The sequence below is a fragment of the Hippocampus bargibanti genome, linkage group LG06 (genome assembly GCF_051943395.1).
Source record: "Hippocampus bargibanti isolate YZ-2025 linkage group LG06, ASM5194339v1, whole genome shotgun sequence".
NCBI lineage: Eukaryota > Metazoa > Chordata > Actinopteri > Syngnathiformes > Syngnathidae > Hippocampus > Hippocampus bargibanti.
The window spans coordinates 28222357-28366535 of record NC_142739.1 but is presented as its reverse complement, the minus strand read 5'-3'; the positions used below and the strand labels follow the sequence as shown (position 1 = coordinate 28366535).

The following is a 144179-nucleotide window of genomic DNA, read 5'->3' as shown; positions in this document are numbered from 1 at the left end:
CGTTTTAGTTTTTTTTTCTCGACTAGTAATTTTTTTTAAATAATATTTTTCATTTCTTTTTGGATTTTTTTTGTAGCTTGGATTAGCCTTTATTAGGCTTTGTTACTTTTTAAATATCATTTCAGTTATCCGCCTTATTTTATCATATTATTTATTATTTATTTATTTGTTTTATTATTTTATCCTGATTTAATTTTATTTATTATTTTATCATTTTATCATAATTGCATTTTTAAAAATCTTTGTGTTGTTTTTCTTTTACGTGAATAAATTCGGGAATGGCAGTGAATGAGTTAATTTATTTCTTAAATTAATGTATTTTATTAGTGCTTCTTTTTTTATTTAATTTTCAGCTACATAAATTCAATGTTATTTGGATTAATTTTCCACCCTTTTATTATTATTTTTGACTTAATTTTAAAAACCTATTCATTAGTTTGTTGTTTATTTTTGTTGGTTTGTTTAGCTTCTTTTTCCCTCCATATATTCGCTATAAAATGTAAACTTTTTTTCTATTATGATTGACTGCGTTTTTATGTCTTTGTTAGTATATTATTTTCACTCTATTTATACGATGTATTTATTTTCAAGGTGGTTATAGTATCTATATATTTGTTTACTTCCGTGTTGAGTTAAGGCTGTCGCGAGTGGCTGCCGCTGCTCACCCGCATAAAAAATATCCTGTGACTGTAAAGTGTCCTTGAGTTTTGAAAGGCGCTTGGAAATTAAATGTATTATTATTATTATTATTATATTTATTATATATTATATATTCTGATTCTTTTTTTTATTTTTCCATATTATTTATTTTTTTCTTTTATAAATTATCAAGTTAAATAATCACCTTATTTTTATTGTTGATTAATTTAAACCGTTTATCATGAACGTATTTTTATTGCGTCTGTTTTGCCTTTTTTCCTTCTCTTGCAACTGAATCATAATAATCCAGTTAGAAATTAAATTTATTATTATTGTTATTATTATTATTTTATGAAGATGATGATTATTGATTATGATGATGATGATGATTATTATATTTATTATTATATTTATTATATATTTATTTATTATATATTCTGATTCTTTTTTATTTTTCCATATTATTTTTTTAATAAATTAATTATCAAGTTAAATAATCACCTTATTTTTATTGATTAATTAATTTAAACCGTTTATCATGAGCATATTTTTATTGTATCTGTTTTACTTTTTTCCTTCTCTTGCAACTGAATAATAATAATACATTTAGAAATTAAATGTATTATTATTATTATTATTGTTATTATTATTTTATGATGATTATTATGATTGCTGATTATTATTATATTTATTATATATTTATTTATGATATTCTGATTCTTTTTTATTTTTCCATATTATTTTTTTAATATAAATTAATTCTCAAGTTAAATAATCACCTTATTTTTATTGCTTAATTAATTTAAACCGTTTATCATGAGCATATTTTTATTGTATCTGTTTTACTTTTTTCCTTCTCTTGCAACTGAATAATAATACATTCAGAAATTACATTTATTATTATTATTATTATTATTATTATTATTATTATTATTTTATGATGATTATTATATTTATTATATATTATATATTCTGATTCTTTTTTATGTTTCCTTATTTTTTTAATATAAATTAATTATCAAGTTAAATAATCACCTTATTTTTATTGTTGGTTAATTTAAACCGTTTATCATGAGCATATTTTTATTGTATCTGTTTTACTTTTTTCCTTCTCTTGCAACTGAATAATAATAATAATACATTTAGAAATTAAATGTATTATTATTATTATTATTGTTATTATTATTATTTTATGATGATGATTATTATTATTATATTTATTATATATTTATTTATGATATTCTGATTCTTTTTTATTTTTCCATATTATTTTTTTTATATAAATTAATTATCAAGTTAAATAATCACCTTATTTTTATTGTTGATTAATTTAAACCGTTTATCATGAGCATATTTTTATTGTATCTGTTTTACTTTTTTCCTTCTCTTGCAACTGAATTATAATAATACATTTAGAAATTAAATTTATTATTTTATGAAGATTATGATGATTAGGATTATTATAATGATGATGATGATTATTATTATTATGAATTAACGGCAACATTGTGTGTGCTCTCCATGTTTTTTTTTTCTTCCTCTCGCGCAGGTTGGGTGGAGAAGGAGACATATTATTGATCGTTGGAGCATCTTGTTCCCCATCTCCCCCCCCCCAAAAAAACATTCCCCTCCCCCTGCCCTTTTCCTCCCTCTTTCCTCTCTCCCTCTTACTTCACCTTCCCCATATCACCACCCCAAGACAAAAAAAAACCCCACACACACCAAAAAAAAAAAAACGCTTTGAAGCAATTTTCATCCCAACTGCCCCAAAGATTCAAAACGGCAAAAGCACCTTTACAACGTTCGACATACACTCCACCCTCCCCTCCCCCATCCATCCATCCATCCATCACCTCCCCCCCCCCATATGATAGTCTTTGCATGTGTTCTTTCACTGCTGTGTACATAAACCAATCTAATAATAATGATTATTATCATAATATCTACCAAACGGCAGCTGCATATTGTCTTACGTAGATTCCAAGGAGCCGATTTGTCTGAAAAAGGGCCACCCTGCTCTCCCGTGTCCCCCCCAATCCCTCCCCCCCTCCCCCCTCCATACACACTCAAATAGCCATCACACTGACTGACTCCCACCTGCGCCACAGTGTTGTTTGTTTTTATTTTTTAATATGTCAGATATGGGGGGGGACTGTTTCACTTTTTTTATTATTATTAAGGAGGGGTTGAGTGCATACCTCGACACCCGACCTCCCCCGCACACCCGGACTCCCCCCCCCCCCCCTCTCCTACCTCCCCCTGTTTGTCCCTCGTTTGTGTACACTGTGTGACAGCATTGTTCTTATTCTTACTATGAAACCGCCACACCACCCACCCTTCACATCACCAATTTTTGTGTGCTCTAGGAATTCTATATACAATTCTATACCGAATTTAAAATGACACCCATACAATAAAAGATGAAAAAAAGATGTTTGGGAACAAGGGGGGGTGGGGTCGTAAGAAGAAAACAACCCATTTTATGAATCTAATTCTTCTTTTTTTTTTGGCCCATTCTGTTTCAAAATGGGCGCCACTGGTGTAGGTGTGCGCTACGGTTGAGATGATGAGGATGATCATGTGCGAGGATAAAGATGACGGTCCAGGCGCGTGTGTGTGTTTGTGTATCTCGGGCTGGATGCCTTCAAAAGTTGTCGTTCGTAGATCAGTTGAAAAGAATCCAAACAAACAAAAGGCGACTTGGTAAGAACAAACGTGTGTCAAAGGAAATGAAAGCAACACCAATAAAACATCTCTAGAAACATTTAATACAACCTCCTGCTGACTGTGGCTCTTTCTTAAAATATATATATATATATCTACATAGAGTGATACCTCAGTTTACGAACCCCTTGGCCTAAGAACTTTTCGGTTTACGAAATGTATGTAATTTTTACCTTGGCATACGAACTATTTTTCGGGATACACACGGAGCTGCCACAATTCGCGAACGAGCATGTTTTCTCAATAGAAAATGGCAGCCGACATTTTTTGGTCCTTTATTCCCCGCCCCCAGTCATCGGTTAAAGCCACGTGATTGGTTAAGAACGCAGCATTGAGGGGAAGTGGTTTAAACATTAAAGAGACAGGCAGACGACAGAGAGAAAGTGACAAAAGGGATAGAAAACAGTGAAATTTGGACTCGTTTCAACTTTGATAGTTCAAAAGCAGCGTGTAGACTGCAAGGTTAAATTTCCCATCAATCAGGCTCTACAAATAACCCGCACAAGCCATCTGTACACTTGATGCAAAAAGCGATCAACCCAGCTAAACAGAATACAATTGATGAGGAACTAGATAAAATTATCGCCGAGAAAGCACCCACAAGGGATCATTCCTCAAGATGGTGGAAGAAGAAGGCTACGTTCCTCATCAAGTGTTTAATGCTGATGAAACCGGCCACTCCATTCCATCAAGCCATCGACGACCATCAGAAAGGTAAATAAAACAACTTTATTATACAATACAGTTTATTTCTTTAATTATAATACCCTAGCACATTTATTGTACATAAAATCAGGTATATTTTGTGTAGTTTTTAAGGCTTACAAAATTAGAAAGTAGAAAATTATGGCTTTTATGGGGACCTGGGAACGGATTATTCTCATTTTAATGGTTTCCTATGGGAAATAAATGTTTGGGATACACACTTTTCGCCTGACACACTCTCTCTGGGAACCAATTAAGTTGGTAAGCCAAGGTATCACTGTACATGTTTTTGTGCTCTATATAAGTACGCCAATGTTTGCCATCTGCTATAATGTTACGGATCTGCCGACTAGAATCCACCTGTGAGGCATCTACACCAAGGCCACCTGATCTAAGAGACGCCCAGGATGCTCAAACCAACCCCCAAGAGGATGGAGGTAAGAACCGTAACAATTGCCATCAAACAAAATCCGAATGACACGTACATAAATGCAAACAACACGGTGGTCCACTGGTTCGCAAGTTTGCCTCGGGGTACAAAGATCTGGCGTTCAAACCTCGGGTTTCCTGTGTGGAATTTGGATGCTCTCCGCCATTCCTGTCTGGGTTTTCTCTGGGTAAGTATGCGTTTTTGAGTTTTATGTTTTCTCTCTCTCGCTCTTTATTATAACACTGTAATTGGATTGGATTTACCTTTATTAGTCTCGCAGTGACGAAATTTACATTTCACAGCAGCAATAATACTATACTAATAATAATAATAATAATACATTTCATTTATAAGCGCCTTTCAAAACTCTCAAGGTCACTTTACAGTCATAGAATATGTTTTTCTGTGGGTGAGCAGCAGCAGCCACACCTGCCAGCATTCGCTCAACCCGGAAGTAACTCAAAGAGATAGAAAGCTAGCTAGCGAGCGAATCGATGGCCAATAGCTAGCGAACTGATGGATAATAGCTAGCGAGTAGATGGCCAATAGATCGTGAGTAGATGGCCAATAGATTGCGAGTAGATAGCGAATAAATGGCTAATAGCTAGCGAATAGATGGCCAATAGATAGCGAATAAATGGCTAATAGCAAGCGAATAGATGGCTAATAGCTAGCGAACTGATGGATAATAGCTGGCGAACAGATGGCCAATAGATAGCGAATAGATGGCCAGTAGATAGCGAGTAGATAGCCAATAGCTAGCGAACGGATGGATAATAGCTATCGAATAGATGGCCAATAGATTGCGAGTAGATGGCCAATAGATAGCGAATAGATGGCCAATAGATAGCGAATAAATGGCTAATAGCTAGCGAATAGATGGCTAATAGCTAGCAAAACGATGGATAATAGCTAGCGAATAGATGGCCAATAGCTAGCGAATGGATGGCTAATAACTAGCGAACTGATGGATAATAGCTGGCAAACAGATGGCCAATAGATAGCGAATAGATGGCCAGTAGATAGCCAATAGCTAGCGAACGGATGGATAATAGCTAGCGAATAGAGGGCCAATAGATCGCGAGTAGAAGGCAAATAGATAGCGAATAGATGGCCAATAGATAGCGAATAAATGGCTAATAGCTAGCGAATAGATGGCTAATAGCTAGCAAAACGATGGATAATAGCTAGCGAATAGATGGCCAATAGCTAGCGAATGGATGGCTAATAGCTAGCGAACTCATGGATAGTAGCTGGCGAACAGATGGCCAATAGATAGCAAATAGATAGCGAGTAGATAGCCAATAGCTAGCGAACGGATGGATAATAGCTAGTGAATAGATGGCCAATAGATCGTGAGTCGATGGCCAATAGATTGCGAGTAGATGGCCAATAGATAGCGAATAGATGGCCAATAGATAGCGAATAAATGGCTAATAGCTAGCGAGTAGATGGCTAATAGATAGCAAAACGATGGATAATAGCTAGCGAATAGATGGCCAATAGCTAGCGAATGGATGGCTAATAACTAGCGAACTGATGGATAATAGCTGGCAAACAGATGGCCAATAGATAGCGAATAGATGGCCAGTAGATAGCCAATAGCTAGCGAACGGATGGATAATAGCTAGCGAATAGAGGGCCAATAGATCGCGAGTAGAAGGCAAATAGATAGCGAATAGATGGCCAATAGATAGCGAATAAATGGCTAATAGCTAGCGAATAAATGGCTAATAGCTAGCGAATAGATGGCTAATAGCTAGCGAATAGACGGCCAATAGCTAGCGAACGGATGGCGAATAGATAGCTAATAGCTAGCAAAACGATTATTATTATTACGGGAAAAGCCGAAAGGAAAAGAAGAGATTATTTTTATTATTATTAATATTATTATTATTATTATTATAGCATCCAAACAGGTTTAGTTGACACTCCATTTACGTCACCCTGTATTTTTCCTCCTCATCTCACTGCAGTGTGAATTCACGACCCCCCTCACACTCCATTTAATGGAATATCGATCCTCGCCTTTGCGGCAGTGAATAAGACAGCGTGTGTGAGAGACACATGAGAGAGGGGGTTTTGGGCATGGGGGGGGGGGGGGGGGGGTTCCAAGGTCATTGCCATGGTAACCTGAGCGATGGGGGTCATAAGAGGGGTGGTGAGCGTAGTCAGGGGAGGTGATTCCACATTTGAGATGGACGATAAGACCAAATGTCCCTTCCTGCTGCAAACGTGGACAACACTAAAGACATCACTCAAATTTTGCTTGCATGCATTATTTGAGCTCAAATGACCCCCCGCCCCCTTCCTGCCCCCTTTTTTGGGGGGCGATTCAGTTGCATTTGTGAGTGAACTTTCAAGCAAATTACACATTGCTGTGATTTTTGTGGTTGAATTTTGAGTAGACCCAGTGAGAAATTTCACGTTAATTTGAATAATAATAATACATTTAATTTCTAAGCACCTTTCAAAACTCTCAAGGTCACTTTACAGTCACAAGATACGTTTTGAGGTGGGTGAGGTTCTTTAATCCATTGCAAACATTTATGCTTTCCTCTTCGGAACTATTTGAATCATATTCATAACTGGATCAGTAACAAGAAAGCATCTTCTCCGAACTCTCCGAAGCCATTGTTTTGATTCTGGAGCAAGGCAGTTTGTGAAGGAGTATCCTGGCGTGACGTCACGAACAAAGGGGCGGGACCTTCTGAAACTCATCATTTCCGAGGTCATTTTGAAGTAGTTTTGGGACACTTGAAGTCATTTTTATTGGTGTTTTGCATTTGACTAAAAATATCATCCTGCGTGTTTTGGGTATTTTAGATGCTATCAAACGTTTTTCTAATGTCAGGAAACAAAAAAAAAAATGGTGTCGGTTGTCCTTTAAATGATCACACATGTGTAACAGCAACGTGTCATAACCAAGGTTACTTATAATCACACGGGCTCCATGAGCAGCTCTTCCATCTCGGAATTTTCCATCTCTCGGAATGCGGCGTGGGTGCCAATCACAAACAAGGTCGCGCCTTTGAGGAGGGTGGAGAGGGTCAGGGGGGATAAAAACAAGTTGAGATGAAATAAGTCCATTGCTTGACCAAAAATGCCCTTCAGGATGACTTTGGAGTGGCGGTCGCCTTATTTCGAGGATGGTTTTTAATCTATTTTGTTCTTTGGGTGCAACTCTCATATCGACCACTAGATGGAGTCATACTATTTTCTTTAGTATGGTTAAGATTTGAAATAATGAACTAATTCACTCGAAGACGACATGCACAAAAAAAATGTGCCCACTCCAGTGCCAGGGTTTTTGTCATTCTCACTCAAATTCCGGGACTCACATAATATTGAGTTTTAGGACTACATAAAAATTCAATTCAGCGTGAGACACCTTAGACTCTCTTCTTTCATTAAAAAAAGTGTTAATTCCTAAATGATATGGGTTTGGAGTTATCTGAGCTTGAAATGAGGGCGGTTGTCCAAAATACAATGCAATACAGTAATACCTCAGCTTAGAGAATTTAATTGGTTCCCAGAAAGTGTATATAAGGCGAAAAGTGTGTCTTCCAAACATTCATTTCCCATAGGAAACCATTAAAATGAGAATAATCCGTTCCCAGGTCCCATAAAACATAATTTTCAACTAAATAAGCCTTAAAACTACAGACAATATACCTTATTTTATGTATAATAAATGTGCTATTGTATTGTAATTAAAGAAATAAACTGTACTGTATAATAACGTCGTTTTATTTACTTTGTGATGGTGGTTTCAATGGATGATGAACTTCCAGGTTGATGTCTGATGATATCCGAGTGAAGTTGCCGTGCTTTCTCTGCGATAATACCCTCACTCACACTGTCCCCTGCTTGCTGCTTTTCGTCCAAATCAACAGAAGTTTTTGAACCTCTTCTATTGCCTGAAACCGTTGCTTAGACAACACAGAAAAACCCTTAGCCGCACGTAGCAATGGTCGACTTAGCATACTTGTACTGGGACGCTAAGTCACACAAACGCACGCCTCGTTCGTGTTTTTCGATGATCTCCTTCTTCTGCTCGACCGTAATTTCCTTTGTGTCTTCTTTGGCTTAACACTAGCCTGTGGTGGGGTCTTTTTCGGTCTCATAATAGCAAAAGTACTCCACTCGATAACAAACCACGTCTGCACTAAAAAAAAAAAGGGTGGTGACGAAAATTAGTGGTGTGTGGTTTGGTTCGTCCGCTGAAAACTAGTTCGTATGCCAAGATTATATTCTTGCAAATTTAATGTTCGTAAGGCGAAAAGTTCGGGAGCTAAAACGTTCGGAAGCTGAGGTATCACTGTACTGAATACTTACATACAGTATTTCTATATAACATATTTTACTTGTTGCAGGGCTGGTCAAGGAAATAAGTGTGTTTCAAAAACGGACTCACCCAGAACCCAAAAGACAGCGGCGCCGGCTCCGGCCAACCAAAAGACCGGTAAGGAAATTCCTCCGGCTAGGCTCATCTGGTGCGGGACAGTAAGCTCCTTACCTGAAAAATCAAAACAATTGTGCAGATTTGAAAAAAAAAATAATAATAAATGAAAATAAAAATTAAAACAAGAAACAATTAGATTTACATGGAGCCGTAAAGTGACCTTACAAATGAAATGTATAATTATATATAATTATTGTTATTGGCTAGCTAGCTGGCTATCTGTTAGCTATTTATCCAGCTAGCTAGCTAGCTGTCTATCTATTCGCCATCTATTGGCTAGCTTGCTATCACTTGGATATCTAATAGCTAGATAGCTAGCTAGCTTTTTATTTATTTGAGTTATTCCGGGTTGAGTGAACGCTGGCGCGTGTGGCTGCCGCTGCTCACCCACAAAAAAACTGATCCAGTGACTGTCAAGTGATCTTGAGAGTTTTGAAAGGCGCTTCCAAATGAAATTTATTATTATGATGATAATGATGATGATGATGATTATTATTATTATTATTATTAGCAGCTAGCTGGCCGGCTATCTGTCCAGCTAGCAAGCTATCTATTAGCTGGTTGGCTGGCTATCTATTGGCTAGCTTTCTAGCTGGCTATCTGTTGGCTATCTAATAGCTAGCTAGCCTTTTATTTATTTGAGTTATTCCGGGTTGTGTGAACGCTGGCGCGTGTGGCTGCCGCTGCTCACCCACAAAAAAACTGATCCAGTGACTGTCAAGTGATCTTGAGAGTTTTGAAAGGCGCTTCCAAATGAAATGTATTATTATTATTATTATAACTTTAGTGCAGGGAGGAAAAAAACACATTTTTGAAGCGAGAGTTAGCATTAGCTGTTGAGATCGGTCATCCTATTGATCCGTCCAGGCCCGAATACTTACCAAGGATCACCAACTTGGACTCTAGTGATTTAAGGTGGATGATGTAGAAGGCACCGACGAACACGGCCAAGGCGATCAGTAACATGGGAGAGCTGATTCTGAAGACAAATGAAAACATTCCCCGATATTAATAATAATAATAATAATAATAATAATAATAATAATAATAATACATTTCATTTGAAGCGCCTTTCAAAGCTCTCAAGAACCCTTTACAGTCACAGACAAACATCGGTACTAAAACCAGAAAGTGCGTGTATTCCAAACATTTATTTCCCATATGAAACCATTAAAATGAGAATAATCCGTTCCCAGGTCCCCCATAAAACATAATTTTCAACTAAATAAGCTTTAAAACTACACAAGATATATCTTATTTTTTTGTATAATAAATGTGTTATTGTATTATCATTAAAGAAATAAACTGTACTGTATCATAAAGTCGTTTTATTTACCTTTGTGATGGTCGTTGATGGCTTGATGGAATGGATAGCTTTTGCGTAAAGTGTCTCAACGAGTTGTTGTATTAAGTTCATCCTGTCTATTTGATATCTAATTTAAAATGGATTCTTTTCAGTGTGTTGTGGTTCTTTTCTTACAGACAGTGTGTTGTAAGTGTTCAAACACCTACAACACACTATCTGTAAGAAAAGAATCTGTTTTAAATTAGTGTCTCGAGGAGCTCTGGGTTGTACATCTTGGAAGTTGTGATATTGCAACACATGCAGGCGGACACACTAGAAACTTCATTAATAGCTGGTTCCCTTGCTTGTATGTTCTCTTCAAATTGTACAGATGGCTTGCGCGGGTTATTTTTGGAGCCTGATTGATGGGATATTTTAACCTTGCAGTCTACTCTCTGCCTTTGAACTATCAATAAAGTTGTAACGAGTCAAAATTTCACTGTTTTCTATCCATTTTCTCACCATTTCACTTTTTTTTCACTTTTGTATTTTTGTTTCAAGCTCTGTCGTCTCCCTTTCGTGTGTCGTGTGCTCACAGCGTGCAACAGCACTCTATGAGCACTCTAACCCCACCCCCCGCTCAAAGCTGTGTGTGTCCCCTCCCTCCTCTACCACAGATCTTGACCAATCACGTGCGGCTTTAACCAAAGACTACGGGCGGGGAATAGAGGGGGGAAAAAAAAGTCTGCTGCCATTTTCAGTTCCTTGTTCGGAGCTCCAAGAACCGGTGTTAAGGCAATTCGCTATACGAACACATTTTAAACATCTTTTCTATTTCCTTTCGCATCGTTTTGTTTTCTTGGACTTCCTGTCATGTCACATTCTGCCCGCCTTTACATGACGTCACATCCTGTATCTTTTTGTTTTTTTACTATTGATTCCTGCTTCATTAATAATGACTTTAACAACCGGCTCGTTCGTGAACGACACAGCACTCATTGTATGCCAAGATTATATTCTCGCGAATTTAACGTTCGTAAAGCTAAAAGTTCGTTAGCTAAATGTTCGTAAGCCGAGGTATCACTGTAATTCACACATGGGTACTGTAGACGTGTTATCCAATGACTGAAACATTACTTACATGCAATAGAGGATGAGTCCGAGGAAGATAAAAGTGTAATTGCTGTTGTACGTATCCACATTCTTCACCACGCGTTGGCACATCTCGCCGAAATTGCGCGGTTTGGAGAATTTGCGCTGGTCTGCGAAACTAGCCCAAGGCCGGATGGACACCCGCCGCCGGTCCAGCCACTCTTTGGCCACGCTGGCTGAAAATCCTTTCGGGAAGCCAAGCCTGAAAAATGGGCACATTGTGGAAAGTTGACTTTTTAAATAATTACACGCAGGCCAAGTAATAAACGTCTTACTTAGCAAGGATCCCAGCTGCTCCCGCCATGCCCGTCGGCCGAGCATCTTCTGCACCAAAAACATCTCCAGCTTTGCTCTCCATGTCCACCTGGCAGTTCTCACCCTTTGGAACCTGCATCTACTAATTTTCTTTAACCCTTAAACGAGAAATTGCGAACATTACAAAGCTTCAAAAAGCTGACTTGAAAAAAAACTGACAAAAATGATATGCTCGGTTTTTATTTTAAACCTGTTTTTTTAAACATCTAACAGTGGATCATGAATGTGGTTGATGGTCGCCAACTATGCAAACAGTGACGTTTCTCCACTGGAAAATGTGAGTCAATCGCATGTTCAGCGACGCCGCCACGTCAAAAAAAAAACATTAGGTTAAAATAAGAATACATGGGTGAAATGGAAAGAATATGATATGAATATTAACAAAATAAGTTCCGAACACCTTATAAACAGCGAAAAACATTGACGACGTGTCGCTTATTTTTCTAACCAGTCGCTACTTCGTCTTTGTTTCAAATGCGTCGACAATAGCACTACAATAATCAATTTCACTGGTTGTTCACCTTAACAGACAGAAATGCGTCAGTTTTCGATAAATAATTACAACAACAATAACAAAAAAACTCACACAATCGAAGAAATCCTGGTTACCTCCGGGTGTTGACGGAAGTGACGTATGTTGCCACGAAACAAAGCACACACCAACATTTAACGGATCTGAAATCAGCTTTGCTGTTTTATTTCTTGTATGGAGTGACGCATGTGGCTATATCAACTGACACCAGACCACCAGCGTGAATCTGTTCGCTGAACTGACGTGAGATCGGCTATTGGGAGGGGTGGGCGGTGCTGTGCAAAACTCAAACTGCCACGATAAAACGCGGTGTCTCGTCAGACACCACCGATTTGAGATCAGCCTTCTATTGTACACTCTGTTTTACATGTGCCAAGATGGTAAAATACCCTGATACCAGATCAGATAGGACCTGCCAAATAATATATCTCAAGGACCGACCCTAGATCAGCTTCTGTTTTTCTCTCCCCAACTTCCAACGTTGGAATGACAGTACAAATCTGACACCCAACCAGCCATAAAATGAGACCTCTCTGAGCAGAACTCAAGTCGTGATTGGCCAATTGCCCCACGTAAGGAAGTTGTCACACTGTCTATTTAAGCAAGGGGTTAGTTGTTTTCCTCTGCTATTTGTTAAAATATCGCCCTGTAAACGCAATGTCAGTGTAATTCATTTAGCTCAATGAGCCCGGAAAGGCATGCTCATCGACTATCGGCATTTCTTATGAGGACCTGTTTAATTAGCCCAACGTAGCGATCATTGTTAATATGCCGAACTAACTCCAGCTCACGCTTGTAAGTGCAATACAGTATTGAGATAATACGCTCGATAAATCTTGCGTAATTAGTTATTTCTATTTTCAGTAGCAAGTATTAATATTCTGATTAAAGACTCTTGTAATGTTTGTGTTTCCCCTGGCAGGGTTGGTGTCATTTGTGAACGCTGCTGGGATATCCACCGAAGGTGTTTACCTGACGAACGACCCCCACCCCCCTTCCTCAAATCCTTTTCTCTTTTTTTTCACAGAGACAAAACTTTGGGAATGTGAATTTAATACAACACAAAAACAAAAAAACAACAACAAGAAAGCGGCATTTTCCGTTTCGGTGAATGTCAGGTATGGAACACAGTTAGCTTGTTTGTTCTGCTAGCTCGTCAAGACACCTGTTTCAAGTACGATTTCGTGATATATCAGTGATGGGATGTTCTCGGGTGTTGTGGGCTACATTAAATTGTTTTTTAGGAAATTAAATAGTGGGCTATACTCAAAATTAATTTCCCCCTTGTATTGTCTTGACACAGGTAACATAAAAGTGGTTGTGTGACGTCACGATGGCCACCCGCAAGCCGAGGCACTCACTCGACTGGGATGAAACCCACTGCCTCAATTTTTACGGCTTGTTGTCCCTCCACGAGGTCTTCAAAGTTGTCGGTTCACAGCTGACCGACGCCGATATCGACGTGCTTTCCTTCCTCCTGAGCGAAACCTGCGCCCCCGTTCACCCCATGGACCCCGCCGGCTGGACGGTGAAGCCCGACGAAGACAACCCGCTCAACCCTGGCGAGGCCCCGAGTCCTAAGCTCCTGGCGGCTTGGAAGCGTTTGCAATCGCGAGGCTTCCCGCAGAATGCGGTGACCTGGTTCAAGCCCAGGAGCGGACTGGAGTTGTTGCTGGACTTGGAGAGGCGAGGGTATATCAGCGAAGGCAACCTGGAGCCGCTTCTGCAGCTCCTCAGGGTCCTTACCCGACATGATTTGCTGCCTCTCGTGTCCCATAAGAGGAGAAGAACAGGTGAGGCCTGAAAATCCGATAGCGCTACTACAAATGCAGTATAGGCCTTGCCGCAAAAAGCCAAAAACTGCATGTAGGTGACACACCCACCTATTTTTTTTTTTAGTTTTTGCATCTATGTAAATAGTTAAATCAAAGTCATTTTTTTTGCTGCGGGCCACATTGTAATAATCATAATTATAATACATTTTATTTTAAGCGCCTTTCAAAGTTCTCAAGGACACCTTACAGCAGGGGTGTCAAAGTCATTTTTTTTCCGCGGTCCACATTGGAGTTATGGTTTCCTCTCGAGGGCCGTTATGAATTTGGGGAACCCATTAGAATGTTTAAATCCCTTCAAATATTACATATATTATATATTACACAGCAAATTAATGAATAACTCGTTTTCAAATCTCAAGTCAAGAATAATGACTTTTATTGTGGTTGACATCCAAAAATATGAAATTTTGGCTCAGATTTTAGCAATCATCATGGAATTTAACAAGTTTGATTTGCTTTCGCGGGCCGAAAAAAATGATGTGGCGGGCCGGATTTGGCCCGCGGGCCTTGACTTTGACACCCGTGCCTTACAGTCACATCCAAGCATAGGTACTATGATAAATAAAATACAATCACAAATAGAATACAATACATAAAATACAATTATAAATAGAAACAAGATAAAGAGCTACACAGAAAATGCAATTTTAAACAGGTGGGGTTTAATCATAATTATAATAATCAGAAAAAAATCAGAAAACCTTTATTGGTCCCACAATGGGGAAATTGGCAGTCCACAGCAACAATTTGAAGGGGGGGGGGGGTGAAAGGATAAAAAAAAACATGATATTCTACGCATAACAAAATAAAAATGTCAACTGTATACTGTGCAAATGTAAATTTGCTAGCTAGCTGGATATATAATTAATAGATAACTAAGCTATATAACTAATAGATAGAAATCTAGTTAGCTAGCTATCCACTAGCCACCAGGCCAGACAGCCGGCTACCCATTAACCATCTACCAGCCACCAGCCAGCCAGCCTTCTATTCATTTGAGTAGTTAATAGATAGCTAATAGATAGCCAACTAGCTAGGCAGATACCCAAATAAGTTACAAACTATTAGCTATCTATTGGCTATCTACTAGCTAGCTTTTTGTCTATTTGAGTTACTTCTTGGTTGAGCGAATGCTGGCGCATGTGGCTGCCGCTGCTCACCCACAGAAAAACTTATCTTTAGACTGAAAAATGACCTTGAGATTTTTGAAAGGCGCTTATAAATTAAATGTATTATTATTTTTACTATTTTAAATTTTAGTTCGGACTTTAGCAAGCATCATGAAAGTTCGCGGGCCAAATAAAATGATGTGGCGGGCCAGATTTGGCCCCCGGGCCTTGACTTTGACACCTGTGAGTTACATTTTTGTTGTTTACTTGGTTATTTTTTATGTAGCGGACCCCCAGAAGTAAAAATCCATCCCTGTGTCACCTTTTACATCAGCGCTCCAGACTTTTATGACAGTTTTCAAACTCACACAACATGAGTATTACGTGGAAAAACTGCAAGCATTTTGACAGAAATGGAGTCCAGCTTTTCATTATAACTTTTGTTTGCGTTTATGACATGGCAGTGTCTCCAGAAAGATCTAACAGGCGAGGCTCCGTAGAACACCGAGAGTTGTTGTGCTCTTCTGGCCAGAGGGTGTCCTCCTATAGACAAGCAGAAATGTCTCTTCCCCCTTCCACGCAACAAGTGAGAACAGGTAGGACTGCTCACTCAAAGCGACAATTAGCATTCCAGGAACCCTATAGGCCTTTTTTTGGCTCGGGTACAATTCCAGTCACCCTGGAAAAAAAAAACCAGATCATGGTCTAACCAACACGTGAATTTTTGAGATACTGAACAGTGAAATTAACCCGTTCGACAAGATTTCTGGTGGGGAAAGAAAACAAAAAAAAAAGGCTTTTGAAATAAATGCTTCTAGTCCCACTAGCAGCTTTTTCGAATGCTATTTAGCTATCTAGCTAGATAGCTAACTAGCTAGGTAGATATCTAGCTAGCTTGCTAAATAAATGATAAATAAATAAATAAATAAATAGATAGATAACTAAATAAATAAAATGAAAAAACACATACATAAATAAAATGAAAAAAAACCAAATACATAAGTAAAATGCAAAAAAATAAAATGAAAAAAAAAAATAAATACATAAATAAATGAATGAAAAAAACGAATACATAAATAAAATGAAAAAAACGAATACATAAATAATATGAAAAAAACAAATACATAAATAAAATGACAAAAAACAAATACATAAATAAAATGAAAAAAAGAAATAAATAAATACACAAATAAATAAATATATAAAAAAAACGAATACATAAATAACATGAAAAAAAACAAATACATACAAAAAAATGACAAAAAACAAATACATAAATAAAATGACAAAAATAAAATGAAAAAAAGAAATAAATAAATACACAAATAAATAAATAAATATATGAAAAAAAACGAAGACATAAATAAAATGAAAAAAAAAACAAATACATGAATAAAATCAAAAAAGAAAGAAAGAAATATACAAATACACAAATAAATAAATACATAAATAAATAAATAACAAAATAAATGACAAAATGAATAAATAAATACAGTGATACCTCGGTTTTTGACCATAATCCTTTTCAGAAACCTGTTCAAAAACCGATTAGTTCAAAAACCGAAACAGCACTTTCCATTAAAATCAATGTAAAAAAATCATAATCCGTTCAAAGTCCTTACATTAACGAAAACACAAGTAAATAAACAGTTTTGTTTTTTCGTTTATGTATTTTTTTTTTTTTTCATTTATGTATTTGTTTTTTCGTTTATTTTTTGGGGGTATGTATTAGTTTTCTTTCATGTATTTAATTTTGATTTTTCATTTATTTGTCTAACTAATTTATTTGTTTTTTTTTATGTATTTGTTTTTTTTAATTTATTTGTTTATGTTTTTTCAAGCCGATTAATCTAAGATAAAACAAAAGCGTGTTTTCAAACACGCGACGCATTTTAAATCATAAAAAAAAATCATACACAGCCATGATATGTAGGCTAAATGCTAAAAACGTTTTTTTTAAGACCTGCATGTCCACCTTGTGACAAAATATCCCAACTCCTATTTGCATTTTGTGTCTCAGGGTCTGAGCCTCCATTGGCGGGAGGCTCCCTGCAAAGGCCAAAAACAAGACGGCGCCGAAAAGGGCACGGCTGGAGTCGCAAGCCTAAGAAGGCCAGCAGGCTGACCCAGCAACTGCCACCAGCGGCACCGACTCAGAAAGCATCGTGCAGTAAGAACACAAAACTATGCCTTGTTATTTTTATTTTTTTTCTCATCCATATTCCATATCCAAACTTTGCTTTGCTGCTGATATGATGATGCGCATCAAACGTTAGCATACCAGGTCAAATTTAGTTTGACAAATGCAATACTTCCACAAACAAGGGTATGTTTTTGGCCTTCCCGCATGAAAAGTCAGAAGAATTTAATCTGATTTGCATTCCACAGTGATTTATTAAAAATACAGTAAAGTCTCGTTATATCGATATCGGATATATCGATAGTCCCGGTTATATCGATATTTTTTCGGACTCCCTTGAATATCGATATAACGAGACTTTACTGTAGTAAAAAAAAAAATCGCCCTTCCGGGATGAGTCTTTTTTCCCTTCCGGGATGGGCTTACAAATCTAATTTTAACTCATTCACTGCCATTCACGAATTTATTTGGGAATTGAAAATATGACAGAGCGCTATTCCCGAATTTGTTCGGTTTTTTTTTTTTTTTTTTTTTCATGCTTGGGTGCCGATAAAGCGCTGACCACGGCCTCTGGCAATGTTTTTTTTAATTTTCCACAAGGGGGCAGTTTCCTCCTTTTTTTCCATGTTAGCGCTTTGTTCCAACTTCAGTTGTTCTTAAAGGAGCGTATTTTACAAAGATTCCACCGCATATAGCTATATTTTACGTTTTATATTCCGGAAGTCTTGTTTTTGAGTTGGTGACGAGTCCGTACGTGACGTCACTGAAGGAACGCCCCTGACCGAAAAAAAAGGATACATTGTAGCAGTCCTTCCATCACGTCAATATATTTTGCTGTACTTGTTTGGTCTGAAAACGTCATGTTGCACCAAAAAGAGCCAGAAGATGGCGTCCAAGCTCCATGGAAGGAATTTATCAGCCTGTGGAAACGGGCTGATTCATTCCTCACAGGAGCTCGGTCGCCATTTTCTGCCTCTTTTTTTGGTGATCCATTTCCCCCCAATGTTGCCTAAAAATGGCACGGAATAAATTCTTTAATCGATTGCAAACATGTATGCTTTCCTCTTCAGAACTATTTGAATCATATTCATAACTGGATGTGGAACAAGAAAGCATATTCTCCGAATCTGAAGCCATTGTTTTGATTCAATGCAAGACGTCTTGGCGTGATGTCACGAACATGGGGGCGGGACCTTCTGAAACTGGCCACTTCCGGGTTCAATTTGAAGTCATTTTTTGGTGTTTTGCATTTGACTAAAAATATCATACTGTGTGTTTTTGGGTATTTTAGATGCTATAAAACGTTTTTCTGATGTCAGTTAAAAAACAAAAAAGTGACGTCGGTTGTCCTTAAATGTTAGTTTTCTTTAATAATATCCTTTGACATTTCTGACTGCTGTCCCTGTTTATGTCCCTCCCTGTCCCGCTATCAGACATCCGCCTGAGGGTTCGCGCCGAGTACCTGGAGCACGATTCGGCGCTGCGCGACGGCGTCTCGTCCGACAAGCGTCAACCTCTAGAGCGCCAGTTTGAGCTTTTCAGGCAGGCCGATTCGCTGCTGCGCGCCCGCGACTTGGGCGCCATCGTGTGCGACATCAAATTCACCGAGCTGGACAACTTGGAAGCCTTCTGGGTGGACTACCTCAGCGGGGCTCTCCTGGAGGCCCTCAAGGGGGTCTTTATCACCGATTCCCTGAGGTTGGCGGCGGGCTCCGAAGGGGTCCGGTTGCTCATCAGCGTCGACCAGGACGACTACGAGGAAGGCCGCCGGCTGTTGGATGCCGTAGCGGCGCCGCCGCCGTCGCTCGCCGCCGACCGCAAGGACAACCGCTGAGGCATGTAGGTGGACTTTATGGTGTGATAAATCATCGGCGTGTTGTGGAAAAGGGCAGGGTTATGTTCGTCTTTTGCGTAATGCCTCTCGCCGCCACTAGCTGGCAGCAGTCGCCGTTTGGAGACGGTAACCCTTGACCCTTTTGATTTTGAGTTGAGACAATGAAGATGATTCTGATTTTGAATTCACAACCAGGTGACTACATTACAAGACAGGAGAATGGAAGGGACACTGCGGAGCAGGACCACCTCTCCCCCCAAAAAAAGAAGGACCCATAGGGGTAAACCACACTTCCTCAAAAGCCTGGTCCATTCCAAATGGCGGTCAATACGGGGGGGAAAAAAACCCCACAAAATTATTTGCCACAGCGCTTTGTTTTCTCGTCGCCCCCAGTCTCCGTTTGGATAAAATTTGTCAATTCTAATTATTTATACTAAGTTATAAGTGAGATGACGAACCTTTTTGTTTCAAACTTATCAGTGACAACCCCCCCCCAAAAAAATATTTGCCACAGCGCTTTTTATGCGCTTGCCCCCAGTCTCCATTTGGATAAAATGTGTTCATTCTAATTGTTTATACTAAGTTGTAAGTGAGAAGACGAACGTTTTCATTTCAAAATTATCAGTGACAAACCAAAACAAAAAAAAATATTTGCCACAGCGCTTTTTTTTGTGCTTGCCCCCAGTCTCCATTTGGATAAAATGTGTTCATTCTAATTATTTATACTAAGTTATATGCGAGTCGACGAACGTTTTCGTTTCAAACTTATCAGTGACAAACCAAAAAAAAAACAGTCTTTGCCACAGCGCTTTGTTTTCTCATCGCCCACAGTCTCCGTTTGGATAAAATTTGTCTATTCTAATTATTTATACTAAGTTATAAGTGAGATGACTAACGTTTTTGTTTCAAACTTATCAGTGACAAACCCCCCCAAAAAAATATTTGCCACAGCGCTTTTTATGTGCTTGCCCCCAGTCTCCATTTGGATAAAATGTGTTCATTCTAATTATTTATACTAAGTTATATGTGAGTCGACGAACGTTTTCGTTTCAAACTTATCAGTGACAAACCAAAAAAAAAAAAATGTCTATGCTGCAGGGCTTTGTTTTCTGGTCGCCCCCAGTCTCCATTTGGATAAAATATGTTCATTCTAACTATTTAAACTAAGTTATATGTGAGTCGACGAACGTTTTCGTTTCAAACTTATCAGTGACAAACCAAAAAAAAATATCTTTGCCACAGCGCTTTGATTTCTCGTCGCCCCCAGTCTCCATTTGGATCAAAATGTGTTCATTCTAATTATTTAAACTAAGTTATAAGTATGCTGACTAACATGTTTGTTTCAAACTTATCAGTGACAAACCAAAAACATGTCTTTGCCACAGCGCTTTGTTTTCTAGTCGCCCTCAGTCTCCATTTGGATAAAATTAGTTCATTCTAATTATGATCATTTTTTTACATTTAAGACCGTGGCAAGTGGTATAAATCTTATGTTTGTAACCTATTATTACTTTCTCTCAGGTTGCTGCGTTGTATAAAATACATCACAGGCCCCACTTTTCGGCTTTCTTTTTTTGGACTGCCCATAGTCTCCTCTTGGCTGAAAATGGTTTCCTTGTTGCGGAATGTTCAGAACGGAAAACCAAGGCGATTAGTAGAAAAATAAGTATTTGGGCTTTAACTTTAGAGGACTTTCCTCATAGCTCTGGATTATCGCCCATAAATTCCATTTTGCTGGAAGGGCCGCAGTCTCCTTGCAGGTCAAATTTGAAACCAAGATGACGAGAGAAAAAAATAATTGTTGCTCCCTCTTAACTCGGGTGTCTGCAATTTCTGCTTTGCACTTGAATTCGGCACTTTGATTTTGTGCTGCCCATAGTCTCCTTTAAGGTTAATTTTGTCTCCCTGCTGTAATATATTATTAAGTGTAAAACTGAGGCCAGTAGAAAAAAAGAAATCAATATCTGTGCATTGTAACTCCAGGAGATACTCGCCGTTAACTACGGAGGCTCTCATTTCGCAGTCCCATCATCTCCACTTGGCTGCAGCGCTTTATTTTATTGCTCAGTCTCCTCCGATAAAATTTTATTTACTCTGAAGTTGAAAACCCAAGTGACTCGAGTGGTCTTTGCAATTGCGGACAGTATCACATTTAAATCTGGTCACAGTACAGTGTAATCAGACTGCCCGTAGTCTCGTTTTGGATATTTTTTTTCTCCTATATGGATAGGAGAAAAAAATATAAATACTTAATAAAATACTTTTGTCATAGAGGGCCAAAAAGAATCTGTCTTAACCTTAACATTGCAGTTTCACACTGACCTCCCATCTTATTTTTCTCCTATTGCCCACAGTCTCATTTTGGATAGAATTTCTCTCCTGTCAACAATATTTTTGTACTGTAAGTGGGCAAAAAAAAAATGTTGCATGTTACCCTTAACTTGAAACATTGCAATTTCTCACTTACCTCCCAGTTTTTTTTTTCTTGTTGCCCACAGTCTCATTTTGGATATGATTTCTATCCCGTTGACAATATTTTTGTACTATAAGTGGGCAAACAAATGTTACGTCTTTACATTAACTTGAAACATTGCGCTTTCACACTGATCTCCCAGCTTTTTTTTCTTGCTGCCCACATTCTCGTTTTGGATACAATTTCTCTCCTGTCGACAATATTTTTGTACTATAAGTGGGTAAACAAATGTTATGTCTTTACCTTAACTTGAAACATTGCACTTTCAAACTGATTTCCCAGCTTTTTTTTCTTGCTTCCCACATTCTCCTTTTGGATACAATTACTCTTTTGTTGACAATATTTCTGGACTGTAAGTGGGCAAAAAAAATGTTGCAGCTTTACCTTAACTTGAAACATTGCAATTTTTCACTGACCTCACAGTTAATTTTTTTTCGTGTTGCCCACAGTCTCGTTTTGGATACAGTTTATCGCCCGTTGACAATATTTAAGTACTGTAAGTGGGCAAAAAAAATGTTGCATCTTAACCTTAACTTGAAAGATTGCAGTTTCACACTGATCTCGCATCTTATTTTTCTCCCTTAGCCCACAGTCTCATTTTAGATACAATATCTCTCCTGTTGACAATATTTTTGTACTGTAAGTCGGCAAAAAAATGTTGCATCTTAACCTTAAAAAAACATTGCAGTTTCACACTGATCTCCCATCTTATTTGTTTTCCCCTGCTGCCCACAGTCTCATTTTGGATACAATTTCTCTCCTGTTGCAACATTTTTGCCTATTTACAGTACAAAAATATTGTCATCTTAACCTCAACTTGAAACATTGCAGTTTCACACTGATCTCAGATGTTTTTTTCCTGTTGCCCACAATCTCCATGCGGATAAAGATTACCACCTGACCCCATAACTAATTTTGTACTGGAAAAAAGAGATGAGTGGAGGGATTTTTTTGTTATCTCCCCCCACCCTTGCTTATACATGCGACCGAATCTTACCCTTCGTGTTATCATCCACAATCTCCACTTGGCTCCATCGCTTGTTTTTTTTCATGCTTGACACGGTCGCCAATAAAAAAGTTGTCACCTCGCCGCAATATGTTTCAAATCGAAATGCCAGGCGAGGAAAAAGTCATCTTTGCGTCTTAACTTTGGCCACACACAAACACACGCTCCCTTAGGATAAGCGAAGCCAATTGCGGATTGTCCTAAGAAGATAAACCCAACCCACAAAACCCCCTAGCGTGCGATTGCTACGCTAGGTGGTCAGCAGGAGATGACATCAGTGATTAGCTTCCGACTTTGGCTGCCTGGATGATAATTTTAGATGTGGGGGGGGTGGGGCGCTTCAAGTGCACACCCTTTGCAAGTCGTTGGCGTTCAAGATGGCACAGTGTGTCGCTCAATACGAGTGATGTTCGGCGGATCAAAATCCAAAGTACGCGCATCCGGAGTGCGATCATGCTTGCTAGAGTGTCTTTGACGAAACGCTCTCTGGTCACCTTGCTGGAACTAATACTCGGACTTCACTTCAGGAGACGGCGATCAATAACCCCCCCATGCCTTTCACGTGGAAAACCACTAGAAGAAGAAAACTGGACTAGCACGAGGTTTTGTTTATTTTTTTTATATATTTGTTTGCACTGTTTATATTTTTGTATATGTAATTAAGTTAAAGGAAAATATCTACATATAGATATATAGATATAGATTTGTTGTTTAAAAAGCAAATGCGTGTCTGTTTACGTTGGGTTTAACGATATTCAGAAACTAATATATCACCGGGGGAGATTCATACAATTAATAAAGTTGTGGTTGCCCTTAATCTGTTTCAGCCTCAATTTATTTATTCATATATTTTCATGTTTAAAAATGCGCATGTGCAGTGTTGCCTTCAAATACAAATTGACCATATCTCAAAGCGACTCTATATACCGGCATGCATATGCAGTCAAAACTCAATTTTATAGTTAAAAAGTGCTTTTTAAAACTTGTCTAAACTCCAACATTTAACTTAGACGTGCACATTCCACCCTGACGTCCCTGATCCACTGCTGAAAATGATGCTTTGATCCTCTCTTCCTTCATCTAGAACTGCTTCATGTCACAAAGAGGGTACAGAAAGTGCTGAAGAATGAATTACTCTCTGTGTCTTTGTGTTGTCCTATTATGTTGTTTATATATATATATATATATATATATATATATATATATACACGTCTGTGTAAGCTCTCAGTCGTACAGGAGTGGTCCATCGATGAGAAGGTTTCTTCAAAGAAAAAACCTTCTCATATATATATATATATATATATATATATATATATATATATAACTTTGTTACTTCCAGGTTGAGTGAACGCTGGCGCGCGTGGCTGCCGCTGCTCACCTGTAGAAAAAAATATCCTGTGACTGTAAAGTGTCCTTGAGAGTTTTGAAATGAATGACATGATTTTTTTATGATTATTATTATAAACGTGGAACAAATTACTTTATTTTACATTGATTGTAATGGGTAGTGATGATTTGGTTTTCGTGATAATCGGTTTTTAAACAGGTTTCAAGCTCTAGCTAGCTCTCTATTTGCTATCTAGTTGGGTAGCTATTTATCTAGCTATTAGCTATTGGGCTGGCTAGCTCTGTATTTGCTATCTAGCTGGCTAGTTCTCTTTTTACTATCTAGCTGTCATGCTATTGAGCTGGCTATCTAGCTCTCTATTTGCTATCTAGTCGGGTAGCTATTTATCTAGCTATTAGCTATTGGGCTGGCTAGCTCTCTAGTTGCTATCAATCTGGCTAGCTATCTTTTTGCTATCGAGCTGTCTAGCTATCAAGCTGGCTAGCTGGCTCTCTATTTGCTATCTATTTGGGTGGCTATCTATCTTGCTATTAGCTATCGAGCTGGCTGTCTGGCTCTCGATTTGTTATCTGGCTGGTAGCTATCTGGCTTGCTCTCTTTTTGCTATCTAGCTGGCTAGCTATCAAGCTAGCTAGCTATTAGCTATCGAGCTATCTATGCGTAACAAGAAAGCATCTTCTCCAAATCTGAAGCCATTGTTTTGATTCTCGAGCAATGCAAGACGTCTTGGCGTGACACCACGAACAAGGGGGCGGGACCTTCTGAAACTGGCTACTTCCGGTTTCAAATTGAAGTACTTTTTAGACACTTTAAATCATTTTTATTGGTGTTTTGCATTTGACTAAAAATATCATCCTGCGTGTTTTGGGTATTTTAGATGCTATCAAACGTTTTTCTGATGTCAGTCAGGAAACAAAAAAAGTGACGTCGGTTGTCCTTTAAATCTCATCCAATGCTTCTGATAGCAATTAGCCTAGCGAAGATACTGTATGGCGGCCCCCCCTTCTGGGGATTGTGAGGGGGGGGGGGGGGTACGTCCACTTGTCAAATCACACGGGGAATAACCTTGAGTGAATTAGGTGAAACATTTCTATTAGGTGGCCACGATTGCTTGGCGTTATTGGCCTAAAACACCATCAGAGGTGTTGTGGGTTGCGCAAATTGCACGCGTGCGAATGGCGCAAGGCCGACCGCCGCTCGGCCTTTCACTTGATTTGGCTGGTCGGCAGCTGTTCCTCCTGTCACCTCCCTGATTGGATGGAGACGCCGGCCGTCTCGGGCGGCCATATCAGTACGCTATTGAAACGTGTCATCTAAAGCTGATAGACACTATCGACCCACTGGGGGGCGGGGGGGGGGGGGGGGTGGGGGGGTTATTGTTTGAGGAACCCGGGTCGGGGGAAGGGGGGGGGGTATGGTGCTTCTCACCGCCGCCGCTTCTTGACACGCTCCATTGGAAAATGTGGTCTTCCGCAGTCGACAATGAGTTAATTAATTATTGAACGTAGCTAGAGGGTGCTTTGAATTTTGCAAATGTGTAACCTTGTTAAAAGTAAAACGCCTCCGCTGGATGGGAGCATTTTTTTTTTTTTTAATCTGAAAATATACGGATGTCAAATTGTCACGATTCGGGTGGGCAATGGTGGTTTTTAGGTGTAATATCACCAGTCGACACTAGATGGCAAATGGGTCTGGACGATGGTGTTACTCTAAACGATAAGAAAGTGTAAGTTGGCCTTCTTTATTTATTTATTCTTTTTTCTTTATTGTTTTTGTGTTTTTTTTTATGATTTTTTTTCTTTTTTTATGTCTTTGTACTTTTCTTTTTTCTTTATTTTTTCTTTCTTTTTCTTTTCTTTTTTTTATTGGTTTTTTGTTAATTGTTTGTTTATTTCTTTAATTATATTTTTTTTCTTTGTTTTTTGTCATTTTTTCTTCTTTTTATTTGTTTATTTCTTCAAGTATATAGTTATGTATTTTCTTTTTCTTTAGTTTTTTTCTTTTTTTTCTTTTCTCTTTTTTTCTTTATTTCTTTTTTTTTCATTAGTTTTTTTCTGTCTATCTTTTTTTCTTTCTTTCTTTATTCTTTTTCTTTCTTTATTTTTTATTCTTTCTTTATGTATTTATTATTTGTCTTTCTTTCTTTTGTCTTTTTTATTTTCTTTATTTGTTTTTTTTCTTTCTTTTTTTTCATTTTTTTTCTTTCTTTTTTCTTTTTTCATTAGTTTTTTTCTGTCTGTCTTTCTTCTTACTTTATTCTTTTTCTTTATTTATTTTTACTGTTTATTTATTTATTTCTTTAATTATATTTTTTTCTTTGTTTTTTTGTATTTATTTCTTCTTTTTCTTGTTTATTTGTTTATTTCTTCAAGTATATAGTTGTGTATTTTCTTTTTCTTTAGTTTTTTTCTTTCTTTTCTCTTTTCTCTTTTTTTCTTTATTTTTTCTTTCTTCTTTTTTTCATTATTTTTTTTCTGTCTATCTTTCTTTTTTTCTTTCTTTATTCTTTTTCTTTCTTTATTTTTTATTCTTTATTTATGTATTTATTTATTTATTATTTGTCTTTCTTTCTTTTGTCTTTTTTATTTTCTTTATTTCTTTGTTTTTTTTTCTTTCTTTTTTTTGTTTTTTTTCCTTTCTTTTTTCCTTTTTCATTAGTTTTTTTCTGTCTTTCTTTCTTCTTACTTTATTCTTTTTCTTTCTTTATTTTTTATTGTTTATTTGTTTATTTCTTTAATTATATTTTTTTTCTTTGTTTTTTGTCTTTTTTTCTTCTTTTTCTTGTTTATTTCTTCAAGTATATAGTTATGTATTTTCTTTTTCTTTAGTTTTTTTCTTTTTTCTCTTTTCTCTTTTTTTTCTTTATTTTTTCTTTCTTCTTTTCATTAGTTTTTTTCTGTCTATCTTTCTTTTTTTCTTTCTTTATTCTTTTTCTTTATTTATTTTTTATTCTTTATTTATTTATTATTTGTCTTTCTTTCGTTTGTCTTTTTAATTTTCTTTTATTTCTTTTGTTTTTTTTTCTTTCTTTTTTTTCTTTCTTTTTTCTTTTTTCATTAGTTTTTTTCTGTCTGTCTTTCTTCTTACTTTATTCTTTTTCTTTCTTTATTTTTTATTGTTTATTTGTTTATTTCTTTAATTATGTATCTATTTTCTTCTGTGTTTTTTCTTTTTTTCCCTTTTTCTTTTTTCTTTTTGTCTTTCTTTATTTTTTCTTTTTCTTTCTTTCTTTCTTTCTTTTCTTTCTTTTTTCTTTCTCTTTCTATATTTTAATGTTTTTGAATGACCACATTTATGTTATACCTATGACATTAAAATGTATTTTTATTGGGTCAACTCCAAAACCTTCCCCAGAGCAACTGTTCATAGCCACACAATTTTTTTTCTGCCTCCCCCTCCTCTTTTTTTCTTTTTTTTTTTTTGTCTTTCCTTTTGCCCTTATCACGTGTATTTCCAATTATCATCTACAGAGGGCGCCAAAGGAGGGCGAGCGCTCCCCTGGCGCCAAATGGAGTGGCCTGTTATTCAAAACAAAAGGTCACGTGGCGGAAAGCAAGGTATGTGACGTCACACACACACATTGAAGAACAAAGTTCAACAAATTTCCTTCGATGTAAAAACAAATTTCAATAATAATAATAATAATAATAATAATAGCTCCTTCCCTTTCACTTTTTCTCCTCAGCATCACAGCCAGCGGGTCGTCATGACAACCGCTGAGCGAGCTCCACGTTGAGGATGAGAGATGGGCAAAGAATGGAGGACGACGAGATGGGGGGGGGGGCTTATAAAAGGATGGGGAGTTACCACTGCCCCCCCCCCCTCTGCCGCCTCCCCATGTACCCCCATCAACCCCTCCATCCCCGCTTGCTGTCCACACAAGGTGGCTCGCCTTCTTCGCGTGGATGGAGGAGACGTTCGCCGATGGAAGCACCGGTAATATATATTTTTTTTTAACATTATTATGATTATTTAAAACAAAAACAAAAAAAACAAGTGCTTAAAGTGGAGCCGTGGGGTGCCTCGTTTGACATTTTATTTTTGTATCACTTATACTTCCTGTGTGTCACTTCCACGCTGGATACGTTTTTGTGCATGCTTGTGTGTTTTATATTGATTGGAAAGTCCACTTGCATGGTGCAACACCCCCCCCCCCCCAACCCCAATTCGTCACGTGATCGTGCAGGTACGCGATTTAGCAAAACCTCGTATCCACTTCTCGCGCGATGATGAGTCGATATTCGCCTCTCGGTTGTAGTCATCGTCCAGCTGCTTGTCCACAATAACACAAGCGATGCCAAGGGAGGGGGTGAGGGGTGAGGGGTGGGGGGGTAATCGATAGACACACTGAGTTAATGATGAGAAAATCAATTAAAAGGAGGAGGCTGATCCACCCCGGGCCTTGGATATAAAGAGGCCGGTCGAGCGGCTCTTTCCACCCCGGTCGAGCCGAGGAGGAGAGCGGCCAAAGAGGGGACCGACCCCCCGCCCCCCTCCCCAAACCCCGGATGCTTGCATTCTCGCTCCTGGTGTGGATGATTTGCACTACTTTGTTGTTTTTTTGTTTGTTTGATGGATGTATTCGCTTTTTTTTTTATTTGGGTCCATTTTTGGGAACGTGAAAAGGGAGGGGGAGAGGGGGGGGGGGTCATGGTGGAGCGACTTTTGCGACTTTTAGTCCCACAATGGCGGACATTTGCATTTGCGTTGTACTTAGTGGAACTTTGTTTTTGTTTCTTAGGTGGTTGGTGATGATTGAAAGTGTGTGTGTGTGTGTGTGGGGGGGGGGGCATAATTCTACATAAAGACTCGATACACATCAGTATTATTATTATGATTATGATGATGATGATGATGATTATTATTATTACACATGAACTGTTCAATACTGTCTACTTGCATAATTTAGCCTTTAAAAAATATAAGGCTCATTTTAGTTGCATTCGTGGCAAATGTGCTTTTTAGTTGCAAGTGGAACTTTCTCTCACTAATGTTCACCCAATGGGGTTAACCTGTGTGTGCAAGTGTGTGTGTGTATTGTGCCCTTTTGTTGTGTGTGTGTGTGTGTGTGTGTGTGTGTGTGTGTGTGTGTGTGTGTGTTAATTCGTTTTAATTGACATTATAATGCAGATGACTATACGATATCTTTATAATACCAAGAATACATTTATAATCATTCAGTGCAGAAAAAGAAAGGAAAAAGGTCGAGCCAGCCTAACAACAACATTTTTTAAATAAACAATTTATCGTTTATGAATAATAAAATAATAATAATAATAAAAAAAATATATAGATATGTGTGTGTGTGTGTGTGTGTGTGTGTGTGTGTGTGTATAAATATATATGTATATACGTGTGTGTAAATATATATGTGTCTGTAAATATATGTGTGTATACATACATACATACATACATACGTATATATGTGTGTGTGTGTGTGTGTGTGTGTGTGTGTGTGTGTGTGTGTGTGTGTGTGTGTGTGTAAATATATGTGTGTATACATACATACATACGTATATGTATAAATATATATGTATATACGTGTGTGTAAATATATATGTGTCTGTAAATATATGTGTGTACATACATACATACGTATATATGTGTGTGTGTGTGTGTGTGTGTGTGTGTGTGTGTGTGTGTGTGTGTGTGTGTGTGTGTGTGTGTGTACATATACAAGCACAAACGTGATACTGTATCTTACATTTTTCATGTATTTTTTTTATTTTAAAATTTATAGATAATTTGTAATTTAATAACGTATTTTTTTAATTTTAACCACAGGGTTTTAATCTTTATACACGCAATAATTAAAACAAAACGGGAGGGGGGGGGGGTGTCAATGAGTGCACGTCGATATCAAAATCAAATGCATCATCATGAGAATCTTCGTTGCATGTCATTATTCTGTTTTAAATGTTCTTTCTGGGGGGGGGGTGTGAAAAACGTTGCAGGGTCTTTTGTACATTTGCATACGAGCTATGAATTGAAAAAAATGTAATTGGGGTGAAAATTGCTCGTGGATATCAACATTTTCGTCGTTTGAACGTTTCAAGCTGATCTATTTTGCAAACGTACGTTTAAATAGGCGAAATTCGATATCAATTTGTATGAATATTTAGCGTCGTTCAATGACAATCCTTATTTTTTTTTTTTTTTTTTTGGGGGGGGGGGGGGGTCCTTGTTGTTATTCGAATTTTGGTGCACTGCTAATGAAATTAAAAAGAAATAATTCTCCCACCCCCTCCCCGAAATATTGATGAATGAATGAAATAGCATCTTCGTGCTACAAATGCTATTTAAAAAAAGTCACATTCACTTGTAATTGGAACGAAATTGATTTTGTTAAAAAAAAATCTTTTAAAATTAGCTGATATTTTGTGCCAAAGGAATGACAGCGTGGGTGGGGGCGGGTAGGGGGGGGGGGTAATTGGTCAGCGTTTATCACGCAGAGACGCAGTGAAATCTCGTCAAGCACATTATTTGGTGACGTGTAACTTTGCGCCGACATCGTCCATCACTTTAAAAAAAAAACGACACACGATGTTGCCTTTTTGGCACAGATTGTTTATTTTTTGTTATATACAGTAATTATTTTTCGACGTGGCGTTTTAACGATAACCCCCCCCCCCCAAAAAAAAAAAAAAAAAAAAAACAAAATAGGCGTACTCTCCAAATCCGTTTGCCGATTTCTAATTTTTTTAAACACAACATCACACCACAAATCGAATCTACCTTCTCAGCGCCCCCCCCCCCATTTCCCCCTCCCACCCCAAACGTCCCCTCGCTCTCTCGACCCCTTCCGCACAATACGGTAATGACCTTCAGGGGTTCAAAGGTCACCCGGCCAGTTTCTCAATTAATGCCAGAAATTGCAATTGCGCCTTGTCTACTTTCACTCCGTGTGCGCATGCGCGAACGTGGATTTCAATAAGCGGGACAAGCGGCATGCGACCAACAGGATCTTTGTGGCCTGTGTGACAAACAAACAAAAAAAAAAAAACACCCGGATCCACACCGAGGGAGGCTTTTGTTGCAATATTTTCAAAATGACACCCACACATAGGCCACTTTTTAAGGTTCACTTGCCCTGAATAGTCAAAACACATACACCCCACACCCCCAAAAAAAACCTCCATAAATACTGGACAATTAACATGGACTCACTGTGACGTCACACGAACACACACACACACACACACACACGCACACACACTTATATTTTGTGTGTGTGTGTGTGTGTGTGTGTGTGTGTGTGTGTGTGTGTGATGTCATAGTGAGTCCATATTGATAGTCTAATATTTATCGAGTTGTTTTTTTTTGGGGGGGTGGGTTGTGTTTTCACCATATAGAGCAGACTAACATTAAAAAGTGGCATATGTGTGGGTGTTGATCTGTGTGTGTAAGTGTGTGTGTGTGTGTGTGTGTGTGTGTGTGTGTGTGTGTGATGTCATAGTGAGTCCATGTTGATAGTCTAATATTTATCGAGTTGTTTTTTTGAGGGGGGCGGTTGTGTTTTCACCATACAGAGCAAACCAACCTTAAAAAGTGGCATATGTGTGGGTGTTGTTCTGAAAATATTGAAACAAAACCCTCCCTTGGTGTGTGTGGTTTTTTTTGGGTGGGTGTGTGAATTCCAGGACCCAGAGAATATAGAATTTTAGGACGACATAAACATTCGATCCAGCGTTAGAAACCTTAGATTATCTTCTTTGATCATAAAAGAAAGAGTTAATTCCTAAGTTGTATGGGTCTGGAGTTATATGAGCTTGAAATGAGGGCGGCCGTCCAAAATACAATGCAGTACATACATATTAGTTTAATGTAGCACTTTAAAAATAGCTGAAGTTGGAACAAAGCGCTAACATGGAAAAAAAGGGAAATGCTTGCCCCCTTGTATTTGTATTTTTTATTTGTATTTGTTATATTTTTGTATGTATATTTTTTCATGTGGGAAAAAACATTGTCAGAGGTCTGACCAGTGCTTTGGCGGCTTTCCGGGACCAAGAAAGGCCATCTATTTGCACATGTAGCTGGCTATTTATTAGCGATATGGCTATCTAGCTAGTTAGCTAACTGTTTAGCTGGCTATCTATTTGCTATCTATTGGCTATCTGTCTAGCTAGGTAGCTATGTAGCTGGCTATATGGTTATCTAGCTAGTTAGCTAACTGTCCAGTTGGCTATCTATTAGCTATCTGTTAGCTTGCTGGCTACTTTTCTATATATTTGAGTTGCTTCCGGGTTGAGTGAACGCTGGCGCGTGTGGCTGCCGCTTCTCACCCGCAGAAAAAACGATCCTGTGACTGAGAGTTTGCAAAGGCGCTTAGAAATTAAATGTATTATTGTTATTATTATTAATATTATTATTATTTATTGACACCCAAGCATGACAAAACCCGAACAAATTCCGCAATGGCGTCATATTTTCAATTCCCAAATAAATTTGTGAATGGCAGTGAATGAGTTAAGGACCTTTTGACCTTTGGTAGCGTATGCAAATGAGTATGCTAACATTTCACTCAATGTGTATTACTTAATCTTGGCATATAAAAAGTATTTGCATGCGTGCGTGTGTGTGTGTGTGTGTGTGTGTGTGTGTGTGTGTGTGTGTGTGTGTGTGTGTGTGTGTGTAAGACATGCAGTAGCTATTGAATAGGATCAACAGTCAATTCCCAATCATAACCGTATCGATTAGCCGATAAACGGCGCTGGAATCAATGGCGGGCGGAGATTGCCTGTGAGGCAAAATGGCGGCGGCGGAGCTGATGGCGTCGGCGGTCAGCGCCTTCACAAAGACACGCCGGCGAGGTGATAAATTTGATCCAAAAGGGTCGCGGCAGCCTGCCGCCTTTTGTGCTCGGAATACATCAAGACCCGGTGAGGTCAAAGGTCAGGCTTCATCCCAGACTGATGACCCTGCGGACCCAATGACCTTATTTGGGGGGTTTTGCGAGCGTCTAAAGGGGGGTTGGGAGGGAGGGGCGGGGGGGGGTATGATGGACGGTCCTATTTGAACCTTTTCCTTCTCGTTGGTCTGCTCAAATTATTGATTAGGCCCAATTTCGACTGAATTCTGAAAATGGCTAAAAATGATTCTCTCTGTGCTATCGTTGCGTTTAGACTCTGTGTAGCAGCATGTGGTTTAGTAGCGTTTGTGGCCTCCCATTTCATTCACTGCAAACCAATAGTTTGTGATCAGTTGCCGAAAGGGCTGGAAAACCACAACTAGCCATGCTAACTGTTAGCACGTCAATGACATTTTCCATTGTTTGTTAGCATTGAGCTAAATAGACTCCCCCAAGGCAACTTTGTCTGTGCAATGACGGGTTGGCCACCTGTGGGGGTCAGCAGAGAGCAGCACAGTAAGAGCTTCCTTACTGTCCAGGGTGAGACTTCCTCTTGTCTTCCAGTTGTGTCACACCCAGGGAAGAAAAGACGTCTTGAGGGTGGCGGGCGGGGGTGCGGTTGGGGTGGTCTTCAGTTGACTTGAGTTTTTACGTCTTGGATGGTTCCCATCTTCCAGTTTGTGGCTCCCGAGCCGCCAGAACGGTAGCATCTGTGATCCGCATCATTTTGAGCCCCTTATCCCACCCCCAATGTGTTCCTCTTCCCCCTGTCTGCTTCTGATTACCCCACTTCTCAGTGATACCACGTTTTCTATGCCACCATTGCTTTTATTTTATTTTATTTTATTTTATTTTGATGATGTACCTCATTGATTAATTGTGTATTTAAATCTAGAACAAAAACACATTGTACTAGTATCACTCGTATCATGCATACTGAAATATACTGTGTATATATATATATATATATATATATATATATATATATATATATATATATATATATATATATATATATATATATATATATAAAATGTGTGTGAGTGTATATGTGTGTATATATATATATATGTGTGTGTGTGTGTGTGTGTATATATTTGTGTGTGTATATATATGTGTATATATGTGTGTATGTATATATATATATATATATATATATATATATATATATATATATATATATATATATATATATATATATACAGTAAAGTCTCGTTATATCGATATTCAAGGGAGTCCGAAAAAATATCGATATAACCGGGACTATCGATATATCCGATATCGATATAACGAGACTTTACTGTATATGTGTCTATATATATATATATATATATGTGTGTATATATGTGTGTTTGTGTATATATATATATATATATATATATATGTGTGTGTGTGTATTTATATATATTGTTAAAGCGCTTTATAATTCAATATGTATTGTAATGTATATTGTTTATGTGTATATGTATATGTATATACATGTATATGTATATATGTATCTATATATGTATATGTATACCTCTGTGTATCTATACCTATGTACTGTATATGTATGTATATATATGTATATACAGTAAAGTCTCGTTATATCGATATTCAAGGGAGTCCGAAAAATATCGATATAACCGGGACTATCGATATATCCGATATCGATATAACAAGACTTTACTGTATGTATATATATATATATATATATAAAAAAAAAAAAAAATCCTCGTCTCACCCACCATGGGTGGTGTCTGTCCCCATTTCAGCTCGGGTCCTCTACCAGAGGCCAGGAAGCTTGGTTCTGCGCAGTATCCGTGCTGTTCCCAGCACTGCGCTTTTCTGGACCGAGATATCCGATGTTGTTCCCGGATCTGTTGCAACCACTCGTCGAGTTGGGGGTCACTGCCCCAAGTGCTCCGACCACCACAGGCACGACTGTCACCTTTACCTTCCAGGCTCTCTCCAGCTCCTCTCTGAGCCCTTGGTATTATATATATATATATATATATATATATATATATATATATATATATATATATATATATATATATATATATATATATATATATATATATATATATATATATGACAGTTTAAATTAACTTAAAAAATCCTAAATATGGAAAACGTCTACCTTATGTTGCGAAATGGCGTCATTTGTCAGTGCAAGTGCGGCGTTTCCATCCATCCATCCATCCATCCATCCCCTTTTTGCACCTGCTGCTTATTTCTTTTCCCGCTTCCTCTTCCAGCAACCTCACTCGCTTTCCTTTTGTGTGTGTGTGTGTGTGTGTGTTCTTCGGTCACTGCAGCCATTTTGTGGGACACGATCAATTTTGTGTGATTTTCCGCCCGTCATTGTGAGGTGCCACCGATGCCACTCGTTTATTCCCCCCTGAACCCTCCTCCCCGCTTGTGTGTGGCTTAAGAAGAAATATAATGTAGACTTTTCCTCCTATTTCTTCTTCTTTATTTTTTTTCTTTATGTTCAATTCTCTTGTTCATTACGTCAGCTGGCGATGGTGAAACTTTGTTGGTGGAGGCAGATCAGAGCTCCGGTGTGACAAATAGCGTCTTCTCGCCGTCTTTCTATTATTCGTCATATCAAGAAAGCTGCAAAATAGGATATGTTTTCCTAATCTGCCAATGGTCGCGTGGCTTTGAAAGACTTCATTTCGGCTGAGCTGTGAAAGGCTCAGAAATGAAGGAGGGGGGGGGGGGGGGCATCAATATGGCTGAGCGGGATAAGAAGGGAAAAAGAGCCGTATTCCTAGTATCACGTTGTCGCCGTATCCACCCTATTTGCTATGATATTGACTTGGAGGAGGGGGGGGGGGCAAGAACTCGAAACCCCCGTCCGTCAACTTTTTGGGGCGGGAGGTGCGGATTATGGGCCCGTATGTCGAGTTGAAGACCCCCCCCGGCCCCCGTTTCCCTTTTGGGGAATCAGACACGCTATATTACACATGTCAACAAAACACATGCATGGGATCTTGGTTGCGTCCCCAATGAGATTTAAAGGACAACCGACGTCTCTGGACAAGTTGTGTCCATAATTTGTAAAATGGCTTCAAATGACTTCTACTGAGCGTATTTTACAAAGATTCCACCGCATATAGCTATATTTTACGTTTTAAGACTCGCCCTGAATATCCAGGAAGTCTTGTTTTTGAGTTGGTGACGAGTCCGTATGTGACGTCACGAAAGGACCGCCCTTTACCGAAAAAAAAAGACGCATTGTAGCGGTCCTTCCATCACGTCAATGAATTTTGCTGTACTTGTTTGGTCTGAAAATGTCATGTTGCACCAAAAAGAGCCAGAAGAGGTCGACCAAGCTCCATATAAGGAATTTATCAGCCTGTGGAAATGGAGGTGGCCACTGGAGGTCGCCATTTTGTGCTTCTTTTTTTTTTGGGTGAGAGATTTTCCCCCAATGTTGCCTCAAAATGGCACAAATAAATTCTTTAATCGATTGCAAACATGTATGCTTTGCTCTTCAGAACTATTTGAATTATATTCATAACTGGATGTGTAACAAGAAAGCATATTCTCCGAATCTGAAGCCATTGTTTTGATTCTCCAGCAATGCAAGACGTCTTGGCGTGATGTCACGAACATGGGGGCGGGACTTTCTGAAAATGCCCAATTCGCAGCTCATTTTTTTTGCAGATTTTGGACACTTTAAGTCATTTTTATTGGTGTTTTGCATTTGAATAAAAATAGCATACTTCATGTTTTGGGTATTTTAGATCCTATAAAACGTTTTTCTGGTGTCAGTTAAAAAACAAAAAAGTGACGCCGGTTGTCCTTTAAAGGCTGTTGTCCGAGCGGCACCTTATGAAGGTGGTGCGGGTTTTGTGAAGGGTGTTAAAACTCACCCGGCAATTTTTGCGGAGCGCGTTGTGGTCACACCGCCATTTTGATGGTCAAATTGGCGGCCCGGTAGTTGTGTAGTTAGCATGCCAACTTCACAGTGCAGATTTAATGAGTTCAAATGGAGTTTGCATGTTCTCCCTTGGACTGCGTGGGTTTTCTTCGGGTATTCCGATTTCCCACCCATACTTCAAAAACATGCATGTGACACTCGGTTGCGTCCCCAATGAGATTTAAAGGCTTCTGTCCGAGCGGCGATGCGCCTTTTTAGTGTTTATAAAGTTGCTGGAACGTCTTTGAGGGAGGTGGTGTGGTTTTCGCGAAGGGTGTTAAAACTCACCCGGTAATTTTTGTGGAGCACGTTGTGATCACACTCCCATTTTGCTGGGCAAATTGGCAGCCCGGTAGTCGTGTAGTTAGCATGCCGACTTCACAGTACAGATACCATGAGTTCAAATGGAGTTTGCATGTGGGTTTTCTCCGGGTATTCTGGTTTCCCACCCACATGCCAAAAACATGCATGGAAGGTCAATCTGAACACCCAAATTTGTCCCGAGGTGGTAATATGAATGCGAATGGTTGTTCGCCTCTGTTTGCCCTGCAAGTGACTGACATCCGGTTCAGGGTGTCCCTTCCTCCTCCACAAAGACAACTGGGATGGGCTTCAGGGCCCCCAATAAAAAAGTTAACCCCTATGAGGGTATAGCGTCCAAAAAAAAAATGGGTGAATTGAAGTCTTACAACTTCCAATGCTAACTTTTATGCACTGTGCGAAAAGTCCTCCGTACGTTTTGTGTTGCAGTTTGGCCGCCATTTTGTTAGCTTGTATTGCAACTTATCCGCCATTTTAGTTGTTGGGGTTAAGTCTCTTGTATTTTTTTCTTTTTCTTTTTTATGTTTGTGTTTTTATTTGTATTTTTGTACTTGTATTTTTGTATTTGTATTTTTTATATTTTTGTATTTATATTTTTTCATTTGTATTTTTCATTTTTTTATTTGTATTTTTCTATTTATATTTTTTTTTTCATTTTTTTGTTGTGCGTGCCAATGGGATTTAAAAAGCGTTTGTTTATGCAGCTTCACTGTGGGTTGTCGGACATGAACGGCTTTGTGGTCGCATGACTGCAGGGTGTAACTGTCAGACAAAAAAAAAAAAAAAACACTCCAGTTTCCGGGCGTTTTATTATTATTTTTTTTCCTTTACACAAGGGGAAGAAAAGAGGAAAAACAAACCCGATGTACGTAAAGTCAAACACAAGAGACCGGGAGAGACAATGAGGGGTTGGGGGAGGCACGAAGTAGAGAAAACAAGACAGCTTTCAAAAGTGCGGGATGAAAGCCTCTGTCGGGCTGTGATTTCGGAGGAATCATCCTGGTGTCGCCCCTCCTTTTCGGAAGCTGCGACATGTTATTTTATCTTCCCGCGGAGGTACCAGGAGCTCTTTTCACACTCTTTTGAAGTCTCTTTTTGTGTAAAGCGGGAACATGAATGCGTGGATGGGGGTTGGGGTCGGTCACATCTCATGAATGAGTGGCGTACAAGCTTGACGTTCAACATGCAAATTGCCCACTTTGCAGATATTTTGGACATAGGGTGTTAAAATGGATTTTTTTTCTATTTGCTTTATGTGTCAATCGAAAAATGAACCATGTTCAAGTGGATTTCTTCATTGGTGTGGTCAACACTGGAGCTAACTGAGTTGCACATTCTGTGACTGAAATGTGAAAAAAAATATTTGTAATTTTAATTTAAATGTAATTTTTTTATGTTTATTTTAATTTAAATTTAAATTAGCTAGCTTTAATTTTAATTTTAATTTTAATTTTAATTTTAATTTTAATTTTAATTTTAATTTTAATTTTAATTTTTAAATTTTAAATTTCAAATTTTAAATTTTAAATTTTAAATTTTAAAATTGTAAGTGTAAATGTAATGTAAATTTAATGTTCATTAATGATATATATATATATATATATATATATATATATATATATATATATATATATATATATATATATAATTATTATTTATTTATTAATATTTATTAATGTTTTTACTTTTACTTGTATTTTTATTTTTAGTTTTATATTTATTACATTAATTGTTTTTTTTCATCATTTTTTATTTATTCTATATTATTTATTTGGGCAGGATATTTCATGGACATAGGACAATCGTACAGTCCTTCAAAAATATGTGATTTACAAAGACTAGACCACTAAACCACACCTCTTAAAGGCCCACACAGTTAATGCGCTAATTCCGACAGTCAAATGCTTCCTCCTTAAGCCAGATGTTTGTATCGGAATGTGTGTGAGTGTGTGTGTGTGTGAGTGCGGGCATCGACGTGCGTTCAACACGTGTCCCGCCCGTATCAATAGGTTAATAGCCCAGATGTCACTTTCAGTGACTGGCTGATTAGTTGTGTGTTCACTAATCCACACCGGGGCGGAGAACTATTGGCTTTCTCATTGATTTTTAGCGTTGTGAGCAGGAAGAAGATAGAGAGGGAGAGAGGAGATGTATTGATTGACCCCAAATTAGCCCCCCCCCCTTCTACCCATTCGCCACCTCTACCCACAGACATTCTCAACGCCACCCACTTTGCGCCCAATCAATGATGTCGTTTCCTTCCAGTTGGCGAGTCCTGATTGGCTGCTGACAAACATCTGGATTGGCCTCGGTACATTTCAGAAAAAGTATTTCAATTACTTTGTTTGGTCTGAAAACTTCGTGTAGCACCAGAAAGAGGCAGAAGTGGGCGACAAAGCTCCGTGTAAGGAATTAATCAGCCTGTGGAAACGAGCTGATTAATTCCTTACACGGAGCTTTGTCGCCCTTTTCTGCCTCTTTTTGGTGCTACATTTCCCGCCCCGAGATACCTCAAAATGGCACGGAATAAATTCTTTAATCGATTGCAAACATGTATGCTTTCCTCTTCAGAACTATTTGAATCATATTCATAACTGGATGAGTAACAAGAAAGCATATTCTCCGATTCTGAAGCCATTGTTTTGATTCTTCAGCAAGGCAAGACGTCTTGGCGTGACGTCACGAACTGGGGGCGGGACCTTCTGAAACCGGCCACTTCCGGGTTCATTTTTTTTTTGCAGATTTTGGACACTCTAAATCATTTTTCTTGGTGTTTTGCACTAAAAATATCATACTGCGTGTTTTGGGTATTTTAGATGCTATAAAACGTTTTTCTGATGTCAGTTAGGAAACAAAAAAGTGATGTTGGTTGTCCTTTAAGTTGCTTTTGTCTCGATATAAATTTAGCAAAATGGCCGGCGGGAGATGAAAAAGGGCACCGTAGTAACCGGATTATTGTAATAACCATGTATCGTACTAAACTGAACTAATTATACATAAAAAGACGAGAAATTTGCCGGTAAATGAAAATAGTATCGTAATAAGCAGTACTATCAATATAACCGATGTTGATATAACGAGACTTTACTGTATAAGGCATAAAAACCCGAACAAATTCGGGAATGGCGCTTTATGTCATATTTTCAATTCCCGAATGAATGGCAGCGAACGGGTACATTTACTTTTCGTGACTGACCAATTTGCCTAAACAGGCAAATGTGTGCTACCTGTTGATCTGGTAGATCAGGGGTGTCAAAGTCATTTTTTTGCCGCGGTCCACATTGTAGTTATGGTTTCCTCTCGAGGGCCGTTCTGAATTTGGGGAACCCATTAGAATGTTTAAATCCATTCAAATATTACATATAGAGCACACAGCAAATTAATGAATAACTCGTTTTCAAATCTGAAGTCAAGAATAATGACTTTTATTGTGGTTGACATCCAAAAATATGAAATTTTGGCTCAGATTTTAGCAATCATCATGGAATTTAACAAGTTTGATTTGCTTTCGCGGCCCAAAAAAAAATGATGTGACGGGCCGGATTTGGCCCGCGGGCCTTGACTTTGACACCTGTGTGGTAGATGATTCGAAAGGCTTATTTAAAGCCCCACCCCCTTCCTCGCCCTGGTTTCCCCGCCAATTCCTCCTTGGCTCCATCTAAGCCGGGTAGCTTTCCCCCGCTGAGCCCTTTCCTTCCCATACATCACTCCATCTCATCCCTCCTTCCCTTGCCTCCCGTTGTCCCCCCCCCCCCCCTCCAGGCTCAGCCTCCCCCCTCTGCCTCCCCCTCTTTGGCTCTGTTCGAGGTTGTTAAACATTTTTCTTGCTTCTTAATTGTTTTGACTGCTCCGATTGACACCCCGATTAGGCCCATTGATTTCCTGGCGCTAAGTGCATTGATTTTTAAATTTCTTATTGATCCGCACCCCCACTCCCCTTTGCTTCTAAATCACCTACACTCTCACTCACAGTCTGGCTGTTTGGCCGCGGCGTGCGCTAGCAAAACGGTGAGGTGGGGGTGATTGAAACCGAGGGAAGACCGCGGCGAAACGGGAAAGATTGAAGGAAGAACGATAGCACGGAAATCAAACGGTGGCCATCCGAAAGGCGTCGATTCACAGCAGGAGAGTGATTTTAAGGCACGCTTGAACAAAAACGAAATAGTGGAAAAATTAGTTTGCCGTTTTGAGTGATAGCAAAATTACTCACGCTACTAGACTCAAGTGGAAGTAAAAAAAAAAAAAAGTTTTCCTTTAAAGGACAACCGACATCTCCGGACAAGTTGTGTCCATAATTTGTAAAATGTCTTCAAATGACTTCTACTGAGCGTATTTTACAAAGATTCCACCTCATATAGCTATATTTTACGTTTTAAGACTCGCGCTGAATATTCCGGAAGTCTTGTTTTTGAGTTGGTGACGAGTCCGTACGTGACGTCACTAAAGGAACGCCCCTGATCGAAAAAAGGACACATTTTAGCAGTCCTTCCATCACGTCAATGCATTTTGCTGTACTTGTTTGGTCTGAAAACTTCATGTTGCACCAAAAAGAGGCAGAAGAGGGCGACAAAGCTCAGTGTAAGGAATTAATCAGCCCGTGGAAACAGGCCACTGCTCACCCACAGAAGAACCTATTTAGTCTATCTATTAGTTATCTATTATCCAGCTAGCTAACTTTCTATCTACTGTATTTGAGTTATTCCAGGTTGAGTGAACGCTGGCGCATGTGGCTGCCGCTGCTCACCCACAGAAAAAATTATTATGTGACTGTAAAGTGACCTTGAGAGTTTTGAAAGGCGCTTATAAATGAAATGCATTATTATTAGTATTATTATTATTATTATAAACCAACATGGATGCATTGCTTTGTATTTTGGACAGCCGCCCCCATTTCAAGCTCATATAACTCCAGACACATATAATTTAGGAAATAACTATTTTTTTTTCTGATGAAAGAAAAGAGTCGAAGGTTTCTAACGCTGTATTGCATCTTTATGCAGTCCTAAAATTCAATATTCCGTGGGTCCCGTAATTTGATTGAAAATGACAAAAACCCTGGCACTGGAGCGCACACATTTTGCACATCGTCTGGCAGTGAATGAGTTACTAGTCCCATGATTTTGATATCCAAAATATGTATTGTAACATTTTGTGGACAGTAATTCTAATAATACTGTATACTGTAGTTATTTCCAGGAATTAGCCTGGACCCATTTGTGCTGCAAAAAGCTAACGATTAGGGAAGATTATGGGGTGAGGGATACGTGGGGGGGTTCAATAATTGACTAATTATGAGAGGGATAGGTGGGGAGTCACCGGGTGGGCTGACGTTGGATCGTGCATGTGTGTGTACGTGTGTGTGTGTGTGTGTGTGTGTGTGTGTGTGTGTGTGTGTAGTTCGGTGGGGGTGAGGGCATTATTGATGTAACATCCATTGATGTGTGCTGAAGTCAACGTTTTGAGGAATGGACACATTGGAAATGTCAGATATGGAATGCCATGTTTTGTCTTTGCCTTGTTATTTCGCATGCCGTGTGTCCGTGTGTGTGCGTGCGTGCGTGTCCGTGTGTGTGTGTGTGTGTGTGTGTGTGTGTGTGTGTGTGTGTGTGTGTGTGTGTGTGTGTTTGGGTTATTTCTGCCTTATGACTGTGTTAGGTATCAGATACCCGCTGGACTCCAAGTCTGGTTGGTGTTTCTCTGAAGGTTGTGGGCCTAATTGGCTGTATCCTCCTGTGTGTGTGTGTGTGTGTGTGTGTGTGTGTGTGTGTGTGTGTGTGTGTGTGTGTGTGTGTGTGTGTGTGTGTGTGTGTGTGTGTGTGTGTGTGTGTGTGTGTGTGTGTGTGTGTGTGTGTGTGTGTGTGTGTGTGTGTGTGTGTGTGTGTGTGTGTGTTTTCATGCATGCATTCGCACCATAATAGTGTTGCTGCTGTACAAGCTGTGCGTTGCTATGCGAGCGAGACGTGTGTATGAGGTTGGAACTTTTGCCCCATATAGCCTGTTTTCTATCTATCTATCTATCTATCTATCTATCTATCTATCTATCTATCTATCTATCTATCTATCTATCTATCTATCTATCTATCTATCTATCTATCTATCTATCTATCTATCTATCTATCTATCTATCTATCTATCTATCTATCTATTAGCTATATAGCTAGCTAGCTGTCTGTTGTCTATATAGCTATCTAGCTAGTTAGCTATCTAGCTAGCTATCTAACTTGCCCTGTGACTGTAAAGTGACCTTGAGAGTTTGAAAGGCGGTTATAAATGAAACTTATTATTATTATTATTATTATTATTTGGTAGAGTGTGTTTGTATTGGCCGATTGCCTCAAGACATCGTCGGGGGGTGCCTTGGGGGAGGGACTTCCAATTTATATCCATATTATATTACATATATTTATATCCAATGACCTTTCCTCATCAAAGAGGATGGAAGCGTCATTAGTATCAGTCTCTCCCTTGGAAAAAAAAGACAACAAAACTGTTATTTTATTTTATATTTTTTTTTTTAAATGAGAAGAAAATAGCTCTCTTAAAAATAGCCCATGTTGCAAAGAGTTATGAAGGAGAATGTGTCATGGTTTCTGTATCATCTTTTATTGATTTGTGGATGGTTCTTTTTGAAAAGGATCGTTTTTTTTGTGAGATGAGAAATAAACAAATAAACAGATAATAGATAAATAAACACAGAAATAAACAAATAAACAAATAAATAGGAAATAAATACTTATAAAATAAATAAATACAAAATAAATGAATCGAAAACAAATAAATAGAAAATAACGAACAAGATAAATAAAAATACCATAAACAAATAAATAGCTAAAAGCTAAGTAAATAAATAAATAAATAAATAAATACATAATTAAAGACAGACAGACAGACACATACACGCACACACACACACGCATACATGTATGTTTGTATGCATACATACATACACACATACATACATACATAAAATATATTACACAATTAATTAATTAAATAAATAAATAAATAGAAAAATGAATAGAAAATAACTAACTAATAAAATAAATAACTAATTAGATTCTAGTTACAAGATACATTTAAATAAATAAATAAATAAATGAATGAATAGAAAATAACGAACTAATTAGATTCTAGTTACAAGACAAATTTGCATAAATAAATAAATAAATAAAAAGCTTAATTACTAAATAAAAAGCTTAATAAATTAATAAATAAATAAATAAATAAATAAATATAATCAGACTCAGAAAACCTTTATTCGTCCCACAATGAGGAAATTTGCTGTCCACATAATAATAATAATATACAATAATTTACAATAATAATAATAATAATAATAATAATAATCTTTTCCTTTCGGCTTTTCCCTTCAAGGGGTCGCCACAGCGAATCAGTGTCCTCCATCTTCAGAGGTTTGATAATAATAATAATAATAATAATAATAATAATAATAATAATAATAAATTAATAATAATAATAATAATAACAAACAACTAACTAATCAACTAGATAACTAAAAATAATATAAATATATACATAAATACACAAAAAGCTAAATAAATAAACAAATAAATAAATACACAAAAAGCTTAATAAATAAATAGATAAATAGATAGATAAATAGATAAATAAATAACTAATCGGGACACCGATAAATTGCTTCCTTCTGCTCACTTTTTATGATGACTTGTCACGCTGGTTGTGACCCCCTCGACAAACACAACCTTGCCCCCTCCCCCCCCCCCCCCCCCCCCCCCCCCCCCCCCCCCCCCCCCCCCCCCCGCACCATCCAACTCCTCTCACGGCTGTCATTGGATTGCGCAGTTGTTCCTAATGATCGGTCGCGTCCCCCTGCACGCAAACGTCTGGACAAATGTTACGTCGTCCCCAGATGTGACGCAAGTGTCATGAGGGCGGGCGTCCATGTTGTCCAGACCTTTCCATTAAGTGTCAAGACCCGCATTTTCATCCCGTGTGATTATTATATGTTTTTTTTCCCGCCCCGCACCGACTAAATTGCGCTAACCTTTCCTCCCCCGAATCATTTGCCACCTCCTCCCTGGCCATAAATGGAGCGTACGTCAAGTGTCCGTCCGTCCGCCATTACAATATATACTCTTGGCTGAACAGCCACTTAAGATGAGTGCTTTTAAATGGCCCCCGAGATGAGAAGAAGAAGAAGAAGAAGAAGCGAGGGACAAACAACAAATCCCTTTTCCGTCTCCCCTTTCAAGCGGTTGCCGGGCCTCAGCTCCGGTCCGTGCTTGACGCAATGCAAAGGCGATACCTGATACAGTCGACCCCCCTCCTCATAGGGACTGAACCCAACCACAAATAGTAAACTCCCATCAATAATGAACGCTCCCCTGAAAGTGATTACAACCGCCCGCGTTAATAAAGTGGCGCCCTAAAGATGCAAGCGAAGCGCCATCAAATGCTAGCCGTTAGCGGACAGGCTAACGGGTAGCATGAAGCGTTGCAGCGTCAAAACTCTTTCGTCAATGGATAATTCAATGGAACCGTTTTTGCCGGATGATATAACTATGAAGCATATTTTCTTTATCATCTGCAAAGAATGATCAATATAAAAAGATGGATATATCGATAGTCCCGGTTATATCGATATTTTTTTCGGACTCGCGAGAATATAACGAGACTTTAATGTATTTGAAAACGTTTTCCATACATAAGGTGCACCGCATTAAAAAAGGCACATTCAATGTATGACATATTTTATAACATTTTATATACTTAAGGTGCACCGCATTATAGGGGGCACTTTCAATGAATGACATATTTAAAAACTTTTTCATACAAACGGTGCAGCGCATTATAAAAGGCACCTGTAATGAATGACATATTAAAAAAAAAATCATACATAAGGTGCATGTCATTAAAAAAAGGCACATTCAATGTATGACATATTTTAAAAACTTCTCCATACATAAGGTGCACCGCATTAAAAAAGGCACATTCAACGTATGACATATTTTATAACATTTTATATACTTAAGGTGCACCGCATTATAGGGGGCACTTTCAATGAGTGACATATTTAAAAACTTTTTCATACATAAGGTGCACCGCATTATAAAAGGCACCTGTAATGAATGACATATTTAAAAAAAAATCATACATAAGGTGCACCGCATTATAGGGGGCACCTTCAATGAATGACATATTTAAAAACGTTTTCATACATAAGGTGCACCGCATTATAAAAGGCACCTGTAATGAATGACATATTTTTAAAAAAAAAATCATACATAAGGTGCACCGCATTATAGGGGGCACTTTCAATGAATGACATATTTAAAAACTTTTTCATACATAAGGTGCACCGCATTATAAAAGGCACCTGTAATGAATGACATATTTAAAAAAAAAATCATACATAAGGTGCATGGCATTAAAAAAAAGGCACATTCAATGTATGACATATTTTAAAAACTTCTCCATACATAAGGTGCACCGCATTAAAAAAGGCACATTCAATGTATGACATATTTTATAACATTTTATATACTTAAGGTGCACCGCATTATAGGGGGCACTTTCAATGAGTGACATATTTAAAAACTTTTTCATACATAAGGTGCACCGCATTATAAAAGGCACCTGTAATGAATGACATATTTTTTTAAAAAAATCATACATAAGGTGCACCGCATTATAGGGGGCACTTTCAATTAATGACATATTTAAAAACTTTTTCATACATAAGGTGCACCGCATTATAAAAGGCACCTGTAATGAATGACATATTTAAAAAAAAATCATACATAAGGTGCACCGCATTATAAAAGGCACCTGTAATGAATGACATATTTTAAAAAAAAAATCATACATAAGGTGCACCGCATTATAGGGGGCACTTTCAATGAATGACATATTTAAAAACTTTTTCATACATAAGGTGCACCGCATTATAAAAGGCACCTGTAATGAATGACATATTTAAAAAAAAATCATACATAAGGTGCACCGCATTATAGGGGGCACCTTCAATGAATGACATATTTTTAAAAAAATCATACATAAGGCGCACCGCATTATAAGGCGCATGTAATGAATGACATATTTTAAAAAAATCATACATAAGGCGCACCGCATTATAAGGCGCATGTAATGAATGACATATTTTAAAAAAATCATACATAAGGTGCACCGCATTATAGGGGGCACTTTCAATGAATGACATATTTAAAAAAAAAATCATACATAAGGCGCACCGCATTATAAGGCGCATGGTCATCTTTTGAACAAATCTTTTTTTTTAGGTGCTGAAAATACGCTACTTTGATGGGGAAACTGGGAAGTATGTAGGATAATCGTAAGATGTATTTATTTTTGACCCAATGATCGTCATGTGTGTACCCTACTTTCCCGATGCGACAGTTTTTCTTGCCAGAACTGGTCTCCGGATAATCTCTCCGGATAATCTCTCCGGCCATCTGGCTTTTTTTTTTGCCGACGTTGATCAGAGAGGGTGAGGGGGTGTTGAAAACGGCCAAAATTCTGTCAGATTATTGCGATGTACGTGGTTTCGATAAGGCAGCCAATCCACACAATCGCATTTTACCACCGCGGCAGAGTCCATTTATCGTCCTGTGGCCGAAAAGTGACATCATCAATTTTCTATCTTCTGATTGGTTCAATCGTGACGATGGAAACGCATCCGGAGCGACCGTCACCTTGACCCGCTAACGTTCTCTCAACCTCGTGTATGCTTCAATTGTTCATTGTTCACAGTGAACGTCCTTTTATTTTCAGCACGTACACCTAGTTATATAGCTAGCTAGCTAGCTATCTGGCTGGCTATCTATTTGCTATCTATTTTATGTCTATCAGTTATCTGGCTGGCTAGATAGCTCTCTAGCTGGCTATCTATTAGTTATATAGTTATCTAGCTAACTAGCTGTTTAGATGGCTATCTATTTGCTAACTATTGGCGATCTATTAGCTTGATAGCTAACAAATACAGTAGCTAGCTAATAATTTCCTTGACATGGGTCTGGAGTTGTCAGAACTTGAAATGGGGTGGGGGGCTGTCCAAAAGGCAATTGTTGTGGAAGGGAAAACCATTGCCAGAGGTCTGACAAGCGGTTTATCCGCACCCCCCCCCCCCGAGGAAAAAACAAAACATGAACCAATTCGGGAATGGCGCTCCACGTCATCCTTCTCAATTCTTGAATAAATTTGGGAATGGCAGTGAATTTATCTCGTCGCTAGCTTTTAGCTATCTATTCGTTAGCTAATAGCCATCTATTCGCTAGCTATTAGCTATCTAGTCGCTAGCTTTTAGCTATCTATTAGCTAGCTATTAGCTATCTATTCTCTAGCTATTTGCTAACTATTCGCTAGCTAATAGCTATCTATTCACTAGCTAGATAGCTTTCTATCCATTTGAGTGACTTCCGGATTGAGTGAACGCTGGAAAACTTATCCTGTGACTGTAAAGTCACCTTGAGGGTTTTGAAAGGCGCTTATAAATGAAATGTACTCTTATTATTGAGAGCGCTCAATTAAGAGTATTGATGAACTGCGACGCCCCCCCCCCTCCCCCACTCCCACATCGCCGCAATTTAAAGGCAGGTTGTTGGTCAGGTGCGATGTGGAAAGAATTAGAGCAAACGCAGCTCGGTGGCAACCCGTGTGATGAATTTCTCTGTCAAAGACAAATTCGAAATAAATCTTTTTGCTTCGGACTTCCAGCGCGTGTCGCACTCTGATAATTTTCACAATATCCTCTGCAACCCCCCCGGGGGCAGATTTTTTTTTTTCTCCCACTCCCAATCCAATACCCCCACCACTCCCTCTCTGTCTCTTATTCCTCTCTCCATCCTGTTTGTTACCATCCTTGTAAAATGCTGCTTGCTTTGCTGAAATACTGCAGTGCTTTATCAGCCCACTTTTTTTAGCCCCTCCCTCCCCACAAACCCCCCACCCACTTTTTTTTTCTTTTTTATATATATTTATTATTTTTATTTATTTATTTTTTTATGTTCAGCAGAAAGCTTGCTTGTCGGACGGTGATGGTGTGTGTGTGTGTGGGGGGGGAGGCGCAGTAAAGGGTAAGGCACGAAAGGGTGAGTGTGTGTGTGTGGGGGGGGGGGGTCGCAAGCAGACGTGGGTGCGACATGTAACCGCGGCACAGGAGAGGAAATCAATACCTGAAAGGATGAGGAGCACTGGGGTGGATTACCGTCTGGAGGGAGATAGAGGGGCTGTAGATGAGGCCTGGGGGGCAGGTTGGGGGTGGGGGGGGGGTTGCCATGCATCAGTGTATGTGGAATAGCAAGTGTATTGTCCAGTCCTGCCCGTTCCCACTGATGCCCCTCTCCCACATGCACCTTTGACTTGAATCTTGAACCCCCCCTTCCATTCGCTTACACACACACACACACACACATTCAGGTTTGAATGGTTTTGTGAGGTCCGGATAACTCCAGATAAGGAGTGAGGACCACCGTTGCTGATAAATTTAGAGAAGAACTAGTGTTACATTTGAACACTAAATGTCAAGCCATTTCCCACTTCAACTTCTTTAAAAACAATGAAATAAAAAGTGGACTTGAAACTGAAATAAAAGCAGGAGTGAGGACTCTGAATGGGTACATTCAAAGTCCTCACCCCAGTGGTAAATTTGGTTAAAATATAGTTTAATTTTTGTGGTATGAACTTTTTCCTCACATGTACCACGCAAACACACACAGTGAGTAAAAAGTGTGTGTATCCAAGTGAATTAAAAATAATTTTGGGTGAATTTGGGAGGACCTCTCTGAAACTTTAACAGATGCATATATAGAAGCCTTTAAAACAGGGGTCTCAAACTCAATTGACCCGAGGGCCTGGGTGAGGCTGGGCCGCATCAGGATTTCCACAAGAAAATCACAGATAAAACATTCCAATGTTCTCAAAATCTATTTTTAACACACAAAAAACGAATTTAATGAATAAATGAAAAAATGAATGAAAAATAAATTAACCAGTCATAAATAAATAAAATAATTATAATGATCATAAGGCAGATACAGACGACTGAAAAAAACACAGGAAAACAAATTATTTTAATAAAGTTTCAAATGTCTGTATTCACAGTTCTGTAACCTTTAACTTTCTTCACATAAAGAAAATATGGAACATGAACTGTCCTAAACATTGCTTCTCTTGCCTACTTGTTCAGCTCCACACACAAGTTTCATTCATATCAATCATGCGGACTAACATTAATCTTTCATATCAAGGCGGGCCGCAAAATATTCTTTCGGGGCCGTAGTTGGCCCGCGTGTCACGTGTTTGAGACCGCTGCTTTAAAATGAACAACTTGTGAGTATCGGCCAAAAGGTCCTCACTTGTCAAAAATGTCCTCACTACGTATGGTATAAAACACAGGTGTCAAAGTCAAGGCCCGCGGGCCAAATCCGGCCCGCCACATCATTTTTTTCGGCCCGCGAAAGCAAATCAAACTAGTTAAATTCCATGATGATTGCTAAAATCTGAGCCAAAATGTCATATTTTTGGATGTCAACCACAATAAAAGTCATTATTCTTGACTTCAGATTTGAAAATGAGTTATTCATTAATTTGCTGTGTTCTCTATATGTAATATTTGAAGGGATTTAAACATTCTAATGGGTTCCCCAAATTCATAACGGCCCTCGAAAGGAAACCATAATTACAATGTGGACCGCGGCAAAAAATGACTTTGACACCCCTGGTCTAAAATGTTAGTGGTCCTCACAAGACAAGTCATACAAAGACACACACACAGATACATACACATAAACACATATTAACGCGCACAAATGGAGTGAATCGGTGGACACTTATGGCCGTGGTGCTGATAACCTTAGAGTATCTGCGCCAGGCCGAATAATGGCCTGATATTACCGGCGTAAATTAAAGCGCCCCGCTGAGACGCCATCTTTGTGTGTATGTGTGTGTATTTATGTGCATCTGCCACCGAGCCAGATAATAAACATCTATAATAAATATCATCATTATTGGGACGAGCTATACGTACCGCACTAGACCCTCCCCCCCAATAAGCAAGCGGCTGTGAAAGACGGCATGGGGGGAATTAGGTGGATATTGGCACTATATCAGCATTGATTATTGAGAGTGCTGACAGGAAGGGTGGCAAAAGTTAATAAAAACTAATAAAATAAAAGAAGAGGCGGAAAGGAGTGAAGGAGGAAGAACACAGGAGGGGGGGGCTTTAGCCGGATCAAATGCTTGTAAAGGGGGCGACAAGGCCAATGTATGATGCATCAGCATTATTTGTTAGGGATGCGCAACGGCGGCGAGGAGCTCGGTGTGATGTTATTACGCAGACAACCGTTCGATACAAGATAGGGGGGGGGGGGTTATGGCGAGGAGGTGGGAGCCTATGTGTAAATAAGACACTGTGTTTTACTATTCGGAGTCCACACATATTTATTTATTGTCTATTTATTTATCTATTTATTTCTGTTTATTTACTTATTTATTTTTGTATTTATTTATCTATTTATGTGGCTATTTGTTTTATTTATTTACAGTATTTATGTTTATTTATTTGTCTGTATTTATTTATTTATTTATTTAGTCTATTTATTTATTTATCTATTTATTTCTGTTTATTTATTTACTTATTTATTTGTGTGTTTATTTATCTATTTATTTGGATATTTATTTTATTTATTTACAATATTTATGTTTATTTATTTGGATATTTATTTTATTTATTTACAATATTTATGTTTATTTATTTGTCTGTATTTATTTATTTATTTATTTATTTAGTCTATTTATTTATTTATCTATTTATTTCTGTTTATTTATTTACTTATTTATTTGTGTGTTTATTTATCTATTTATTTGGCTATTTATTTTATTTATTTACAATATTTATGTTTATTTATTTGTCTGTATTTATTTATGGAGGTCTTTAGATATCTATCTCGTTGACTAAATGTCTATTTATTTATTTATTTGTTTATTTATTTATTTATTCAGCCATTTATTTTATTTATATATTTCTGTTTTTATGTATCTATTTATGTATTTGTTTATTTGTCAATTTAGCTATTTATGTATTTATCCGTCCATCCGTGTATCCGTCTGTCTATCCATCTTTCTATCCTTCTATCCATATATCCATCCAGCCATAGAGCCAGCTATCTAGCAAGCGATCTAGCTAGCAATCTAACTAGCTTTCGATCTCTCGAGCTATCTAGCTATCGATCTATGAGGATCGGTTACTAAACTGTTTTTTGCCATGGGTGGTCGAAGATTCTCGTCAAACTAAACCTAAAACAAAGACAATTACACATGTAGTATTTAACAACAACATAGTTTAGCCTTTATCCAGCTAGCTTAAAGGACAACTGACGTCACTTTTATGTTTCCTAACTGACATCAGAAAAACGTTTCATAGCATCTAAAATACCCAAAACAAGCAATATGATATTTTTAGTCAAATGCAAAACACCAATAAAAATGACTTAAAGTGTCCAAAATCAGCAAATAATTGAGCTGCGAATTGGGCATTTTCAGAAAGTCCCGCCCCCAGTTCGTGACGTCACGCCAAGACGTCTTGCATTGCTGGAGAATCAAAACAATGGCTTCAGATTCGGAGAATATCCTTTCTTGTTACACATCCAGTTATGAATATGATTCAAATCGTTCTGAAGAGGAAAGCATACATGTTTGTAATCGATTGAAGAATTTATTCTGTGCCATTTTGAGGCAACATTGGGGGGAAATGTATGACGAAAAAAGAGGCAGAAAATGGCGACCAAGCTGCTGCGAGGAATTAATCAGCCCATTTCCACAGGCTGATAAATTCCTTATATGGAGCTTGGTCGCCCTCTTCTGGCTTTTTTTTTGTGCAACATGACGTTTTCAGACCAAACAAGCACAGCAAAATGCATTGATGTGATGGAAGTGCTACAATGTGTCCTTTTTTCTTCAGTCAGGGGCATTCCTTCAGTGACGTCACGAACGGACTCGTCACCAACTCAAAAACAAGACTTCAGGAATATTCAACGCGAGTCTTAAAAGGTAAAATATAGCTATATGTGGTGGAATCTTTGTAAAATACGGCAAGTCATTTGAAGCCATTTTACAAATTATGGACAACTTGTCCGGAGACGTCGGTTGTCCTTTAACAAAACATATTTTATCCTTCATCCAGCTAACTTAAGGCTAATGCTAATATCCAATGAATAAGCATCGGTGCGGCATTTTTAAAACCCTTTAGGAAATACATGGACCACCCCACCCATCTCACAACCCCTGACTGACGATATACTGTATAGTGTACTCGGCTGTAAGTGCCCCGCGGCAAATATGATTGGCAGCTGCATTCAACCCCCCTTCCCCGTCCCTCATTTTTCAAGAACGTTGAGTGTGCGAGGGTTCATGCGTATCACCCAAAGTTGATCAAAGGTCATGTATCATATTCATATCTTCTTGACAAAAGTATCAGTGGTGCCAACGACAGATTGCGTCGCGCATCCACCGACGATATGAATGTGGGGGAGGCGTGAGTAGGGTTGCGTGAGGGTGTCGTCCATTGTAACGGGGGGCCTTGCTAGCCCACCCTCTCGGCTATCGATTGACGAGCGGCGGCGTTATTGATGAGTGAGAATTTAATTCAGCTGCCTCGTTTGTCACCGTGACACGACCGTTTAACGACGACGCTGCGACGCGAGCGAGCCGGGGGTGAGCACGCCTCTGACGGCTAACGACGACGACGACGATGATGATGATGATGATAAGGAGAAAGAGGAGGAAGAATATGCTGACGATTTGAGCGTTGCACAGCTTTCATGTGCACAAACGGGACCAAAGTGCGCCTGGCCATGCGACTTGAATGCAAGGGTCTGTTTATGACTAATGTATGGCCTGAGGACACTTCACCTTCCTTCTGATTGTATAAATATTTCATGCCACCCTCTGACCCCGCAGCGCAAGCAGCGCAAACGTCAGGCCAGGCGGCCGGCAGATTGCCCGGCATGAATATATTTGTTAGTTGTTGTTGAGGTTTTGTTTTTTTGCGTGGTCGTATAATGCAAGAAAGCCACTTAACAAGCTATCGTTTGCTCCAGGAGGACATGGCGGAGAACGACTGCAGAACATAATTTTACTTTTATATTAGCTTGCAGCTTCTGACTGGAAAACAATGTCCAGCAGCTCCATATAAACCAGGAACCACATGTGCTAGCATAAACGCACAAACAACTTTGTGGGGTGTGGGTGTGTTTATATATATATATATATATATATACAGTAAAGTCTCGTTATATTGATATTGAATATATCGATAGTCCCGGTTATATCGATACTATTTCTATGCACGCACTGAGAAAATTACATGCAAACAGGGTCAGATATATCGATAGTCCCGGTTATATCCTGGAAGTCTTGTTTTTGAGTTGGTGACGAGTCCGTACGTGACGTCACTGAAGAAACACCACTGACCGAAAAAAGTTCCACCACGTCAATGCATTTTGCTGTGCTTGTTTGGTCTGAAAACGTCATGTTGCACCAAAAAGAGCCAGAAGAGGGCGACCAAGCTCCATATAAGTAATTTATCAGCCTGTGGAAATGGGCTGATTAATTCCTCACAGGAGCTCGGTCGCCATTTTATGCCTCTTTTTTGGTGATCCATTTCCCCCCCAATGTTGCCTCAAAATGGCACGGAATAAATTCTTCAATCGATTGCAAACATGTATGCTTTCCTCTTCAGAACTTCTTCTTCTTTTCCTTTCGGCTTTTCCCCTCAGGGGTCGCCACAGCGAATCAATGTCCTCCATCTATCCCGGTTTTGTGCATCCTCTTCTCTCACACCAGCTACCTTCATGTCCTCTTTGACCACATCCATAAACCTCCTCTTCGGTCTCCTGCCTGGCAGTTCAAGGCTCAGCATCCTTCTCCCGATATAGTCACTCTCTCTCCTCTGGACATGTCCAAACCATCTCAGGCTGACTTTCTCTCCAAAGCCTCGAACGTCACCAACTGGGGGCGGGACTTTCTGAAAATGCCCAATTCACAGCTTTTTTTTTGCAGATTTTGGACACTTCAAGTCATTTTTATTGGTGTTTTGCATTTGACTAAAAATATCATACAGCGTGTTTTGGGTATTTTAGATGCTATCAAACGTTTTTCGGATGTCAGTTAGGAAACAAAAAAGTGACGTCGCTTGTCCTTTAAATCGTTTATTTTGCGTGAAATCAAGCAATAACACAAACATGAAGAGACAAGGCAGTGCTCTGGAATCAAATACCTGTGACTTTGGGTATTCTATACATATGCTTCCACCTCCTTTTTTTCCCTTTTTCCAGTCATCATCCATAATCGCCGAATGCTATCATCACATCCATTACCGTATATGAAAGATATGATGGCATATTTGCGCCGTCAATTTTCATTTAGGAGCAGGCCTTGCATGGTGTTAAAATGGATGCTTGCTTGGGGTATGGGGAAGGGTGAGGTGAACTAGGGGGGATGGGGGGGGGGAGTACCGTTCCCCAATGACAGCGGCCCAGCAGGTGTTATTGGTCTGTGTCTCTGTCTTCGGGCATCTTGGGTCTTCCAGGTCCTCCCGAGAGTTAGAAACCTCTGTCGAGGCAAAAAAAAAAAAAAAAAAAAGCTCCGGGGCCCCGATTGGTAGCTAAAAACCAATCTTGCCGGACAACATCAAAGCGGACGGCGTATTTCCGCCAATGGCGGAGGACCCAACGACCGCACGGGCGACGTTCGGTTTGTCATTTGTCAGTTTTGGTGTTAAGAATTTGGATGTGTGGCTGAGATGGTTTAAAGGACAACCGACGTCTCCGGACAAGTTGTGTACATAATTTGTAAAATAGCTTCAAATGACTTCTACTGGGCGTATTTTAATAAGATTCCACCGGATCTACAGTAAAGTCTCATTATATCGATATTCAAGGGAGTCCGAAAAAATATCGATATAACCGGGACTATCGATATATCCGACCCAGTTTGCATGTAATTTTCTCCGTGCGTGCATAGGAATAGTATCGATATAACCGGGACTATCGATATATCCGATATCGATATAACGAGACTTTACTGTAGCTATATTTTACGTTTTAAGACTCACGCTGAACATTCAGGAAGTCTTGTTTTTTTTTTTTTTTTTAATTCAAATAGCATGCAAACATACAAAGCAACAGAAACAAACAAACACTGCAAAGAAAACACAACAAAAGTAAATAAAACCATTGGTTTTGAATAGCTCGTGGAGCTTCTAGAAGTAAATCTGAGGTGCGTCTCAGCAAATCTTTCTGCATACTTGATATTTTCCAAATAGTTGGCAACATACATTAAGTGACATAATCGCGTACGAGACAGTACCTGATCGCACAGGAAATAGGAGTTCCTGACAGATAATCATTATACAAAAAGAAAAAAGAGGAGAGAAGAAGAAAATAGAAGAGAGAGAGAGCGGGGGGAGGGGGTGCCAGGGGTTTTAACATTTCATCGAGTCTGCACAACATAGTGAAATTGACAAAAAAGAGGGGGGGGGGGGGGGACACCAGATAAATCGGCAAGCACATCATCCTAGGCCAGGGGTGTCAAAGTCATTTTTTGCCGCGGGCCACATTGTAGTTATGGTTTCCTCTCGAGGGCCGTTATGAATTTGGGGAACCCATTAGAATGTTTAAATCCCTTCAAATATTACATATAGAGCACACAGCAAATTAACGAATAACTCGTTTTCAAATCTGAAGTCAAGAATAATGACTTTTATTGTGGTTGACATCCAAAAATATGAAATTTTGGCTGAGATTTTAGCAATCATCATGGAATTTAACAAGTTTGATTTGCTTTCGCGGGTCAAAAAAAATGATGTGGCGGGCCGGATTTGGCCCGCGGGCCTTGACTTTGACACCTGTGTCCTATGCCATATTTCATCAACAAATCATGTGTTTTGATAGCGTTTGGGTCGGCAGATGGTTGAATTGTTTTCTGATATACAGTAAAGTCTCGTTATATCGATATTCAAGGGAGTCCGAAAAAATATCGATATAACCGGGACTATCGATATATCCGACCCTGTTTGCATGTAATTTTCTCCGTGCGTGCATAGAAATAGTATCGATATAACCGGGACTATCGATATATCGATATAACGAGACTTTACTGTAGTTTCATTTCATTTTGAAATATTACAAATAGGGGGTTCCTCCCACAAAATTTAGATTTATGAATATGATGTTTGGCAAGAAAAACTATTAAATTAATAATAAAATATTTATCGTTGGTCTTGTTGTAATATCCAAACAGCATGTCTTTGTAATGAAATATGAACGGAGAAGTGATTTTACATTGAACGTACTTGACAAAGTGTTTCCAGAAGCGAGTAGTTTCGGGACAAGCCCAGAAGAGGCGAGTTGTGGTTTCAGGCTCAGCTTCACAAAATGTACAAGATCTATCCTGTAAGGACCGTATCTTATGTTTAACAGGATAGCAACGGTGCAAAAGTTTGTAGGTTATTTCTCTTTGTTTGTTTGAGATGAAAAATTTCTATGGGAGGATCCAAACCTTTTCCCATGGGATATTTGGGACATACGTTCTCCAGTGATGAACAACGTAGGGAACCGTCACAAAAAGATTTTTGAAACAAATGTCGAATTGCACGGTTCCGATTTCGAGCAATTGATGAGAAACAGAGTTTCCCCAGAGCAGTTTCTGTCACTGGAATTGGCGGTGGTCTGTCGGGAGTAGCGGAGTGACCCTTGAACAGGCTTATGATACCACTTGGGATGGCGTCCATAACGATGGCAAAGTCCTTGGGGGTCACGGGGATTTGATGCGTATTGAGAAACTCAGAATAGTTGATTAAAACATAGTTTGTGTTAAAAAGTTGCTTTACATAAATGATAGCCAAGTCAATCCATCTCGACAAAAACAGTGATTTGTTTTTGTACAAAATATGACAGTTATTCCAGATCATACATGAATGCGGAGAGAAAGAATGGTTATACATTAGGCACCAGGCTAATAAAACTTGTTTATGGAATTTTGATAGGTTAACAGGCAATTTTTTCTGTTTTTCCACAAGAGGGCAGCATTTGAATTGCAGGACCCACAGAATATTGAGTTTTAGGACTGCATAAACATTCAATACAGCGGTAGAAACCTTAGTCTCTCTTAAAGAGTTAATTCCTAAATTATATGGGTCTGGAGTTATATGAGCTTGAAATGAGGGCGGCTGTGCAAAATACAAGGCATACATATTGATTTATATCGCGCTTTAACAGCAGCTGAAGGAATAAATGAAAATACAGTAAAGTCTCGTTATATCGATATTCAAGGGAGTCCGAAAAAATATCGATATAACCGGGACTATCAATATATCCAACCCTGTTTGCATGTAATTTTCTCCGTGCGTGCATAGAAATAGTATCGATATAACCGGGACTATCGATATATCCGATATCAATATAACGAGACTTTACTGTAGAATAAAATATATTTTTTAAATAATGACCACTCCTTTAACTCCTTTTCTACCAGACAGAGTGCAAAAATGTGTCCTCTCCAGTGCCAGGGTTTTTGTCATTGTCACCGGAATTCCAGGACCCACAGAGTATTGAGTTTTATGACTACATAAACATTCAACACAGCATTAGAAACATTAGACTCTCTTCTTTCATCAGAAAAAAAGAGTTAATTTCTAAATTATATGGGTCTGGAGTTATCTGAGCTTGAAATGGGGGAAGCTGTACAAAATACTATACTATACATCCATATTGGTTTATATAGCGCTTTCACAACAGCTAAATCTGGAACAAAGCGCTAACATGGGAAAAAAGGCAAATGCTGCCCCCTTGTGGAAAAAAACATTGCCAGAGGCCATGGCCAGCGCTTTATCGGCATCCAAGCATGAAAAACAAAACCCGAACATCGTGAATGGTAGTGAATGACTTAATAAGAATTCACGGACAAGATATAATTCACATGAGTCTGTGATTTTGATATTTTTAAGCCAGCAGAGAAGGCCTTGCAGGCCCTAATGGCCTACCATATGATATGTCGGCAGTTTCGTGATTTTTTCATCAGAAAGAAAGATCTTGGCTAACAATTGTCGTTGCCGTATTCAATATATCCAAACTACAGTAAAGTCTCGTTATATCGATATCGGATATATCGATAGTCCCGGTTATATCGATACTATTTCTATGCACGCACGGAGAAAATTGTTGTTTGTTTGTTTCTGTTGCTTTGTATGTTTGCATGCTATTTGAATTAAAAAAAAAAAACGACTTCCTGAATGTTCAGCGTGAGTCTTAAAACGTAAAATATAGCTACAGTAAAGTCTCGTTATATCGATATCGGATATATCGATAGTCCCGGTTATATCGATACTATTTCTATGCACGCACGGAGAAAATTACATGCAAACAGGGTCGGATATATCGATAGTCCCGGTTATATCGATATTTTTTCGGACTCCCTTGAATATCGATATAACGAGACTTTACTGTACTTGGAGGTATCGGTGTTCAGTGAGTCCTCGAGAACGAATACATGGACTCGCATCGCTTTGAAATCAAAATAAAACCTCCTCACTTTCTCCAATGAATTCGGAGTAGGCGTCAATTCTACTTTTTGCTATTTGGAGTCTCCGTCTCCAATCCAGTGTTATAGGTAGCGCCAACTACCCTGAACAGGATATAGAAAATGGAAGAATGCTTTATAGACCAATAGGGCTTTTTTTTTTATTTGAACCTGGCGGGGAGAAGGGGGGGGGGGGGGCATGTACCTGCCCCCCCCCCCCCCCCCCCCCCCTCCCCCCCCCCCCCCCCCCCCCCCCCCCCCCCCCCCCCCCCCCCCCCCCCCCCCCCCCCCCCCCCCCCCCCCCCCCCCCCCCTTGTGCCATTTATTTACATCCACACAAAAAAAAAGTCAAATGTAGCAAAACGTTACTTCCCCAAACCCAAAAGGTGTCGCTGGATGCTATAAAGGTGAAGACGGCACCGACGCGCCCCCCCCCCCCCCACCACACCACAAATCTAACGCACCCTCCCTCCATCGCTGCCTCACACACACACACACGCACAAGCGCACTACATTCTCCAAGAAATAATTGCTTTTGTCTGGAAGGAGTGCACGGGGGGGTGAGTAGGAAAAAGGGGGGGCGGGTGCGCGCACTCCCCCCCCCCCCCCCGTGTAAGGAAAAAAAAGGGGGTCTTTGAAGGACAACGAGTCACTTGTGCCTCCCTCCCCAACCTTCTCGTCCTCATTGGATGTCATCTGTCATACATGACGCTCGGGGAGAGCCGCCATGAAGCCCGGCTCGTCCACTGCGGGACATTTTTCTTCATTAAGGCCGCTTTGGCTCGGAGCACATCCGCAGGAGCCAAATCCAGAGACCCCCCCGCCCCCTACTCCGGGTATCCATTTTTATACCGTCCTGCCTGTTCGGTGATAATTCCATGAAAATCGTCCCATCATCGAAACCGGAGGCCTGCAGGAAGGACGGAATCGGAGTGGCAGCACACGCTGGCTCATTCCGATCGATCCCCATTCCCCCCCCCCACCGACCTCTCCCCCCCCACGTATTGACTGTCATGTTTAAAGTATAGATTTTTCTATTTAAAAATCTATATGAACAATAATCTGGCGTGTAAGCGGCCGGCGTTGACTGATGCCGGACGGTAATTGACGGTGTGTAAGGTGGCAGGCGAGGGAAGGAGGAGGCTGCTGATGCAAGCGATGTTTCGGGTGGTGACCCCCATCAAGGAAGAACCCCCAATGCATGCAATTTTTCCCCCAAAAGGTCAAGCAGACAAGGTTTTCTTTTTTTTTTTGGGGGGGGGGGGGTGGTGCGTAGAAAATATATAATTCATAAAATATATTTTTATTTGATCTATTAAAGGACAACCGACATCTCCGGACAAGTTGTGTCCATAATTTGTAAAATGGCTTCAAATGACTTCTACTGAGCGTATTTTACAAAGATTCCACCGCATATCGCTATATTTTACGTTTTAAGACTCGCGCTGAATATTCAGGAAGTCTTGTTTTTGAGTTGGTGATGAGTCCGTACGTGACGTCACTACAGGAACGCCCCTATACGGAAAAAAAAGACGCATTGTAGCGGTCCTTCCATCACGTCAATGTATTTTTCTATAATGTTTGGTCTGGGGACCTCATGTTGCACCCAAAAGCCGCCAGAAGAGGGCTTCCAAGCTCCATATAAGGAATTTATCAGGCCGTGGAAACGGAGGTGGCCACAGGAGGTCGCCATTTTGTGCCTCTTTTTCGGTGAGAAATTTCCCCTAAATGTTGCCTCAAAATGACAGGGAATAACTTCTTTAATTGATTGCAAACATGTATGCTTTCCTCTTCAGAACTATTTGAATCATATTCATAACTGGATGTGTAACAGGATTGGGTTGGATTTGCCTTTATAAGAAAGCACTCATTAATCTTGTATATATGTTTAAAAAATACATCTAAAATCAAATTTGGTGTATTTAGGTCAATTAAAAATATAGATTAAATTTGATGATTCATCAGTGGTCCAAAAAAAACACATTTTTAAATTTAACTTCAAAATTTAAATGGAAAAATATCTGACATTGATATATACTGTAAATACGGCGCATATATACGTGCTCTATGAATTCATTTTTTGAATACATTCATTGTCGAAAATTCTTTCAGGTATTCACATTTGCTTACTTTTTAATTGTTTATCATTAATAATGACGCTTTAGAATAGAAACAAAAGGTATCGGTACTTTGGTAGTCACAATTTGGTTTCCGCTTATCATCAAATGCCAAAAAAATAGTGTAATGCACTAATTAATCTTGTATATGTTTAAAAAAAATACATCTAAAATCAAATTTGGTGTACTTATGTGAATTAAAAATCTAGATTAAATTTGATGATTTATCAGTGGTCCAAAAAAACCCACATTTTTAAATTCAACTTCAAAATTTAAATGGAAAAATATATGTACTCTAAATACGGCGCATGTATACATGCTATATGAATTCATTTTTTGAATACATTCATTGTCGAAAATTCTTTCAGGTATTCAAATTTGCTTACTTTTTAATTGTTTACCAATAATAATGCTTTAGAATAGAAACAAAATGTATTGGTACTTTGGTAGTCACAATTCGGTTTCAGCTTATCATCACATGCCAAAAAAAATAGTGTAACGCACTAATTGATCTTTTATGAGTTAATGCATATAAGGTCAAGCAAGATGGACGTCTTCATTATGAACTGATATGTTGCATTCAATGACTCGTAATGCTTGAATCTCTGGTGGCTTATTCACGGCGGCGAGATAAGTTAATTGCGTTGCATGCTGGGGGGGGGGTTGCCTTTAGGCAGCACCGTGGCTTCCTATATCGGGACGCAACCCCCCTCGAATGTACTGATCACGACTGGCATCATTATAGCCTGTATTATTAAAAGTGGTTGAAAAGGGGTGTTGGTTGGGGAGGGGGGCTAAAAATCGATACAGGATACCTTTTGCAGCGCTCGTGAAAACGAAGGAGATGGTTGGGGAGGGGAGAGAAGGGGGCAGGGGGATGGCTGTGGGGTGGGGTAAGGCGGTGGGGGGGTCTGTGGTGGGTGGTGATGTGTGAGTAGTAGCGGCTCCTGAGCTGCTTCAGTGTTGCAAGGGAGTGCTCCGGTGTGGCAGATCGCTACAATCGTGCAAGGGAGGCGGGTCGAGTGAGCTGGCTGCTGCATACCGGGAGGGGGGGGGGTGAGCTTCTTCATGAAAAAAATATATATTGAAAAAAGAAAAACAAAACAAATAAGACTCGAAAGAGACACACACACAGGCGGATGGACGAAGTGTAAGTTGTTTTTTTTCCGCCCCTCGGGTCGATCTTCACGTTGGTTGTTGTTAGTCTATCGATTGATTGCGATTTAATTACACGGGGGTAAAGGGGGAGGGTGTGGGGGGGGCGGAGATTCGGGTACGAGCGTTGTACTTGTACGTGCGCGCTCTCGGATACGTGCGCGCCTTTTAATTAACAACCCGGCGTATTTCTCGACGGGTTTGTTTAAAGCTATCTTAAAAAAACGAATGTATTTCCAAGTAAAAGTACGCCAAATAAAAATAGCTCTCAGCCAAATATAACCAAACAGAAAGACTTTTATCTCCAAGTGTCATTATTAATCACACGAATGTCATTTTCGTGTCACCTTTTGTCTTTATTCAAGCTAATAACCAAAGCTAATCCCATTAGCAGCCAAGCGACGGCATTTTTACGCCTTTTGATAAGATTTACGTCACGGGATTCACCTCCAGGGGCCTCGAAAAACAATCGTCTTTGTCTCGAGCCAACTTTTCCTCTCGTCTATCCGTCCGTGTGGCGTCCTAGCAGGTTCTATGCACATTCACGCCGGCTTAAGTCAATAAAAGTGCAGAGGGAGGGCTTCATGTGTACGCACCAAGCGGCGAGCCGTCCACGCCGAACCGCCTCCCGAAGCAACGACGAGACTCCGGCGGGGACCGAGTTCACCCCGGCACTTCCGCGTTCGAAGCCGAGCCCGAAGAAAGAAGCCCAAGCCGGAGGAAGATCATGTTTGTCCCCCTGCCGGTGCCGTTCGTCTTTCAAAGAGCTGCTCCGGACCTCAGCGCCTGGCGTCTCAAGTCCCCCCTGGCTCTCCGCTCCAACTCCGGTAAGACGCGTTGACTTCTCCCCCCCCACAACTCCTCCATTGCCGACACCCCCCACCTGCCAAACCAGCCCTCTTCCCCGCGGTTGTGACATATCCGCCCCGCCTCGGTAGCTCGGTCGCTCCCTTTTCTTCTTTCGGCTCTCCCTGTGAAGCGCGCCCGTGCTTTCCTTCTCCTCCACTGGCTCAACCTCCGCGTCTCTCCCCGACTAGACTCTCGACAGGCAGGGAATATTCATGCCAACTTATCGATCCTCCCGGAGATCGATTCCTCGGGCGGCTGGAAGCGAGCGCGAGGGGGAGATAGTGGAAGTGTAGCTCGGAGGAGGATGAGAGGGGGAGTAAATGTCCTGTTTGCCTCTTTTATATGATGTTGTGTTTATTTAGGCTTTTCACGGGTGATTTTGTTCACCTTGTGTGCAACATTTTGGTTTGGTGGGTGATGGCGTTCTCGCTCTTGTTCCCCGAGACGCTGTTGGGATGCTAAGCCGGGGATGAGTGCATTGAAGCGGCTTGTGTCAGGTGGTGATGGTAGTAGGCTGGAGCTCCATGAAAAGGACGTATAGTGGTGTGTGTGTGTGTGTGTGTGTGTGTGTGTGTGTGTGTGTGTGTGTGTGTGTGTGTGTGTGTGTGTGTGTGTGTGTGTGTGTGTGTGTGTGTGCGCGGAGGGAGGAGGGAGGCAACTAGCGTGTCCCCTTTTTTTGCCCCCAGTGAGCTATGGATGCATTTGTTCTCTTGAATATATGAAAATATATATTTTCTGCATTTGATAAGAATTTTTGACAGGTAGATGTCAAGTGGGCCAGACCTTGAAATTATACCATACATGCTATAAATAACCAAAATACCAAAGCATTTTGAAAACACACCAAGCACAAAGGTTTCCCATGGATCTCTGTAAAAAATATGACGTGGTCCATTTTAAATTGAAGATTCTATACTCCTTCTCCGCTTGGATAATGTCATTTTGGCTAATGAGGGTGTTGAAATCGCAGTTGAAAAAAAACACCCGTTTTCATCTACGTTGATCGAAACAGCACCACTCTGTCCCCTAGTGGACAATCCTTCAATTGCGCCGCATTAAAAATATGAATTCCATGTCGTTTGTGCATTTTTTCCCACTTTTAAATTATCCTGCGGGCCTGATCAAACCTTCTTGGGGGCCGATTCCGGTTCGCGGGCCGTATGTTTGATACCCCTGCTCTAAATCAAGGTTGTCAAACTATTTTTTTGCCGTGTGCCACATTGTAATTACGGTTTCCTCTCAATGGCCGTAATGCATTTGGGGAAGCCATTAGAACGTTTCATCTCCTCCACGTTACATTTGAGTGCACAACACATTAATGAATAATTAGTTTTCAAATTTGAAATAAAAAAATGACTGTTATTGTGGTTTACATATGACAATTTGACATTTTCGTTTGGACTTTAGCGAACAGCCCATTTCCAACGGAGCTTGGGCGCCACCTTGTGCTTTTTCTGGGACGCTACATTGGAATCCAGACGTCTCGAATTGAGATGGAAAGACTTCTTTAATCGATTGCAAACATTGATGCTTTCTTCTTCAGAACTATTTGAATCATATTCATAACTGGATGAGGAACAAGAAAGCATCTTCTCCGAATCTGAACTCTCTGAAGCCATTGTTTTGATTCTGGAGCAGGGCAGTTTGTGACGGTGTATCCTTGCGTGACGTCACGAACAAGGGGGGCGGGACTTTCTGAATCTCATTTTCTTCATTAAGCTCATTTTGTGGCAGTTTTGGGACACTTTAAGTCATTTTTATTGGTGTTTTGCATTTGACAAAAAATACCAGCCTGCGTGGTTTGGGTATTTTAGATGCTATAAAACGTTTTTCTGATGTCAGTTAGGAAACAAAAAAATGGTGTCGGTTGTCCTTTAAAGGGCCAGGCACACCCCGCCCCGCCATCCCACCAAGATGTGACAGCTCACCTCTCATTTCCAAATCACTTGAAGCATATTTGATTCGGAGTGCACCGGGCGTCACGGCCGGTGACAGTGATGAGATAGGTGGGGGTGGGATGAGGGTTTGAACCATATTTCTCAGTGTAGATGACTTGAGGGGATTGGGAGACGCGGGGGATGGGTAGGAGAGCCCCGAAAGGAGCAAAACCGGGGAAGGAAGAGAAATTTTGGCCCTGAAAAATTGCCAATGTCAAAGGGAGATAAAAAAAATAAAATAGATGCAGTTTGAGAAAGCGGGAGAGAGCAGAGGACAAGGTGAAAAATGAGGAGGGGGTTGGAAAACCCAGTTTGAGCTGAAGAGGTGAAAGGAGAGCGTCAGGTGATCCGTAACGTTGGAATAATCGGGCCAAGCGATGCCATGTAGATGACGGACGGGATAAGAACGTTTCATAAAGACTTTGGGTCTGAAACGGGGCAACAAGTGGCCGGTCGTTGTCATTGAAAATAGCTTGAAAAATGAGTCGAGATCTGCGGGGCTCTCGACTGGAGCGCCCACTTTACTGATTTCTACGCCCGGTAGTGCCTCCTTGACTCCTTTGACTCTGAGCACTGCAGGTTCAGGGGTCACGCTGGAGAGCGCTTGACTCGGCCTCACCTGAGCCTTCATGACCCTTCCACCTCCCTGACGCCCCACTTGTGTTTTCGCTCTTTCATGTCTGAATCGGCCTCGAGCATGGCCGGTTCTCATGAAACAGATGGACCATCGTATGTTATTCGAACATCCATGTTTTTCTTCACCTGCCCAGCTTTAACCGATCCGGCCTTTTGTTCTATTTTTAATGGCGTTGTGTCTGTAGTCAAGTGCTTTACGCAGCCATCAGTATTAAGCGCCGTATGAAAGTTTAATGGGACACGCAGGGTAACCCGCACGGTGCGGAACCCGATGATGATACGCTGGGACGTCACAGACCTTAGATGGGTTCATTTCAACTTCTGTTACAGCCCATTAAACGCCATCTTCTACCATTCACCTTTCAATGCCCCCATACCGTGCGTACATGCTAACGTTTGTGGGCCGTTCATTGCTCGCAACAGCTCATCGTGTGTTCTTGTCGGTGGATGAGTACACCAGAGAAAACCCGTTTTATAACCTTCCTGAAGGAAGATACTTAATGATTGGAGAGGGCGGGGTTGTCCAGATTTTGTGATATATGCCCAAAAAATGTACATTTAATATGAATACCTGCTTTTGATATTTTAGGTCTGGTAGCAGTGCCTTGGTGTTTTATGCGTTTTTGTTGAGGCATCTGACGTTACTGCCGTTTGGCGCCTTCATACAAAAAAATTAAATTCAATTTTATGTGAGCATCATCCATCTGTCATCTACACTGTCTGATTGGATTGGATTCGCCTTTTTTAGTCTTGCAGTGGAGAAATTTACATTTCACATCAGCAAATTTCTGAAAGGAAAGGAAGAAGTAGAAAAACAAAATACAGGAGCTGCTGTCAAGGCAGCCACTCTTGAGGCGCCATCTTGAAGTCAAAACAACAACAAAAAACTAAATAACAATATTATGACAACACAAAATACACAGTCATTCAATCTTAAGCACTTTCTGAGCCCTCTTTGTTGTCTGAAGCAGTTATAAATGAAAGAGGAGAGGATCAAAGCGTCCTTTTCACCAGTGGATCAGGGACATCATGATGCAAGGCGCACGTCTGCTACAAGCTAAATGTTGAAAGCAAAAATGAAACTGGAGCATCCATTGACGAAAAGTGACTGTCTCACATTTCCCGTCCCATGTAAATTCGCTTCAATTCCAAGCCGCGACACATTCCACATACACATCGGCATTTTTTTTCCTGATGGTCAAAATGTTTTTTTCTGATGGTCAAAACGGTTTTGAATAATGCTTTATTTTGAAGGTTTTAGTGTTCCTTGGACAGTAGCACTCATTCAAAGTTGGTCTTTGATGGACCCTGAAATGTCCACTTCAAATCAATGTGAGTCTGATTTTGTGTCTTTTTAGCTCTGGGTTTTTGGCACTTTTTTGGGGGGATTCGACGCATGATAGACACACCAAATTTTCATGTCGCCAAATGAAACTGGCACTGGTTTTTCAATTTAGCTCCAATGGGGTGAAATTTGGCGTGTTTGTATGCGCCATTTTTTGTTCTTAAATTTAAGACAACCCCTCAAGATGCACTTTTGTGGATTTTTGTACGGGCGATAGTCCACGTGGCGAATGAATGAACGACGCAGGCACGGATTGGTCCATCGTAAGGGGATGGGGGGGTGGGGGGCGTTGTAGCGGGGAGGGCCGCATGCCAGTCGCAGTGTTAACATGATTGCAAATGACAAAATGTCAACCTGGGTTTGTTAGCAACATAATGGGGAATCAATAGACGCGAAAAAAGATGTCAATACTACATGCTTTATTGCATTAAGCTACCTCTCTCCTTCTGCGTAGCCACCCCACTACTCTTCTAGCACCCCCCGCAACCCCGCTCACTCCTCGTCTCGCTCGCTGTCACAGTACGATTCTCTCCTTCGCTGCAATTAGATTGCGAAATATGACTACGAGAGCAGAATGATGGCGGAATGCTCCGCTGGCTAATGAGCTTTCGGTTCTGCTCTTTGCGTACATTAGGACGAGATATCGACCGCCGGTGGGGCCAAACTTGCTGATATACGGTTCTTCTGGTCTGTATCCATCTTCCATTTTATCGAAGATAGACTGCGATTTTGTCACAGGTTCACAGTTGAGACTTGCCGGCGTTGTATTTACATCTGCAGGGGGATCACTTATCACGTTAAGCTAATTATTTTGGTGATTGTGTTTATTTTCCTTATAGATTGCCATTTTTCGGATTCTGCTGTCGGCTTCATTTATTTTTTTCATTTTTTTACTCATTCACTGCCAGAGCATATGCAAAAATGTGTCTAATCCAGTGCCAGGGTTTTTGGCATTGTCACTTTAATTCCAGGACCACCAGACTTATTGACTTTTAGGACGATGTCAACATTCAAGTCATCATAAGAAACCTTAGACCAGGGGTGTCAAAGTCGTTTTTTGCCGCAGGCCACATTGTAGTTATGGTTTCCTCTCGAGGGCCGTTATGAATTTGGGGAACCCATTAAAATGTTTAAATCCATTCAAATATTACATATAGACCACACTGCAAATTAATGAATAACTCGTTTTCAAATCTGAAGTCAAGAATAATGACTTTTATTGTGGTTGACATCCAAAAATATGAATTTTTGGCTCAGATTTTAGCAATCATCATGGAATTTAACAAGTTTGATTTGCTTTCGCGGGCCGAAAAAAATGATGTGGTGGTTTTTTGCCGAAGGCCACATTGGAGTTCTGGGAAGCCGATAGAATGTTTATTTTCAGATTTGAAAACAAGTTATTCATTATTTTATTGTGTGCAATTGTGTGCTGTGATATTACATATAGAGTGCACAAAAAAATTAATGAAGAACGAGTTTTCTAATTTGAAGTAAAAAATAATGACTGTTATTGTGGTTCACATATGACAAATTGTATTGTTGAGTTTGGACTCCAGCAAGCGTCATGGAATTTTGCAAGTTTGATTTGCCTTCGCGGGCCGAATAAAATGATGTGGTGGGCCGGATTTGGCCCCCGGACCTTGACTTTGACACCTGTGCCTTAGACACTCTTCTTTTGTCATAAATAATGAGTTAATTACTAAGTTATATGGGACTGGCGTTATCTTAGCTTTAAATGGTGGCGGCTGTCCAAAATACAATGCTATACATACATATTGATTTTCATCGGGGGAAAAATAGTTAATTCCTAAATTATATGGGTCTGGAGTTATATGAGCTTGAAATCAGGGTGGCTGTCCAAAATACAATGCAATACATACATATTGGTTTATATAGCGCTTTAACAACAGCTGAAGCTGGAACAAAGTGCTAACATGGAAAAAAGGGGGAAATGCTGCCCCCTTATGGAAGGGGAAAACATTGCCAGAGGTCTGGCCGGCGCTTTATCGGCACCCATACAAGAAAAAAACCTGATCTAATTTGGGAATGGCGCTCTACGTCATATTCCCGAATAAATAAGTCAATGGCAGTGAATGAGTTAATGAAGGTACAAATTATATTTGATAGAATAAGATATAGATAACTAATCGACCGATTTTAGAAGCGCTTCATCGGGTGAATGAATAATCCGTCAAGCCCTTATGCTACGCTTGCTACTGCACTTCACATCTGCATTAGCGGCTGACATTTTTTGGCAGAATTTCGTTGGATAAAAATTGGCTAACAGATTATCCAGTCGGGGGGGGGGGGGGGGGGGGGGGGGAATAAATAAAAAGCCCCGAATAGATGCACAGCCATTTTTTAATGTAGCTGACCTCCAAAATGGGAGCAGGACGGGAATAAGGGCTAACACACTAGTTAGCGGGCCAGCATTTTTTTTCGATAGGAGTGGGACTCGGATGTCACCCCTCTCGTTATCGTTATCAGACACACCTAAAAACATTTAATTTACTCAAAAAAGACTCAAGAATATTGTAATTTGCATTTATGTTTTTCATGTCTGTGTATGCAAGCAGTTCTCGTGGCTTTATTACTGTGATAGCTCGATATGAATAAAGATGTATTGTATTGTATTCCCTTTAGCATCGCTTGTAGTGCAATTGAAAATACTACGTTGTTTAGCTGCGAGCTGTTTTTTTCCACTTCCACTATTTTTGTATTAATATCTGTTGGCTAACGATTGGCTAGCTAGCTAGCTTTCTATCTATTTGAGTTACGTCCGGGTTGAGTGAACGGTGGCGTGTGTGGCTGCTGCTGCTCACCCACAGAAAGAAATTATCGTGTGACTGTAAAGTGACCTTGAGAGTTTTGAAAGGCACCTAGAAATGAATTTATTATTATTATTATTATTATTATTATTATTATTATTATTATTATATCTGTTGTCTGTTAATAGATGATGGACATCCCCTTTTTTTGTTCATTCTTAAACGCCGATTCTTTGCTGCTGCTCACGTTCACGTTTGTCCAACTAGCACCATTCAACAGACTTTGCAACCCCCTTTTAACGCCGTCTGCGTTTACCCCTTTAACGGACGTGCGCTTTGCACCACGATGTGTGGCTAATGTACTATTAATGCTGATAAGGTCCCACAGCTCATTAGCGGCCGCGAGCGTTTATTGAGTTTCTCCAGACCGCACACGCGCCTGCATCAACCACTAGCATATTAATAACCGCTACCGAGCGGTGACCTTTCGCGCAAACACTTTGCTTGCATCCGAACTGGCGGCGTTTTGCCTCTCGCGGTTGCATTAGCGCCCGCGCGCGAGAGCGGTAATTTGGGTTAGCCGCATCCAGTGAAATACAGCATTAGTCCTAATCATGGGCCACTTCATCAGACCTATCACTTGAAGAGCACACGCACAGGGCCGAAAATGGACTCTGTGTGTGTGTGTGTGTGTGTGTGTGTGTGTGTGTGTGTGTGTGTGTGTGTGTGTGTGTGTGTGTGCTTGCAGGCAGTTAATCAACACATTAGCAGGAATCAACACATTCCAAGTCCCCGCCTCCATTCCCGGTATTGATTTATAGCTTTTCGTCTCTCGCCTTCACTCACATCCAAATAACGTAGACGTGTGGCCAACTGGAAGCATCCTTGACCTCTAAGGGGGTGGTGGATTGGGGGTGGGGGGGTCCTGCTTGGTCGGTGGTGACCCTGCTTGATCAGGACTTTGAGTGGGCTTCACCACACGCTACCAATCAAAGGCTGGAAAACCAGGTTTTGAGCTCCTGCTGGTTGTTGACCATTCGCTTAGTTTATTTTGGTGCTTGTTGTCATCAACACAGGAATGCGTGAGTGGCGGGGTTGTGCTATAACAATTTTGGTGACTGGTTTTGGCTTTTTTTAAATAAAAAAAAATACGTTATTTATTTAATCATCGATTTATTTATGTATCTGTTTATCCATTATTCATTTATTTATTTACTTATCCTGTGACTGTAAATTATCCTTGAGTTTTGAAAGGCACTGAAATAATTTCCATTCATTTATTCATTCATTTATTTATTTATTTATTTATGTATTTATTTATTTGTGTATTTATTTATTTATTTATTTATTTATTTATTTATTTATTTATTTATTTGTGTATTCATTCGTTTATTTATTCATCTATTTATTTATTTATTCATCCATCCATTTATATATCTAATTATTTATCCATATTTTTATTCAGTTAGTTATTCATCCGTTTATCCATTTATTTATTTATTCACCCATTTATCCATTAATCCAATTACCCATCTATTCATTTTTTTATGTATTCATCCATCTGTTTATGTATTTATTTATTTAATTTTTTTAGTTATTTATCCATTTATCCATTGATCCGTTTATCCATTTACCCATTTATTCATTTATTTATTTATTTATTTATTCATCCATCTATTTATGTATTTATTTATTTAAAAATGACTAAGCCTGATATATGCCGCCATTACCAGTCATTGTTTTTTGTTTTTAAATCCCGGGTCAATATTAAAAGCAACCCACAAAGTACCTCCAGAATAAAATATGAATATAAACTGTACACCTTTTTAGTACACTCGGTTAACATTTCTGTGACGATGGGCAACAAAATTATCCAACTTCCTGTTTGCTTCCTGTTTGTTTTCTGAGGCTTTTTTTAATAGAATTTTATTTTGTATTTTTGTATTTTTTTTTTTTTGTCCCACAAACTATTTCTGGAGTACCTTTCATTGATAAAAATCATAACGTCCTTGACAATAATAATTTCAAAGTGACGTGAAACAGATAATACTAAAACCCTTTCAACTAAAAGCTGAATTGAAACTTTTATTCCCTCATATGTGTCCACCAAATCGTCAAAAAGGTGGTGACCCATTTAACTCGTGTGTACTCTTTGGTATTTGACTCAGCATGATTCAGATTTCATCTTTGTTTTACTCCCTGGTGCTTTGTACTATCTTTGTGACTGCTTTATTTCTTGTACAGTGAGACCTCAACTTACAAACACCTCAACTTACAAACTTTTCGTCTTACAAACGTCAAATTTATGAAAATTAAACCTTATAATAAGCACTATTTTTATAATACACACCCACCACGGCTGGCGGAGTGATCTTCGGCGGAAGCACACGACCGAACAGCACCAGCGGTTAAGTTACCAACAGTCCTTATGGAAGGTGACTCTCCTTCCATAAGCCATCTACGACCATCAAAAAGGTAAATAAAACTTTATTTTACAGCACAGTTTATTTCTTTAATTAGTCGTCATGTAATGCGCCTCTCTTTCCAAACAGCAATTCCCTTTGACCTTCGACCTCCAACGGCATTCCATCAAGCCATAAATGACCATCACAAACGTAAATAAAGTGACTTTATGATACAATGCAGTGTATTTCTTTCATTACAATACAATAATAGCACATTTATTATACATAAAATAAGGTATGTTGTGTGTAGTTTTAAGGCTTATTTAGTTGAAAAGTATATTTTATGGAAACCCGGGAACGGATTATTCCCATTTTAATGGTTTCCTATGTGAATTTTTTTTTTGAGATACACACTTTTCGCCTTACACACTCTGTCTGGGAACCAATTAAGTTTGTAAGTTGAGGTCTCACTGTATATGATAGCTATCCATGTTAAGCGCTTTGTTTCAGCTTCAGCTGTTGTTGAAGCGCTATATAAATCAATATACTATATTGTATTGTATTGTAAGTGCATTTATCTATTTCGGGGGGATCTGGGGGGGCGTATTGAAGTTCATGTTTCGTCTTGAACTTGTCCGATATTGTCCAAGAGTCACTCCGGCGGCATCCGTGTTCTCCCTGTCGGATGGACCTCATTTGTTTCTTCATAACAAAAGCTTGAAGGTCCCCGACGGTCATTTTTGCCAACAGCGCGCTCATAAACGTGCCAACAATCAGTTTTACTAGCCTCGTGTCAATTTTTTGGGGGGAGGGGGGGGGGACGTTGTTGATTGCAGCATGCTGTCACCTCTGGCACCCCACTCATGTGCAAGTACATTTAGCTAATAAAAAAGCCCAATAAAACCCCGAGGTTTGATTGGGTGTCTCCCCTTAGCCCGGCAGAGCGGACGGCTAAATCAAGACCCCCCCCCCCCACCGCAACCGCCCGCCTACCCCATTTCATTTAACTGATAAGATTTATGGTAATGAAGGTGTCCTATTAACCTCTGGGTTTCCACTGCTGTCCTTCACGGTGAGGGAGGATGAGAGTCGCGCTAGGCGATTGTAGCAAAGGTAGCTCATGTTCCTCTCTTGGGATGCTAACATGCAGACATACACCCCCCCCCCCACCCCCTCACTCACAAAAATAACCACCCAAAGCAGCTCAGGTCTTTTGAGAGGGTTGACTACATGTTTAATCTCCCTCCACTCGTCATTGTACTGTTTCTTTAAGTCACAGGTGTCAAAGTCAAGGCCCGCGGGCCAAATCTGGCCCGCCACATCATTTTTTTCGGCCCGCGAAAGCAAATCAAACTTGTTAAATTCCATGATGATTGCTAAAATCTGAGCCAAAATGTCATATTTTTGGATGTCAACCACAATAAAAGTCATCATTCTTGACTTCAGATTTTTGAAAACGAGTTATTCATTAATTTGCTGTGTGCTCTATATGTAATATTTGAAGGGATTTAAACATTCTAATGGGTTCCCCAAATTCATAATGGCCCTCGAGAGGAAACCATAACTACAATGTGGCCCGCAGCAAAAAATGATTTTGACATCCCTGCTTTAAGTCCTCCGTCCTCTGTCCTTCCTGCTCTCCATCCTCCTTTTTGTGGCAGGAGGCCTCTGTTGTGAAATTAATCTGCCGTACTTGACCACCTTTTCGCCCGCTAATTCTACTTGTTCAGGCTCTCCTACATCCTTTTGTCGGCTGCTGCTAACTTTGATTTGGAAAAGAAAAAAAAAGAGGTACACATAGCAACCTTTGTGTGGAAGAGGATTAGGGCCAATGAAAAAAAAAAACTACATTTAGCAAGATTATCACTTTTACCTCGGAATTTTCAGAATCAGAATCATCTTTATTGCCAAGTATGTAGAACACACAAGGAATTTGTTTCCGGTAGAACACGCTGCACTAGTATCATCATCAAAAAATTAAAAAAGAGACACTATACAGTTCTAATTGGGTTACTGTTTGAAGAGTTAATGGCTTGGGGGAAGAAGCTGTTTAAATGTCTGCTGGATTTGGTGCTCATGGATCGGTAGAGCCTGCCTAAAGGGAGTAGCTGGAAAAGGTGGTGGGCAGGGTGCAGAGGGTCCAGTACGATTTTCCTTGTTTGGATTGTTGCAGTGTGCAAGTCTTCGAGAGTGGGTAGGGCCTTGCCATTTTTTTTTTTCCGCCGTCCTAACTGTCCGTTGTTTGTGGGGCCCCCCGAACCAAACAGTGATGGAAGAACACAGGATGGATTCAATGACAGCCGTGTAGAAATGTCGTAGCACCAAAATGCAACTTTCCGCCATTTTTTTTTTTTCACCGTTCCACCCACCGGGCTCAATCCAATAAAAAAACATATTGACACGCCATAGGGTTAAATGTATGTTGAAAAAGTAGGAGGGGTGACAAGCGTCCCCTTGCTTCTGTACCGTCCCTTTGTCTGCTTGTAAAAGAGGGAGGCACAATTGGGGGAAGGGGCTTGGGTATGAGAGGGGTGGGGCATCCAAGGAATGACTAAGTGACCTGTCTTCTTTCTTTTGACGTGCTCATGTTCTGTCCGTTTTGCCCCTGGACCCCCCCCCCCCCTCTCGCCGCTTTCATCCTATTTCGTTCCCCCTTTTTTTTCAGCCTGGTTAAGTCGCCATGGCTGTTGGCCTCTCGTGCGCCCCCCCCCCACCCCACCCTCCGCGTCCTTGCACAGTCGCTGTCTTCTTGCCAAAGTGTCCGCAAGACACATTAAGATCCATAAAAGCCTAGTTTGTGGTGGCACAGTGCACAAAAGTGACTTGAAATGAGCCAGTGATTACCCCGCAACATGGGAGAGCGAGGCAACCGAGTGGCCAGAATAGTGTGAGACAAGGCCACGGCGCCTTCTTGCGCCCGTCCGTCTCTTTAAAAGAAAATGGAAGAGGAAAACTAATATTTGTTTGTCTCTCCCTAAGAGCTAAAAAGCCTACCTGAGTGCCGGAGGGGGCGACGCAAAAGTTGCAAAAAAAAATGTTCCTCCGCCCTCCCCTTTGGCCGTCACCCCTCCGCCTAATTGGCCACATGCTGCCTTGAGTGACAAGTGTAATCATCAGGCAAATTATAAAAGGGGGAGGAAGGAAAAGGGGGAACGGCAGAAGGTAGTTTGGGGGTGGTTGAAAGGAAGCGCTTTGATCAAACATAAAGATGGAGGGCCCGGGAGTCCAAACAGACGGAGCGACACGGTCACCTGCTGTCCGCACACCTGCTGCTTCGCTGTGCCGCGACATGAAGCGGCACGTTCGGCTGCCTAACCGCGTTCGCCCGCTAATGGCAAATTCTCATGTAAATGGCGTTCGATTTGGTCGTGGCGTTTTCTCACGACGCAGATGAGCACAAGCCGGCGAAGAAAATAGAATAATAATACAGTGAGACCTCAACTTACGAACATCGAAATGCAGATAAACATTGAATACTACTACTACTACTAATAATAATAATCATAATAATCATAGTGCCTTTCAAAACTCTCAAAGTCATTTTACAGTCACAGGATATGTTTTTCTGTGGGTGAGCAGCGGCAGCCACACGCGCCAGCGATCACTCAGCCCGGAAACAATTCAAATAGAAAGAAAGCTACTTAGCTAATAGATAGCTATCGAGATAGCAAGCTAGGTATATACTGCATATAATAGATTGCTGATGGATAGCTAATAAATTGTCTAATAGATAGCTATTGAGATTGGTAGCTATCTAGCTATATAGCTAACAGATAACTAAAAGATGCTAAATGGATTTTATTGTTTGTTTGTGTTTTTTTTTGTCACTTTGGGTTGTTGTGCGTCTTGTGGAAAACATACGGATTTTTTTCAGGCTAATCCAATCCAAAAGGTTGCACAAAATAAGCACTTTTCATGAAAAAAAAACGGTTCTGGATTTGGGAAAAATTTGGGGAACAAAAAAAAAATCGTTATTTGTTACTTAAAATGGACACTATCAGCTAGCTTGTTTGACCAAACACTTTTTGTCGTTTTGTCAATTACAGTAAAGTCTCGTTATATCGATATCGGATATATCGATAGTCCTGGTTATATCGATACTATTTCTATGCACGCACGGAGAAAATTACATGCAAACAGGGTCGGATATATCGATAGTCCCGGTTATATCGATATTTTTTCGGACTCCCTTGAATAACGATATAACGAGACTTTACTGTACTTCCCAAAATATCCCCCACCACCTAACATAGCTTCTATGCCATAAACCGCTCTTCCGTTTCTATTTGGAGACACTTTGTTAGCGCCAGCAGACGCTATCGCCTGCCTGCGCGCTAATGAGGTTTACGGTAATTAGGAGTGCTGATGAAGCACTTTGATTCCTCGGTCGTGGCGGTGTGCTCATTAGCGGCGAGCTAGCGGCGGCTTCAGTCACATCCTATTAGGCGGCTCAGTGTACACTCTGAATCAGGAGCGAGAGATTAAGCAGAGATGGACAAAAAAATACACACGCACGCACACACGCACACACACACACACACACACACACACACACACACACACACACACACACACTACTAAATTGGGTAAAGTCCACAATGCTCTCACTACTATAAAAAAGTTTGTTGACCAAAACTCCCCTTTAACTACATTTAAAAAAAAAAAATCAATTAATTAGAGTGTTGCATGATGCGTGAAGAAGTCGCTTTAAAAGTCACTTTCAAGACCACGAAACCGGGTCGTGATACTCGCGCGCAGATGTCACATGCCACCAGGCCACACCCATTAAAGGCACAACAGCCATGCAACAGGGCGTACTATTTTCTATACATGTTTTTTTTTTGTACATAAAATACATGTGTAAACTCATTCGCTGCCCATCCCGATTTTGTTCGAGTTTTGTTTTGTTATTGTGGAGGGTGCCGATAAAGTGCTGGTCAGACCTCTGGCAATGTTTTTCCATTTAACAAGGGGTCAGCATTTCCCTTTTTTCCCATGTTATCGCGTTGTTATAGCTTCAGCTGTTGTTAAAGCATTATATGAATCAATATGAATGTATTGTATTTTGTACAGCCGCCCCCATTTCAAGCTCAGATAACTCCAGACCCATATAACTTATGAATTAACTTTTTTTTAATTAAAGAAGAAAATCTAAGGTTTCTACCGCTGTATTGAATGTTGAATTGTTGTAGTCCTAAAACTCAATAGTCTGTGGTTCCTGGAATTTTAGTGAAAATGACAAAAACCCTGGCACTGGAGTGGTCACAGTGTCATTTGTCAGTGAATGAGTTAGTGTATTTTAATGAGTTGAAATATTTGTAAAGCTTTTATTTATTTATTTATTTATTTATTTATTTGTTCATCTGTCTATTTATGTATTTATTTATGTATTTATTTATTGATTCGTTTATTCATTCATTCTTTCATTCATTCATATGTCTGTCTATTTATTTATTCATTCATTCGTCTATTTGTGTATTTATAAATATGTTTGTATTTATTTATTTATTTATTCATTAATGTATTTAATGTTGTATTTGTCTATCAATGTATTTATCTATCTGTATTTATTTATTTATTTATTTATTTATTTATTTATTTGTAGATTTATTTATTTGTAGATTTATTTATTTGTTTGTTTGTTTGTGTATTTACTTATGTGTTTATTTATTTAGTTATTTTTCCGGATAGTCTCCATTGTCGAACAAACGTTGGTAATGGAATGTATCCCTACCCAACGTTGATTAGAGTTACATTGACTTTTTGAAAGCTTAATTTCACCAACGGTTTACCCACTTTCCTTCATAACAACCCCTCCCCCCAGGCTGCTTTTTGTGTGATGGAGTGATTATTGAGGACGTGACTCTCGTGTTTAACGCCGCTTGATGAAGTCCGCTTTTGTCCGTCTGCGCTAACCTATCGCAACCGGGACAGCGCTTATAGCAAAATCAATACGCACAATTCGAAGAGCGACCTAACCATCGGGAGGGAGGCCAGGATGAGTAGGTGTGTGTCTGTGCGTGTATTGATAGATAAAGCCGGAAGACCAGAATTGGGAACGGGTGCGACCCGGAAGGGAATATGTACACTTGACCCCTCGCCCCCACATCCCCCTCCCCCGCTGCTGCTTGAGTGTTACGGCTCGGGCGTAAATCAGCGCATTCATATTAATGGTTGTTCCGGCCGAGTGGAGCTCCGTGTATGTGCATGTGTGCGATTGTTGAAGACAACCATGCCGAACCGGTGTTTCCTGTACAGCGGTGAAAAATCTCACAATTGTTACCAACATATAGATTTTTTTACTGTATATATTTACAGCAATAAGTATCTAGCTACAATATGCTAGCTTTTGCTTTTCCACTCTCTAGCGATGAGTTGCGCTAAAGCTACGACACAGTATCAAACCTTACCCCTTGTAGTTTTGTATTTTTTTGTATACAGTGAGACCTCAACTTACAAACACCTTAACTTACAAACTTTTCGTCTTACAAACGTCAAATTTATGGAAATTAAACCTTATAATAAGCACTTTTTTCATAATACACACCCACCACGGCTGGCGGAGTGATCTTCGGCGGAAGCACACGACCGAACAGCACTAACAGTCCTTATGGAAGGTGACTCTCCTTCCATAAGCCATCAACGACCATCAAAAAGCTAAATAAAACTTTATTTTACAGCACAGTTTATTTCTTTAATTACAGTCCTCATGCAATTCCCTTTGACCTTCGACCTCCAACGCCATTCCATCAAGCCATAAATGACCATCACAAATGTAAATAAAGTGACTTTATGATACAATGCAGTGTATTTCTTTCATTGCAATACAATAGCACATTTATTATACATAGAATAAGGTATGTTGTGTGTAGTTTTAAGGCTTATTTAGTTGAAAAGTATATTTTATGGAAACCTCGGAACGGATTATTCCCATTTTAATGGTTTCCTATGGTATTTTTTTTTTGAGATACACACTTTTCGCCTTACACACTGTCTGGGAACCAATTAAGTTCGTAAGTTGAGGTCTCACTGTATTTTCATACCTGTCAACCTTGGCTAATAGCTGCCCTTATAAATGATTACAATTACCATATAAACGTTGTAGTACGCCATACATTATTTGAAATGATAAAAACACGCTAACACAAGCAAAAATTCAGACAGTTTATGCTTTTATGTATGTGTAAGCTCTCAGTCGTATAGGAGTGGTCCATCGATGAAAAGATTTCTTCAGCCGTCATCTGTACTTCTTTGAAGGTGTCGGACATTTTGCTCCTCATCCGAGAAGCTTTGTCACCACACAAAAATTTTGCTGGTAGCATGTCCATTAGGGATTTATGTATAGGGCCAGACCTATCAGCAAAATTTTAGACATTAGGGATATATATAGGGCCAGAGCTACCAGCAAAATTGTCATTCGCTGACGAAGCTTCTCGGATGAGGAGCGAAACGTCCGACACCATCATAAAAGTACAGATGACGGCTAAAGAAATCTTTTCATCGTTAATGCTTTTATCAATCTGACTGTACGCAATGTTAAAAAAAAATATGATTGACGATTATTTTTGCTGGTTGACCGTGACAATAATAGCGATCGGCGGCAGCATTGTCGTTGGCTACCAACAGTTGAGACCAACTGGATTTCAGCCCAAATGGTTCACAATGTATTATTTTTTTCCCCGTATAAAAGTTTTAGTACGCCGTACATTATTTGAATTGATGAAAAAAAAACGTAGAAAATACAGGAAAATGTATGAGTTGGTATGTTTTAAAATGTTGTTTTGTCATCACCTCCTCGTTGCATTTTGCACACACTCATGGCTGATAACGATGCACTCTAAAGCCGCCACGCTTTAGTTAATCTTTAGGGTTTGATTTTTGGCCGCGTTGTTCGCTAGCTAAATACATGTTCCAAAATGGATAACTTAATGGCAGAGAAAGGGGCGACTCCGCGGTTATCTTCGTACCCGTAGAACATATTTACCAAACAAATCTCTGTGGTTTTTGAAAAATATGTCTCGGCTGGGGAGACACCATTTTTAAGCGGGGAAAAAAACTGGAAGCGCGAAATGGTGCGAAGATGACTGGCGGCAGAAGAGGGGACACTGCGAAGGAATAGAGTTGTAGAGTGTGAGAGAAGCACAGCTGGGAAATGAGAAATGCAACCTCCTCCCCCACTTCCATCCATCCTTCTATCCATCCATGCACCTTAAACATGCACACTCACACACACACACACACACACACACCAGATTCCCATCTCTTTATCCTCCCCTCAGGAAAGAAGGGATAGCGGTGAGATAGGAAGAGACCTAGAAGGGGGACAGATAGTCGCATTAAAATTCATGCGTCCCTCCCTCCCTGGCTATTTTTTATTTATTTATTTCTTTATTTATTTATTTTCCCCTGCTGAAAATCAATAGTGTTTACTATGAATGAGTGCAAGAGTGGACAACAGTGGTGCCAGGGGGGACAGAGAGACAGACGGAAGGAGAAGAAGAAGAAGAAGAGGAGGGGGGGGTGATGGAGGCTGGGTGACTTTATTGCAACGGGCAGAAACACCAGAGGCCAAGGTTAAAGACCAGCTGGGGCAGTGAGACAGAACAAGAGACGCACTAAGTAAATTCAGCTGTCTTGTAAAACAGACAGAGTGCCCTCCCGTAAATGCATATCACGCCAACGGGCTATCATAATCACGGCATATGAATCACAGTCCAAGCCACCTCGTAATTACCCGACTTTACCGGATCCGCCACCCCGACCACCAACCCCCCCAAACCCGGATGCCCTTCACGAGAGACATACACCCTTTTTTTCTGCGTAATACTCACTGAATTAGATCATGAAATCATAATCCACCAATTGTTATCATATTTTCCGGTGTATAAGGTGCACCCAAAAGCCTTGATTTTCTTCAAAAGATGATCCAGCGCTTTTTCTGTGTAGTAATATTGAGCCGCAACAGTTCTCGCAACTGCTGTCAGCAGTTACTGACTCCGTTTCCCCTTTTAGAAGTAGTGCGTAACCCTAGCCTCTACTGTCACACCTTGTAAGGCTGAATACCTTATACAGGTAACATCTCGAAAAAAAAATTCCCATAGGAAACCATTAAAATGGGAATAATCCGTTCCCGGGTTTCCATAAAATATACTTTTCAACTAAATAAGCCTTAAAACTACACACAACATACCTTATTCTATGTATAATAAATGTGTATTGTAATGTAATGAAAGAAATACACTGCATTGTATCATCAAGTCACTTTATTTACATTTGTGATGGTCATTTATGGCTTGATGGAATGGCGTTGGAGGTCGAAGGTCAAAGGGAATTGCTGTTTGGAAAGAGAGGCGCATTACATGACGACTGTAATTAAAGAAATAAACTGTGCTGTAAAATAAAGTTTTATTGACCTTTTTGATGGTCGTTGATGGCTTATCCATAAGGACTGTTGGTAACTTAACCTCTGGTGCTGTTCGGTCGTGTGCTTCCGCCGAAGATTACTCCGCCAGCCGTGGTGGGTGTGTATTATGAAAATAGTGCTTATTATAAGGTTTAATTTTCATAAATTTGACGTTTGTAAGACAAAAAGTTTGTACGTTGAGGTCTCACTGTACTTTTTTTACATTATACTCTCTTATGAGCTGATATTAGTTTAAATACTCTTTATTGTTTCTTTTAAAAAGTGCAATCTGTAGTGGTTGTAAATTATTTATTCAATTTTTAAATTAGAAATATCTTTGGGTCGCAGAATGGATTCATGACATTTCTATTCATTTCAATGGGAAATGATTTGAGATGAGTGTTTCAAAGAAGGAATTCAGAAACTCTTAAGTCAAGGTACCACATGACAGTCATTTGAATGTCGCAATACTAATGTGGGAGTCATAAACATACAGATTCCATCCATTTTCTGATCAGCATCATCCTCACAAGAACGCGCAAACTCCGGGATCGAACCCATGACCTCTGTACTGTGAGGCGGATGTGCTAACCACTTAACCAACGAGTCGCCAAACCACCAGATATATGAAAAAGTTGCGAATGTTAAAACAAAACAAAAAAAACGCACACACCTCCACCTCTTCCCCATTTGCGTCGTGTGCCCCCCGCCTCCCCTCACCACGCAAGTGTCAGCAAATTGTTTTCTGTCTCCCTACTTGTTTTTGTTTAGCCGCCACGCGCTCACCGTTGAGCCTAATGTATGTAACGCTCATACGTGGCCCTTGTCCTTGGGCATGGCGAGCCGACCAGGGGCCGGGAGGGGCTTGCGATGCGGTGTATATATTCAGGCATCTCATGCATTATGGAAAGTGCAGGTGAGCGAGAGCGAGCGGCCGCTACGTGCCCAAAGTTCAGGGCCGATCTCGACCGCGGCCCTTTTGTCATTAGCATAGCATCACCATTTCAAATCGGGCTGTCAAAAGCCGACACATGTTTTATTCAGCGACTGATATTGATCACGTTATGCATACATACAAATCCGTGGCGCATACCCCGAGCGAGCGCGGGCCTTTGAGATGCTAACGATGCCACTCGCTTGCATCACCGCGGCGGAGGTAGTTTATGAAATATCTTGACGCAAAGTATTTCCACACGTGCGGACGTGTTTGGAAAAATACATTTGGTCTTCACGTTCGGAGGCTTTCAATTGTGTGGCTTTATAATCTGTCATGGCTTTTAGCTAGGCCTGAACAATTAACTCATTCACTGCCATTCACAAATTTGGAAATTGAAAGTATGACTTAGAGCGCCATTCCCGAATTTGTTCGGGTTTTGGTTTTTCTTGTTTGGGTGCCGATAAAGCCATGGCCTCTGGCGATTTTTTTTTTTTCCTTTCCACAAGCGGCAGCATTTCCCTTTTTATGATACAATGCAGTGTATTTCTTTCTTTACAATACAATAGCACATTTATTATGCATAGAATAAGGTATGCTGTGTGTAGTTTTAAGGCTTATTTAGTTGAAAAGTATATTTTATGGAAACCCGGGAACGGATTTTTCCCATTTTAATGGTTTCCTATGGGATTTTTTTTTTTTGAGATACACACTTTTCGCCTTACACACTCTGTCTGGGAACCAATTAAGTTCGTAAGTTTAGGTCTCACTGTACAAGTGTGTATCTCAAAAAAAGATTTCCCATCGGAAACCATTAAAATGGAAATAATCCGTTCCCGGGTTTCCATAAAATATACTTTTCTACTAAATAAACTTTAAAACTACACACAAGATACCTTATTCTATGTATAATAAATGTGCCATTGTATTGTAATGAAAGAAATACACTGCATTGTATCATAAAGTCACTTTATTTACATTTGTGATGGTCATTTATGGCTTTATGGAATGGCGTTGGAGGTCGAAGGTCAAATGGAATTGCTGTTTGGAAAGAGAGGCGCATTACATGACGAATGTAATTAAAGAAATAAACTGTGCTGTAAAATAAAGTTGTATTGACCTTTTTGATGGTCGTAGATGGCTTATGGAAGGAGAGTCACCTTCCATAAGGACTGTTGGTAACTTAACCTCTGGTGCTGTTCGGTCGTGTGCTTCCGCCGAAGATCACTCCACCAGCCGTGGTGGGTGTGTATTATGAAAATAGTGCTTATTATAAGGTTTAATTTTCATAAATTTGACGTTTGTAAGACGAAAAGTTTGTAAGATAAGGTGTTTGTAAGTTGAGGTCTCACTGTATATAAAAAACAAAACTGCAAAAAACAACAAAAAAAAAACATGATGAATGTCTTTCTTTTCAAATTCATTGTCGCCGTCGTCTACCAAAAACATTGTCGAGGTCATACCGCGGTTGCTAACTTTCCATCCACCCACCGCCCGTCCTCCAAATCCACTCTTCCAACGTCTTGTCTGTCGACGACCTCCGTCCGCCTTGGCCCATTAAGAGCCGACACATCACTTTAAGAGCTTTTCTTTGTCCATCAACATGTTTACCCTCTGTCAATATTCCTCTCTGTGTTAACTCCCCCTTTTCACTCGTGTTATTGTTAACCGTGGCGGGCTGTGCTAAATCTCCCGCGGTCTTTGCGAGGTCACAGCGTAAAGGCTGGCGAGGCGAAATGTAGCCGCGATGAAGCGTGCCTTCTTTTCACGTGATTTCCTCAAATGAGACACAACGAAGTCCTTCCATTTATTGGGGAATTGAAAAGTGTGCCGTGGAGCGCCATTACCGAATTTGTTCGGGTTTTGGTTTATCGTGCGGGGGTGCAGATAAAGCGCTGGTCAGACTCTGACAATGTTTTTCCCTTCCTTGAGGAACCAGCATTTGCCTTTTATAATAATAGTAATAATAATACATTTCATTTCTAAGCGTCTTTAAAAACTTTCAAGGTCACTTTACAGTCACAGGATATGTTTTTCTGCGGGTGAGCAGCGGCAGCCACACACGCCAGCGTTCACTCAACCCGGAAGTACCTCAAATAGATAAAAAAACTAGCTAGCTAATAGATAGCTAATAATAAGAACAATAATACGTAACTCAAATAGATAGAAAGCTAGCTAGCTAATGTATAGCTAATAATAACAATAACACGTAACTCATATAGATAGAAGGCTAGCTAGCTAGCCAATAGATAACCAACAACAATACATTTCATCTACAAACCAGAAACTACATCGACCCGCAGGAAAAAGGCACTGTATCTTTTTATGCAAAATATATTTTTGTCCATGCTAGCGTTTTGTTAGAGCGCTATATAAATCGAAATGTATGTATCATATTGTATTTAGTCCAGCTTCCCCCCATGTCAACCTCAGATAACTCCAGATCCATATAACTTGGGAATTAACTCTTTTTTTTCTGATGAAAGAAGAGAGTCTATGGTTTCTTACGCTGAATTGAATTTTTATGTAGTCCTAAAACTCAATATTCTGCAATTTGAGTGAAAATGACAAAAACCATGGCACTGGAGTGGACACATATTAGCACATTGTCTGGCAGCGAATAAGTTAAAACTTTGATCAACCCTTCGTTGACCAACCGCCTAAAACCCTCGGATTATATTTATTTCTTTCGTTTTCGCTGACGTTGATCCGTTTTGTCCGGCCGCCTCCCTCTGGTCCTGTTCCCTTAGCGACTGTTTCCAAGGTGCCCATTGCCAAGGCCATCGGGGTCCAGTGATGTCACACATGCATAATTCTACACCTATAGTACTACTCTCTCCATTCTGTCCCCCTCCCCCTTCAAAATAAAACAAACAAAACTAAAAAAAAAACAGACACTTCGGTCAATCCCCTCCCAAACCTTTTTCACTTTGCCGGATCGAATTTGGTAGGGATGCCAATCATGAATATATCCACAAAATGTCCCAAGAAGCAGGAAGTAGTTTATTTTGCTTGGGACATGCAATTTTTTTGGGGAGTAATTTTGGCCATTTCCTGGCAGGGGTTCTTCTACAAAAGCAAATTTGCTTGAGCCATTTTTGTCAGATTGAACAATCAAAACCAGACAAAGGTCTTCACTTAATTGTGAGCAATTTTACCGATTGCATTTGGCTGCAGCGCAAGAGCAAAGTTTGCCAGTAAATAAAACAACAACAAAACGTTTGTGTAAGCTCCCAGTCGTACAGAAGTGGTCCATCGATGAAAAGGTTTCTTCAGCCGTCATCTGTACTTCTTTGAAGGTGTCGGACGTTTCGTTTCTTATCCAAGATGCTTCTTCAGCGAACTAAAGTCTTACTGGTAGTATCGGCCCTACCGGTAGTATTGTTCTTAAGGAACAATCAATGGAGCTGCAGGAAGTAGTCCTCTGCTCCCCCCAACTTGAGAGCAGGGAGCTATCATAGCAGTGTCCGGCACCGCCATGTCTGGACAGTAGGGATATACAGTAAAGTCTCGTTATAGCGATATTCATTGGAGTCCGAAAAAATATCGATATAACCGGGACTATCGATATATCCGACCCTGTTCGCATGTAATTTTCTCCGTGTGTGCAGGACCCACAGAATAGCTTTTTAAGCGACTTTCAAAGCTCTCAATGACACTTTAAAACTTAACCCATATGGAAAATGCAATTTTAAATAGGTGGGTTATGAGATGGGATTTGAAAGTGGGAAGAGAATCGATGTTACGAATTTTGGGAGGAAGTGAGTTCCAGAGTTTGGGGCAGAGCAGCTGAAAGCTCTCTCCCCCATCATGCTGAGACGGGCAGGGGGGTCATACAGAGGTGCAGGGAGAAAGAGGATCTGAGGGAATATCGATATAACCGGGACTATCGATATATCCGACCCTGTTTGCATGTCATTTGTCAAAAATTTCCCCGAAATCTCCGTCACTTTAGCGCGAATTCTATCATTGCATAGTTTCAAGAGTAAGAGGAGGCAAATAGTATCGATATAACGTTGAGAATGAGAGTTTGTTTTTATCGGGACTATCGATATATCCGATATCGATATAACGAGACTTTACTGTATTTTCAAACTTTTTCCATATATAAGGCGCACCGGAGTATAAGGCGCACCATCAATGAATGAAAAAGGTTTTCCAAATATAATATACAAATATATTTTAAAAAATCCAAATACAGTAAAGTCTCGTTATATCGATATTCTCGGGAGTCGGAAAAAATATCGATATAACCGGACTATCGATATATCCGATCCTGCGGCATATGAATTTTCTCCTTGCGTTCATAGAAAGAGTATCGTAATAAGCAGTACTATCGATATAACCAATATCGATATAACGAGACTTTACTGTATAAGGCACGTCAGATTATAAGGCGCTACAGTAGAGGCTGCGTTAACGCACTACTTCTTCAACAGGTAGGGGGGCTTGAAATGTAGTCGCTGGCTGTTGACAGTAGTTGCAAGACCTGTAGTGGCTCAATATTACTTCACATATAAGGCGCACCGCCGTATAAGGTCATCTTTTGAAGAAAATCAAGGCTTTTAGGTGCGCCTTATACACTGGAAAATACTGTACTTGTGTCGCTGTTTTGTATAAATATGAGGGAAGACAGATGTGCAGCATCCGCTACATTTTACACGATACCATAAGCACCCCCACACCCCCGCCCAATTAATCACCAGGATGAAGAAACGGCCCATTTGTAATAGACACCCCCACCCCTCAAATGGCCGCCATCGCTTTGAACCGTGACATTTCATACCACCACGTGTGATGCTAAGCGCCGTCGGCGGAGCTTTTTAAAGGACAACCGACGTCTCCTGACAAGTTGTGTCCATAATTTGTAAAATGGCTTCAAATGACTTCTACAGAGCGTATTTTACAAAGATTCCACCGCATATAGCTATATTTTACCTTTTAAGACTCACACTGAATATTCAGGAAGTCTTGTTTTTGAGTTGGTGACGAGTTCGTACGGGACGTCACTAAAGGACCGCCCTTTACCGTAAAAAAGACGCATTGTAGCGGTCCTTCCATCACGTCAATGTATTTTGCTGTACTTGTTTGGTCTGTGGACCTCGTGTTGCACCCAAAAGCTGCCAGAAGGCCAGAAGAGGGCGTCCAAGCGCCACATAAGGAATTTATCAGCCTGTGTAAACGGAGGTGGCCACAGGAGGTCACCATTTCGTGCCTCTTTTTTTGGGTGAGAGATTTTCCCCCAATGTTGCCTCAAAATGGCGCAAATAAATTCTTTAATCGATTGCAAACATGTATGCTTTCCTCTTCAGAACTATTTGAATCATATTCATAACTGGATGTGTAACAAGAAAGCATATTTTCCGAATCTGAAGCCATTGTTTTGATTCTCCAGCAATGCAAGACGTCTTGGCGTGACGTCACCAACTGGGGGCGGGACTTTCTGAAAATGCCCAATTCGCAGCTCAATTTTTTGCAGATTTTGGACACCTTAAGTCATTTTTATTGGTGTTTTGCATTTGACTAAAAATATCAAACTGCGTGTTGTGGGTATTTTAGATGCTATAAAACATTTTTCTGGTGTCAGTTAAAAAACAAAAAAGTCACGTCGGTTGTCCTTTAATGGAATCTGTAAAGCTGATGGTGAAAATTGTGGTTAAACACAACTAAGGGGGGTTATTTAGCGCCATTTGTACGAATCTACCCCCCCCCCCTCCAGTCCCCCTCCTCTAATCAACACCTTACTCCAAATGGGCACTGGCCACTTGCGGTTGAGTGACGGCATAATACCCGTTCTTCAAGTTGTGGCGAAATATATTTGGCTTGGCGTTGCCATGATTGTGAATGCAGGCTACGTCGTCGCTCTCAGCTGCTGTGACAGTTGGAGGAGGGGGCGTAGGATTTTTAGGGGGGGGGGGGGGGGGGGGGGGCGAGATGGTCATTTTTTTTTTTAGGACTGTTCACTTTTGTCGACAGATCTATTGGAGAAAGTGACGTTATTTCCAAGCTAACGTTTCTCGCTGGATGTCGTTTTCCGTTCTCCGTGCTTCCATTTCGATTTTAATCGCCCCGCCCATTCCAACTCTGCTTCGGGAACCGTTTCTTTGTTTGTCATAATACGTGTCTTTTATCTATGTCGCCGCTTTCACCCGATTGGTCTTTGTATCCTCCAACATCACCACCCCCCTTCCTCTACCCCGCTATCGATCCAGTCATAGTTTTCACAGTCGTCACAGCACTGGGCCGCTCTAATCAATACAGATAATTGTCTGCTCCCCCCCCCCCCCCCCCCCCACACCCCTCCATGCCAAACATAGTCTCTCCCTCACCCTTTGCTCTCACATTTTTGTCAATGAACCCCAGCGTTTTTCCTCCTTTGCTGCCCCACCCTTTCGGATGGGAATTCCCCCTCGCCCTAATGACGGGAGATAACTTGCTTTCTTTACCGATTTTTCTCCCCCCCCACCCCCGCAACACCCTCACCACCACAACCTCCCTTTCCTCCCCCGTTCATCGATTACCGTGAGAGTCTGGGACCGGCCCGAACGCCCTACAGATGTAAACACGCTCGCTGCTGATGTTGTGGTTTAGTTGCGGTTTGCCCATTGACCCCCTCACCCGAAAAAAAAAAATCCAAATGTTTTCACAAGTACTGGACGAAATCTATTTACGTATTACATCACATCCACACTTTCAAAATATGGTATTCTGAGCCGCAGTTCACTCAGTCCCTGCCAGACGAGCAAAAATGTGTTCACTCCGGTGCCAGGGTTTTTGTCATTGTCACTCAAATTCCAGGACCCACAGAATATTGAGTTTTAGGACTGCGTCTACATTCAATGCAGCATTAGAAACCTTGGTCTATCATCTTTCATCAGAAAAAAATAGTTAATTCTTAAGTTATATGGGTCTGGAGTTATCTGAGCTTGAAATGGGGCCAGCTGTAAAAAATACAATACAATAACATTAAAGTCTCGTTATATCGATATCGGATATATCGATAGTCCCGGTTATATCGATATTTTTTCGGACTCCCTTGAATATCGATATAACGAGACTTTACTGTATATACATATTGATTTATATAGCGCTTTAACTATAACTGTTAGCAGGAATGTAGCGCTAACATGGACAAAAGGCAAATTCCGCTGCCTCGTGGAAGGGAAAAAACATTGCCAGAGGTCTGACCAGCGCTTTATCGGCACCCCTGCTAGAAAAACCAAAACCCGAACAAATTCGGGAATGGCGGCAAATGAGTTACAGTAATAGGAAGGACAAGTTGTTTACCTTCGCTGTGTCTCATTTGGGGTAATGAAATATATATGTGTAATGTGTGTTTAGTTATCTTTCGATTAACTCATTCACTGCCAGACTGTGCAAAAATGGGCCCACTCCAGTGCCAGGGTTTTTGTCATGTTCACTCAAATTCCAGGACCCACAGAATATTGATTTTTAGGACTACATAAACATTTAATGCAGCGTTAGAAACCTTAGAATCTCTTCTTTCATCAGAAAAGAGTTAATTCCTAAATTATAAGGGTCTGGAGTTATATGAGCTGGAAATGAGGGCAGCTGTACAAAATACAATACAGTATGTACGTATTGGTTTATATAGCGCTTTAACAGCAGCTGAAGCTGGAACAAAGCCCTAACATGGAAAAAAAGGGAAATACCACCACGTTGTGGAACCGAAAAAAAACATGATCAGAGGTCTGGCCAGCTCTTTATCGGCAACCAAGCGTGAAAAAACAAAACCTGAGCAAATTCGGGAATGGCGCTCTACGTCATATTTTCAATTCCCGAAACAATTCCGCAATGACAGCGAATGAGTTAAATCGAGATCAATTTCAAACGGACACTCCAGTAAACAATCCATGCACCCGAATGCACCGCAAAGTCATATTGTGTCTGTACATGTGTAATCCTGTGTGTTTAATAATGCATCCGGCTCACAAGGGGCCCCGCAGGTATTGCTTGTGCGGGTGCACGTGCGGATGTGTGTTTCGTAGTCTCTGATGTCTACTCAATCACTGAAGCCAATCTGGAACCGCAAGTTAAACCGCGCGAGCAATATCAATGCTGATGTATAGAAAAAAAATAATAGCCAATATGCGTTTGTCCACATGTGTGTGTGTGTATGTGTGTGTGTGTGTGTTTGGTGTTTACACAAATCTCTCATATCCATTCACATCTAACGCAAGTGATGTGTTTCTGCGCTCGGTTTTATTCCACAAGGGGGACTAAGTGAGATGGAAACGGCCAAGCACTTATCAGCCGCGATGTCGCACACAATGGAATGATTTGCTCCCATATGAGAAAACGGGAGGGAGGGCAACTGCCAATCATTCTCGTTTCAACTCAAAGGTATACTCGGGGTTGTGTGTGTGTGTGTGTGTGTGTGTGTTTTTTTTTTCTCTTCTTTTTGTCACGGTAGCCGCTTTCACACCGAGACCTCGTAAAATTGCCAATTGGTAATAGAGGACCTGGCGTTACCCACTTTACTTTTTTTTTTTTTTTTATTGTTACCCATTCATATATTGCACCCAAAGGTGGAAAATTGCCTGGTGGACTTTGTCCCTCACATTCCTTGTTGGTGTTGCTTACACAGAACAACAACGTAGGTGGAAGAGGAGGCTTGGGGGGGGGGGGGGGGGGGGGGGGTATCATCTATGGCAGGGGTGTCAAAGTCATTTTTTGCCGCGGGCCACATTGTAGTTATGGTTTCCTCTCGAGGGCCGTTCTGAATTTGGGGAACCCATTAGAATGTTTAAATCCCTTCAAATATTACATATAGAGCACACAGCAAATTAATGAATAACTCGTTTTCAAATCTGGAGTCAAGAATAATGACTTTTATTGTGGTTGACATCCAAAAAGATGACATTTTGGCTCAGATTTTAGCAATCATCATGGAATTTAACAAGTTTGATTGGCTTTCGCTGGCCGAAAAAAATGATGTGGCGGGCCGGATTTGGCCCGCGGGCCTTGACTTTGACACCTGTGATCTATGGCCTCTTCCGCACAGATAATGTGCAAAATTGTTGGAACGAACGGGACAGCGTTTCTCTTTTTTTTAAACCACAACATTTTTCAAAGACGGACTTCTCACAATCATTGCATTAAAAAAATCATGCATGAAAAAAAAGCATTTTGCTTTCCTTGTAAAAAAATAATTTTACGGTTGAAATAGCAAGTACATTGATACCTCATCTTACAAACTTAATTGGTTCCCAGAAAGTGTGTGTCATGCAAAAAGTTTGTCTGCCAAACATTTATTTCCCATAAGAAACCATTAAAAATGAGAATAATCTGTTCCCAGGTCTCCATAAAATATAATTTTCTACTAAATAATCCTTAAAACTACACAAAATATACCTTATTTTATGTATAATAAATGTGCTATTGTATTGTAATTACAGAAATAAACGGTACTGTATGATAGTCATTTTATTTACCTTTGTAATGGTACGTCTGTGTAAGCTCTCAGTCGTACAGGAGTGGTCCATCGATGAGAAGGTTTCTTCAGCCGTCATCAGTACTTCTTTGAAAATAAGTTCCTCCCCCCGGATGCGCGGATGCATCCAATTCCAATACAATTCGGACTCAAAGAAATCAAATCAAACATGACTTTTTAGCAGGGACCGACTGGCTTCCCAAAGAAGTACAGCTGACGGCTGAAGAAACCTTTTCATCGATATATTTCCCAGGGTAACTGGACCCACTCCCCCACATCGCCAAACTTTTCGTCTTACAAACGTCAAATTTATGAAAATTAAACCTTATAATAAGCACTATTTATTTAATACACACCCACCACGGCTGGCGGAGTGATCTTCGGCGGAAGCACACGACCGAACAGCACCAGAGGTTAAGTTAGCAACAGTCCTTATGGAAGGTGACTCTCCTTTCATAAGCCATCAACGACCATCAAAAAAGTAAATAAAACTTTATTTTACAGCACAGTTTATTTCTTTAATTACAGTCGTCATGTAATGCGCCTCTCTTTCCAAACAGCAATTCCCTTTGACCTTCGACCTCCAACGCCATTCCATCAAGCCATAAATGACCATCACAAATGTAAATAAAGTGACTTTATGATACAATGCAGTGTATTTCTTTCATTACAATACAATAGCACATTTATTATACATAGAATAAGGTGTGTTGTGTGTAGTTTTAAGGCTTATTTAGTTGAAAAGTATATTTTATGGAAACCCGGGAACGGATTATTCCCATTTTAATGGTTTCCTATGGGATTTTTTTGTTTGAGATACACACTTTTCACCTTACACACTCTGTCTGGGAACCAATTAAGTTCATAAGTTGAGGTCTCACTGTATTGTATAACCTCAAGTTGGATGAAATTATAATGAATATAAAATGTGTGCTGTGGCATGTTGGTGACTGTGTGTTGTTATCCAGAAACTTTTCCAAGCAGAAATCCTGCAAAATGGCACTAACGGATAATGATACTGCATTCATCCGACTTTGCCTTTTATCCAGCAAAGCGGGATACGGGAATAGACCACAGATAAACATGATCCCCTTTTTACCCAACCAAAGCCAACATTTTGACACTATTTTCCTTCTTTGGGCTGCTTATACAAAAAAAAAAAAGGCAAAAGAGTCAAAACCCGGGAGAAGCCCACAAAGCCGTTTTTCGACTTCTGAGTATCAAAGTCGTCACGGTGGTGAAAAAAGTCCGGCAAACGTGGCGAAATGGTCCATTTTTTGGAGATGGGAGTTTCCGTCACGGGCAAAATAAACTTCACATCCGTGTCCGACGTATTAGTGGAATTTGGTTGCTGGGCCTTCAGTGAGGACGTGCCATCTTTTAATACGACCAAAATCATGCCACGATTATTAACTCATTCGCTGTCATTCCCTGAATTTGTTCTGGTTTTGTTTTTTTTCTTGCCGGGGTGCTGATAAAGCGCTGGTCAGAACTACTGTAATGTTTTTCTCCATCCACCAGGGGGCAGCCTTTGCCTTTTGTCCATGTTAGCGCTTTGTTACATCTTTAGCTGTTGTTAAAGCGCTATATAAATCAGTATGTATTGTATTGTATTTTGTACAGCCACCCCCATTTCAAACTCAGATAACTCCAGGCCCATATAACTTAAGAATTCACTCTTTTTTTCCCTGATGAAAGAAGAGAGTAAGGTTTCTTATGCTGAACTGAATGTTTATGTCGTCCTAAAACTCAATATTCTGTGGCTCCTGCAATTTCAGTGAAAATGACAAAAACCCTGGCACTGGAGTGGACACATTTGTATAATAATAATAATAATAATAATAATAATGATAATGATAATATCGATAATAATACATTTAATTTCTAAGCGCCTTTCAAAACTCTCAAGTACACTTTACAGTCACAGGATTTTTTTGTGCGGGTGAGCAGTGGCCGCCATTCGCGCCAGCGATTACTCTGCCTGGAAGTAACACAACAGCAAAGACTTTTATTAATAATACATTTCATTTATAAGCGCCTTTCAAAACTCTCAAGGACACTTTACAGTCAGAATATTTTTTCTGCGGGTGAGCAGCGGCAGCCACACGCGCCAGAGTGAGCGTTCACTCAACCCGGAAGTAACAAACTTTTGCACATCGTCTGGCACTGAATGAGTTAAATTAATCAATACATTACCATATGGAAATGTAACGTAAGGAATGGGAAAAACAATTCTTGGTTCAAGTTGCATTGGCCAGCACTGATGATTGAAGGCCTTGGGCAGATTAGATTGACATGGCAACAGCCGCGAGATGAAATCTTATTGGACAAAAAAATAAATACATCTAAGATGAGGATTCACAACCTTTGGAAATAAATTGAGGTCGTTTAATTGATCAAGTGTGACTCCAAATGTAGGTCACTGCTTCTGAAAGTCTTTTTTTAGGCCAGCAGAGAATGTCTACTCGCCCACCGCTGACCCCTTCGCACCCCCACCCCCTTCCTGTTACTTCTAAAAGCAGAACAAAATTGCTAGCAAGACGAAAAGTAGTCTTGGCCGTCTTATGTTTGTCGGCGATAGTGTGTTATCTGTGTGATTGCATGAGTGTGTTTGTATAAGAAAGTAAGGTTTACTCATAGGCTTGAAAAATAAGGGGGGGGGGGGGCGTCGTCAGCAGGATGGACAGTGGAGGGCGATGGGTGGCGGGCGGTGTTTGTGTTTGGGTGGGACGAGGGGGTTGTATTATTGTCGTTCTCCGCCTTCGGGAGGGTTGGAACAGGGGAGACAGCAGGGATCCTCTTCTCCCCTCCATCCCTCTTGGGAGTTGAACCGTCAACCCCCTAACCTTCCTCTAGCCCTCTGGTCATGGTCATGGTCATGGACTCTGTCATCGCCCCCCCTCACCCCTCCTCGCTCCTCCTGATGGACAATCTGTTCTCCTCCCTGGATGCAGCACCGTGCATGTCATTAACGGATAAACAGACGCTCCGTGTGTGTGTGTGTGTGTGTGTGTGTGCGTGTGCGTGTGCGTGTGCGTGTGTGTCCAAGTGTTTGGTCAGTTGGCTTTGGCGTGGGGTCATGGCCCCGCCCCCTTTTAATGAATTGCTCGTTAAACGGAAAGAAATTGCTGGATTGTAAAATGGTGTGGCTCCTTTTTTTGTGGAGTTTTCTTTTGTTTCTTGAAAGGGGGGGGGGGCAGTAGCACATTTTGCATTGTCAAGAAGAAAAATAAGCATTTCCGTTCAATTCTGTACAAAGTCAGGAGTGAAAAAAAAAACATTTTATGTCTGCCAGCAAAGTCAAAGGAACACACAAAAAATAAATACAATAAAAGAACGTCAATAAATGGAAGAAATAAATGGAATAAATAAATGAAATAAATCAAATAAATAAATGAAATAAATCAAATAAAATATAAGAAATACAGTAAAAAATAAAATAAAATAAAATAAAATACAATACAATAAAATAAAATAAAATAAAATAAAATACAATACAATGAAATACAATGCAATGAAATGCAATGCAATGAAATAAAATGCAATAAAATGCAATAAAATGAAATAAAATACAATAAAATACAATAAAATGAAATAAGATACAATAAAATGAAATAACATAAAACAAATAACATAAAACAAATAACATAAATAAATAACTACAATAAATAAAATAAAAACATATCTAAAATAAATACTAAATAAAATAACTACAATAAATACAAATATAAAAATAAATAAATACTAAATAAAATAATATAATAAAATAACTACACTATAAAAATACAATAAATGACATGATGATGATAATAATAATAATAATAATAATAATAATAATAATAATAATAATAATAATAATAATAATAATACATATGAAATAAAACAATAAAATACATTAAATACAAAAACAATATGAAACTATAAAGTGACATTAAACTTGGATAAACAAATGTGAATGAGATGTTTGTCCATAATTAAAGAAGCAAAATAAATGTCGGTGATCTAAGAAGTGATTGAAATCCATTTTGGGACTTGGCCAACTGAACACTGCGTATGATGTTTCATATTTGTATAATTTATGCAGAATTGCTTATGTCTATTGCCACTTCTCGCTATTGATGTTTGTCATTTGCATCTCGGGTTGTTTTGTTTCTTGAAATAGTGTTAAAGCGGTCACGTCAGGTATGTTTCCCTTGAGATGGGAGGGGCTTGCAGTTGATATTCTGATTTTTTTTTTTTTAATCCTTTTAAAGGACAACCGACGTCACTTTTTTGTTTTTTACCTGACATCAGAAAAACGTTTTATAGCATCTAAAATACCCAAAACACGCAGTATGATATTTTTATTCAAATGCAAAACACCAATAAAAATAACTTAGTGTCAGAAATCTGCAAAAAAAAGCTTCGAATTGGGCATTTTTAGAAATTCCTGCCCCCAGTTTGTGACGTCACGCCAACACGTCTTGCATTGCTTGTGAATCAAAACAATGGCTTCAGTTATGAATATGATTCAAATAGTTATGAAGGGGAAAGCATACATGTTTGCAATCGATCAAAGAATTTATTTGTGCCATTTTGAAGCAACATTGGGGGAAAATCTCTCACCCAAAAAAAAGAGGCACAAAATGGCGACCTCCAGTGGCCACCTCCTCTTCCACAGGCTGATAAATTGCTTATATGGAGCTTGGATGCCCTATTCTGGCGGCTTTTGGGTGCAACACGGTTCTCAGACCAAACGTGTACAGCAAAATACATTGACGTGATGGAAGGACTGCTACAATGTGTCTTTTTTCGGTCAGAGGGCGGTCCTTTCGTGACGTCACGTACGGACTCGTCACCAACTCAAAAACAAGACTTCCTGAATATTCAGAGCGGGTCTTAAAACGGAAAATATAGCTATATGTGGTGGAATCTTTTTAAAATACGCTCAGTAGAAGTCATTTGAAGCCATTTTACAAATTATGGACACGACTTGTCCAGAGACGTCGGTTGTCCTTTAATAGTCCATTTTGAAATACAGTACTTGAAGAGTCCTGTCAGAATAATTACAGTAAAGTCTCGTTATATCGATATTCAAGGGAGTCCGAAAAAATATCGATATAACCGGGACTATCGATATATCCGACCCTGTTTGCATGTAATTTTCTCTGTGCGTGCATAGAAATAGTATCGATATAACCGGGACTATCGATATATCCGATATCGATATAACGAGACTTTACTATAGTTATAACTCCATTTAGTTATGCTAGTCTGTGAAGGGGGGGGGACAATGGACGAGATGAAGAACATTTCATTTTCAGTACACATAGAGACTACCGGGTCACAGTTATACCGATGGAACGCTTCATGAACACCAAACCTGGCGCGTCATAATAGCACATAAAAAAAAAAATCAGGAAGAAGAGGATTCAGCGTGTCGGCCATTTTGCTTAGTAGGCCACCGACATCAAAACGGCTTTTCGCGTCACAAGTGATTGTCGACTGCCGTTTCATTCCGTGGCACCTTCGTAACCTTGAGCGTGGAAGAGTAGTTTATTCACTACCTCCCCCCCAACCCCAGGTTCAACTTGGAGGCGCATAAAAGGCATCTTGCCTTTCTTCCATCATTGTTTGCGTGTTGCGGCTTATCAGATCGCCGCCGTTCACTCTTCGCGAGAATCCACACATCCACTCTTCGCTCTCTCTTCCTTTTCTCTCCGCTAACCCTTTTGAGAATAAGAGCAATGAATTAGAATTTGTGAGCGGGCTTGCGGACCGAGAGGAGGGTTCAGGGGGTGGTGGGTCTGAGGGTGGGAGTTGGCTTTTGTTGCGAGGCTCTGCGTCGTTGCGAAAAGACCTCCTCAGCGCGTCCTTCGGCCTCCCCCCCTCAGAGGGGCCCCGATCGATACCAACTCGGAGCAATAAAGCTTTCCCCCTGTCATCTCTGCAGAATACAAAGCAGAATAGAGGGAGGGGAGAGAGAGAGAGAGAGAGGGGTGAAAAGCTGTTCCGCTAGCCAGACCAATTTCCTAACCCTCCTCTTCCTCCCCTTCCTCCACCACAATCACCAGCAGCACCTCCATCGCCCCCCCCCCAGCCCTAAAAACAACAACCCCGCACTGTATCGCCGCACGACTTCTATCTCTCCATAATAAATGCAGCATAAATAAAGTATTCATTCCCCCGTGACCCAACTATGTGAGTGGAAAAAGAGGAAAAGTAAGATGAACGAAAAGGAATTGCAGTTAGGTAGGGGAGGCCGGGGGGGGAACATGTGGCGGGCGATACAGGTGGCGCAATATTGACCAAGCGATGGACGAGGTGAGCGGGTCAAAGCCGAATGGGAGGAATTGAACCAATTACTGTAATTGTAATCTGGATTCAAAGCAAAAATGGCCGCCTTGATTGGGCCCGTCCGTGAATTTGCCCGTTTCATTCTTGCGCGCCTGAATGGCGGAGCAGGAGTCCGCCTGCCAATCAACCTATTGTGGTTCTTTTTTTTTTTTTCAATTTAATAACGTTTCTGAGCAGCCACCTTCGCGACGTGTCTTTGTATGTTTATTTAGCTTGCTTCCTATATATTTCTCAGACTTTCCATCTCTCAACTCTAACCCCCCACACCTTTTATAGTCTTTCGTTCGCTCCTTTATTAACTCATTTCATGCGAGACGTGAAAAAATGTGTCCACTGCAGTGCCAGGGTTTTTGTCATTGTCACTCAAATTCCATGACCTACAGAATATTGAGTTTTAGGACTACATAAAGATTCAATAGAGCATTAGAAAACATTAGACGCTCTTCTTTCATCAGAAAAAAAAAGAGTTAATTCCTAAATGATATGGGTCTGGTGTTATCTGTGCTTGAAATGGGGGCGGCTGTACAAAATACAATGCAATATTGGTTTATATAGCGCTTTAACAACAGCTGAAGAAGGAACAAAGCGCTAACATGGAAACAAGGGAAATTCTGCCCCCTTGTGGAAAAGATCAAAACTTTGCCAGTGGGCACGGCCAGCGCTGAATCTGTATCCAAGCATGAAAAAACAAAACTTGAACAAATTCGGGAATGGCGCCCTATGTCAGATTTTCAATTCCCGAAACTCATTCGCTGCCAAATTTATTTGGGAATGGCATTATTATGTATATTTTTATTTTTATTTTGCTTTCCCAAGCCCAATGTTGGATAACAGTGAGAATTCGTACGGGGAGGGGGTCAAATATAGAATCAACTTTAAAATTCTTCTTTATACATTTAAAGCTATCCATAACCTTGCCCCCCATACCTATTTGACCTTCGAGTTTCTATTCCCTCTCGTTCCCTCAGATCCTCTTTCTCCTTCCACCTCTGTGTGCCCCCTCCGCCCGCCTCATCACGATGGGGGACAGGGCTTTCAGCTGCTCTGCCCCCAAACTCTGCAACTCACTTCCTCCCAACATTCGTAACATCGATTCTCTTCCCACCTTCAAATCCCATCTCAAAACCCACCTATTTAAAATCGCATTTTCTGTCTACCTCTTTCTTTTGTTTCTATTTATAACTGACTTTTATTTATTGTATTCTATTTGTGATTGTATTTTATTTATTCTAGTACCTATGCTTGTCTGTGACTGTAGTGTCCTTGAGAGCTTTGAAAGGCGCTTAAAATGAAATGTATTATTATTATTATTATTACAGTAAAGTCTCATTATATCGATATTCAAGGGAGCCCGAAAAATATCGATATAACCGGGACTATCGATATATCCGACCTTGTTTGCATGTAATTTTCTCCGTGCGTGCATAGAAATAGTATCGATATAACCGGGACTATCGATATATCCGATATCGATATAAAGAGACTTTACTGTAATATTATTATTTATTATTATTATTATTATTATTATTATTATTATTATTATTATTATTATTATTATTATCATTTATTATTTATTATTATTATATTAAAAAAAACTATTTTTTTGTGAGGGCAGACAAGGCACATTTCTGACACATCCCAGCCACCGTAGTTTATCTCATTCCCTTTTGTGGCCTCCAAACATCATCTATGGCACAGGTGTCAAAGTCAAGGCCCGCGGGCCAAATCCGGCCCGCCACATCATTTTTTTCGGCCCGCGAAAGCCAATCAAACTTGTTAAATTCCATGATGATTGCTAAAATCTCAGCCAAAATGTCATGTTTTTGGATGTCAACCGCAATAAAAGTCATTATTCTTGACTTCAGATTTGAAAACGAGTTATTATTTAATTTGCTGTGTGCTCTATATGTAATATTTGAAGGGATTTAAACATTTTAATGGGTTCCCCAAATTCATAACGGCCCTCGAGAGGAAACCATAACTACCATGTGGCCCGCGGCAAAAAATGACTTTGACACCCCTGATCTATGGGTTATCGTATTTGTATTTATTGATGAGGGCGTGTAGGGGGGGGGGTCCCCGTCTAGTTCCGTGTGATGCAGTTAAAAAGTGGATCTTTCCCAGCGTCCTTCACCTCTCTTCTCCCGCCCGCCATTCGTCTTGGGCGTACTTTTTGTTTTGTTTTGTTTTTTTTTATCCCGGGCCGACTCATCCCGTCTCACTTTGAACATTGTCCCCTCTTGCTTTTTCATCATCATAGGCTCATTTTGTCAACTCGGCGTCTCCCTCTCATCCCTCACCCTTCCTCCTCCCCCACCCCACCCATCCTCCACCCTTCTGGCTCCCAGGGGAGGTCAGTAATAATGGTAGTGATGGAGTGAGAGAGGGAGGTGCGATTATTGTCTTGTCGGGAGTCAGAGGAATCGATCGGCCCAGAAATATGAGGCGCGCCAAAGAGCCGCTGTGTCAGATACAATAACCACCCACTCCCCGGGGCTGACACACACACACACACACACACACACACACACACACACACACACACACACACACACACACACACAATGAGAACACGTTTATTTGTGGAGATGTTGCAGACAGACATTCGTTTGATTCTTCTTCTTTTTTTTTTTTTTTTCCCCCTCCCCGCCACCCTTGCATTAACAAGACGCGCTCTCATCCTTCTTCTTCTGTGGTGCGCGGGAGGCCAATCATCTGCATGCTTTGATTGGAGATAAACCCCGGCCGGCCGGGATGCGCTCCGATCATTCCTCATGCACAGATAAAGGGCAAGGCGTGGAAAATGGCTCGCGCACCTTTCACTCGCTATAAACACACACACACACACACACACACACATATACACATATACAGCAGAGGCGTGCACGCTCACACCGAGACCTTTCACTGCTGTTGCCTGGCAACGTGGCCGAATGTCCAATCGGAGGCCACTGTGATGTCACAGCTACCGCTGACCAACACGACCGAGAGAGGAAGACGAAGCGAGAGGGGAAAGAAGAGAAAGTTTGAATGAGAGCAAGACAAGGTCGCACACACGTACAAAAAAAAAATGTATGATGATGATGATGATGATGATGATGATGATGAAGGTGAAAGATGGGACGATTGCATCAAACAGAAACTCCCAAAAGCCCAATTTTTAGACTTTTTAGATCTTCCTACTAGGGGGGGGGGGGGCGTGCAGTGGCTTTGTCTGGCATCGCCGACTTGCTACTCAGAGATTTTTTAAGTACCATTTACTCTCTCGTAAAACCTTCTCAACATTGCCGGTACAGTAAATAAATAAATGAATAAATAAGTCAATGAGCCAATGAACACATAAATTAAAAAAAATGATAAACAAATGAACAAACTGATAACTAAATAAATGGACAAACAAATAAATAAATGAATAAATAAGTCGACAAATGAAAATAAATGAAATAAATAAATAAATAGACAAATAAATAAATTTAATAAATAAATAGACAATAAATAAATAAATAAATAAATAAATAGACAATAAATAAATAGACAATAAATAAATAAGTAGACAGTAAATAAATACACAATAAATAGACAATAAATAAATAAATGGGTAAGTAAATAGATAAATAGATGAAGAAATAAATGAGCAAATGAGTACATAAATAAGCAAATAAAAATATATAAATACATAAATAGATAAATAAATAGACAAACTACAATAAATAAATGGATTAAGAGACAAACACATCAACAAATATATAAAAAAATGAATCATTCAGTAAATAAATGAATACATAAATAGACAAACTAAACAATAAATAAATAATTACATAAAAATAAAGGAGCCAGTGAGTACATAAATAAATAAATAGATAAATAAATAAAAACACACTGATAAATAAATAAACAAATAAAAAACAAGTTGATAAATAAATGAACACAATAAATAAATAAATGGACAAATTAAACAATAAAGAAATAATTACATAAAAAATAAATAAAGGAGCCAGTGAGTACATAAAAAAATTAAAAAATAAAAACACACTGATAAATAAATAAACAAATAAAAAACAAATTGATAAATAAATGGACACAATAAATAAATAAATAAATAGACAAACTAAACAATAAAGAAATAATTACATAAAAAAATAAATAAAGGAGCCAGTGAGTACATAAAAAAATAAATAAAATAAAAACACACTGATAAATAAATAAACAAATAAAAAACAAATTGATAAATAAATGGACACAATAAATAAATAAATAGACAAATTAAAATAAATACATGAATTAAGAGACAAACAAATCAACAAATACATCAACAAATGAATAATTCAATAAATAAATGAATAAATAAATAGACAAATTAAACAATAAAGAAATAATTACATAATAATTACATAAAAAATAAAGGAGCCAGTGAGTACATAAATAAATAAAAAAATAAAAACACAATAAATAAATAGACAAATTAAAATACATGAATTAAGAGACAAACAAGTCAATAAATACATCAACAAATGAATAATTGAATAAATAAATGAATAAATAAATAGACAAACTAAACAATAAAGAAATAATTACATAAAAAATAAATAAAGGAGCCAGTGAGTACATAAATAAATAAAAAATAAAAACACACTGATAAATAAATAAACAAATAAAAAACAAATTGATAAATAAATGGACACAATTAATAAATGAATAGACAAATTAAACAATAAAGAAATAATTACATAAAAAATAAATAAAGGAGCCAGTGAGTACATAAAAAAATAAATAAAATAAAAACACACTGATAAATAAATATACAAATAAAAAACAAATTGATAAATAAATGGACACAATAAATAAATAGACAAACTAAACAATAAAGAAATAATTACATAAAAAAATAAATAAAGGAGCCAGTGAGTACATAAAAAAATAAATAAAATAAAAACACACTGATAAATAAATAAATAAACAAATAAAAAACAAATTGATAAATAAATGGACACAATAAATAAATAAATAGACAAATTAAAATAAATACATGAATTAAGAGACAAACAAATCAACAAATACATCAACAAATGAATAATTCAATAAATAAATGAATAAATAAATAGACAAATTAAACAATAAAGAAATAATTACATAAAAAATAAAGGAGCCAGTCAGTACATAAATAAATAAATAAATAAATAAATAAATAAATAAATAAAAACACACTGATAAATAAATAAACAAATTAAAAACAAATTGATAAATAAATGGACACAAATAAATAAATAGACAAACAACAAATACATAAACAAATGAATAATTAAATATACAAACTAAAACAATAAATCAAAAAAATAAAGGTGACAATGAGTACAGTACCTAACTAAAAAACAACAACAAATAAACGGACAAACAAATAAATACGTGGATAAATAAATACATACAATAAATCAATAAACAGGGACACACAGGATTTGCCATTGGGCCTATTGTAGCCCACCGACCTCGGCTTGGCCACCATCAGTGGAGATGAACGCTTAAGGCTGAGTGTCAGTAAATGTCAAGGCCAATTGTCCCAGGCACTTGCTTTTCTTTTTCTTTTTTCACCCCCCCTCGAAAAAACAATTTCAGTCTCAACCTTGGCATATAGCGCCGTGGGAGACGGCGCGGGGTCGCCATGTCCCACTTCCCCACGGACGGGCTCCTCCACCATCCAAAGAGAGGTGTGTATGGAGCGCATGCGTAGGCGTGGGCGAGATGTTTGCGTTTCCCATCCGACAACCTCACCGCTCCACTTGTTTGTAATCCCGCTGCGACACCCTCGCCCACTCGGAACTGGATTTTTAATCTCTCACCTTGCAGTTTTGCGACTCGGACCACGTCGAGGACTTGGCGGCTCCATCAGTGAGCCGGCGTAGGAACGCCCATGTGATGGATTAGATGAATTAGAGGCCGTGTGTGTGTTTTTGTGTTTGTGTGTGGAAATAGGAAGTAAAAAAAGGCCGGCGGACTCCTCCAAAGTCATGGCAGTAGGCCCGACAAGCAGCCATTACGAAGGCATCCTTCGACTTCCTTTTTCTTCCTCTGTCCATCATCACCTTGGTTTTCATCACTCATTCACCTCCCCTCCATCTTTTTACTATTCTGTCGCTCTTTGTAACCTGCCCGCCCCTGCCCCTCCCCCACCCCCATCACTTCTATCTGCCGGTTCTTCCTGTGACAGTGTTGTGATTGATGGCACTCTAGAGGCCTCAACCTCCCCCCCCCCCATTTTCCTCCCTGGGGTCGCTCCATCGCATCATTGTGTGTGTGTGTGTGTGTGTGTGTGTGTGTGTGTGCGTGTGTGTGTGTGTCTTATCAACACAACTTTCAACGATCACTATAACACACTTTAAAAAAATTAACAAATAAAAATACATTAAAAATTACAAATTACACATTAAAAACACGAATAAAAATATGTTTTTTATTATTGATAAATAAAAAAAAAAAAAAATAATAAAAATAAAAAATACATTTTTATTTAAATTAAAAAAGTGACAAATTTAAAAAGTTAAAAATTTTAAAAGTTGCACATGAAATAAATACTTTTTTAAATTTTACAATTTTTAAATTTTTTTATTTTTAAATTTTAAAAGTTACAAATTAAAAAAAATGTAAAGTTACAAATTTACAAATGTTAAAAATTACACATTTAAACATTTATCAATTTATTAATTTAAAAATTGATCAATTGATCAATTTCGCAATTTCACAATTTCACAATTTAAAAATTTTGCAATTTAAACATTTAAACATTTAAACAGTTAAAAAGTTAAAAAGTTGCAAAGTTAAAAAGTTAAAAAGTTAAAAAGTTAAAAAGTTAAAAAGTTAAATTTCTAAAATTTATTTTTATTTTTTCTAAAATTTAGCGAAATTCAACATTTCAACATTTAACTTAATAGATAATAGATAATTAATAGATAATAAATAATAAAAATTCACAATTAAGGTGTTTCAAACTGAAGCGGCTGTTGTAAAATTCTAAAGAAATGTGCACGTATTTTTTTCGCAATTTCACAATTTCACAATTTAAAAATTTTGCAATTTAAACATTTAAACAGTTACAAAGTTAAAAAGTTAAAAAGTTAAAAAGTTAAATTTCTAAAATTTATTTTTATTTTTTCTAAAATTTATTTTTATTTTTTCTAAAATTTATCGAAATTCAACATTTCAACATTTAAGTTAATAGATAATAGATAATTAATAGATAATAAATAATAAAAATTCACAATTAAGGTGTTTCAAACTGAAGCGGCCGTTGTAAAATTCTAAAGAAATGTGCACGTATTTTTTTCGCAATTTCACAATTTCACAATTTAAAAATTTTGCAATTTAAACATTTAAACAGTTACAAAGTTAAAAAGTTGCAAAGTTAAAAAGTTAAATTTCTAAAATTTATTTTTATTTTTTCTAAAATTTATTTTTATTTTTTCTAAAATGTATCGAAATTCAACATTTCAACATTTAAGTTAATAGATAATAGATAATTAATAGATAATAAATAATAAAAATTCACAATTAAGGTGTTTCAAACTGAAGCGGCCGTTGTAAAATTCTAAAGAAATGTGCACGTATTTTTTTTTTTAAGTGGTAAACTTAAAAAAACCGACATCATTCCCTCTTTAAAAATGCATTCATTCCATATTTTTCCCAAATCATTCCACAGCATTCACACACCATGTCTCCAAATACCTTCACATCAACTCATAGTTCATTGTTATGATCCCCACCACAGTTTTCCAGCAATGTGCAGTTCATTCTGGACACCCCAAAACATATTTTTCATATTCCAAAATACACTCCCTATTTGGATTTTGACTTTAAACAGTTTCTCGTCCTATTTAAAACACACCAGCGTCAAAATTGTCACTTCATCCACCACATCTCGGGGAATTATTACATTTCCTGCAGTTGTGATTTCAAATCCAATGGCAGCAGCGGGCGCAGCGTATTGTCACAAATTACGTTTTCCTTTTGGTTTCACATCTTCAACCGTCTTCAAGTGGGGGCGGGGGGGACTCGATGAATCCATCTTGCACGCTGAGCTCCAGCTGGGTTGTCTTCCTGCACCCGGAGCCTCCTCGATCCACCGCGCTCCAATTGAGACCCGTATCATGGCCGTGGTGTTGCTAGGTCCCGTCGCCATGGTAACCCAGGCTGAGGGCTCGGGAGGGGTAGGAAAACACCCTGCGTGGCCGTCAACTGTACACACAAGACTGCGCCGACATCGATTCCTACGTGCTTTCTATTCATTTGATTTTACTTGTTAAACCGCAGCGATACGCAATATGCACACACACACACACACACACTCACACACACACACACACACACACACACACACACACACACACACACACACACACACACTTTGCCTTTGCTTGTTATGAGGATAGATTGGACACTGGACAAAGGTCACGGCCAAAGCCGGTGCTGCTCAGACAGCCTCTGACCCCTGAATGCTCCCCCCACACCCGTCTGTCAATGTCCTCAGACATCACACACACACACACACACACACACACACACACACACACACACACACACACACACACACATGCATACACACACACACACAGACCCAGTCACCCACCACGGGTCATGCGCAATCACACAAACGCATGTGCCGCCCAGTCGTCGGAAGCGAAATCACAGCTGACTTTTAAATAGAAGCATCTTGATTAAATATATTTGAATTAATATTTTTTGAAAATATGAAAGTTGATCGATGCTGTAATTTGTCACGTAACCGTGCCGACTAATTAGGTTGGTGAGTGGTAAATTGAGGCAAAATGTCTTGTTTTCGTAGTAAATTTGTCCTAGTCAATATTTTATTTTTATTTTTTCAAATAAGACGACCTGTAGACTTTGCTAACCAAAACAGCAGCACCTCCCAAAAACGGTATGGATTGTGTAGTTAATGTACTTTTGTGCGGCACTAACTAATATTCTGTGGAGGCTACTGGTTTTCAATAATTAAAAGAAAATGTCATGTCGAATTTCCTCAATTTTATTTTGTCAAGTAGTTGCACAAAATAAAAATCATCTACTTCGAGACACAATTTTTCAGTGGAACTATAAATCTGATTAAAATGTATATCTGCATCCAGACAATGTTGTTTTTTTGTGCATCCACTTGACTAAATAAAATTGGTTTTTTTTTTATTTTTTTTTTGTGCAATGATTTGTTATTCATTTCATTGCAATGTCAACACATAAAAATCAAAATTAACCAAGTTGGGATTTATTTGAGATAGTTTATTCCCTTTATAAATCTTAATATGAACTAAAATACAGTTTGCTCTTTTGCGTCGGGTAAACAATGAAAGCAATATGTGTATTTATTGATTAACATAGAAAAAAATGTTACGAAAAGGGCCTCCTAGCCACTGTGATTGACTGTAGTTAAATTATGTAGTCGTTAAAAAATGTTTATAAATATTTTTAAAGAAATCTAAACATGTTTTTGCCGAAATAGATTCCTCTTCTTGCAGTTTTGTAAATAATCACCCTTAATCATTTGTGTCTTAAGAAAAACACACACTCAAAAGACATTCCCTTTTATTGAAACAAATCCCTGTCCTCGTTTTTGAGTCATTTTCTGTTCCTAATGTCATGATGGGGAATTTTTAATATGATCATCGTCTTAAAATGGAGAATATGGATTAAAATGTGTAAAATTGTCAGTCCTTTGCAATATTTATACGTTTACGGTGGCAATTGAGGGACTCGTCTTGCCGTGGAAGTGGCCACGAACTGCCTTGCCTCCTCATTGATTTGCAACTCAACAGCGCCATCTTCTGACCATTTAAACACCCTGTCACAGTGAAACGTCAACTTTACACAGTTTTTTTTAATGGCGCTTGTCCTCGTTTGGGTTGGGGGGATCGTTATCGAACAATTTTTAACCAACAAATGTCACGTAACCTTTCGAATTTTTAAAGGACCGAACATGCTTCTTAGGACGGAGTGACTAAATGTTTGGCATCGTTTCATACTACGTATAAACTTTCATTGTGATGAATATTACTTTTGCGCAATATGTAATAATCAACAACATATATTAATACTATTTTTTTCTCTTCTCAAAATGGCCGCCCCTTCATTTTGAGGGAAGGTGCGGCCATTTTGTCACAAACTGTCGACTGCAAATGACATCACAATTGCATTTTGTTTTAATTACTATAAATTGTATTTTATGTTATTTAATATGTTGTCTTATTTTGAATATGTAACTAGTATATATATTTGTCAGTATTTAGTGAAATTTTTGTTTTTTTTTTAGGTTGCTAGCCTATTTTAAATAAATAAACAAATAATGAAAAAATAAATACATGTTAATAATGAATAAATATGTAGATAAATAAATAAACTAATAAAAAATAAATACTTGAATAACTAATTAAATTAATTAACATAAATAAATAAATGTTTGTTTATTTGTTTCTTAATTTATTTTTTTTTATTTACCCACTTGTTTATTCATTCATCCACGTATTTAGCTAGCTATTAGCTATCTATCTAGCTACCCGAATAAACAAGTGGACAAATAAGACTAAATAAATTAAACAAATAAACACTCATCATCCATCCCTCCCCCTTTGCCTTTTTTTCTTTCTTTCTCTTCTTTCATTGCCATCCCTCCTTCTTCCAGCTTTACTTTCAGGCCCACTGACCACATTTTTGACCCCCACTTTCAGTCGCAGTGCAGGTTGTGATAATTCCAGGGGGGGGCGTGGTTTATTGAGTAAGAGTGAGAGTGAGTGAGTGAGTGAGCGACTGTCATTTTGTGTGTGTATTACAGTGAGTTATTCTGTACCCTCACACACACACATGTACACACTCACACACATTGTTACACCTTTTGACTGAGACATCAACAATTGCATAAAGCAAGGACTCATTCTTCTCCACAATGTGGTTGCCAGGTGAGTGTGGACTACTTAATTTGGCAACCAATTACGCCAGGAGGGCTGTGTGTGTGTGTGTGTGTGTGTGTGTGTGTGTGTGTGTGTGTGTGTGTGTGTGTGTGTGTGTGTGTGTGTGTGTGTGTGTGTGTGTGTGTGTGTGTCTAATTGGAGAGCAAGGGGGTCACCTCTGGGCGGGGAATTAAGATAGACAGGAAAGGTCAGTGTTCTGTTGAGGGCAGACTACACCTTGTATTTTTTTAATGTATTTTTCTATCCGTGTATCATCTTTGTTGTCTTTATGATCAGCAAAGTTGTCCACGAATTTTGCCTCCTTGCGTGCAGGCTTAAATTTTGTCCAATAATTCTCGTCGTGCTGGTCAGCTGGAGGTCAAGAACCACTTGTTAGTCCCCTGCAGCTAATTACCCCTTAAATGTCTCTTTTCTCCCTCCCTCAGTGATGTATCCGAGATATCTTTTCATGTTATTAATAATTCTCCGTATGAGCTGGCTAAATTGACCCCCTCCCGGGGGCGATCATGCTAGAAATGTCACAATAAACTCGTAATTTACCAGACTTAAAGGACAACCGACGTCACTTTTTTGTTTCCTAACTGACATCAGAAAAACGTTTTATAGCATCTAAAATACCCAAAACACGCTGTATGATATTTTTATTCAAATGCAAAACACCAATAAAAATGACTTAGTGTCCAAAATCTGCAAAATGCTTTCTTGTTACACATCCAGTTATGAATATGATTCAAATAGTTCTGAAGAGGAAAGCATACATGTTTGCAATCGATTAAAGAATTTATTCCGTGCCATTTTGAGGCAACATTGGGGGGAAATGGATCACCAAAACGACTCAGAAAATGGCGACGAGCTCCTGTGAGGAATTAATCAGCCCGTTTCCACATGCTGATAAATTCCTTACATGGAGCTTTGTCGCCCTCTTCTGCCTCTTTTTTGGTGCTACACGAAGTTTTCAATGTGTCCTTTTTTCCAAAATACAATGCAATACATACATATTGGTTTATATAGCGCTTTAACCACAGCTGAAGCTAAAACAGAGCGCTAACATGGACAAAACGGAAATGCTTCCCGCTTGTGGAAGGGAAAAAACAAAATTGACAGAGGCCATGGCCAGCGCTTTATCGGCACCCAAAAAAATAAAAAACTCGAGTAAATTCAGGAATGGCACTCTTTGGCATATTTTCAATTCCCGAGGAAATTCGTGAAGGGAAGTAATCATAAAATGGAATGAATTCATGTATTTTATTTTATTTTATTTTATTTTATTCATTTTATTTTGTTTTGTTTTGTTTTATTGTTTTGTTGTTTTGTTTTATCCTATTTATTTTATATTACATGTATTTTTTATATATATTTTTTTATTTTGTATTTATATTTATTATATATTTTATTTTATCCTACATTTATGTATTTATTTATAGTGATGGCATTTCCCCTACTGTGGTCACAAGTTTCTTGAAAGAGCTTCAAATAGAGGATTTTTTTTCTCATCATTTTTTTATTGCATCATATAAACATGACAGCGCAAAACTATTACCCAGAACTGCTGAGATGCACTCGATAGCGCCATATCCTCCACTGGGTCATCAACGGGCCAATCGAGCAAATGGTGTTTCTTTTAAAAATGACATTTAAAAAAAATGGGCGGCGCTATAATCTGTTTGTGCGTACGGGATGTTTGAACATGCTAATGTTGCCAGTAAATAACGCGCTGTTCATCTTCTAATAGGGAACTACTGTGAGGAAGTGAGAGGACGCCAAAACATCTTGATGTACTGTCCCTTCGCGCACAATACTGCTGTTAGCTTAGCTGCGAACCTCTTGGTGTCATCTATCAATCGATATCGGCCCACTGTGGAAGCTTCCTATCAAAATATTCCATAAAAATTGATAAAATATTATATTTTTTAAGTCACTTCAAAAGTATGATGTTCAACTTCACCTTTTCAGCCCGCTAGCTTCATGATAACGCTAATGGCATCAATGTGGCAGTGCTATAATAATAATACATTTCATTCATAAGCGCCTTACAAAACTCTCAAGGTCACTTTACAGTCACAGGATGAGTTATCTACTAGCCAGCTAGTAGATAGCCAACAGATAGTTAGCTAGCCACCTAGATAGCTCCATAGCTAATAGCTAGTTAGCTAGATAGCTAGTTAGCTAATACACTGAATGTCACTATTAAATACACAGAAAGCAAGCTAGCCTAGCCTATAAGGCTTGAAAGCAATGACTTGCACACCATCAACGCGGCAAACATTGACAGTATAATGATATGCACTTGTATACATTCTTTATCCTCTGTAAAGAAATAGAACTTTAACCAACGGTGGGAAGCTTTCAAAACAGTCTTTCCCGTCGAAACGAACAAAAATGCAGTTCATCAAGCTTTCATTGAATATTTTGCTCTGCTGTTCTGACACTCGCACAATCATTCAATAATTCACATGATTTTAAATGTAGATTCGTAGTATGTAAATATGTATGTAAATGTAGATTTGTAGTAAAAAAAAATGTAGATTCATCAACCTCACTGTTACTTCAAAGAAAAATAGAGTGGAAAGGGGAGAGCGAAAAAAGTCGGGGCGGGGGGGTTGTTATGCAGGTGGCATGATATAATTAGTTGGTCGTTGGACAGATTTGCATGTTTTCACAAAAGGGAAGTGGTTGTGTGTGTGTGTGTGTGTGTGTGTGTGCAGCCATGCATGTATGTGTGTATGACGGGGTAGGGGGGGGGGGGGGGGGGGGGGGGGGGGGGGGGTTCTGTAACTGCACCGCAACTTCATCGTGATGCTTATTGGCAAGGAAAAATAAAAGTTCGGAGCAAAATCCTGAAATACTTATACAGTAAAGTCTCGTTATATCGATATCGGATATATCGATAGTCCCGGTTATATCGATACTATTTTTATGCACGCACGGAGAAAATTACATGCAAACAGGGTCGGATATATCGATAGTCCCGGTTATATCGATATTTTTTCGGACTCCCTTGAATATCGATATAACGAGACTTTACTGTATATTAAAATACTAATAATATGTCATCGAACTCTGTGCGTGCCCCAGAATTGATCACGTGCGTTTGTGTGCTGCAGAAATCAGGATGCCAAGGCCAGCCGAACTTGAGAAACTTGGAGCCGACTCGCCGCTGGACAGCACAGGTGATAACAACGACGACGACACGTCTCACACTCTCAATTTAAATACTACTATCATGAACGACACTTAAAGGACAACCGACTCCTCCGGACAAGTTATGTCCATAATTTATAAAATGGCTTCAAATGACTTCTACTGAGCGTATTTTACAACGATTCCACCGCATATCGCTATATTTTACGTTTTAAGACTCGCGCTGAATATTCCCGAAGTCTTGTTTTTGAGTTGGTGACGGGTCCTCACGTGACGTCACTGAAGGAACGCCCCTGACCGGAAAAAGGACACATTGTAGCAGTCCTTCCATCACGTCAATGCATTTTGCTGTACTCTGAAAACTTCGTGTAGCACCAAAAAGAGGCAGAAGATGGCGACAAAGCTCCTTCTGAAACTGGCCACTTGCGGTTTCAAATTGAAGTACTTTTTAGACACTTTAAGTCGTTTTTATTGGTGTTTTGCATTTAACTAAAAATATCATACTGCGTGTTTTGGGTATTGTAGATGCTATAAAACGTTTTTCTGATGTCAGTTAGGAAGCAAAAAAGTGATGTCGGTTGTCCTTTAAATACCAAAGTCTACTTGAAGCCCATTGAATGCAAAACTGTATTGAACTCAAGTTAAATACAACTGAACTGGACTTCTTCTCTTCTAAACTGCACTCTGTATTTTTGTCGCTAAGTTGGTCCTCATTGCTTGCTTTGTCTTTGCGTGCAGAATCCGAGCGCAATGGATCCGAATCGAATCACCAGGTACGTCGTCACTGCTTCCATCGCATAGGCTGATTGCAGCCCGGAATTGTGAAACAATCTGCGGCGTTTAGGCTAGCCGAAGCTAACGACATGAGGCTAACCTTGATTCAGGCTCTTTTATGTGCACCGGTTGCCCCTGTTTTTGTTTGTTGTTTATTTATTTGTTTTGTTTGTTTGGTTAGTTAGTTAGTTGGTTAGTTAGTTAGTTAGTGAAGAGGAAAGGAAAGAAAGAAGTAGAAAAACAAATGTACAGGATCTGCTGGAAAGGCAGCATTATTTACTTAGTTGTTTGTTTATTTTTATTTTGTATTTTTATTTATACATCGATTTATTTATTGTTTGTTTGTTATTTATTAATTTCTTTATCAACCCATTTATTTATTTATTTATTTGTTTTTTGTGTGTGTGTTGTTTTTCTTCTTTATTTTTCTTTTTTTTTATTTATCCATCTATTTATTGTTCATTCATTTTTATTTATGAAAGCATCTATCCACCCATTTTTTTATTTATGTGTATTTATTTATGTATATTTTATTTGTTTTTATTTTGTATTTTTATTATCAATCTATTTATTTATTGTTCATTATCATTCATTATTTAGTTATGAATTTATTTATCCACCTATCTATTTATGTATTTATTGTTTATTTGTTCAGGTGTTTGTTTGTTTTTTTTTTTTTTTTTTTTTGTTTTTTTTATGCATCCATCTATTTTATTTATTGTTTATACATTATTTATTTATGTATATTTTATTTGTTTTTATTTTGTATTTTTATTATCCATCTATTTATTTATTCTTCATTATCATTCATTATTTAGTTATGAATTTTTATTTTGTATTTTTATTATCAATCTATTTATTTATTGTTCATTATCATTCATTATTTAGTTATGAATTTATTTATCCACCTATTTATTTATGTATTTATTGTTTATTTGTTCAGGTGTTTGTTTGTTTGTTTTCTTTTTCTTTTTTGTATTTTTTATGCATCCATCTATTTATTTATTGTTTATACATTATTTATTTATGTATGTATTCATCCACCCACTTATTTATTTATTTGTATTTTATTTTTATTTTGTATTGCATTTATTTATTTATTGTTTATTCATTATGTATTTATAAATTTATTCATCCACCCACCTATTTAATTGTGTATTTATCTATTGTTTATTTTTTTAGATGTTTGTTTCTTTCTTTTTTTTTATTCGTCTATTTATTGATAATTTATGCATTATTTATTTAGTTAATTAGTTATCCACCCACTCATTTATTTATTGATTGATTTATATGTGTATTTATTTATTTATTTAGCTATCATTTCAAGTATTTATTTTTTTTGTTTGTTTATTTGTTTATTTACTCCAGTGCCAATCTAAAAGTGAATTTTTGGCTTCGCATTGACGGTATGTAGTAGTCCACCTTTAGATGTAAAAGTCAATAATAATAATAATAATAATAATAATAATAACAATAATACATTTAATTTACAAGCGCCTTTCTGAACACTCAAGGACACTTTACAACAAAGACAACACACAAAACAGTAAAATCATGCGTAAAACAATAAATAATAAAACAGCAGAATAAATTAGACCATGAAAGCAAGTTTAAACAGGTGGGTTTTCAGGTGAGATTTGAAAGACTGGTGTTGTTAATATGAAGTGGCAACCAGTCCAGAGCATCCCAGCAGCCTCAAGTGTCCCAAATGAAAAGTGTTGTCAAAAAATGACATGGATTTGAATCCCATGAACCGCGTGTCCCAAAATGGGTTAAATCCCAACATCGCCGGTAAAACCTCCGATTCCGAGCGAAATGATTGTCGCGTTTCTTTTTGTGTGCTTGCGCGCTCTCTCTTTGGAAATGAAAAATCCTTTCTTCAATGGCTTCTTGGTTTCTGTGCTTTTTCTCTTCATCAAGGCTCAGTCGATGAAGGTCAATCCCTTTTCCCTTTCGCCGAGCCTGAGCAGCGGGAAGGTAAGTGGCTTTTGTCACTCGGCGTGCTGTTTGCTTGCCTTTTGTGTCTCGACGTGGCGCCCAAAATTGCTTGACGTCAAAGCGGCCAAGTTCGCACTTGCTGCTTTTGTGGCCCTGACTGACGTAAACAAGCACGCCAAGATGGCCGTATCGCAGAATGCCTAAATAAAGACGCCCACATTTGCATATGCCGTGGAAGAAATGCAAATGGGGGGGGACGAGACCCGTCTTTTCTAGTTGAGACACGGTCCGTCCTGGGAGGGGAATCCATCGCTTTGTGCAAGTAAAAAGAACAACGGCAAAACTTTTCTAAAAGTTGTATATTTTATTTTATTTTATTTTATTTTATTTTATTTTATTTTATTTTATTTATTTTAGTTTAGTTTATGTTATTGTTTTGTTTTGTTTTATTTTATTGTTTTGGTTTGTTTTTGTTTTTGTTTTTGTTTTGGTTTTGGCTTTTTTTGTTTTTGTTGTTGTTGTTGTTTTTTTTTTTTTTTTTTTTTTTTTTTTTTTTTTTTTTTTTTTTTCTTTTTTTTTCCTTTTTGTTTTGTTTAGTTTTTTTTTGTTTTTGTTTTTGTTTTGGTTTTGGCTTTTTTTGTTTTGGTTTTTTGTTTTTGTTTTGGTTTTGGCTTTTTTTGTTTTTGTTTTTGTTGTTGTTGTTTGTGTTTTTTTGTCTTTTTTTGTTGTTGTTTTTTTTTTTTTTTTTTGTTGTTGTTTTTTTCTTTTTTTTCCTTTTTGTTTTGTTTAGTTTTTTTTGTTTTTGTTTTTGTTTTGGTTTTGGCTTTTTTTGTTTTTGTTTTTTGTTTTTTGTTTTTGTTTTGGTTTTGGCTTTTTTTGTTTTTGTTTTTGTTTGTGTTTTTTTTGTCTTTTTTTGTTGTTGTTTTTTTCTTTTTTTTTCTTTTTATTTTGTTTAGTTTTTTTTTTTTTTTTTTTTTTGTTTTTTGTTTTTTTTGTTTTTTTTTTTGTTTTTTTTTTTTTTTTTTTTTTTTTTTTTTTTTTTTTTTTTTTTTTCATTGTTTTTTTTTTTTTTTTTTCATTTTTTATTTTTTTTTGTGTGCGATGAGAACAGAGTGTTCTAAATTCCTACACTAATTCTTGTCGTATAATTGTCGCCCCTCTCACTCCCTCCGACATATACCAGCGTGTTGTGATCCGACTTCATGATGGTCGCCCACGCCTACGAGCAAGGCAGCAGGTTGTTGATTAACATTTCTTCCCCTTATAGAACAAGATGGACGAGTGTGGCGAAGCACTGGCGCCCTCACACGGGCCGACCCCCTCCCAGACGGCACTGCAACACACGCAACTCATGCTGACCGGCTCCCAGCTGGCGGGGGTGAGACCTCACTCCCCCTGACGCTCGCGCTTTGCTTTTTTTTTTTTTTTTGGCTTGGCCACTTAACACTCTCGCCGCGGCGCCGCTTGCAGCTCGCGGCGCTTCTGCCGGCGCAGCAACAGCTCCTGCTGCAGCAGGCCCAGGCTCAGCTGCTGGCCGCCGCCGTGCAGCAGTCCAGCGCCGCGCACGCCGCTCACGCCGCCCACGCCGCCGCCCAGGCCACGCAGCAAGCTCAGGCGGCGGCCGCCGCCGCGGCCAATCAGCAGGCGCACAAGCGGCAGCAGGCGCAGCAACAGCAGCAGCAGCAGAAGCAGGCGGGACAAACAGGCCAGCAGGGTCAGGGACAGAGCACACAGGAACACACTGCCCAAAGCGTCCCCGCACCACCTCCTCCACCCCAGCTTGCCCTTTCTCAGCCAATCCAGCTCACCGCGCAGGTACCGGCAGCCAATCGGGAGCCGTTAAAGGCCTCCTTGGCAAATCTTGACGACAGCGGGTCCTCAAACCGGGATTCCGCCAGCCCTAACTTGCAGATCTCCTAAAAGTAGGAACTATATGATTTGGGCGGAGCTTGACCGAGCCATTACATTTATAAATGTTATTTTTAATAAAAAAAAATATGAATAAAATATTTTAAAAATAAAATATTAAAAAATAATGTAAAACAAAAATTTAAAAAAATATGTTTTAATTAAAAAAATACAAAATATTAAAAAATATATTACAAAAATAAACTAAGGGGGCGACGTGATTTTTGAATAGCTATCTAGCTATCTATTAGCTATCTACTAGCTAGCTAGTGACCTTGACAGTTTTGAAAGGCGCTTAGAAATGTATTATGATGATGATTATGATGATGATTATTATTATTGTTGTAGTTGTTGTTGTTATTATCAAGATTGTAAAGCGGGTATGGGGGTTACTAAATCAGGTTTAGTTCTGTTTGACTGGCGTTCAGAATCCCAAATTTGAGTACCCCTGTTTCATCATTTTTTTTTTCTCACCTGCATGGCCGTCAGCCCTCCCCACCTTCTTCTCCCCCCACTTGCACTTACGATGCCCTCTTCTTGTCTGACGTGGTCTTGGTGCGATCCGGTCTGGTCTTCATTAGGACATCCAGCAGTTGTTGCAGCTTCAACAGTTGGTGTTGGTGCCCGGACACTCGCTGCAGTCACCTGCGCAGTTCCTCCTACCGCAAGTGCAGCAGAGCCAGCAAGGTAGCATGACCGGGGTGGGGAGGGTCTTTTATTAAAAAAAAAAAAAAAAAAACATCAATGACGTCATTATTTTGCTTTTAGGACTCCTATCGACGCCAAATCTTATTCCGCTACCTCAACCAAACCAAGGGAGCCTGCTGTCTGCTCAGAGTCGAATGGGACTGCAAGCGCAGGTGGGAAGAATTTGCTGCTCGTTGATAAGATAAAATAATCTATGATAACATGAGATTTAGCTCTTGTTCTTATTTATTATTTATTTGGTTTGTGGTTTTATTTATGTCCCTGTTTTGTGATTGTAAAGTGTCCTTGGGAGGTAAAAGGGGCTTATAAATAAAAAGTATTATTATTATTATTATTATTATTATTATTATTATTATTATTTTAGTTATTATTGTTGTTATTATTCTTATTCTTATTGTTTTATTATGACTTATTTCATTATTATCATTGTTATTATTATTTTATTATCATTATTCTAAATATTATTATTTTATTATTACTTCTTTTATTGTTATTGTCATTATTATTATCATCGTTATTATGATTATATATTGTTATTTTTAGTATTTATTTTATTATAATTATTATTATTATCATTATTATTATCATTATTATTATTATTTTATATTACTTATTTTATTATTGTCATTATTATTCGTATTATTCTTTTTCTTCTTCTTCTTATTGTTATTATTATTGTTATTACTTTTATTATTGGTGTTATTATTATTATTATTATTATTATTATTATTATTATAAGAATAGAAAACCTTGATTAGTCTCACAATAAATAAATATATAAACAAGGAAATGCACTTATTCCTCTGGAAAAAAAAACAAATAAATGGATTAAAAAAATGCATGTAATATATATTTTAATTTTTTAATATATATATTTTATCATCCATTTCATGTTACCCAATTCAATTTCTTCATTAATTTATTCATAAAGAGAAAGTGTGTTTTTTTTAAATTATATTGTAAAAATGCATGTAATTTGTTTTTTACATTTTTCAAAAAAATATATTTTAATGTTTTTTTTTATTATGTAAAATATACATACAGTAAAGTCTCGTTATATCGATATCGGATATATCGATAGTCCCGGTTATATCGATACTATTTCTATGCACGCACGGAGAAAATTACATGCAAATAGGGTCGGATATATCGATAGTCCCGGTTATATCGATATTTTTTCGGACTTCCTTGAATATTGATATAACGAGACTAATTTTTTTTTTAAATTTGTCAAAGAAATATATTTTTTTGTACATATTAAAAATACACTTTTCTCTCTTTGAATACATTAATAAAAAAATTGAATTGGGTAACATAAATGGATGCATGACAAAAAGACACCAAAAGAATATTTGCAATCATCATCTGACTTGAGGTACTCATGGCGCCATCCCATTTCAGCGAGACAAGAGCATGGAGGTGAGCGGCGGCGGCGGCGGCCTGACCCCGGTGCCCTCTCACCCCGAGGAGCCCAGCGATCTGGAGGAGCTGGAGCAGTTCGCCCGCACTTTCAAACAGAGACGCATCAAATTGGGCTTCACGCAAGTAAAGCAACGCTCGACCGACCGACCGACCTGCCGCCTGTCGCCTATTGCGCCGCCATCTTGCGGCGAGTCACGATTTAACGTCCGCGCCCACAGGGAGACGTCGGCCTGGCCATGGGGAAGCTGTACGGCAACGACTTCAGCCAGACCACCATCTCCCGCTTCGAGGCCCTCAACCTGAGCTTTAAGAACATGTGCAAGCTGAAACCGCTGCTGGAGAAGTGGCTCAACGACGCAGGTGCTTTTTTTTTTTTTTTGCTTTTCAGAATCAGAATCATCTTTATTGCCAAGTATGTAGAACACACAAGGAATTTGTTTCCGGTAGAACACGCTGCACTAGTATCGTCGTCAAAAAAACTGCTAAGTGGCACTATACAGTTCCATTTTGGCTACTGTTGAAGAGTTAATGTCTTGGGGGAAGAAGCTGTTTAAATGTCTGCTGGATTTGGTGCGCATGGATCGGTAGCTGGAAAAGGTGGTGGGCAGGGTGCGGAGGGTCCAGTAGGATTTTTGCGATGGCGATGGCGAGCGACTCGATTGTGACTCGATTGTGACCGCCTCCCCTTTTTTCCAGAGACCATGTCCATGGACAGCACCCTCCCCAGCCCCAACTCGCTGTCCTCGCCCTCGCTGTGCTTCGACGGGATGCCGGGACGCCGCAGGAAGAAGAGAACCAGCATCGAGACCAATGTGCGTGTTGCCCTGGAGCGCGCTTTCTTGACGGTAAGATGCCTGCCGCCGCCTTCTTTGTTGTTTTTTTTGCATAGGATGCATAAATGAATACATAAATAAATAAATAAATAAATAAATAAATAAATAAATAAATAAATGAATACATACATAAATAAATAAATAAATAAATAAATAAATAAATAAATACATAAATACATAAATACATAAATACATAAATAGATAAATACATAAATACATAAATACATAAATACATAAATAAATAATAAACAAAGAGACAAAGAGACAGACAGATAAGTAAATAGATGAATGAATGAATAAATGAATACACATTGATTAATTAATAATAAGTGAATAAACAAATAAATACATACAACAACTCCTAAATAAATAAATACACAAATACATAAATAAATGAATAAATGAATAAACAACAACAACACATTTCATTTATAAGCGCCTTTCAAAACTCTCAAGGACACTTTACAGTTACAGGATATTTTTCCGTGAGTGAGCAGCGGCAGCCACACGCGCCAGCGTTCACTCAACCCACTCATAGAAAGCTAACTAGCCAGCTAATCGATGACTCATAGCTAGCTTGCTAACCAGCTACCTAGCTAATAGATAGCAAAAACCAAATAGCTAGCAAATAAAGTGCTCTCAAGGACAGACAGAGAGACAGACAGACAAGTAAATAGATGAATGAATGAATGAATGAATGAATGAATAAATGAATACACATTGATTAATTAATCAATGAGTGAATAAACAAATAAATACATACAACAACTCCTAAATAAATAGCTAAATAAATAAATAGATGACGAGTCAGTACGTGACGTCACGAAAGGAATGCCCCTGACCGAAAAAAAAAGACACATTGTAGCAGTCCTTCCATCACGTCAATGTATTTTGCTGTACTTGTTTGGTCTGAAAACCTCGTGTTGCACCAAAAAGCCGCCAGACGAGGGCGACCAAGCTCCATATAAGTAATTTATCAGCCTGTGGGAACGGGCTGATTAAAATAAATAAATGGTGGCCATTTTCTGCCTCTTTTTGGGTGAGACATTTCCCCCCAATGTTGCCTCAAAATGGCACGGAATAAATTCTTTAATCGATTGCAAACATGTATGCTTTCCTCTTCAGAACTATTTGAATCATAATCATAACTAGATGTGTCACAAGAAAGCATATTCTCCGAATCTGAAGCCATTGTTTTGATTCTCCAGCAATGCAAGACGTCTTGGCGTGACGTCACGAACATGGGGGCGGGACTTTCTGAAAATGCCCAATTGGCAGCTCAATTTTTTTGCAGATTTTGAACACTTTAAGTCATTTTTATTGGTGTTTTGCATTTGAATAAAAATATCATACAGCGTGTTTTGGGTATTTTAGATGCTATAAAACGTTTTATCTGATGTCAATTAGGAAACAAAAAAGTGACGTCGGTTGTCCTTGAAGCGACCAAAATGAAGCGTCAAGGTGGCGGCGGTTTGGTCTTGCCGTTGCAGAACCAAAAGCCTACCTCAGAGGAGATCCTGCTGATTGCCGAGCAGCTCAACATGGAGAAGGAGGTGATCCGCGTGTGGTTCTGCAATCGCCGGCAGAAGGAAAAGCGCATCAACCCCAGCAGCTCCACCCCTCCCCTGCCCAGCCAGCCCGCCAATGCCCCCTGCGCACAACCCCACCTGCTCCAGCCTGTGGTTCGTCAACTTTGACATTTGACATTTGACCTTGAAAGCACTTTTTTTCCTTCACCCGCAAACGACCTTTTTCCTTTTTTTTCAAAGATGACCAACCAGATGTCCCAAGCCGTGACCAGTCTGGGTAGCACAACGGCGAACGCCGTGTCCCCGATCTGCCCCTTGACCTCCGGCTTCAGCTCTAGCTCCGCCCCCTCCCCGGTGACACCTCCTCCTCCGGCTCCTCCGCGCAGCGCGGCCAGCCCGGCCACCCCCGGCCACAGCGCCCTCAATCTCAACGCCGGGTAAGACGTTTTCCCGATCTAAAAACACAAGATTAATTCATAAAATGTAGTTGTTTAAAGTCGTTTTATTTATTTATTTAGTCGTTTATTTATTTTGGAAATGCCTATTCGCGGTAAAACCTATTGATCTGCTCCAACGGCATGTTTTTGGTTTTTTTTTAAACCTCAATATGAACGCAAATAAATAAATGCAAGCGTTGCATAAAGCAGTTGTCCCTCACATCAAAATTAAAACCTTCGTCTGTTCCAATAATCTAGTTTTATTTTTGATTTTATTTTTTTATTTTTCATTTTTTATTGTCGTTTATTGTCATCATTGTTCGTTGTCATCGTTTAGTTTTTCTTTTTTTATTTTTTACCATTATTTTTTTTACTTTTCACTTGTATTTGTAATTTTTAATGTCTTTATTTATTATTTTTATATTTTGTATTTTTTTGTATTTTTGTATTTTTTCAATATGTTTATTGTTTTATATTTTATTGTTTTATATTTTATTGTTTTATTGCTTTATTTTTATTTATTCAATTTTTTTATTTTATTTTATTTTACAATTTATTCTACTGTATTGTTTGTTTTATTTTAAAAATAAAACAATCAACTTTCTCTTTTTATTTTTAATTTATAATTTATCTAGTTATTTATTTTACTTGTTAGTTTTAATTTAAAATAGTTATTTTCTAATTTTTATTTTATTTGTAGTTTTTGTTTTTTATTTATTTTATATTTTTTATTTTATTATTTTTTTTTAAAATGTTAATTATTTTAGTTGTTTATTTTTTAATGTTTTTAATGTTTTTTTTACTTTTGTGTGTGTGTTTTTTTTTGTTTTTTTTTTTAATTCTACATTTTAAATGAAAAATTTTGAAATGTAGTTGATTTTATATTTTTATAAGTGCTTTGCGGCCATTTTGTTGTGTCTCCACTCCGCGGGGGGGTTTATTCTACTGTATTGTTTGTTTTATTTTGTTTTTTATTTATTTTATATTTTTTATTTTATTATTTTTTTTTAAATGTTATTTATTTTAGTTGTTTATTTTTTATTATTTTTTAATGTTTTTAATGTTTTTTTTTTACTTCTTTGTGTGTGTTTTTTTTTTAATTCTACATTTTAAATGAAAAATTTTGAAATGTACAGTAAAGTCTCGTTATATCGATATTGGATATATCGATAGTCCTGGTTATATCGATACTATTTCTATGCACGCACGGAGAAAATTACATGCAAACAGGGTCGGATATATCGATAGTCCCGGTTATATCGATATTTTTTCGGACTCCCTTGAATATCGATATAACGAGACTTTACTGTAGTTGAATTTATATTTTTATAAGTGCTTTGCGGCCATTTTGTTGTGTCTCCACTCCGTGGGGGGGGGGTTTGCAGTTATATTTGCTTGGACCCGAGGTAGCATCGTCTCAATGAGCCTTTTCTCATCTTGTGCGCGCGTGTGTGTGTTCACAGCTTGTGGCGCGTAGGTAAAAAGAACGGTGAGGTGTCGAGCTACATCAGCGACTTTGCTGCAAACTTGAGGTGAGGGCAACCAGCGCGTCACGAGTACATCACGCGGCGAGGGGGATGTTTTCGTCAGAATTCAAGGGGATTCTTGACTAATTCACTGTATGAAAAGGGGGGGGGTGGGGAGCGTGTTGGTGGTTCTTCAACTTGTGCAGTTTCCTTTGAAATTCTCATAAGAACACTTTGCTCCTTTTGGTTTCATTTTGAAACACCTCCAAGTCTTTTTTTTTAACACCTGTTTGCCCGCTAATCTTTCTTCTTCGTTTTTTCTCTTTCTCCCGTCTGTCTGTCTGCTTTGCACATGTGCTGCTGCGTGTGTGCGTGTGACACCCCCCCCCTCCAGGAACACTGTGATGGGGGTTAACACAGGGATGAACCAAGCTCTCCTCGGTAACAATCCCTTGGCCACTATTCAAGGTGTGTGTTAAGTCGGACCACAACTCCAGTTCATTTCACCCCATTTGCTACGTCCATTTTATCCAGGAATGTTTGGGCCAACAAAAGACATCTCAGAAAATAGATAGATAGATAGATAGATAGATAGATAGATAGATAGATAGATAGATAGATAGATAGATAGATAGATAGATAGATAGATAGATAGATAGATAGATAGATAGATAGATAGATAGATAGATAGATAGATAGATAGATAGATAGATAGATAGATAGATAGATAGATAGATAGATAGATAGATAGATAGATAGATAGATAGATAGATAGATAGATAGATAGATAGATAGATAGATAGATAGATAGATAGATAGATAGATAGATAGATAGATAGATAGATAGATAGATAGATAGATAGATAGATTAAAAATGCTGCTGTGAAATGTAAATTTCTCCACTGCAAGACTAATAAAGGAAAATCCAATTCCAATAGGTAAATAAATAATTATGTAAATAAATAAATAGGTAAATAAAGAAATAGGTAGGTAAATAATTAGGTAAATAAGTAGGGAGATAAGTAGATAAATAGGTAAATAAGTAAGTAAATAAATAGGTAAATAAATAATTAGGTAAATAAATAAATAAATAGGTAAATAAATAGGTAAATAAGTAGGTGAATAAGTAAGTAAATAAATAGGTGAGTAAATAAATAGGTAAATAAATAATTAGCTAAATAAATAATTAGGTAAATGAATAAATAGGTAAATAAGTAGGTAAATAAATAGGTAAATAAGTAAGTAAATAAATAGGTAAGTAAATAAATAGGTAAATGAAGAAATAGGTAAATAAATAAATATGTAAATAAATAGGTAAATAAATAGGTAAATAAGTAAGTAAATAAGTAAGTAAATAAATAGGTAGGTAAATAAGTAAGTAAATAAATAGGTAGGTAAATAAGTAAGTAAATAAATAGGTAAGTAAATAAATAGGTAAATAAATAGGTAAATAAGTAAGTAAATAAGTAAGTAAATAAATAGGTAGGTAAATAAGTAAGTAAATAAATAGGTAGGTAAATAAGTAAGTAAATAAATAGGTAAGTAAATAAATGGGTAAATAGGTAAATAGATAAATAAATAAATAAAATACAAAACTACCCCGGCTGCCTTTTGGTGGTGCACGACAGCCCAATTCAGTGCTTTGCAAGCCTTCAAATATCAAATTTGCTTTTTTTTTTCATTGTGGGACTATTAAAAGCTTTCTGATTCTGATCAAAATATTTTTTATAGCAATTATAAAGAAATAATAAAAAATATTAGGACATCAAAACAACAACCAAAAAAATTAATGGATCACGAAAAAAATCTCAAAAATGGCCTAAAAAAATGTACGTTTTATGTCAAAAAATAAAAAATAAAAATAATTTTCAAGATGAAAATACAATTTTTTAAGACTTGAAACAACAAAAATACTTCAAAATCCCATATGCAACTTTTTATCTTAACAGGATGCACCCTCGCCCCCTCATAAAGTGTCGTTTTGCTTCCTGTGGCCCCAATACTCCATCTGTCCCATTTAGAATCAAACCATCAAAATCCATCGTGGCGCAACTCACATAAAATTGCGTCGCCGTCACGCCGATGTGCGTTTGTGTGTCCGTTGTATGAGTGCGCTCATCTTCCTCCTGTCATTCTTTGACTGCCTGCATCGTCTTCGTCACAAATGACACAAAAACTCAATCAACCCGGAATAAATAGATAGAAAGCTAGCTTGTTTGCTAGTCAGCTAGCTACATAGCAAATAGCTAGCTAGCTATGAAGCTAGCTAGATATCAAATAGCTAGCTAGCAAGATAGCAAATAGCTAGCTAGCTAGAAAACTGGCTAGATATCAAATAGCTAGCTAGCTAGAAAACTGGCTAGATATCAAATAGCTAGCTAGCTAGAAAACTGGCTAGATATCAAATAGCTAGCTAGCTAGAAAGCTAGCTAGACAGATAGCAAACAGATAGATAGCTAGAAAGCTAGCTATATAGATTGCAGATAGATAGCAAATAGATTGCAAACAGATAGCTAGCTCGATAGATTGCAAACAGATAGCTAGCTAGATAGATAGCAAATAGATTGCAAACAGATAGCTAGCTAGAAAGCTAGCTAGATAGATTGCAAACAGATAGCTAGCTAGATAGATAACAAATAGATTGCAAACAGATAGCTAGCTGCATAGATTGCAAACAGATAGCTAGTTAGATAGATGGCAAATAGATTGCAAACAGATAGCTAGCTAGATAGATTGCAAACAGATAGCAAATAGATTGCAAACAGATAGCTAGCTAGTAAGCTAGCTTGGTAGATTGCGAACAGATAGCTAGCTAGATAGATAGCAAATAGATTGCAAACAGATAGCTAGCTAGATGGATAGATAGCAAATCTTTTGCAAATAGATAGCTGGCTGGATATATCGTAAATAGATTGCAAACAGATATCTATCTATCTATCTAGCTAGTTAGCTATCTAGCTAGCGAGATAGATAGATAGATAGATAGATAGATAGATAGATAGATAGATAGATAGATAGATAGATAGATAGATAGATAGATAGATAGATAGATAGATAGATAGATAGATAGATAGATAGCGAGCGAGATAACAAATAGTTAGCAGATAGATAGCAGATAGATAAAAAGAAGTGAAGGGAGAAAACTTTTCACCCACGCTCCACCGTTACTTCAGAGCAATGACCAGGGTGGTTGGGGGTTAAAAAAAAATTGGGCCACTTAACTTCTGGAAATTGAAAATAATATTATGTTAATCCTGTGTATTAAAATCTATATTGTTTTGTATTTGTGTGTCCCCGTTAGCGCTGGCGGCCAGTGGTGGCCAGCTGCCCCTTTCCAGTCTTGAGAGCGGCGGCAAGATGATGCTGGGGGCTTCGGGCGGCCAGGGCGGGGGCCTGGCGTCCTCGCTCTTCCTCAACCACCCGGCCCTCCTCCACATGGGCCAAGGCCCGGGCGCCGCCGGCCTGCTGGGCGCCGCCGCGGCCAAAGCCTCGCGCCCGTCTCCCTTCGCCCCGTCGGCCAGCAGCATCAGCCCCACCCTTTGCTCAGCGTCCCCCTGCTCAAGCCCCGCCTCCTCCTGCTCATCCAGCGAAATGGCGCACAGCCCCAAGATGGAGTGACAGCGCCGGGCGGCCAATCAGAGAGGAGGAAGGAAAACAAGCGGGCCTCTCTGGCCTTTCACACCAAAGCTAGCTCTTCCTTGACCTTTGCGCTTTTCTTCTTCTTCTCCCGACGCCCTCCGTCCTTTCCTCCTGCGCTTTCCTATGCCAAAAAAAATGGAGGAAGGAGGGAAAGAGATGGCGAGAAAAGAAGATTGGGGGCGGGAAAAGGAAGACCGAAACCAAAAATCGTTTTTTTTTTTGTTTGTTTCATCAGCATCGGCGCGGCTCCGTCATTTTTTGTTTTTTCCAAACCAAAAATGACCACAAAAAAAGGAGGAGGAGACGCTTGAAAACCAAAAATAGACCTGAGGAAAAACTCACAATGACAAAAACAAAAATGACAACCATACCAAAATCCCAAATACCAAAAAGTACGGAGAGAAAAGCTTTATTCCACCAAGGACATGTACATAAACAGTCAAGCTATCCTAGGACCAGGATTTACACCGCTCCATTTGCATTGTCAGCCATTTCGTAAAGATGCTACAATTAGCTTAGCATTGCCTTTAGATGTAGCTCACCATCATCATCATCTTGGTCATCATCTCCATCCAAACGTAAGGCGCCTTTTGGATAAAAAGCTACAATCGCTTAGCGCCGCCCTTGCGTCAATCATGTCGTCATCCATCGCAGCCGTCCGTCAACACTGCCATTAAACGCTCAAAACGGAAAACCAAAGCATCCCCCCGCTCCCTAACTAAAGCTTTGAGGTCTTCTCCATGAACCTCGTTTTCAGACACTTGACACCCCGATGGGTCGGCGGTGGGATGGAAGCCCCGCCCCCCCCTCCCAAAGAGCAACTTTAAACCCCCTACATGGAAAGTTTCCGAGTTGAATCGCAAAAAAACGGAATCGTTCGATCAATCGATCGAACTGCCTGTTGCGTAAGTTTGTCAGACAAAATTTTTGGGGGGGGAAGTTGGTTGAACCCCCCCCCCCTCCCCCCGCCCCCCAAAAATGGGGTTGTTTTATCCCACTGGACTGCTTTAGGGTGGGACACATGGCTGTGACGTCACACCTTTTCTAAAAGGATACCAAAAATTAAACCGAAACCAAAAAGAGACAACAACAAAAAAAAAAGAAGAAGAAGAGGACCGAATGAAGCAAACCAAAAATCACCAACCAAAAAAAAAAACAGAGGTCGAGGAGGGGGGTGGTCTTTTAGCCCTCAGTGTGTAGCACAGGTGGAGCGCCAAATATCTGCCAGGCATTGGGGAAGGGGAGGTGAACCCCCTCCCCTCCGCCCCTCACCTCCTGCAGCCTCCCTCTACAACCCCTCGGATGGAACCAAACGCGAACGACCTCACTGAACTGAAGTTTTTTTTTTTGGCGGGTTGTTGTGATGCCGTTTTATTGTACTGTAACTTTTAATCGTTTCGAACAACCCGCTCGCTTACGACACAAAACTCATTTTATTTTATTTTTGTAGTTGTGGCAAAAAAAAAGAACTATCAGGTGGTTGGATTTAAAAAAAATAGCTTTTTTTTCTCAAAAACACCAAACAAACCAAATACAGGTAAAATCCGACTTGCCACCGAGTTCCGTTACGACCAGACGGTTGTAAGTCGAAATGGTCAGAAGTCGAAATCCATTCGCAAACTCCTCCCTCTGGTGCCATCACACAGTCGATTGCTGTGCAAGAGTGAGATGTTGGCTGGCTGGCTAGAATTGTTGTACGCGTTGCAGGCCTGCTAGCGCGTTGCGGTGCCGTGCTTAGAATTAAAAATTTAAAAATATTGTCTGGAGGTTGTGGTCGTAAGTACGGATGGTCGTAAGCCGAACTGGTCGTAAATCGGATGTCGCCTGTGTTAACATCTGACTTACAACCGAGTTCGATTCCGACCAAGCGGTCGTAAGTCAAAATGGTCGTAAGTCAAAATCCATTCGCAAACTCCTCCCTCTGGTGCATCACACAGTCGATTGCTGTGCAAGAGTGAGATGTTGGCTGGCTCGCCAGAATTGTAGTACGCGTTGCAGGCCTGCTAGCGCGTTGCGATGCCAGGTGTAGAATTCAAGTTTGACAAAAAGGGTCTGGAGGTCATGGTCGTAAGTACGGATGGCCATAAGCCGGACTGGTCGTAAATCGGATGTCGCCTGTGTTAACATTTGACTTACAACCGAGTTCGATTCCGACCAAGCGGTCGTAAGTCAAAATGGTCAGAAGTCGAAATCCATTGAAAATGTTGAATAGAGACTCTGAGGCTTAATGACACGCAAACTCCTCCCTCTGGTGCCATCACACAGTCGATTGCTGTGCAAGAGTGAGATGTTGGCTGGCTCGCCAGAATTGTAGTACGCGTTGCAGGCCTGCTAGCGCGTTGCGATGCCAGGTGTGGAATTCAAGTTTGACAAATAGGGTCTGGAGGTCATGGTCGTAAGTACGGATGGCCATAAGCCGAATTGGTCGTAAGTCGGATGCCGCCTGTGTTAACATCCGACATTCAACCGAGTTCCGTTTTGACCAAGCGGTCGTAAGTCAAAATGGTCAGAAGTGGAAATCCATTCAAAATTTTGAATAGAGACTCGGAGGCTCACTCGCAAACCCCCCTATCCCCCTCCTCTGGTGCGATGCCAGGTGTAGAATTAAAGTTTACCAAATAGGTTCTGGTGGTCGTAAGTACGGGTGGTCGTAAGTCGAGCCGGTCTTAAGTCGGATGTTACCTGTATTACATAAAAAAAAGTGACGGTCTGGCCAAATGCAGCATTTGAGTGTGTTTGGGGTTGCTTAGTAGGAAACATTGTCGCCATGATGGCTTTGCAGGCTCACTGGCGCCCCCCACTGTCGCAGGCTGGCGTTTACCCAAAGATGGCGGTGAAGGTTGCCTCTTCAAAGGTAAATAAAATCAAGCCTTTTTTTCGTCCAAATGGACACTTAGACGGAATGTATCTGTTAGTGCTTCTATAGATTTTTGTAGTACAAAAAAAAATAAGAATCTATGTTCTACTACTGCTTACTTATTGCCAATGTATTTAAAAAAAAACGAAAAATGATACTTAAAAACATTGACTTGATTTTAGACCAAAACGATTAAATATCTCTCTCTAATTATTTTTATTTTAAATGTTAGACTTTTGATTGTACTATTTATTCAGGGTAGCGTTGATTTTATTTTTGGTTCCTCGCTATTTATTTTAACTTATTTTCTTTTCATAATATTCTGGGGCGGTTGTGACGATGTTGTTAAACGCCCCCCCCCCCCCCCCCCCCCCCCCCCCCCGGCTCGTCACCCCCACCCCCCGATTTACGTTAATAATCCCAATCGATACGACGAGGGGTTTTCGCGTGACTTGGAAAATGCAGGTGGAACTCGGTTTACGACGGTGCCGGCACGAGAACTAGTTTGCTGGGCGGCGTAGGAATACACGGTCGTGCTTAGTCACCACCGTATTTAGCGTTTTTTTTTTTTATATTGGTGGCCTGGATGTGTTTTTCTTGTAAATATTAACTGTAATTATGACTACTGAATTAGCGTAAATTAGTGATTGACTATGACGTATCGTTTTTATTTTATTTTTTTTTTTTTTTTGGGGGGGGGGGGGGTGTTACGCCGTCGTAAACCGAGGACCCCCGTGATGATTTTTTTTGTACAGTAACGTGTTTGTAAGCAGAGCGAAAAGTTGACTTTGACGTGTATGAACATTTTTCTCCACAGAGAAACGATGATAGCTTTACTGCTGTGTGACCAAAAAAATAGACGTGAAACACAAAGTTTTTTTTTAATTGTGAATCAATTCCGTTCCGAAATGTTTTCCTTTGTTTCTTGCTCTTCTCTTTGTTTGTTTTTTTTCTTCATCCAAAATGGTGGATGTAAAAGAGAGAGAGAGTTCATCATATACCTCATGTTCTCTGATGATAAACCAAATAGATGAATGCTTTAAACAAACATAAAAAAAATGTGGGTTCGAGGAGCGGAAGGGGTAGGGGGTGGGGTGACTCCAGGATGCTTTGCTGACGAAAGTTTGGGGGTCTTACATATATGCCGCTTTCACACTGAGATGCCTAGAAAAAATGGCCACAATACAATAACGGAGGCGTCTATTTGCATTTTGAAGAGATGATGTCATTGTCAACGTCATTTACACGCTAACATTAGTAACGTGATTTTGTATTACTTCCGGGTTGAGTGAATGCTGGCCCGAATCGCTACCGCAGAAAAGAATTTCTTATCCCGTGACTGCAAAGTATCCTTAAGAGTTTTGAAAGGTGCTTAGAAAACATTTATTCCTATTTTTATCTGTTGTGCAGTCGTCACACCACCCAAAAAAAAATCGGCCGGTCCTTTGAATTTTGATTGTTCTCTTCATGAAAGATGGCAAGAAAAGCTGTTGCTCACTTGAGATAGCAAACGAGCAGGATATCTAGCTGGCTACCTAGCGAGCTGTTTGCTATCTTTTAGCTATCCGGCTGGCTAGCTATCTAGTAGCTATCTATTAGCTAACTTTCTATCTATTCGAGTTATTCAACTATCTAGCTAACTATGAGTTATCTATTTGCTATCTAGCTAGCTATCTTAGTTATCTATTAGCTAGCTAACTTTCTACCTATTTGTGTTATCCAACTATCTAGCTAACTATCCATGAGTTATCTATTAGCTATCTAGCTAGCTAGCTATTAGTTATCTATTATCTAGCCAGCTAACTTTCTACCTATTTGAGTTATCCAAATATCTAGTGAACTATCTATGAGTTATCTAGTAGCTAGAGAGCTAACTTTCTATCTATTCGAGTTTTTCAACTATCTAGCTAACTATGAGTTATCTATTTGCTATCTAGCTAGCTATCTTAGTTATCTATTAGCTAGCTAACTTTCTACCTATTTGAGTTATCCAACTATCTAGCTAACTATCCATGAGTTATCTATTAGCTATCTAGCTAGCTAGCTATTAGTTATCTATTAGCTAGCCAGCTAACTTTCTACCTATTTGAGTTATCCAAATATCTAGCGAACTATCTATGAGTTATCTAGTAGCTAGAGAGCTAACTTTCTATCTATTTGAGTTATTCAACAAGCTATCTATGAGTTATCTATTAGCTATCTATTAGTTATCTATTAGCTAGCTAACTTTCTACCTATTTGAGTTATCCAACTATCTATGAGTTATCTATTAGCTGTCTAGCTAGCTATCTATTAGCTAGCTATATAACTTTCTACCTATTTGAGTTTTTCAACTGTCTAGCTAACTATGAGTTATCTATTAGCTATCTATCTAGCTCTATTAGTTATCTATTAGATAGCTAGCTAACTTTCTACCTATTTGAGTTATCCAACTATCTAGCGAATGATCTATGAATTATCTATTACCTAGATAGCTAACTTTCTATCTATTTGAGTTATTCAACTAGCTATGAGTTATATATTAGCTATCTAGCTAGCTATCTATTAGTTATCTGTTCGCTAGCTAGCTAACTTTCTACCTATTTGAGTTTTTCAACTATCTAGCTAGCTATTAGTTATCTATTAGCTACGTAGCTAACTTTCTACCTATTTGAATTATCCAACTATCTCGCAAACTGTGCGTTATCTATTAGATAGCTAGCTAACTTTCTATCTATTTGAGTTATCCAACTATCTAGCTAACTATCTATGAGTTATCTATTAGCTAGCTAGTGAATGCTGGCGCACATGGCTGCCGCTGCTCACCCACAAAAAACAAATCGGTGACCTTGAGAGTTTTGAAAGGCGCTTATAAATGAAATGTATTATTATTATTAGTATTTCCAGAAATTCTGTGAAGTTCTACCTCCGTCCTACAGGTGGCGGTAGTGCAAATTTCATTTCATATAGAAGAAAATTTTGAGTTGAAGTTTACGCAATTCATTTTGATCGTTTTCATGGACTACAATGTGATGGGATGGGATAGGCTCCAGCACCCACTGCGATTCTTGTGAGTATAAAGCAGATGTAAATGTTTAATAATTATTATTAAAAAAAAATAGATGGGTGGAAAATTCGCTCAGTGTGAAAGGGGCTCGACTGACCCACACTTTCGTCAGCGCACACAACCTGGCAACCCCGACAACCCCATTGGAACCTTTCCTCTCCACGTTGAGCTTTGAAGGCCGCCCTCTCCTCTTCACCCCGGACGCTTCCTACCTGGCCGTGATTGGTTTGCCAATCTGCCAATCACAATTTGAGTCAGGAATCAGGAAGTGGGTCGGGAAACCGGGAAAAGGGCGGCTGGACGGCGGTCGCCAGGTGCCCCCCATACCCCTCCAATCCCTCTTGGAGATCTTCATCTCTCTGTCCAGTTGGGGGCGCTGTGGCGTGGAGGTGCGTGGGATGCCCCCCTTTTGCGAATGATACCAAAGTCTACGCCCCCCCCCCCCCCCCCCCATAGCCTGACGTCCACTAACGCCGCTTCAACTCTACCAGACGGCGGCAGTTTCATTCCTGAACGCGAAGACTTTATCTCAACTGTTTAACGCCTTAGTGTAGAAAAGCACAAACGAGCTTTTTTTTCAAGCAATTCTGAATGTTGCATTTTTTTTTAACTTTCAGGCTAGATTTAGCCTCTTGCTACCGCTCTTAAGTCTTATGTTAAGCTAATAGTGTGCTTCCATTCGAAACAGACGACTCCGGTTCTTTGTACTGATGGTTAATTCTTTAATGTGATTTCACACCACCGTAGAACACTTTGCCCGCTTTCCGCTCCGAAATGGAAGTTTTGATCTTTGTCCTTTTTATCTTTTTCTTGCTAAATAAACAGTACAGCGATAAAGCATGTCCATTCTCACCGTCTTCTCAGTAAAAAAAACAAAATCTAAAGTAACGAAGCACGGAAAGTAAAGCCTGTACCGGAAGTGAGAACAAACCAATGTAATGAATGTCGTGAAAATAAAGCACAGCCATCTGCTGGTCAACTATGGCATAGCAGTTGTAAACAAATGTATCAGCAGCATTTACAAATAGTTTAACTTTTGTCGCTTGACTTTCAAAGGCTAATGGAGGCGCTTTCGAAGTTAAAAGCGTTTCACAAAAGGAATGAAACTGCCGAGAGAAGGTGATATCCGTTCACTAGCATTTAGCCTTCTGTCAACTACCCCCCCCCCCCCCCCCCCTCAAAAATACTCCTCGTATTTTCAAAGAATCAAACCAAAGAGCTCCAACTTTCTCGATTCTTCTGTCAAATCACGCCACCTAGCGACCCGCCGTTCTTTTACAACCTCAGCTAGCCAAAGGGGAAATAATGAAGATAATGATGCTGAAATGTATATTTTTGAGTATTTGTCATTGGGGGGGGGTGTAATCTAAGTTCTGATGACGACAACGGATTTCCTTTTGGTATCTTTGTAGCTGTTCTAACCCTTTTTTGAGTTCTCGTCATTTTCATGCCAAAGTATACCCCCCCCCCACCCACGAGTCCTGGTGTTTTCTCCCAACAGTGTATTTGAGTGTGTGTCAGTGTGTGTTGAAGAGGTTTCTCCAGGAGTGATCATGTGTCAACTTCTTGTTCGTGTCGTTTCATTTAACTCCCCCTGTCCACAGTCTGTGAATGTCTGGATAATATCATGTTGACTTCCTTTTGTGTCTTCCATCGTGTGAGCTCCCCACCTCCCACACTCTGGTAGTAGCGATTTTTTTAGTGTTTAACTCCAAAAACAACCCCCCCCCCCAAAAAAAAAAAAAAAAAAAAAAGAAGGAAAACTCTGCTTGTTCATTGTACAGTGCTCTTCATTTTGTCATTTTTGTAACTGAAACGTGTTTCATTCATCAAAATAAAAACAGGAGACAAAAAACAAACCGATATCCCCCCCACTATTGCTTCTTCGGATCGTGAAAAAAAAAAATCTAATGTCACGATGTGGCCGCCAGATGGCGAAAAATGATTTACGATGGCAGGACGACAACATGTAAACACTGGAGAAAAAGACCATAGGAAGTCGTGGACCCGGAGACTAGTGATGGGAAGTCGTTTTTTTTTTTCGGCTAAAAACGCCTTACTATACATGGTCGTTTCTTTCGGCTAAAAACGCCTTACTATACATGGTCGTTTTTTTCGGCTAAAAACGCCTTACTATACATGGTCGTTTTTTTCGGCTAAAAACGCCTTACTATACATGGTCGTTTTTTTTTCGGCTGAAAACACCTTACTATACATAGTCGTTCCTTTGGTCAAAAACGCCTTACTATACATGGTCGTTTTTTCCGGCTGAAAACGCCTTACTATACATGGTCGTTTTTTTTCGGCTGAAAACGCCTTACTATACATGGTCGTTTTTTTTCGTCAAAAACGCCTTACTATACATGGTCGTTTTTTTTCGGCTAAAAACGCCTTACTATACATGGTCGTTTTTTTCAGCTAAAAACGCCTTACTATACATGGTCGTTTTTTTCGGCTAAAAACGCCTTACTATACATGGTCGTTTTTTTCGGATAAAAACGCCTTACTATACATGGTCATTTTTTCCGGCTAAAAACGCCTTACTATACATGGTCGTTTTTTTTTTCGGCTGAAAACGCCTTACTATACATGGTCGTTTTTTTCGGCTAAAAACGCCTTACTATACATGGTCGTTTTTTTCGGCTAAAAACGCCTTACTATACATGGTCGTTTTTTTTTCGGCTGAAAACGCCTTACTATACATGGTCGTTTTTTTGGTCAAAAACGCCTTACTATACATGGTCGTTTTTTTTCGGCTGAAAACGCCTTACTATACATGGTCGTTTTTTTTGGCTAAAAACGCCTTACTATACATGGTCGTTTTTTTCAGCTAAAAACGCCTTACTATACATGGTCGTTTTTTTCGGCTAAAAACGCCTTACTATACATGGTCGTTTTTTTCGGCTAAAAACGCCTTACTATACATGGTCGTTTTTTTCAGCTAAAAACGCCTTACTATACATGGTCGTTTTTTTCAGCTAAAAACGCCTTACTATACATGGTCGTTTTTTTCGGATAAAAACGCCTTACTATACACGGTCGTTTTTTTCCGGCTAAAAACGCCTTACTATACATGGTCGTTTTTTTTCGGCTAAAAACGCCTTACTATACATGGTCGTTTTTTTTTTCGGCTGAAAACACCTTACTATACATAGTCGTTCCTTTGGTCAAAAACGCCTTACTATACATGGTCGTTTTTTCCGGCTGAAAACGCCTTACTATACATGGTCGTTTTTTTCGGCTGAAAACGCCTTACTATACATGGTCGTTCCTTTGGTCAAAAACGCCTTACTATACATGGTCGTTTTTTTTCGGCTAAAAACGCCTTACTATACATGGTCGTTTTTTTCAGCTAAAAACGCCTTACTATACATGGTCGTTTTTTTCAGCTAAAAACGCCTTACTTTACATGGTCGTTTTTTTCGGATAAAAACGCCTTACTATACATGGTCATTTTTTCGGCTAAAAACGCCTTACTATACATGGTCGTTTTTTTTTCGGCTGAAAACGCCTTACTATACATGGTCGTTTTTTTCGGCTAAAAACGCCTTACTATACATGGTCGTTTTTTTTCGGCTAAAAACGCCTTACTATACATGGTCGTTTTTTTTTCGGCTGAAAACACCTTACTATACATAGTCGTTCCTTTGGTCGAAAACGCCTTACTATACATGGTCGTTTTTTCCGGCTGAAAACGCCTTACTATACATGGTCGTTTTTTTCGGCTGAAAACGCCTTACTATACATGGTCGTTCCTTTGGTCAAAAACGCCTTACTATACATGGTCGTTTTTTTCGGCTAAAAATGCCTTACTATACATGGTCGTTTTTTTCGGCTAAAAATGCCTTACTATACATGGTCGTTTTTTGCGGCTGAAAACGCCTTACTATACATGGTCGTTTTTTTCGGCTGAAAACGCCTTACAATACATGGTCGTTCCTTTGGTCAAAAACGCCTTACTATACATGGTCGTTTTTTTCGGCTAAAAATGCCTTACTATACATGGTCGTTTTTTTCGGCTAAAAACGCCTTACTATACATGGTCGTTTTTTTTCGGCTAAAAACGCCTTACTATACATGGTCGTTTTTTTTTCGGCTGAAAACACCTTACTATACATAGTCGTTCCTTTGGTCAAAAACGCCTTACTATACATGGTCGTTTTTTTTTCGGCTGAAAACGCCTTACTATACATGGTCGTTTTTTTCGGCTGAAAACGCCTTACTATACATGGTCGTTCCTTTGGTCAAAAACGCCTTACTATACATGGTCGTTTTTTTCGGCTAAAAACGCCTTACTATACATGGTCGTTTTTTTCGGCTAAAAACGCCTTACTATACATGGTCGTTTTTTTCGGCTAAAAACGCCTTACTATACATGGTCGTTTTTTTTTTCGGCTAAAAACGCCTTACTATACATGGTCGTTTTTTTCGGCTAAAAACGCCTTACTATACATGGTCGTTTTTTTCGGCTAAAAACGCCTTACTATACATGGTCGTTTTTTTTTTCGGCTAAAAACGCCTTACTATACATGGTCGTTTTTTTCGGCTAAAAACGCCTTACTATACATGGTCGTTTTTTTCGGCTAAAAACGCCTTACTATACATGGTCGTTTTTTTCAGCTAAAAACGCCTTACTATACATGGTCGTTTTTTTCGGCTAAAAACGCCTTACTATACATGGTCGTTTTTTCCGGCTAAAAACGCCTTACTATACATGGTCGTTTTTTTCAGCAAAAAAACGCCTTACTATACATGGTCGTTTTTTTTCGGCTAAAAACGCCTTACTATACATGGTCGTTTTTTTCGGCTAAAAACGCCTTACTATACATGGTCGTTTTTTTCGGCTAAAAACGCCTTACTATACATGGTCGTTTTTTTCGGCTAAAAACGCCTTACTATACATGGTCGTTTTTTTCGGCTAAAAACGCCTTACTATACATGGTCGTTTTTTTTTTTCGGCTGAAAACACCTTACTATACATAGTCGTTCCTTTGGTCAAAAACGCCTTACTATACATGGTCGTTTTTTCCGGCTGAAAACGCCTTACTATACATGGTCGTTTTTTTCGGCTGAAAACGCCTTACTATACATGGTCGTTCCTTTGGTCAAAAACGCCTTACTATACATGGTCGTTTTTTTTCGGCTAAAAACGCCTTACTATACATGGTCGTTTTTTTCAGCTAAAAACGCCTTACTATACATGGTCGTTTTTTTCAGCTAAAAACGCCTTACTATACATGGTCGTTTTTTTCGGATAAAAACGCCTTACTATACATGGTCATTTTTTCCGGCTAAAAACGCCTTACTATACATGGTCGTTTTTTTTTCCGGCTGAAAACGCCTTACTATACATGGTCGTTTTTTTCGGCTAAAAACGCCTTACTATACATGGTCGTTTTTTTCGGCTAAAAACGCCTTACTATACATGGTCGTTTTTTTTTCGGCTGAAAACACCTTACTATACATAGTCGTTCCTTTGGTCAAAAACGCCTTACTATACATGGTCGTTTTTTCCGGCTGAAAACGCCTTACTATACATGGTCGTTTTTTTCGGCTGAAAACGCCTTACTATACATGGTCGTTCCTTTGGTCAAAAACGCCTTACTATACATGGTCGTTTTTTTCGGCTAAAAACGCCTTACTATACATGGTCGTTTTTTTTGGCTAAAAACGCCTTACTATACATGGTCGTTTTTTTCAGCTAAAAACGCCTTACTTTACATGGTCTTTTTTTCGGCTAAAAACGCCTTACTATACATGATCGTTTTTTTCGGCTAAAAACGCCTTACTATACATGGTCGTTTTTTTCAGCTAAAAACGCCTTACTATACATGGTCGTTTTTTTCAGCTAAAAACGCCTTACTTTACATGGTCGTTTTTTTCGGATAAAAACGCCTTACTATACACGGTCATTTTTTCCGGCTAAAAACGCCTTACTATACATGGTCGTTTTTTTTTTCGGCTGAAAACGCCTTACTATACATGGTCGTTTTTTTCGGCTAAAAACGCCTTACTATACATGGTCGTTTTTTTCGGCTAAAAACGCCTTACTATACATGGTCGTTTTTTTTTCGGCTGAAAACACCTTACTATACATAGTCGTTCCTTTGGTCAAAAACGCCTTACTATACATGGTCGTTTTTTCCGGCTGAAAACGCCTTACTATACATGGTCGTTTTTTTCGGCTGAAAACGCCTTACTATACATGGTCGTTCCTTTGGTCAAAAACGCCTTACTATACATGGTCGTTTTTTTCGGCTAAAAACGCCTTACTATACATGGTCGTTTTTTTCAGCTAAAAACGCCTTACTTTACATGGTCGTTTTTTTCGGATAAAAACGCCTTACTATACATGGTCATTTTTCCGGCTAAAAACGCCTTACTATACATGGTCGTTTTTTTTTCGGCTGAAAACGCCTTACTATACATGGTCGTTTTTTTCGGCTAAAAACGCCTTACTATACATGGTCGTTTTTTTCGGCTAAAAACGCCTTACTATACATGGTCGTTTTTTTTGCTAAAAACGCCTTACTATACATGGTTTTTTTCGGATAAAAACGCCTTACTATACATGGTCGTTTTTTTCGGCTGAAAACGCCTTACTATACATGGTCGTTCCTTTGGTCAAAAACGCCTTACTATACATGGTCGTTTTTTTCGGCTAAAAATGCCTTACTATACATGGTCGTTTTTTTCGGCTAAAAACGCCTTACTATACATGGTCGTTTTTTTTCGGCTAAAAACGCCTTACTATACATGGTCGTTTTTTTTTCGGCTGAAAACACCTTACTATACATAGTCGTTCCTTTGGTCAAAAACGCCTTACTATACATGGTCGTTTTTTTACGGCTGAAAACGCCTTACTATACATGGTCGTTTTTTTCGGCTGAAAACGCCTTACTATACATGGCCGTTCCTTTGGTCAAAAACGCCTTACTATACATGGTCGTTTTTTTCGGCTAAAAACGCCTTACTATACATGGTCGTTTTTTTCGGCTAAAAACGCCTTACTATACATGGTCGTTTTTTTCGGCTAAAAACGCCTTACTATACATGGTCGTTTTTTTCAGCTAAAAACGCCTTACTATACATGGTCGTTTTTTTCGGCTAAAAACGCCTTACTATACATGGTCGTTTTTTTCGGCTAAAAACGCCTTACTATACATGGTCGTTTTTTTCGGCTAAAAACGCCTTACTATACATGGTCGTTTTTTTCAGCTAAAAACGCCTTACTATACATGGTCGTTTTTTTCGGCTAAAAACGCCTTACTATACATGGTCGTTTTTTTCGGATAAAAACGCCTTACTATACATGGTCGTTTTTTTCGGCTGAAAACGCCTTACTATACATGGTCGTTCCTTTGGTCAAAAACGCCTTACTATACATGGTCGTTTTTTTCGGCTAAAAATGCCTTACTATACATGGTCGTTTTTTTCGGCTAAAAATGCCTTACTATACATGGTCGTTTTTTCCGGCTGAAAACGCCTTACTATACATGGTCGTTTTTGTCGGCTGAAAACGCCTTACTATACATGGTCGTTCCTTTGGTCAAAAACGCCTTACTATACATGGTCGTTTTTTTCGGCTAAAAATGCCTTACTATACATGGTCGTTTTTTTCGGCTAAAAACGCCTTACTATACATGGTCGTTTTTTTCGGCTAAAAACGCCTTACTATACATGGTCGGTTTTTTTTCGGCTGAAAACACCTTACTATACATAGTCGTTCCTTTGGTCAAAAACGCCTTACTATACATGGTCGTTTTTTCCGGCTGAAAACGCCTTACTATACATGGTCGTTTTTTTCGGCTGAAAACGCCTTACTATACATGGCCGTTCCTTTGGTCAAAAACGCCTTACTATACATGGTCGTTTTTTTCGGCTAAAAACGCCTTACTATACATGGTCGTTTTTTTCGGCTAAAAACGCCTTACTATACATGGTCGTTTTTTTCGGCTAAAAACGCCTTACTATACATGGTCGTTTTTTTCAGCTAAAAACGCCTTCCTATACATGGTCGTTTTTTTCGGCTAAAAACGCCTTACTATACATGGTCGTTTTTTTTCGGCTAAAAACGCCTTACTATACATGGTCGTTTTTTTCGGCTAAAAACGCCTTACTATACATGGTCGTTTTTTTCAGCTAAAAACGCCTTACTATACATGGTCGTTTTTTTCGGCTAAAAACGCCTTACTATACATGGTCGTTTTTTTCGGATAAAAACGCCTTACTATACATGGTCATTTTTTCCGGCTAAAAACGCCTTACTATACATGGTCGTTTTTTTTTTCGGCTGAAAACGCCTTACTATACATGGTCGTTTTTTTCGGCTAAAAACGCCTTACTATACATGGTCGTTTTTTTCGGCTAAAAACGCCTTACTATACATGGTCGTTTTTTTTCGGCTGAAAACACCTTACTATACATAGTCGTTCCTTTGGTCAAAAACGCCTTACTATACATGGTCGTTTTTTCCGGCTGAAAACGCCTTACTATACATGGTCGTTTTTTTCGGCTGAAAACGCCTTACTATACATGGTCGTTCCTTTGGTCAAAAACGCCTTACTATACATGGTCGTTTTTTTCGGCTAAAAACGCCTTACTATACATGGTCGTTTTTTTTCGGCTAAAAATGCCTTACTATACATGCTCGTTTTTTTTCGGATAAAAACGCCTTACTATACATGGTCGTTTTTTTTTTCGGCTGAAAACGCCATACTATACATAGTCGTTCCTTTGGTCAAAAACGCCTTACTATACATGGTCGTTTTTTTCGGCTAAAAACGCCTTACTATACATGGTCGTTTTTTTCGGCTAAAAACGCCTTACTATACATGGTCGTTTTTTTCAGCTAAAAACGCCTTACTATACATGGTCGTTCCTTTGGTCAAAAACGCCTTACTATACATGGTCGTTTTTTTTCGGCTAAAAATGCCTTACTATACATGGTCGTTTTTTTCAGCTAAAAACGCCTTACTATACATGGTCGTTTTTTTCGGCTAAAAACGCCTTACTATACATGGTCGTTTTTTTTCGGCTAAAAACGCCTTACTATACATGGTCGTTTTTTTCGGCTAAAAACGCCTTACTATACATGGTCGTTTTTTTCAGCTAAAAACGCCTTACTATACATGGTCGTTTTTTTCGGCTAAAAACGCCTTACTATACATGGTCGTTTTTTTCGGATAAAAACGCCTTACTATACATGGTCGTTTTTTTCCGGCTAAAAACGCCTTACTATACATGGTCGTTTTTTTTTCGGCTGAAAACGCCTTACTATACATGGTCGTTTTTTTCGGCTAAAAACGCCTTACTATACATGGTCGTTTTTTTCGGCTAAAAACGCCTTACTATACATGGTCGTTTTTTTCGGCTAAAAATGCCTTACTATACATGGTCGTTTTTTTCGGCTAAAAACGCCTTACTATACATGGTCGTTTTTTTTTCGGCTGAAAACGCCTTACTATACATGGTCGTTTTTTTGGTCAAAAACGCCTTACTATACATGGTCGTTTTTTCCGGCTGAAAACGCCTTACTATACATGGTCGTTTTTTTCGGCTGAAAACGCCTTACTATACATGGTCGTTTTTTTGGTCAAAAACGCCTTACTATACATGGTCGTTTTTTTCGGCTAAAAACGCCTTACTATACATGGTCGTTTTTTTTCGGCTAAAAATGCCTTACTATACATGCTCGTTTTTTTTCGGATAAAAACGCCTTACTATACATGGTCGTTTTTTTTTTCGGCTGAAAACGCCTTACTATACATAGTCGTTCCTTTGGTCAAAAACGCCTTACTATACATGGTCGTTTTTTTCGGCTAAAAACGCCTTACGATACATGGTCGTTTTTTTTCGGCTAAAAACGCCTTACTATACATGGTCGTTTTTTTCAGCTAAAAACGCCTTACTATACATGGTCGTTCCTTTGGTCAAAAACGCCTTACTATACATGGTCGTTTTTTTTCGGCTAAAAATGCCTTACTATACATGGTCGTTTTTTTCAGCTAAAAACGCCTTACTATACATGGTCGTTTTTTTCGGCTAAAAACGCCTTACTATACATGGTCGTTTTTTTCGGCTAAAAACGCCTTACTATACATGGTCGTTTTTTTCGGCTAAAAACGCCTTACTATACATGGTCGTTTTTTTCAGCTAAAAACGCCTTACTATACATGGTCGTTTTTTTCGGCTAAAAACGCCTTACTATACATGGTCGTTTTTTTCGGATAAAAACGCCTTACTATACATGGTCATTTTTTCCGGCTACAAACGCCTTACTATACATGGTCGTTTTTTTTTCGGCTGAAAACGCCTTACTATACATGGTCGTTTTTTTCGGCTAAAAACGCCTTACTATACATGGTCGTTTTTTTTCGGCTAAAAACGCCTTACTATACATGGTCGTTTTTTTTCGGCTGAAAACACCTTACTATACATAGTCGTTCCTTTGGTCAAAAACGCCTTACTATACATGGTCGTTTTTTTTCCGGCTGAAAACGCCTTACTATACATGGTCGTTTTTTTTTTTT

The 144179-nt window shown here is 39.0% G+C and overlaps 4 protein-coding genes across 8 annotated transcripts in view; 3 read left to right on the top strand and 1 right to left on the bottom strand.

Annotated features, from left to right (window-relative positions):
- atp1a3b (ATPase Na+/K+ transporting subunit alpha 3b) overlaps positions 1 to 3413 on the top strand; it is a 34979-nt gene extending 31566 nt beyond the window's left edge. For both annotated transcript variants that reach the window (XM_088999778.1, XM_088999777.1), the window contains exon 22: positions 2189 to 3413. In XM_088999778.1, coding sequence (XP_088855904.1) covers positions 2189 to 2217 — 29 coding nt within the window. In that variant the 3' untranslated portion in view covers positions 2218 to 3413. The remainder of the gene's footprint in view (positions 1 to 2188) is intronic.
- rabac1 (Rab acceptor 1 (prenylated)) overlaps positions 1 to 12447 on the bottom strand; it is a 150726-nt gene extending 138279 nt beyond the window's left edge. The window contains exons 1-6 of one of the 3 annotated variants that reach the window (XR_016115443.1): positions 12302 to 12447; positions 11676 to 11813; positions 11390 to 11602; positions 9845 to 9942; positions 8916 to 9017; positions 7366 to 7527 (exon numbers count right to left, since the gene is read on the bottom strand). Coding sequence is in view for 1 of the 3 variants with exons in the window: in XM_088999784.1 (XP_088855910.1) it covers positions 7439 to 7527; positions 8916 to 9017; positions 9845 to 9942; positions 11390 to 11602; positions 11676 to 11794 (621 nt within the window). In the remaining 2 variants the exon portion in view is untranslated. Of the gene's footprint in view, positions 1 to 6930; positions 7528 to 8915; positions 9018 to 9844; positions 9943 to 11389; positions 11603 to 11675; positions 11814 to 12301 lie in introns of those variants that run through there. The other 2 variants (XR_016115444.1, XM_088999784.1) reach the window with 2 other exon arrangements.
- A 401-nt stretch (positions 12448 to 12848) lies between these two features.
- Positions 12849 to 23461, top strand: dedd2 (death effector domain containing 2). Its single transcript, XM_088999783.1, has 6 exons — positions 12849 to 13042; positions 13170 to 13365; positions 13551 to 14040; positions 15656 to 15787; positions 17212 to 17361; positions 18765 to 23461. The coding sequence occupies exons 3-6, from the start codon at positions 13581 to 13583 to the stop codon at positions 19163 to 19165; spliced, it is 1143 nt and encodes a 380-aa protein (XP_088855909.1). The 5' UTR covers positions 12849 to 13042; positions 13170 to 13365; positions 13551 to 13580; the 3' UTR covers positions 19166 to 23461.
- Positions 23462 to 60910: 37449 nt separating this feature from the next.
- pou2f2b (POU class 2 homeobox 2b) lies at positions 60911 to 130919 on the top strand. 2 transcript variants are annotated; one of them, XM_088998889.1, is made up of 16 exons: positions 60911 to 63748; positions 113054 to 113119; positions 113829 to 113863; positions 115785 to 115841; positions 117070 to 117180; positions 117273 to 117617; positions 118292 to 118397; positions 118479 to 118570; positions 119820 to 119963; positions 120059 to 120200; positions 120537 to 120685; positions 122164 to 122355; positions 122443 to 122639; positions 124103 to 124171; positions 124500 to 124573; positions 127407 to 130919. In XM_088998889.1, the coding sequence occupies exons 1-16, from the start codon at positions 63649 to 63651 to the stop codon at positions 127721 to 127723; spliced, it is 2196 nt and encodes a 731-aa protein (XP_088855015.1). In that variant the 5' UTR covers positions 60911 to 63648; the 3' UTR covers positions 127724 to 130919. The 2 variants fall into 2 exon arrangements, with proteins under 2 accessions (XP_088855015.1, XP_088855016.1); XM_088998890.1 differs by lacking the exon at positions 124500 to 124573 and having other exon boundaries at positions 127407 to 127588.
- Positions 130920 to 144179: the final 13260 nt, after the last annotated feature.

Excerpts from the sequence above, each read along its gene's own strand:
- dedd2 (XM_088999783.1), top strand. The coding sequence starts at position 13,581 with ATGGCCACCCGCAAGCCGAGGCACTCACTCGACTGGGATGAAACCCAC. Across the intron at positions 14,041-15,655 it reads CCATAAGAGGAGAAGAACAG|TGTCTCCAGAAAGATCTAAC; the intron begins GTGAGGCCTGAA and ends ATGACATGGCAG. Across the intron at positions 15,788-17,211 it reads CACGCAACAAGTGAGAACAG|GGTCTGAGCCTCCATTGGCG; the intron begins GTAGGACTGCTC and ends TTTGTGTCTCAG.
- pou2f2b (XM_088998889.1), top strand. The coding sequence starts at position 63,649 with ATGTTTGTCCCCCTGCCGGTGCCGTTCGTCTTTCAAAGAGCTGCTCCG. Across the intron at positions 113,120-113,828 it reads CTCGCCGCTGGACAGCACAG|AATCCGAGCGCAATGGATCC; the intron begins GTGATAACAACG and ends CTTTGCGTGCAG. Across the intron at positions 120,686-122,163 it reads TGGAGCGCGCTTTCTTGACG|AACCAAAAGCCTACCTCAGA; the intron begins GTAAGATGCCTG and ends TTGCCGTTGCAG.